Below are 112350 nucleotides of genomic sequence, written 5' to 3'. Positions count from 1 at the left end.
ATAAATTGTTTGATTTGTTGCTGTCATTTTTTTTGGAAGGAAGAGATGGTATTAAAATCGCATGGTATTTTTTCTTGTGATTGTAAGAAAAAGAAATCATGAAAAAAAAAAAAAGATATGGTGGGATGGGAACATTGTATTGATGTAAAAATTTAACTGAGTCAGAACTGATGTTAATTTCTAATCATTAAAAATAATGACACTCGGTTTGGAAAACTCGGGAGTTGATTGTCGTTTGTTTCTTTTCGGTTGTTGAATTAACCCTGGGGTACGAGTGGGTACATTTGTACCTGCGAGGGTAGAGGTGTTGTGTATAAAAAAGCCATGCCATTCTTTAAACCGTCATTCCAGCACACCACTCTTTTAATCCCTTTAAACTCTACTGTAATACTGTAAGTCCACCATAAGAACATGAAAGCCACAAGTGGCCTTGCACTTAAAAATATGAAAGCCTCAAGTCGCCTTGCACTAAAGAACATGAAAGCCTCAAGTCGCCTTGCACTAAAGAACATGAAAGCCACAAGTGGCCTTGCACTTAAGAACATGAAAGCCTCAAGTCGCCTTTCACTAAAGAACATGAAAGCCTCAAGTCGCCTTGCACTAAAGAACATGAAAGCCACAAGTGGCCTTGCACTAGATAGAACATGAAAGCCAAAAGTGGAATTACACCAGAACATAAAAACCACAAGTGGCCTTGCACTAGATAGAACATGAAAGCCACATATTGCAAGTGGCCTTGCACTAAGAACATGAAAGCCACAAGTAGCCTTGCACTAGATAGAACATGAAAGCCACATGTCGCCTTGCACTAAATAGAACATGAAAGCCCCAAGTCACCTTGTACTAAGAACACCAAAAGCCACAAGTCACCTTGCACTAGATGCATGTAGAACATGAAAGCCAAAAGTTTAATTACATTAGATCATGAAAGCCTTAAGATTGCACTAAACAGAACATGAAAGCCACAAGTGTAATTACATTAGATCATGAAAGCCACAAGATTACACTAAAACATAAAGGCATTTAGTGGAATGCAAAAACAGCCTTAAAGGCAGTGGACACTATTGGTAGTTACATGTACTCAAAATAATTATAGCATAAAACCTTGCTTGGGGACAAGTAATAAGGAGAGGTTGATGGTATAAAACATTGTGAGAAACGGCTCCCTCTGAAGTAACGTAGTTTTCGAGAAAGAAGTAATTTTACATGAATTTGATTTTGGGACCTCAGGTTTAGAACTTGAGGTCTCGAAATCAACCGTCTAAATGCACACAACTTCGTGTGACAAGGGTGCTTTTCTTTCATTATTATCTCGCAAATTTAATGACCGGTTGAGCTCAAATGTTCACAGGTTTGTTATTTTATGCATATGTTGAGATACACCAACTGTGAAGGCTAGTCTTTGACAATTACCAATGTAATTACCAGTGTCCACTGCCTTTAACATCCAAACAGGCCACAACTGGCTTGTACGAGACCCATAGCCGCCATTTGCACCAATACATCAAAGACATGAAACGTAAGGACTCATTTTTTGACTTTGTACAATCCAATTTTATTTAATATGTCTTGCAACAAAAAAAAAACACTCTTCGAAAATAAAAAAGTTCTGGACGGCATTGTCCTAATATAGTAATGGACGGATAATTACTTGTTACATGCAAGACATATGATACAGAAAAATGCACCTTGGTTCGTTAATAAGACCTGCTGTTTTAAGTGTGGTACATGAATCCATTGTGTAAGATAATATAGATGTACATGCATCAGGAGAGAATATTAAGATAGTTGGTAATCATGACCACTAACAAAGAAATTCAGTTCAATATAAAATGTAATGCATGTACATGTATTTGTAACAGAAAAATCGAATGACTCAAATCATAAATGTATATTTTATCGTCGAGCAAATTTAAATCCTCCACTCTGATTGATCGATCCGTATAGCAACAACTTGGGATGCCACAATAAAAATCAAAGTAGAACTGACAACTCATCTTAAAGACACTGGACACTATTGGTAATTGTCAAAGACTAGCCTCCACAGTTGGTATATCTCAACATATGCATAAAATAACAAACCTGTCAAAGTTGCAAGATAATAATGAAAGAAGAATACACCCTTGTCACACGAAGTTGTGTGCGTTTAGATGGTTGATTTCGAGACCTCAAGTTCTAAATCTGAGGTCTCAAAATCAAATTCGTTGAAAATTACTTCTTTCTCGAAAACGATGGCACTTCAGAGGGAGCCGTTTCTCACAGTGTTTTATACTATCGACCTCTCCCCATTACTCGTCACCAAGTAAGGTTTTATGCTGATAATTATTTTGAGTAATTACCAATAGTGTCCACTGCCTTTAAGATGTATCTTAGTGCTTTGAAATCTACATTGTAGCCTAGGGCTGGTATTCACAGAGACGATATTTATGAACTCTGTGCCTCGGTCCTTTTTTTAAATGTATATACATTGGCCTTTATTCAAGCAACTCACAGCTTCCCATACAACAAGAACAGCACCACCACTGGCGATTTGTGTTATGTACCAAGCTATGAGTGCCTTGACTGAAGACTAAATATACATGTAACTTGCATCAATAGTAACAATTAAAAAAAAAAATTATCTATATAATTATGGGAACTTCAGAACTATGTACAACATTTATACGTGAAATCGTATATTCACCACCCACAGGGTATCTTAAACATTAAATAGTTCAATAGTTTTTATTGTTGTAATCATTTTATTAGGAAATGTTCCCACTAATATCAACAAACATAAACGAAAATTGTTTGAAACTGTGTTTGTCCTCGATGCGTTATTTTCTCAAGACTTTATACAGAATTTGTTTAGCCTTAAATAATCTGCGCATCTGCAAGTATTAATATATACTCATTTCAACACATAATATGATTTCAGCCAGTCTTAAAGTAATTTGTGATTTGCATTCATTGTATTACAGCATTTTTCACCCTTCCCATTCAAACTTAAGTTGTCCCAACAGGATAGTTTCAGTGACCACTAACTCGGAGCAAGTTCAAGTGCGAACATTTAGTCGACCAGTGATTGACCACCGACTCGAACAACTCGTTTGAAAGTCTAGTCAGCAATTAGGAACACTTCCGCATTTTCGCTGTAGTGTCGCTAGTTCCCTTCTGCTCTTTACACATGTGGAACAGGCTATTGGGACCAGTAAAGAAACTACGGTTACGAGGTTGGTTCCGAATGGTCGACCACCGTAGTCAACCAATGGTCGACTAGCCTGGGTTCGAGTCAAAATAGTCAACCTTTAGTTAACCACGGTGCACACTAAAACTTGCTCCATGTTGAGACGGATATTTCACTGTTTTTTTCCTGCAGTTATAAAGACTTTTCTATTTTATTGTCACACTTTGATATTGTAAAGGGAACATCCCAAGCTTTTGCCAACCAGTGTTTGAACACTTTGGAAAGCCATAAATTCAAAGTAAAAGCAGACTACCACAGTTTGTAACAATTTTGAGGGAAACTTTTCCGAGGTGAATTAGAATAATTTACTCTTCAGAAGCTGTCTACAGCTTGGATAACTCCAAAGTAAATCCATGGACTGGGAAAAATAACTATTTGTTGGTGGGTTTTCATTTACAACAAGTCTTTAAAGTAGGGAAGTGTTTTTTTTGTGCCAAGGTTTAACTTCAGTTGGGTTCAATCACGTAAGGCTTCAAGAAAAGGCTGTTCCCAATCCAGATCCAAAGTACATCAGTGGCTGTTCTAATCCCAGGTGAGGAAGCGCATGAACTCAGCGTGTTTTATTCTGCCTTGAGCGTCCCCGCCACACTCTTCAATTAACTGCAAATTGAAAAACATATAGAATTATTAGAACAAAATAAAAAATGCAATGTTGTAATGATTAAGTTATATATAGTTTTAGGAGCTATCAGACAGAGAAATTTGTTGTGCAAACCAATTTTCTCATTTAATAAAGGGCACCCTATAATAAGGAAATTGTAAATTTAATTCTATTGGATCAATTCAAGGGCACAGAGGCATTGACTAGGGGCATGGAGGCAATCGCCTTAGTTGTCTCCCCAAAGTATCAGGCCTGAGTGCTTCTTTTCAGGGGTGGGCGACAGGAGAGGGCGAGAAAGAAAACAAAAATCTCAAGACTTACGGCTTCCATGAGGTCATCATCGAGAGGCAGATTCTGTTTCTGGCAGATCTTCTTCAATTCTCCGATATCAACGTAGCCTGAACGGTCCCGGTCGTATTGTAAGAATGCTTCAGTCAGGGAGTTGAAGTTGATGTAGTTATCTTTCCGCAGCTGAGCTTTAATTTCGTGAATCAACCTCTTCAGATCACCGGGACTGCAAAAAGAAAAAAAAAACATTTTACATTAGATTATAAAGATGATGCATGTTTTAGGTTTTCAGCACGAGAGAGCCTTTCTTTGCGCTCTGTACTTCTCTCCATTTTGTGGGGAGCACCGGCTTTTACCATGGAGCTAGCTATGATCCCGGCTATATCTCGTTGGGCCCCCCAGCCCCCTTTCAATGTTGGTTCCGTTTGCACGGATTGCACAGTCTTCTGTGTTCCAGTCAACATTGAGCGGGGGGACAGGGGAAAGGATGTTTCATGTCAGGGGGAAGTGGACATGGAATGGTTTTATGTAACGTTGGGAATGGGTGGCCCAACATTTTGGTTGCGATTGTAGCTTGCTGCTCTTGCCATGCTCCACATACTATTAATTTTGGAAGGATGTTTTGCTAGAACAGTCTGTGAGTTATGTTTTGTATTTAAACCCTCATTTTATTCACAAAATACACTCTCCGGGTGTGTAGCCAGCCAAGTGTTGTGCTGACTTTAACATTTGGCCTATCTTGTGAACAACCTCACCTTCTCTTGACTTGCATGGGGGCGCCCTTCACCGATGTCTTCATCGTTGGCTCACCGTAAGATCTCCTCTCTCGGATCGTGTCAATCGTCTTCTGACTCCCAGGAAAGTCGCCGCTGTTTGCCTCCAAGTACGACAGCACGTAGTTGTCAGCGTCTGTGATGACGAAGCGATGACTGAAGACCTGGATGACTGCGCCGATGTACATGTCCTGAGGTCCATAGAACTCGGGTCTCTCCGGGATGGAGTTTGGTTTAGTGACGCGAGTCGGCTCAAGGAACTTCCCGCTGATGATGCCCGAGTTCCGCACGGGCGGCTCGAAGATGGTGACCATGTCATCAGCAAGGCGGTAGGAGATGATGAATCGGCGACCGCGATCCTCTGGTTTAACGGAATCCTGATCAAACAATAGAGAAAGCAAGATTTAAGGTAGGGTCATTATTTAGTAGCGACCCAGGGAAAAGAAATTGTTAAAATCTTTACCCGATATTCTGCTTGTTATAAAGATTTAGTTCTTAAGCATCCTGGTCAATAATTTGAAGTGCCTACATTGATCAAAAATCAATTAAAATTAGTTGGACAATTTGAATTTCCAAAACAGATTTTGAGATTCATATTTCAGTGGTGTCGGTTTGTAATTGCTGCAGCCAGAGATGCGGTTGGTACATGCTGTGACACCGCTAAAAAAGATGGACAAATTCATTACTTTAAGAATGTTGTACAACTGGTTCTCATATAGCGCATTTCACAATAATGTCTCAATGTTCTTTACATTCCCTGCTGTTGATTTCACAAAACTCTTCCTAACTTAAGACTTATCTTAGGACTTAGGACGAGTCCTAACCCTGCAGACCTTAAGATTAATCCTAAGTTAGGACGAGATACTCGTCCTAACTGGAGATTAGACGAGTCCTAACTCTTTGTGAAGTTGTCCTCTGGTCATTGGGCCAATAACATTCCTTTTTAATCTTTCTGAGGCCGTGTCCGAATTGGCGACAGCTACGGCTAGGGCGCATGCGTCCGCTATTCTTCAACACTGACAGACGCGCTGATCTAGCCGTAGCTGTAGCCAAAGTCGTCAATTCGGACACAGCCTCAGCTCCCTGGGGAGTATATAGCCTTGAGCTGTGGTATGGTAGCTTTATTTGAATACAATATAATCCTCTACCCTCCCAGGTACCCATTTATACCCCTTCGGTGACTAGAAGCAATTATAGTAAAGCGTCTTGCTCAAAACTCAAACAGTAAATTATATGGTACTTACAAGGACTGCTTCAAATCTTAGTTGTTTGTGGTCGTTCTCCAACATTTTAATGAAGTCTTTCTTGGGAGGTTGAGGTACGAGGGAGAGACAAGACTGCAAAGAATCCTCCAAGGAACCGAACCCATTATAAGGCGGTAGATTCTGCAAGATGGCAAAGAGAAAAGATCATCGTTATTGTATGATGCCTTCTTGAATCTTGAAGTGTTTTGCAGACTTGTCTTGACGCAACACCCATCATCAAGTACTTCACACACCGCACTGAGCTGAACTAAACTGAATTGTGGGAATTCTAACTGTGTTTTAAGTCCAGAGGTCAGAGTTTGAAAGATGGTTACTGAGCCTGGCAAACAATGTTCAACAACAAGCAAAGGAGTTTGCATTGTCAAGTAAGGAGGACTCATGAGAAATTGTCTTGAATCTTTAATCTCTCCTGAAGTTATACTCTCCTAATAAAAGCATTGCTGCTGTCCTGTGGAGAGGGTGGGTTGCGAAATCCATTTGTGCTCTGTGCGTGTGTGCCAAGGTTGTGCTAATAAGATGATTATATTGTCCTGAGAGTGATTATAAGCTACATCCATCTTATAGCTGGCAGTGAGCTTCTCTCTTGAACCATTGCAGATTTGTTGTAGTGACTGCAGCCTCTGATGGCTTGTTCCAAATCCAATCAGCTCTTGAGAAAAGGGCTGTAGAGGTAGCAGTCAACTCTGGCAATACATTTTCAGCAGTGAATCCAAGGATGCCTCATGGGCAATATCGATTTATTTTATTGATGATGTATCGCCGACAATATTTCGCGATATTCGATATAATTGCGATTAATTAAATTTGACATCATCAGTCGTCAAACTCCCAGTGAATGTTGTAGAAGAGACAGTTACAGCCTAAGAGAGGTGTTCTAATGACCTATTCTTTTGGTTTTAGTTAATGTAGCTCGCAAGCCTGAGGAAACAAGGGTGCTTGCTATGTGTGTTCCACAAACACTGCCTGTACGATTAGTGTTTCTTCTACGTGCACTGCCACCAATCCTGGTGTGGGACCTATGGCTTTACGTCACATATGAAGGGTGATGCAACTCAAGGATAATAGCCTGTAAGCATAAAAACTTACTAAGCACAGATAAGTTTTGCTAACACAGAATCTGGTTAGTGCTGGGCGAATAGTGAAATTTTGATATTCGGATACCGCTGGCCAACTATCCGAAATTAACCGGATATTCGAATAGTTTTTTTCGCCGCTAGAGGGTGCTGTTCGTTTGTGAATGAGATCGTATGGGCGGATTGATATTAGTTTTAGACATCGCACTCGGTTCATTCATAAAAATAACCGGATCTAATTTAAAGATGGCGATTTGCTTTTTTTCGTTTGGTCGTGATTGACTCTCTGTGAAGGAAAACTTTTGTGATCTTTGAACAAATCACGTCGTTGTTTTAACTCTTCACGGAGGTGAGCATAGTTAAATACTTAATTTATGTTGTTTTATGCTGTCTTAATAGAAGTTTCATAAGGATTCAGACAAAACATTCAAAACATCAGTTGTCGCCTGACGTCCGCGGATATTCGGATATTAAAAGAATATCCGGTTACTTGGTTGTCATTACAGAACTATCCGGTTTATAAATAGGTATTCGCGCCCTATGCGGATATCCGGTTAAGAAAAAAAAAGGCATTCGCGGTTACGGATAAGAAAACCTATTCGCCATTAACCGGATATTCGAATAATTCGCCCAGGCCTAAATCTGGTTACTATTAAGTTTTTATTGTTGCACCTGGTGTCCCCCTCATTTACTTAGCAGCATTTTCTGCTGAACCGCTCAATGAAGTTGAGCACTGGTTGGTGTTACACAACTATGAGGTGAGGGCTTAGGTACCAAGTTACTGTTACTCACCATGGAAGGTAGGTTCTTAGCTGGACCTTTCACCTCCACTGGGGTGAAATCTTTGAAGCCGTACTTCTGATGCATCCATGCCTTGGTGAACTCATCGGTATCGTAGATCAGGAATGGTCGGTTGTAGATGAAGACTGTCTTACCGATCCAGAAATCTTGAGGAGTACACCACTGTTTGATTTCATGATCGGACAGTTCCATTACGACGGCGGGGAAGGATGCTGCACGGGAGAACAATGTGGCAAAATTTAAGATAAAACATCCATCTTAAAGGCACTGGACATGTTCGGTAATTGTCAAAGAACAGTATTCTCAGTTGTACATGTAGTATCCCAACATATGCAAAAACCTGTGAAAATTTGGGCTAATGGTCATCCAATTTGCAAGAGAATAATGATAAGAAAAAACCACCCTTGTTGCATTACTTTGTGTGCTTTCAGATAAAAGGCTTCAGCTAAAGTCTTTTATTATTTAAGTGAAATTTAACTCTTTCTCACAAACTACTTTACTTCAAAAGGAAGCCGTTTTGCACAATGTTTTATACTATCAACAGCTCTGCATTGCTTGTTACAAAGTAAGTTTTTAGGCGAAGTAAGTTTTATTTTGACTAAATACCAGTAGTGTGGAGGCAGTACATCAATGCCTTGAAAGCTGTAGATGGGATTTCCTTAATCAAAGACCTTCAATATCCTGAACTTACATTCAACATTGTAGCGATCCTTTGGCAGCTTTTGACGCTTGAGTAAGAGAGGGAACGGGTCGCGACCGTCATTGGGCTCATGAGCTTCCCGAACCTCCACGGTATCATTGACCAGATAGAACTGGATGATGTATGGACGCATCTCACCAAACATACTATCACGGTCATCCCATACGCTGTAGAAACGCAGCACCTAAGTGGTTGAAAATAATATCGAATGATCATGAGTATAACGGTCTGTGGATTAGCTTAGAGCTACGAATCAGGTTGATTGATAGAAAATGGACAAAACAAGAAAGGTAGTGGCAGCACTTAAAAATTATAACTAATCAAATTTGAATGCACGAGCTTTCATAGCAATAACTACTTCATCAGATGCAATTGGACAGATTATGGACACCAGCTTCAAATTCTGAATTAAGTACATGATAAGTTTGACGTCTGAAATATTTAGCGACTGGACGCGTTAGAAGTCGAAGATCGACTGTTACAGTCCTTTGGAACAACTCTGGAGCATCTTGGTTACAGACATCAGTCTTTTCAAAATTACCTGTCGATCAAGCTCTAGGAACTGTTTGAGCTTGTCAAACGTTGTCTTAGTCTGGTAGGTACGGAGGGCGGCCGACTCCTTGCGGGATTCAATGTACGGGTCGTTTGGAACTCCCTGGGGTGTGTCAAGCTCAATTCCTTCACTTGCCATGTACTCCTGCACAGAAAGAACGAACCAACAAAAATAATAAAAGATTGGACCACCTCGGGTTTCAGTCAGCTTGACATGTCTGAAAGATCTGACTGTAAGTGTGGGCGCAATGTACATAGAGAGCTGCTGAAAGGAACATGTTGCCTTGGATAGAATGAGTTGGTCTTTTAAAAGCATTTGAAACTGTTTGTTGTGAAATGCAAATGGTTAGAAAGATGTTTTAAAAGTAGAATATAGTGATCCACACAAGTATAACTCAAAATTTCCTGGTTTTCCTTTTACGTCGCGAACTAACACGGTCGGCCATTTTAGGGAGTCAAAATTTTTACTCCGCAGACCGTGTTTCTCTTCGACGTAAAAGGAAAACCGTACAATTGAGGCATGTATGTGTGGATTGTTATATTCTACTTTTAAAACATCTTTCTAACCATATAACAAACGGTTTCAGTCGCTTTCCAAAGACTAACTCGACCGATCCAAGGCAATGTACTCCTTTAAACACAAAAAAAAAAAACTGGCTACAAACAGACAAACACAACATTACAAAATCAGTTTTTTAGAATGATGAACAGTAAAAAAAATCTTTATTAACATCTTGGTCCATTTTATGGCTCTGCTTACGACGGAATCCTGTGCTTATTGCCCATTGAATTATTTGCTTTTACGAGAAACCGTAAGCAATATAGTCTGAGGTTACAAGCAAAATCATGGAAATAGATAAACGCGCAGTAATGCAACAGTGTTTATGATCTGTAAGATGGCAACCCCAGGCAAAGATATTGACAAAACAGGAAGACCCCAAAATTTAGGTGGAGGGTTTAAGTAACTATTGGTTGCATTGTTTACCTTTGTCCACTTGTCACAGTCTGTGATGTGGAAGATCTTGCCATAGAATGTGACGTTGATGTCTATGTTAAGATCCTTCCAGTGCCAGTAATCTCCCTGGTCATTCTTAGGGAGTCGTTGTCTCTTTATCAGCTTGCCCTGGGGCATTCCTGAAAAACGCAAATGAAAAAATATTCACTGAGTGACGAATATGACAGTTATATAAAAAGCCACTATTATGATTGTTTGTGGGATTGGAGGCCTTGCATGGTGAGGCATCAATTTATTAGGTTTGCCATACTACCATGTGAGTATCTACTGTTTTTTTTAAGAATTTGTCTTGCTTTATAGAAGAATAGAACTTGTAGTAGAAAATAAAGCAGGACAAGCTCTTAAAAGAATATAATCTACCTAGCAAGTATATGTAGATACACACATTGTGATACCGCAAAAATATTATTATTATTGTTTTGTTTTTACACTTACCACTGTTCTCAACATGAGGCTCAACGACTGAAATGCTGTCGTCTTCCAGATAGTAATAAATAATGACTGGACGTACACGGTAATATTCATTGCGGGATTCGTGAACTGTCTGTTGAAAGTAGGCGTCAAACTTCAGCACCTGTAAAATGGTTTCACAAAAACAGAAATAAATTAGTAATAATTTCAGTTAAACGGTCTCTTTTGAAGATCAAGTTTTGCTTTTAAACAGAAATGGGCCCAATTTTATGGCTTTGCTTACCGCATAATTCTGCGCTTAGGCCAAACAAAATAATATATGTGTTTCCGGTTACCCGACCGACCCTAGAAAAACACGCCGACCCTATGGAATTTTATACATTTACAGACAAAATAAAATAAAACAACCCGATCCCACTCCCCACTTGACAAAATACTGCATATTTTTAACGTTTTTATATTTAATGTTTCCTTTTTTCTAACATGTTTTCACATTTAAAATAAAGCATTAGAAAATACACATTTTCTTACAAGAAAAGACGTCGTTGATCCATGGTTGAATGATCAAGTACTAGTATTGCATGCAACGACGGACAGACGACGTGTAGCGTGTGTTGGGAGGTCGCTGGAGGTCGCTGCATGCATTTACACGATGCTAGCAATCTGTTTATTGCGCTGCTCAATCTTGAGATTGCACAACAGATGTTGATTGAGCGATGTACGCCGACGGGCTGCGCTACGCCCTCGCTTTTGCGCCGCCTGGAAACACGCTAAAATTCCCACGTGACACGTCGAGTCTTGTCTCAATGCGTTTATTGTCGGTTCGCGTACATTTTACAAATAGAGGGCGTTTTATCTCACGCTATTGCATTGTTCCAAAACGACCTCTAGCGTTCAATGTTTCTTGTATTTTATTGTCGCACGCAAAGTAACAACGACTACAGGCGTGAAATCTGCTTTTGTGTTACGTGAAATTTACCGACCTCGGAACGGTTGCTTTTTTGGGGCTTATTTTCTGTGTCATTTTAAGAGATTTTCGAGTCGAAACTTGGACATCGTTAAATTTACTGGAAATTTACATGCAAGGGCAAAAATATTTGTAAAATTCGTTCCTACCCTAAGTTTTGAAGCAATAAAATAATTCAACCAAATAAAATGTGTTTTCATCCCTACCGACCCTAATTTTTTGGCCAGTGTAATAGGAAACACACATGTTATTTTGTTTTGCCTTACGATCATGATTCCCCGCTTACGTGCAAGCGCAAAAGAATGCCAAGTAACGTGGAGTACGCACGCGCAGAAGCAAAAATTTGCTGCTGACCCTTGAAATACGCTTGCCGTAAGCACAGAATTCCCAACTTCCGTAAGCACCAATTCTGTGTTTACGGTAAGTAGAGCCACTCAATTTTTGCTAAGCAAAGAAATTTGTCAAGCGTTATTTTGAGCCCTGAAGATTTGATCGTTACCTTTTTATCGAATGCAACATGGGCAGGGATGAAGTCCTCTGGTGGGGCTTGCTTGGCTTGACCGTAGGTCAGAGTTGGTCGTTTGTTGTTCAACTCTTCCAGCTCAGCCAGGGAAAGTTGGTTTACTTCGATGGGCTCCCCACCTATGCCAACCTCCGGTCGATTGGACAGGGCGTAGCCATTTTTGTAGCCAAGAGACTGTGATCTGTGATATTTCCTCTTCTGTATGGATAAGAAAACAGATTGAATAATTTGGCAAGTGATTCAAATTTCGATTGACCCACAGAACGTGCTCCTTTTATTTTTCCCTTTTTTCTTTTGTGAATGACAACAATTATTGTAAATTTAGCAAATGATTTCCAATCAAATTTTTGAATATGCTATCTGAACTGAGTCAATAGTTTTGGCATTGTCATTGAATGATTGATGGACCTTATCGCGAAATCCTGACTGGCTGATTTTTTCTCAACTGTCGAAAGGCATTTGTGGGAAGATCAGGGCAGGGGGCATACAGTTACACTTACAGGGACAGCAAATTCCAGGGACAGTGTCCCACTTTCCAAAAATGCCTTTTCACAATTGAAAAATCAGCCAGGAGGGAATCTCGATATAAAGGTCTATTCCCCTTGGCTTTAATTTTAAACTTGTAAGTTAAGACAAACATTTTTACGACTTCATTTCGACAGTAAACATGGTAAACACAGGGCCAGGCTGACAGGCAAACTTCCTTTTTTGTGTGCGGTAATAAAAGTTGATTTTGTGTAAATACACTAGACCTAATATTTTCAAAATCAAGCCACCCATTTCACGAATTTGGTGTATTTCACAACTAAATGGTTAGGTTATAAATTATAATTACTCATTCGTTCAAACTAAAATAAATAGACGAGAATCTAGCGCTGCACGGGCGGCTTCGCAGTCGCAAGTCGGCAGGTTCCGAAAAACCACTCGCATATTCGAGCTTAATTTAACCGTTGAATTATTTGTCCTACATCCTCAAAAAGAATCACAGAAGTAGGCCCTAACTCGACTATCCTTACTCTATAATCTATTAATTTACTTTAATGTTTTCTTACCGTAGGATCTGTGAATGTGTTCCCCGGTAAAAACGGGAGAGCCATTTTTTCACGTTGTCAATCCAAAACTGATTCTCAACGATTTATTTTTCGCGTGTGTTGTGTACATGGTTTCCAATGATGTGACGTCACGTTGCTAGGTCCCGGGCGACCGTCTCACCATAAACTCGTTTTACAAGTCCTTCCTTCAATTCAATTCAACTTTACATCCATATCTGCAAAATGAATTAGATGCTCTATTGAACAGAGAGAGAAAGAAATGCTTGACAATAACTAAAGGAGACACAGGATGCCCCTACATTGATATTTCCATCTTTAGTAAAGATCCTACGCAAGTAAAGTGCGCATTTTTCACGTTCTAACTTCTAGACCATTCAAAGTTTGATTTACATATTATAGACATTGTTCTTTCCAAGTTGTTGATTAAATGTCTTAGTTAGTTTATTTGTTTGTTGTATGTTTGTTTGTCTGTCTGTCTGTCTGTCTGTCTGTCTGTCTGTCTGTCTGTCTGTCTGTCTGTCTGTCTGTCTGTCTGTCTGTCTGTCTGTCTGTCTGTCTGTCTGTCTGTCTGTCTGTCTGTCTGTCTGTCTGTCTGTCTGTCTGTCTGTCTGTCTGTCTGTCTGTCTGTCTGTCTGTCTGTCTGTCTGTCTGTCTGTCTGTCTGTCTGTCTGTCTGTCTGTCTGTCTGTCTGTCTGTCTGTCTGTCTGTCTGTCTGTCTGTCTGTCTGTCTGTCTGTCTGTCTGTCTGTCTGTCTGTCTGTCTGTCTGTCTGTCTGTCTGTCTGTCTGTCTGTCTGTCTGTCTGTCTGTCTGTCTGTCTGTCTGTCTGTCTGTCTGTCTGTCTGTCTGTCTGTCTGTCTGTCTGTCTGTCTGTCTGTCTGTCTGTCTGTCTGTCTGTCTGTCTGTCTGTCTGTCTGTCTGTCTGTCTGTCTGTCTGTCTGTCTGTCTGTCTGTCTGTCTGTCTGTCTGTCTGTCTGTCTGTCTGTCTGTCTGTCTGTCTGTCTGTCTGTCTGTCTGTCTGTCTGTCTGTCTGTCTGTCTGTCTGTCTGTCTGTCTGTCTGTCTGTCTGTCTGTCTGTCTGTCTGTCTGTCTGTCTGTCTGTCTGTCTGTCTGTCTGTCTGTCTGTCTGTCTGTCTGTCTGTCTGTCTGTCTGTCTGTCTGTCTGTCTGTCTGTCTGTCTGTCTGTCTGTCTGTCTGTCTGTCTGTCTGTCTGTCTGTCTGTCTGTCTGTCTGTCTGTCTGTCTGTCTGTCTGTCTGTCTGTCTGTCTGTCTGTCTGTCTGTCTGTCTGTCTGTCTGTCTGTCTGTCTGTCTGTCTGTCTGTCTGTCTGTCTGTCTGTCTGTCTGTCTGTCTGTCTGTCTGTCTGTCTGTCTGTCTGTCTGTCTGTCTGTCTGTCTGTCTGTCTGTCTGTCTGTCTGTCTGTCTGTCTGTCTGTCTGTCTGTCTGTCTGTCTGTCTGTCTGTCTGTCTGTCTGTCTGTCTGTCTGTCTGTCTGTCTGTCTGTCTGTCTGTCTGTCTGTCTGTCTGTCTGTCTGTCTGTCTGTCTGTCTGTCTGTCTGTCTGTCTGTCTGTCTGTCTGTCTGTCTGTCTGTCTGTCTGTCTGTCTGTCTGTCTGTCTGTCTGTCTGTCTGTCTGTCTGTCTGTCTGTCTGTCTGTCTGTCTGTCTGTCTGTCTGTCTGTCTGTCTGTCTGTCTGTCTGTCTGTCTGTCTGTCTGTCTGTCTGTCTGTCTGTCTGTCTGTCTGTCTGTCTGTCTGTCTGTCTGTCTGTCTGTCTGTCTGTCTGTCTGTCTGTCTGTCTGTCTGTCTGTCTGTCTGTCTGTCTGTCTGTCTGTCTGTCTGTCTGTCTGTCTGTCTGTCTGTCTGTCTGTCTGTCTGTCTGTCTGTCTGTCTGTCTGTCTGTCTGTCTGTCTGTCTGTCTGTCTGTCTGTCTGTCTGTCTGTCTGTCTGTCTGTCTGTCTGTCTGTCTGTCTGTCTGTCTGTCTGTCTGTCTGTCTGTCTGTCTGTCTGTCTGTCTGTCTGTCTGTCTGTCTGTCTGTCTGTCTGTCTGTCTGTCTGTCTGTCTGTCTGTCTGTCTGTCTGTCTGTCTGTCTGTCTGTCTGTCTGTCTGTCTGTCTGTCTGTCTGTCTGTCTGTCTGTCTGTCTGTCTGTCTGTCTGTCTGTCTGTCTGTCTGTCTGTCTGTCTGTCTGTCTGTCTGTCTGTCTGTCTGTCTGTCTGTCTGTCTGTCTGTCTGTCTGTCTGTCTGTCTGTCTGTCTGTCTGTCTGTCTGTCTGTCTGTCTGTCTGTCTGTCTGTCTGTCTGTCTGTCTGTCTGTCTGTCTGTCTGTCTGTCTGTCTGTCTGTCTGTCTGTCTGTCTGTCTGTCTGTCTGTCTGTCTGTCTGTCTGTCTGTCTGTCTGTCTGTCTGTCTGTCTGTCTGTCTGTCTGTCTGTCTGTCTGTCTGTCTGTCTGTCTGTCTGTCTGTCTGTCTGTCTGTCTGTCTGTCTGTCTGTCTGTCTGTCTGTCTGTCTGTCTGTCTGTCTGTCTGTCTGTCTGTCTGTCTGTCTGTCTGTCTGTCTGTCTGTCTGTCTGTCTGTCTGTCTGTCTGTCTGTCTGTCTGTCTGTCTGTCTGTCTGTCTGTCTGTCTGTCTGTCTGTCTGTCTGTCTGTCTGTCTGTCTGTCTGTCTGTCTGTCTGTCTGTCTGTCTGTCTGTCTGTCTGTCTGTCTGTCTGTCTGTCTGTCTGTCTGTCTGTCTGTCTGTCTGTCTGTCTGTCTGTCTGTCTGTCTGTCTGTCTGTCTGTCTGTCTGTCTGTCTGTCTGTCTGTCTGTCTGTCTGTCTGTCTGTCTGTCTGTCTGTCTGTCTGTCTGTCTGTCTGTCTGTCTGTCTGTCTGTCTGTCTGTCTGTCTGTCTGTCTGTCTGTCTGTCTGTCTGTCTGTCTGTCTGTCTGTCTGTCTGTCTGTCTGTCTGTCTGTCTGTCTGTCTGTCTGTCTGTCTGTCTGTCTGTCTGTCTGTCTGTCTGTCTGTCTGTCTGTCTGTCTGTCTGTCTGTCTGTCTGTCTGTCTGTCTGTCTGTCTGTCTGTCTGTCTGTCTGTCTGTCTGTCTGTCTGTCTGTCTGTCTGTCTGTCTGTTTGTTTGTTTGTTTGTTTGTGTGTAGGTGTAGCTACGGGGACGGTACACTCACCCTCGATCTCAGTATGTGTGTGTGAGTCGAGTCCCGCGCGCTACCTACGACCGTTGCATGTGTATAACCGCACTGTGACTGTTGCATGAACGGCAGACAAATAGGCAGCGCCTAACGCCTTCTCATCAAGTCTGGGGGGGGGGGGTGGTTAAAGATTTAATGCGGGTTCGTTTTTGACAGCGGAAAATGAAGGCCCGGATAAATGATTCAAGCCGTAGCAACTTTCTTACTTCCATGGTCAATATGCTTGCCGCCAATGCACACATAGAAAAACTGTTACGCTTTAATTATTCTTGCCTACAAAAAAAAATAACTTGTGACATGCTCATTTCAGAGCCGTATATTGGGATGTGGTAGCGCCCTCTAGTGGTCACTAGTAAATTTCCATTATTATGTACCACAAGAGGGCGCTATAAAACAAGTCATTAACAACGATTTTTTTTTTTTACGTTGTATGGTGACGACGGAGAATCTGAATGGCCTTAGATTTGTAATCATTTGAGAGTTTCTTTATCAAAAAACATCTGCAAAGAGATAGAACTTTAAGATCAAATTTCCACAAGTCCAGAGAATCACGGAGGAAGAAAATTAGACTATTTTCCTTCCTCCATGGTTAATCAAAGAAAATGTTGAGTGACAGTCGTTTGCGGTAGTTGACGAACTACTCTCTAGAATTTAGCTCGTCCCCGGTTTGTTAACCAAAATTCTACAAAAACGCTTTTGGGGTCGAGCGAGTTTACGTAAGAGTACGAGAATGACCACACACACAAAAACAACAATCGACGACACACAAACCATTGCGCCATTATCTTCGTTCAGCGCACGATCATCTTAACAAGAAACTGTTGTTGTATGATGAGGTCCCTAGACTAGTCTACGGGTATTTTATGCGTGTTCGTTGATGCATGGAGGAAGAAATAAAAGTTTTCGTCGGAGAAAGGTATGTAGATTTAGTAGGACGGAAATATTATCGCTCTTTTCGTTGCCCAAGACTGAAGACAGGCAAATTTATTTAGTCCTCGTGTACGTGCTGAGTGTAGTAGTGTTATTACTGTATAATAATCATATGTTTCCTCCTCTTATCTTACCAGTTTTCACGGTATTATGCCTTTTTCTTTGAATTGGGAAAAAAATAATGATGCCATATATCAACCGATGCCCCAATTATCTTCATTTGTTAATATGTAGTATGCAAACATATAATTATAAAAACTTGATGGACATTGAATTTTGAAATGTTCACACACCACACACCGATCTTCGATGACTTCAACTGGCCCCATTTGTTTTGAGTTTTTCCTGTTTTCACTGCAAACGAGAAAGTATGGTTTCCCGGTGAAGCCATACATGGAAGAAACATCTGCAGTGACTACAAGTGTTCCTTGAGACTCTGTGTATGACTCTATACTATAGCCAGCAGTTGTCTTCATTTTATTCAAAATATTTTTTTATTAAATTTTAAAAATTACCATGGTAATTTGCAAAAAATAAAAATAAATTAAATAAAAAGTGTGAATAATTATTGGCTTTTAAATCTGTTTTTATATATTTTTAATAAAAGAAATTCCCCTTAATATTTATTAATAAAGTGTAAAAATAAAAAGTGATAATTGAATCACCAAGCTGATGTTTAAATTTTAATATTAGAAAATAATATAACACGGCACATGGCTTCTTTAAGCCTAGGATTATTTTTTTTCGGTGGGCAATTTTTTTTATATGGCCTCAACATTATGACATATTTTTGTACCTTATAGAAATGCCTAAAATACAACAATTTTTGCATTACAAGTGCAAATAACCAGTGGAGCCTTACGTGTTTACACGTTTTGGTCAAGGGAGAGGAGACTCTTATTTTGGCAAATAAAACGCAATATTGGACAAGATTTGACAAGGGACCCTGGACACTCCAAAAATTATGGTCCTTTCACATTATGAGGTGCTAAAGTCTTACAACCATGCTGCAATTTAGCAAGGGACCCTTGCTAAATTGCTCTTGTGTGAAAGGGGCTTATTTGGCAAGTTGAGAGGTGGAGTTTACTAATACTAGCCTGCAGTCGGTGTTTACTAGACAATGTAAAATGTATGCCAAGCATGTGTTAAGGGCAAACCCTGATAGTATTGGTTTGGATAGCTTGCTGTTTGTTTTAGGGATGCTGGGGTGTCAGGCTTTGTACTGTAAAAGCTTATTGCAAAAAAGTAGTCAGTGGCCTGGCATTTCGACCCTAGCAGAGACTTTCTGAAAGGCTACATGACAACAAAACAATTTAAGCTTTTTGTCAAATAGCCCACCAGGCTCATAAACTGTGTACGTTTGCAGATTTTTAAAGTCCATTGAGTGATGAAGAGCTTTCCAAAAGTAGGCCTATTAATAGAGCAGGAGCCCAGGGGGGTCAGCCTAGCTGGAAAGTTTCCAATTATCATGTATATGGCGATGGTGCGTGTACATGCCTTAGTAAGGAAATGGACGTCTGGCAAGCACACGCTGGTGGGTGTGGTCATGGGGGCCTTGGGAAAGGGCCCAAAAATTGAGCTAGCTTAGCTGGAAAGTTAACCCGATGAAACCTCTTGGAACATGTTTGGCATAGTCGCATTCTTCTTTCTTAGTTTAATACTCATCCACCCATGAAGTCCTTGAAATGAGTCTGAATTTCCCCATTGTAGGCCTACCTAAATAAAAAAGCGCACCTTTATACACAGATAATCTACACGTACTGTAAACAGGTAAAAAATGCATTACACACAGTCTCTGTGTTGCATTGTGACTCATCATTTGCTAACACTTCAGACCGTACATTTTTGCGAAGCCTACATGTAGTAGAAAAAAATACCAAGTACATCATCCGGGTTTTTCAAAAAAGAGGAGGACTAGCCTTTTTTTTAGGGTTTTCGAAGACAAAGGTGGCCTCCAAGCATTTAAGTTCAAACCAGGCCACCAATTCTTCAGTTTAAAGTCACAACTTACTTTAGTTACAAGTTCTAAAAAAGAGTAGTATTAAAGTTTAAAGGGAGTGGACACTTGGTAATAACATGTACTCAAAATAATTATTATCATAAAACCTCTCTTGATTACAAGTAATGGGGAGAGGTTTTGAAAAAAAAAGCAAAATCAAAAGAAAGGATTCATCCTCAAAAATGATGCGGGAGGGGATGATCAAATGTTTTTATTTTGTTTTATTTGGCCTTACCTGTGACATCAGAAAAGACCCGCAAAGCTTTACTTCTTTCTGTAGGCACAATTTGTATACTTTTTGCCCAATGCCATGGAAGAAAACATTATTTTGTACAAATGTTTTAGGGAAATATAGTCCGGCTTATTGTCACTTTTTTTTTAAAACTTGTCCAGCTTTGTTATAGGCCCTAATAAATTTCTCTTGCGTTTGGATACCGATAGTACAATAGTTTGGTCAATAAATATATATATAAAATGTTTTATTTCCCATGTAAAACCAGTGTACTAGCTTGCTAGAAATGCCTTTGAAATACAAGGTCTCTCGTTGTAAACAAAAGTTGGTCTATATCTGTATCTAGAGCATGATCCAATTCCCGTCCCTCACAGTGTCACTTGGGAAATCAATCGAAAATGCCTTTCCCTAGTGAATAACAGATCAAAACTAATTTCAGTCTGTAAATTTATTTGTATGATGTTTAAAAATACAATGTATTTTCGCTATTTTATTAGTGAATACCTGGGGCCCAACTTCGATTTTGATTGGAAGTTGTTTTTTATACATGAGGGACGGACATCGATAGAGTTTGCAATCACTGCCATTCTTTACATTTTCACATTTTTGAAAGTTGAAAAAAAATATCTGATTTTCTCAGTAATATTTTGTAGCGTGTTTCAAAATACACATGTACACTTACTTGGTTTTGAGAAGGGGGCGTTTTTTATGCGTGAGGGACGTACAAACAAAATATTTTTGAAAATGCTACATATATATGTTCAATCTGTATTCTGCACTTTGTTTACTAAAGATCACACGTTTTTTGGTTTTTTTTTAAACAAACAAACAAGTTCTGCTCCCAGCCATAGAATACCACAGAGCTGGCTTTATGTTTTGTGTGTCATTGTCTAGGGTTCTGCACAGGATTTATTTAATTGGTGAAAAAGAGGTTTTCCTTGAAACCGTTGCGAGATGGATTCAATCATTCAAATAGACTCAAATCAAAGAAGTGCTCCAAATGAATGGCTTCAGATGTACCATACCAGCTCGTTGAAAACCTTCTGCAAGAATTATTTTTTGAAAGTGTCTGGTGGTTGAAAACAGAGGAAATTCTTCCCGTGGTGGGATTCCTGAGTGCCTGAGTGATGGCGGGTTTTCCGGCACTGAAACCCTTTTGAATTGAATTGAATTATTTATTCGTCTTGAAGTACAAAAAATAAACATACAATTTGAAATACAATTGTACAGCGCCATATATAAATAATTGAAATGTAAAAATTACACAAGATATAAATACTAACGTACATGTACGTACCACAGAGAACATTTTGCATTATTAAAAAAAAATATATAATAATAATAATAATAATAATAATAATAATTTATAAAAAAAAAACTTAAAAACGAAAACAACATTGTGCATCCACTTGAGATCACTGTCCATAGTCTGCACACTCACAAAACATAATTTTGGCTGTACGGACTATACTATCAGTATCAGGCTGATCACTATACACTGTACATGTAGGCCTAATACGTATTACACGCAGAGCAATTTACATATCAGTTGAAAGTACTGGCTGCACGTCTATAGATTTTTCAAATTACACAGGGTGCATAAAGCTGTCCTTAGGAAATGAAAACACATGAAAACAAAAGAAGCTTTCACAATAGAGTGTCCCGAGGAGATAAACCATAGGTTGGATAAACCATAGAGAAACAGGCTCAGTGTCTTTGGTACAGGATGAATTGATGCTACAATTATGCTGGTTGAGTGAGTGCTTTTGTGCTGTTTGAGCTGAGAAATTAACACCTGCTCAGTTTACACACACATGTGACTATGGTTGAAGCTGTGGCTTGGAAACCCATGTGACTGTGAGCTTTTTGCATTGTATGCTGCTTGGGTGAGTTGTGTAATTTCACTAATTAGGGTCAAAGCTTGAGGCATTGTTTTTACCATGGTTTTACACACAATACATGCAGTGGATTGATGGTCAGTTAGGCCCCTAACAGGCTGCTGTGTATTGCATTTTGTTTTTGTAGTGAGCTGTAGAAAATACTGGCAAGACGATAATGTACAATGTACTTTGGATTGGCTCTGGCTTGATATCACTTCGGCTGAATTAGTGTTAGTCTATTGGCCAGAGTTAGGTTAGTTAGGTTAGTCTATTGGCCAGAGTGTGAAGGCTGGACTGTTTGCATGTAGTGAACTACTGACTGGACTACTGACCTGAGTGGACTGTCTGACCCAAGTGGACTAAATACATTGTTACTGACCCTGGACTGACCCGAGTGGATTAAATACATTAATACTACTGACCTGAGTGGAATGATGGATTTTGCAACCTGAGTGGACTATAGACTACATGGACTACTGACCTGAGTGGACTTCTGACTGAACTACTGACCTGAGTGGGCTAACTGTTTGGCTAACCATACTGACCTGAATGAACTACGCATGGACTATATGACCCTATTGACCTGTTTGAAAATGGGCCAAAGCCAAAAGTATCGTTTGTGTGACAGGACGGAATTTGATGTAGGTGTATTTAATAAATACAGGACGGATCGATGAAACATTCAATTAGCTTTTAGATTTTTATCAAATTTAAAGCAACTAAACACACTTTTTTATTTTATAATCAAGTATACCCTCATATACTCTAACCTACAGAAAAAGAATCATTTTTGCATGTTTCTTTCTTTCAATTACTTGAGGATTAATTATGATATACTGTATGCGACAGGACGGAAATGCGACAGGATGGAATTTCGTTCACATGGTTTTAATAAACTATTACCATTATAAAAATGGGTCTAATTAAATGTTTTTAATCCATTTTAAGCCAGTGTATAAATAACCAGATAAAAACAAAACATACAATGGGAAACTGACTAAATAATTCTGTCCTGTCGCACCTGTTTTCCGTCCTGTCGCACCTATTTCCGTCCTGTCGCACTTGTTTTTGTCCTGTTTTGAACACTACGGATTGCCTCATTAAGTTAATTGGAGGAATTAATTGAAAGCAAATATGCTTAAAGTGTCAAACACACTTGTCATTGATAGTTTGGAAGAATTCATACAAATAAATACAAAGTTAAGCATTTGAATATTAATTAATAGATTAAAAAATGCGACAGGACGGAATTGATACCTTTAGATTTGCATATTCGCATAAATTAAAAAAAATATTTGAAGTATTTGGTTTAGATACATATGTACTCCATGACCAGCTAGTCTATATAGAAAAATAAAAAAACTGATAAACCTGTAAATTAAGTTATTATAGTTTTAATTAGTCATTCCGTCCTGTCGCACTCTAAGCGCTCGTTTCTCGTTAAAATCATTATTGGAGACTATATCTCATTTTCTTTATTTTAATCCTGTAACTTTAGATATTACTCTACATACATTGTAGCGACATACTTATTTCACCCAAAAGAAAGACTTGAAAATTTATACATGTAGCTCAGGATGACCTCTTTTGGCTTTGGCCCAGATCCTGACTGGACTACATGTAGTGGCTGGAACTAAGAATTCATGCTGGCTCATTGCTAGCAATCCTTGTTAGAACTGCATCCAAAACAGCTTTCTACATCTACATACTATGATAATACTTTACAAAGTATTTTCAGCATCTAGACGAGGTGAGAAGACAATGAAGAAATTTAAGTTATTAGAAGTGCGGTACCCTAGAAGTGGGAGGAAAACCCCAGAGCATTGTTCTCGGGAAAATCCACAAAGTCAAGTAGTGACTGAAAAAGAGTATCCAAGTGGGAGGAAAACCCCAGAGCATTGTTCTAGGGAAAATCCACAAAGTCAAGTAGTGACTGAAAAAGAGTATCCAAGTGGGAGGAAAACCCCAGAGCATTGTTCTAGGGAAAATCCACAAAGTCAAGTAGTGACTGAAAAACAGTATCCAATTTCATTTTCATGCATTCAAATTTCAGCTGTTTTGCCTACTCCAGTTCTGACTATGTTTCAATTTCAGAATTCGGTCATTCAATTTCGTTTTTAGTCGAGTCAAATTCCTGTAGCATTCTGTTAGTGTTCAGTTTAGTGTATCGTCATTCTTTTTCGTGACACACAATCATCATTCAGTTTATAGCAAAGCTGGTTCGACTGTAGATTTTGCTCATTTAGTTATTTTCAATTTCGTAAAGAGGCAATCAATTTCACTAAAATGAGAATTCAATACGACTTAAGAAATACGAATTTACAAATAAACTGCACTAGGCAACTGTTTCGTATATTCACTTTAATTCAAGCGAACCTTATTTTTTTCTTTGTTTATGGTTCCAGTACACTTACATTGGGCCCTATGATGGTTTTTTAATTCTTTGAATTCTTAATTTTATCTTAGGTAGGTATTCGTTAGGTATTTGATGGTTATCTGACCCTTTATTCAGGATCTTTTTTTGGTCAACTGACCAAGACCTAACTTTGTATTGTGTTTGAATTGGGGTAATAGTTTGCGTTTTTCCAATTAATTTCTTTTTTATTGTTTAGGCCTAGATGTTTCTCCCTAAACCTTTCCACCAAACTTTTTTTAGACTGCCCAAAAATGAATTTGAATGACTAAACACACGCCTCAAGATGCTCTGTGCGAACTTGAATGCTGCTTTGATGAATTGTTAAATTGAATGATTTTTTTCTTAAATCGCATGATGCACTACATTACATTTGACTAATCAAAAAACGAAATCGAATGACCCTTTTCAGTTGCATTCGAATTTGAGCAATATAATAGCTTGGAGGTTAAATTGGCTGCTCATTTTCCGAAATTGACCGAGAAAACCTAGGCCTACATACTGTATATTAAATACCTCTTTATTTTAAGTAGACAGACAGAGTCATACAACAAGTCTTACATTGGCTGGCTGGTGGTGATTACAAAAAGTGCTGGTAATAGATTTTGTGTTAAACTACATCAGCGCGCATACATGCAGGCATGCAGGCCTGATACTTCACGGAGGCAACGGAGGCGGTTGCCTCCGTTGCCCCTTGTCATTGCCTTGGTGCCCTTGAAATGCTCCAGTAGAAATTTACAATTTCCTCATTTGAAAGGGCAGGGCACCAAGGCTTTTTCTCCTTGGTAGAGGGCACCCTATCATACATGAGGACATTGTATTTCAATGGCACCAGGCAATGAATCGCAGGCAATGACCAGGGGGCATGGAGGCAATGGCCTTTCTTGCCTCTGTCAGGCATGCAACTCTTTCGCGTTTCCACAGAATTCTGCGTTTTTGGGGGGGTTTTTCGTGAAAAAAAAAAAAAACTTTAAAAAAACTTCTTCTTTTTTCAAATTTTTTTTTAAGGCCGTGTACAACTACAATAATTATGTAAAATAAGCCTAGTTCATGCTAACAATGCACCTAAGAGCATAATAAACCTCAAGGGTACCATTGTGGGTATCATGTCCCGTGGCGTTTCGGCTGCCTCGCTCCGCACTTGCGTTGTGCCTATGAAAGATGTCCTCTTTTTTTTCAACGGGCAGTTGCATGCCTGCTCTGTGAAGTATCAGGCTAGTGTGCTTTGAGTAACTCGTTCTTACTTTGGATGGGTACAATCGTCCTAATGTCTAAGGATACGGAACTTAAAGGGTTTGGGTACTTTTTCAAAATGTCCATAGATTTACATTAAAGGTACAGGGTTTGAAGATAATGATAGTGGAAAGCTTCCCTTCAAATACTACTTACTGAGGAGCTGTAGTATTTGAGAAATGAGTAAAACAATGTCATGAAAATACGTTTGTAAGAGATTAAAATAATTTTCATCTCATGAGTTGAAAATTATTATCATGACATTGTTTTACTCATTTTTCAAAAACTACGGCACCTCAGCATGTAATATTTTCAGGGAAGCTTTCTACTATCATTATCTTCAAACTGTGTGTGTAAGTTTAGTGTAAATCTGTGGACATTGTGTTTTTGTCCTACAAAAGTTACATAGACCCTTTAACTTGTCCTAAGTCCTAAGATTAATAAAAAAATTAGGAAGAGTTTGGTGAAATTGATGGCTGCTTTTAAAGTATAATATTATATGGATGTGTTGTAATTTACATTTGTAACATGTGTCAACATTTGCTACTCTAGACAAACTCATTAAATGATTGTCTTTCATGTGATAATTAGTGCTCTTAATTGTCCTGGTGCCTGTACAAGGTGTACTTGGGTCGATTTCACAAAGAGTTAAGACTCGTCTTATCTCGAGTTAGGACGAGTAACGCGTCTTAACTTAGGATTCATGTTAAGGTCTGCATGCTACAGTGCAGGGTTGGGACTCGTCCTAAGTCCTAAGATTAGTCTTAAGTTGGGAAGAGTTTTGTGAAATCGACGGCTTGATCAATACATAGGGTGTTGGAATTGCAATCTTTGTTTGTCAGGCTTTGGACCGTTCATTGATGTTGGAATCTGAATAGGTGTTAACAAAAATGTACACCTTTGAATAAATCCAGTAACTATGGGGCCCTGTACTCCTTTTTTGAAATATTGTCGTAATCGCTAGTACAACCGATATGACAAAATTAAAATTAAAAAAAAAGGAGTACAGTGCCCCAGTTACTGGGTCTAATCTTTGAAGTAATTTCAAGTTTTTTACATTTTTGTACCATTGTATTTTTAAAGACCTGGTTTTGTCAGAATCCTTGGTGAATGAACTATCGTATGCTTTCAATCTGCCAAGTGATGCTTGATCAAATTAAGTCGCTCCATCATTGATCTGCAATGACATAATTTTCAAATTTCACTTGAAAGACTAAAATAAGATGAAATCTTACGCTAAGTTGAACTACGGATCAGTCTCCCACTAAATAGTAGCTAGTGAAGTTTTGCTTTAAACATGTTAAAGACACTGGTCACTATTGGTAATTGTCAAAGACCAGTCTTCTCACTTGGTGAATCTCAACATAGATGCATAAAATAACAAACCTGTGAAAATTTGAGCTCAATTGGTCATCAAAGTTGCGAGATAATAATGAAAGAAAAAACACCCTTGTCACACAAAGTTGTGTGTGTTTAGATGGTTGACTTCGAGACCTCAAATTCTAAATCTGAGGTCTTGAAATCGAATTCGTGGAAAATGACTTCTTTCTCGAAAACTATGTCACTTCAGAGGGATCCGTTTCTCAAAATGTTTTATACCATCAACCTCTCACCAAGTCAGGTTTTATGCTAATAATTATTTTGAGTAATCAATAGTGTCGACTGCCTTTATATTAGCTTGTTTAAATGATTTTCTGTTGTTAACATTTGATCATGTTTTGGAAAAGCGCAGTATAAATGCCTAATATTACAGATCATTACATTATTAAGTCACACTCATGTACAATAGGCTACATGTATAGGTATAGCCAGGCCTGGAATTCCATCCTTAAGAGGGAAGGTCATTCCAGGTACCATGTTGAACCAGGGAATTTACAAGCTCATACCCTGGGCTATTGAAGTTCTTAATAGACAGTGGAAGTTACCAACAATGGGTAAAGAGCAATAGAGGAAGTGTAACACATGTAGGGTACACATTACAGCACCCATACTATGTAGGATCCCTTGAGCCATGCGTCTTACGGTAACCCATTCTTTCAACTCATTCTTTTGTACAAACATTTCATAGAACTGCTTAACAGCAGACAAGCAGAAATGAGCAGGATACCAGTCACAAATTGTACTTTGCAACATGGTAGTTTTGGCTGGTAACCTTATTCTGGTAAGCTATGTTTTGTTGTGCTTTGCTGCTTTTTGAGCTTATAAAACAAAAGCAGCCTCTATGAAATAGGGCTCTGACATGTGCCTATAGATCTAGTGCACTAAAAGCTGTGGGCACATTTTTACATACCCTGTAGTAGATCCATACATCTCGTCTGCAAGGTCATACACTGGGACTGGTTTATTTTTGTATCAATTGTTGATCACGACTCAATGCCTTTGTCTAGTTCTACACATATATATTTCTACAGCTCCAGGGTCCATTCATATGTAAAGCCAACACAAAAGCTCTTTTTGTGTTTCTTTGTAGGCCTGAAATTTGGGGGCGGACTGGGAAAAGTTTCCGTATGGTGCCACCACTTTTTCATTCGAAATAAAATAGTATAGTATCTAATTTACCTGATTGATATATCCCTTTTTGTAAAAATAAGTGAAAAAGTGGTGGCGCCATACGGAAAGTTATCCGCGGACTGAGCCCCTTATGGTCCATTTAACCATCACACCAGTTCCCCCTTGTCCCCCCTGGTGACCCCACCCTCCTCCCTCTGTGAATTCCTTTGGGCCGGGGGGGGGGGGGGCTGATAGACCACAGTAAGGGTTTTCCTTTTTATATGAAATGTAGCTCATCGGTTATTGGTGGGGTGGATTGTTCCTCCAACTTCTATTTTTCAATAATAATTAAAAACAAAATGCTAATACAGAATTTCATCATATTCAGTGGTCATGTTTGAGAGAAAATGTAAATTTTCTTGCTTTTTTAAGGGACTTTTTTGCGCTCCCGTAATTTGATTTAAGTGGCAAATGAAATTTATAAGTCACTGTAGATACAAATGGATGTAGCTCAGTAATTCAGAGGTCCTTGGTTATCTTCTTTGTTTAATCCGAAATCATTTAAAAATTACACAGTCAGTTGTCGGTTTCACCAAACTCTTTCTAAGTAAGATTAATCTTAGGAATTTGGAACGAGTTAAGTTTCATATTTAAATAAAAGATAGGATAATTCCTAGCGTTTCGTGAAATTGGCTGCAGTTTCCCTTGTGGTTTATTATTTGATATGATGTAAACAAAAATAATGATTGTTTTTTCTCTATCATTTTTGTTGGTTCTTTTCTGCAGGAGGTTGCTGCATGTATGAGAGGATAAATACTTTGTTGCTAAAGACCTGGACCATGGGATTGTTCTTACCGATGGATGTACATGTGTGTACTGAGGCTTAACATGATTTAACCTATGACCCCCAACCAATGATGTGTCTCGGAGGTGATTTGTAGTCACTGCCTGCGAATCAGGTGTACAGCCGGCAAGGATTATTACATTTTTAATCTAGGATTTAACCATAACTCGGAGAGCACGATGGAGACTGCATTAGACTATTGCTTGTCGTATTGCTGTCTGTGTTGTAGTTGCTACGTACCTCGTACCCATGACGATGACCTCTACGAGCCTCTCCTATTGGATGAAGAGAGGGCTGCCGTTAATGAACTTCTCAACTACTTAAACAGAGGTGTGTACAAAAACACTTCAAGGAACATGTTGCCTTGGATCGGGCGAGTTGGTCTATGAAAAGCGTTTGAAACCGCTTGTTAAAAAATGCATTTGGTTAGAAAGATGTTATAAAAGTAGAATATAATGTCCCACACAAATAGGGCCTATGCCTCGGAATTGCATGGTTTTCCTTGTACGTCGTGAACTAACATGGTACGCCATTTTTTTTTTAGTCAAGTTTTTGACTCCATAATCGCACAATTTTGAGGCACATGTTTTTGACTGTACAGCGCTTTGAAACAGTGTTAAAGCGCTTTATAAATGCATTTAAGTTAAGTTAAGTTATGTTTGTGTGGATCATACATGTACATGTACATGTATATCATACTTTTAAACCATATTTCTAAGCATCGATTTCATAACAAATGGGTTCAAATCTTTTTCGTGGACCAACTCGACCGATTCAAGACAACGCGTTCCTTTAAGTAGGTTGTGTTGTCGAAATCAAAGCAGGTGTGTGGCTGTACAGTGAATTATGAAATCTCACCCAGTTACTGCAGGCACGCACCCTCCCTTCGAATCAAATCTATAGAGAGACCATGCACGTACGTGCAGAAACTGGGTGAGAGAATAGTTGCATCTCCAGTCACAGGCCTGCTTTAATCATGACGACACATCCCCTTTAAAAGTTTAAATCTTTGAAGGACATTATAAATTAAAGGTACTGGATACCTTTTGTATTTGTCAAATACCAGTCTTCTCACTTGTTTTATCCAAACATAATGCACTAAGTATCAAACCTGTGAAAATTTGAATTAGTCGTCAAAGTCGTGAGATGATCCCTTGTCGCACAGGGTATGTGCTTTCAGATGCCTGATTTTGGGTCCTCAAAGTCTAATTCTGAGGTCTCGAAATCAAATTCAAATACTTTAGTGGAAAATAACTTCTTTCTCAAAAACTATGTTACTTCAGAGGGAGTAGATTCTCACAATGTTTTATACTATCAATAGCTCTCAATTGATTGTTAACAAGTACATGTAAGTTTTATGCTAACATTTATTGTGAGTAATGTAATTAACCAATAGTGTCCAGTGCCTTAAACAAACAGCGCACATGTTTGTATGCATCTAATTACACAACATGATCTTGCTGTTGCCGCTGTGGTTCGTTAACGAATATATAGTGAAATTTCTTTATGTTGTTGAACAAGTCAATGTTTCCCTGGGGTTTCTAATTCCATTTTGGGTGTCTGCAGGGAAACAGCCAATTGCTGTTTACCATGAGATGTAAGACCGGGTGTACATGTAGCAGTAACTGCTTTTCATAAACATCTAGCGCTTTATCTATACTAACATCTCAAAGTGCTTATATAATATTTTTTATTTTTTCATTTTTTGAATTTCTTGTTCTGCACAGTTAGAGTATAAAATATAGGTTATTATTAATTGCATTATGATTAATAATTTAATCCTTCACTGTTTTGTTGTTATTGGCAGAATATGAAGAGAAGCCGACACTATCCGAGGAACGGCTCAGAGCGATTAACATCCTGACCTACTCCCACAATGATGACCTCCAAAGATCTGCTGCCCTCTGCCTGGCCGAGATTAGCGAAAGATGTAAGTCTTCCTCATTAAAGACAGTGGACACTATTTGTAATTCTCCAAGACTAGTCTTTAAAGTCGGTGTGTCTCAACATATGCATAAAATAACAAACCTTTGAAAATTTGAGCTTAATCGGTCGTCAAAGTTGCGAGGTAATAATGAAAGAAAAAAAACATTGTTGTCACACAAAGTTGTGTGCTTTCTGATGCTTGATTTCGAGACCTCAAATTCTAAACTTGAGGTCTCGAAATCAAATGGAAAATTACTTCTTTCTCGAAAACTATTGCACTTCAGAGGGAGACGTTTCTCACAATGTTTTATACCATCAACCTCTCCCCATTAATCGTCACCAAGAAAGGTTTTATTCAAATAATTATTTCGAGTAAATACCAATAGTGTCCACAGCCTTTAACATCTGTTTGTCTTTAACTGTGCAGTACTGCAGCCGATAAGCAACAAACTACTGGACCCTCTTCTAGCTCTCATGGAATCGAGGGATATCGAAACTCAGAAAGCTGCTTCCCTGGCGCTCAGTAACCTGGCGTTACACGGACATAGTAAGTGTAGATTTTTCTGTTCTCTCGGGCATGTACAACGTATTACTAATACTGCCGTCGATTTCACCAAACTCTTCCTAACTTAGGATTAATCTTAGGACTTAGGACGAGTTCAATTCCACATCCTAAGTTAGGACGGGCTTGTCGTAACTTGAGATAGGATTGATCCTAGCGTTTCGTGAAATCGACTGCTGGTACATGCGAGACTCTCCTGAAAATATCGCTCAGAGATTTTTCACGTTGTTTGTTCTCAAAAACTTGACGACTTATGAAGCTGAAACTTCTACAGGTAGATTATAATGTATGCAAGTTCGCCCCAAACGAGGCTAAAAGCTACTGTTGGTATGGCATACATGTATGGGGCTACAAGAATAAAAATATGTGTTCATATACAACTTCATTCATAGTGAGTAGGGTTTCATGTCAAGGCCAAAAACTTGTTAAACAAAAGGTATCAAAACCCTTAAAAACCGCCAGCACACATGTATGCCCCCATCAAAACACAAAGCATGCATATAATACTTGTACAGAATATGTACACATACTGTACGTGTACATGCGTACCATCTGGACGGTACACGTACTGTACAAGAGTACTCTGTTGTTTGAGCCACGCGTACGAGGTTGAAAGTAGAAAGACACGACTGTACTCACGACTTTGCTATACATGTACTGTTCTCGCTGTACAAATTATAATTTTTGCATTTATTTTACTTTTTGACCCTAAAGGTATATTATGAATGGGAATCAAAGTGTGTTGAATAGGTTTTCAACTAGTGGTTTAAACCCGCCGAGGCCTGGTTCTTGACAATTTACCTCGACTTCGGTAAAATTATCAGGAACCAGGCCTCGTTGGGATTAAACCACTAGTTGAAAACCTCTTCACCACACATTGATTCCCTTATTTATAACCTTTTGAGAAACGATTTGCCTTTTATAAAGGAATGTGGTTTTAGAGCAAGAGATTCCACAACAAAACTGCAAAACACTTCATGCATGAAGCGTTTCTCATCACCTCTGCTAGTGAGCCGTGAAGCACCTAAACCCCTTGAAAGACACCCTGGGCTACATGTATATTGGTTAAAACTTTCTTGGTAATGTGCAATTGAGAGCTGTGTATAGTATAAAACATTGTGAGAAACGGCTCCCTCTAAATTAACGTAGTTTTTGAGAAAGATATAATTTCTCACTCAAAAAGACTTCAGGCCTAACCCTTATTTAGCCACTTGTTAAGTGCAACAAGGGTGTTTTTCTATCTTTATTTTCTTGCAATTTCGATGACCAATTGAGTAAAAATAAATTACAGATGCTATTTTATGCATACTGTTGGGATACACCATTTGAGAATACTTGTCTTTGACAGTTATCAAAGGTGTCCTGTGCCTTTAATAATAGGCGAGGTTGTTTACGTAAACTCAACTTTCCACTTGGTGGGACTTTAGGCATCAGTGATTAGCTGAAATGTAATTTGTTAAATTGTTGACGCTTAATGAAAAGAATGAAATAGAGAAAGAAAATGAGACAATCATCAAGGCTGCAATGTCATGCATGAGCGAGGAGACATTCTTTGTCGAACCAGATAAAAAAATCCCCTCCTCCCATTATCTGGACCCAATTTCATAGAGCTGCTAAGCACAAACATTTGCCATGTGTGCTTAGCATGAAATTTCTTCCTTGATAAAAACAGGATTGCCAACCAAATTTCCACATGATTTTCAGGATGCAAACCACAGCTGAACACCAGTAACAAGCAGTACGCAACAAATGGAAATTTGGTTGCTTATCCTGTTTTTATCAAAGAAGAAGTTTCATGCTTAGCAAATTGTTGTGCTTAGCAGCTGTATGAAAAATGAAATATTTCACGTGTGAACTATTTCACTTGAATACATGTAGCATAATACATGTAGTAACCTTGAGCAAGGAGTTTCCCCCCCCCTGATTTCAATGTTTTTTGTGTGCGCTACGCTACATAACACATTTAGGCCTACCTGCCCAAATAAAGTTTATGAACTGAAAAAAAAAAAAAAAGTACAATCCATGTCATGTAAAGAGTACATTAGAGTTGAATTGAATTGAATTGAAAATGGTTTATCGATAGAAACATCATCGCAGCCATTTCGCCTGGAGAAATCATTCCCTGCTTGCCTGCCATACCAAAACAACAAATAAACTATCCTGCCCTTTCAAGAATGAAGTGGGGCTTGTCTATAGTTGTCAGTTTGTTCATAGGGTTAAAGTTAGGGTCTTTCCTACACTGGTTTTTGACAACCTAATGCTGTCTACTTGCTGAGAAAACAGCATGAAACTGTGTTTTCACATGCCAAATCCATCAAGTTTAGTGATGTATAACAGTGGGTACCAACCCATTACTGGCCACGGCATTCGCAAACAGACTTTAGAAACGAATCATGCATGAATCGTATCACTCAGATTTAACTATTTTGCGGGGAACAATAATATTAATAATATTTATTTGTCTGGCGCCCTTCGCTCAAGGTGAGGTTGAATGATTGTGAAGAGTCACCAAAAACCCTCACTGACCTCACAAAGGTTATCTCAGAGATTATCCTAAAGTCCAATAAAGACGGTTAGTGTGATACGCCTACATGTAGAATGAGCAAACAGAGTACGGCAGGCCCAAGGCAAGCAGTTTTAGTGTCAGGGCCTGTAAACTTAAATGACCATGACATGATGACCAGACAGATTGAATATTAATGATATTCTTGATGGGCCCAATTTCATAAAGCCTGTAAGCACACAAAACTTGCTACGCACAGAAAACTAGCAAAAACTATGTGTATACATGTAGGTTACCAGCCAAAATACTGTAAGGTCTAAATTTACCATTGCTGTGACTGGAACACCACTCGTTGCTTGCTTAGCAAAGGAATTTGATTTTAGCAGAATTTTATGCCAAACATTACTGGGAAGCCAGTAATGTTGATAAATTCAAGTCTCACCTTAAAGGCAGTGGACACTATTGGTAATTACTCAAAATAATTATTAGCATAACTTTGTTTGGTAACGAGTAATGGAGAGCTGTTGACAATATAAAACATTGTGAGAAATGGCTTCCTCTGAAGTGACGTAGTTTTCAAGAAAAAAGTACATGTAATTTCCGACAGATTTGTTTTTGAGACCTCAGAATTATTGAAATTGAGGTCTCGAAATCGAGCATCTGAAAGCACCCAACTTCGTGTGACAAGGGTGTATATTTTCATTCATAGTTATTTCGCAAACCTCGACGTCCAATTGAGCTCAAATTTCACAGGTTTGTTACACTGTATTTTATGCATGTTGTGATACACCAAGAGAGAAGATTGGTCTTTGTCAATTACCAAAAGTGTCCAGTGTCTTTAACCACGCCTACATTCTTACGGATGTTCAGTCCCAGGAGTAAGCGACAGTGTGCTTATTATTAGAGTCTTTGAAACAATTCTAAGTCTATAGAGAGCTTTCGTTGTCACTTTGTTAAATTTCCTCTTACATTTAAATCAACCAAACTAAATGTACATATAAACCAAATGAGTGCAATTTATGAGGTGACCTGACTGAGAGGTTTAGAGCATTGAATTCAAGTTCTGGTGGTTAAGTCATCAGAGTATGGGTTCGGATCCTGGTCTCAGTCTGACTGAGAGGTTTAGAGCATTGAATTCAAGTTCTGGTGGTTAAAGCCATTGGACCCTTTCGGTAAACAGTGTTGTCCAAGGCCCACACTTTGTGTACCACAGCTTCTATATCAAATAACAAACCTGTGAAAATTTAGGCTTAATCGGTCATCGGAGTCGGGAGAAAAACAACGGAAAAACCCACCCTTGTTTCCGCGCGTTTCGCCGTGTCATGACATGTGTTTAAAATAAACCCGTAATTCTCGTTAACGTGAATTTATATTGTTTTGCTGTTTTCTCAAAAAGTAAAGCATTTCATGGAATAATATTTCAAGAGAAGTCTTTCACCATTGCCTTCTGTAAACCCTGTAAGTTATTTGTAAATCTGTGAACTTTTATTTTTTTTTCTGAACCGAAAGGGTCCAATGGCTTTAAGTCATAAGAGTGTGGGTTCGGATCCCGGTCATGACGCCTCTGTCCTTAAGAGCAAGATGCTTTACTAAAAACTGCTTCTGTTCACCCAGTATACAGTATGTTGATATTGTGTATGAAAAAGCCTTTTAAAGACCACACCTGCCCCGGGCTGTATACTCCCCAGGGAGCTGAGAAAGAAATGCTATTGGCCCAATGACAAGGGCAATGATGTAAAGCGCATTGATACGGATTGTAAAATACCCTGCTATATTGTTCATGTTCATGTATAAGAATTAGTTATTAATATTGTTTATTGTCTTGTGTTTTTACAGATGTGAACAAAGATGTAATAATGAGGAGTGGAGCTCTTCATTTTTTAATTAGTCTACTTCGTTCCTTTAACGAGGAGGTACAGTGCAATGTGTGTGGTTGTATTACCACACTAGCTACAACAGGTGCGTACACATTTCAATTAATTTAACAACTTAGTTTGTAAGAGAAACTAGGAATATAAATATTAATAGTAGACTTGCGGGTACAACCATGTGTTAAATCTCTTCTTTCTTTTTTCCTTTTCTTTTTTGAGGGAGTGTTGGCTCTTCGAAGAGCTGGTTTAGTCTTGACGTTTCAAACAGTACTCTACTCGTCTTCAGGGGAAGCAGAGAGTACTGTTTGAAACGTCAAGACTTAACCAGCTCTTCGAAGAGCCAACACTCCCTCATAAAAAAAAAAAAAAAAAGAAGAGAGCCACACCTAGTTTTACGAGCAAGTCCACTATTCATATTTACATATATAGTTTCTCTTAATTTCCACACCATGCAAAGCTTCAAACACCATTTAACTTAGTTTGTGGCGAAGCGGTCTAGTTCACCGGACCCAAGCTCTGGTATTTTCAGCAGCAGAGAGTCGGTTCGAACCCCGGTCATGACACTTGTGGCCCTGAGCAACACACTTAAGCCATAATTGGTTTGTAAACCAAATGGAATGGTAGTGGTAGTGCATTCGGCTCTACCAGCTAGGCTCCTAGTAGATGATACCAATGCCTGCAACCCTGTTTTAGTTTTTTGGTTGATTGTAGAATTACTCCTCGGGGCCTTGTCACACGAGGCAATTTTTACAGGCAATTTGGAGGCAACCAACTTCAGTGTCACTCTAGTAGCACATGATTATTATTTGTTAAACAATGGCTTTTGATCAACAAGCATAGAACATACAAACATTTAAATGTGAATGCCATTTCTTTTCTTCTTTGAGATTGCCTGGAACTGTAAACATCCACTCCCGTCAGTTCACTCCTGTCATCCTTGTAACTTTGTGTATTTTTGTGTACATTTTAGAAAACTTAAGTGATTGTACATGGCCTCCATTGTCAGTGTGCTTCTTTCTGTGTAATATTCGTATGTGCTTTGTGCATTTTGATTTCTTAAATATGTACCTCTCTGTTTGATTTATACAGTTTACTTTAAATAACGTTGATTTATTCCTTTTAATTTTGATACACTGTTTTCCAATTCAGCTAGTAGGCTGCAATGAGTTCGTTTTTTAATCAACCATAATAATAGAAGATAATAATAAAAAAAACTGGTTGCCTGTAAACGCACTTAGAGTTCGCTTTGGCGACCCACACCAGAAACATTGGTCATCGGTTGAGCGTTTTTGCGCGTTCGGTCTGTTCAGACCGTCGAGTCGGTTGGGCTTTGGTTGGGGTCGCCAAAACGCACTCCTGATGTGACATGGCATTTTTGTTTGGGTTTCAGATGCCAACAAGAAGGAGATTGTCTCCTGCGGTGGTGTTCCTCCACTCATCATTCTGGCAAGATCATCAGACCCCAGGGTGCAGAGAAATGCAACAGGTGCATTACTCAATCTCACACATATTGGTAAGAAAGTCAATCAATCAATCAATCAATTAAACCATCAATCAATTAATCCCATCAATGGACATTTCTTGTCTTTTAATGTAGTTGTTTAGTTTTCTATGTTTTTGTAAATTATGTGTATTTAGTGAATGAATTCAGAGTGTTTGTTTTGAAAAAATTAATCCATTAGTCGATCAATCAACCAACCAATCAATCAATCAATCAATCAATCAATCAATCCAACGTACGTGTTATAAAGATGGGCATGCGAGAAAACTAACCATCTCTTTGGAACAGCGTCCCACTTCAACTCAGACAAGCAGATACTTGGTCTCAATTCAAACACATCTCAAAACAATATCTATTTTGGAAACCATACATGTAGCTTTTGTTAGGTACGGTAAGGATCAATTATTTGCAACCATAATCGGATTGGATTCGTTAAATGTATAAAAATACATTCATAATTACAAAAAACAACTAATTATTTCAATATTTACAAGTTATAGCTGAGGTTAAAAAAAAGTAAAGGCTAAGTATTCAAAAATGGCCAGACGAGTTCTTGTTTTTGTGCCAGGAGTGTCCTTATTGACAGACATGGCACACTACATGTATTCCTTCGATGGGACAGAAAGCTGTGGGTCCCGTGCGTTGTGTAATGCACATAAAAGATCCTATATCTCTAAGAGAAGGGGGTTTGCCTCGGTATTCCTAGCAGTGGCTGCTGAATGCACCATTGCACCTTGTAAAACCTTAAGGTGCTATATAATTCATTTGGGTCTCAGAATCAATAACATATCTTAATTTGGCCCCTGTAATGTATATCTCCAAGACCTCATAGACCTTCGTTCTTCCTCACTTTCATCAGCTACCCGATGCCTTCACTCGAACTTCAATCACTCATTTCCATTGTTCCCGGGACCATGACACGCTATGGTAGTCATGCCCTTTCAGTCATAGCTCCAACAGTTAGCAACAAGCTACCCACCCACATTCAAGCAGTTCCTTCATTCAACACTTTTAAATCTCTACTTTACAAACCCATCCGTTTTGTCAATCTGGTTAAAGCGCTAAGAAACTTCCGTATTTGGCACTCTATAAATGTTGTAATCATTATTATTTATGTTAAAGGGAATGTACACTATTGGCAATTGTCAAAGACAAATGTTCTCACTTGGTGTATCTCAACATATGCATAAAATAACAAAATTTGAGCTCAGTTGGTCATCGGAGTTGGGAGAATAGAAGAAAGAAAAAACACCCTTGTTGGACTAATCTATGTGCTTTCAGATAGGAAAAAAAGACTTCTAGCTAGAAGACTTTTATTATTTTAGTGAGAAATTACCTATTTCTCAAAAACTACGTTACTTCAGAGGGAGTCATTTCCCACAATGTTTCATACTATCAACAGCTCCCCAACGCTAGTTACCAAGTCAGTTTTTAAGTTAATATTTGTTTTGAGTAATTACCAAACGTGTACCTTTCCTTTAAGTGCCTTGAGATATGTAAGACTTCGGTATTATTATTTGTATTTCTTTCGCAGATACCACAAGGACCATGCTAGTCTCCCACGGAGCCGTTCCTCTCTTCATTAACTCCTTACAGTCAGAGGATCAGGAGATACAGTACTACTGTGCCGCAGCGTTGAGTAACCTCGCTGTAGATGCTACCCATCGAGCTGCCGTCGTACACGCAGGAAACCACCAAGTCTTGAGATTGTTGATTAGGTTGCTTGAATCACCATCGGAGAAGGTAAATGAGATTTACCGTTTTTACCAGAAACCTGTTTTTTTTTTTGGTATTGTCTTTTTGTAGCTAAGATCAAATTCATATGAAAATGAAGATAAAGCCATTTGAAACACCCCAGATTGCATATTTAAAGGATTCGGGTACCTTTTCAAAATGTCCATAGATTTACATTAAACTTACAGGGTTTGAAGATAATGATAGTGGAAAGCTTCCCTTTAAATATTACTAACTAAGGTTGTGTAGTTTTTGAGAAATGAGTAAAACAAGTCACAAAATAATTTTGGTCTCATGAGACCAAAATTATTTTTGCATGTAAAGTCCCCTTAACCAGTTATCAGAGATACCAACATACACGATTTGGGCGTAGCAAATACGATTTTCGAGCCGTGACTACGACGCTACGATAATACTCAATAAAACACGCTAAACAAGCCGCCCAATATAATTTAATTAAATCGTACAATACATGCAAACAACTAATGAACTATTAAGTGGAAATAAAAATTAAGAAAAATATCAAAACAATTGTAACAAAAAAGAAGAAAACACTTTTAATTTTAGAACGCAGTGTTGAATAATAGCGGCGAATTCACTCGGAACAATGTACGCGTCTCGACGTAATGATTGTTGCGTGCCCTCCCCCGGCCCCACTGGCTGGCCGGCTGAGTGTGCATTTTTTACGCTAGTGCATTTCTGCAAGATCGTACCCATTGATCTCTATTACACGATGGGGAATAGTGCACACGTGCGTGGGGAATGAGGTTGTGTGTGAGCTAACGTGTCACAGTAACCTCATTCCTCATGTATCCACTATTATTGTGCCCACGCTGGCTGTACATGTACTTCATCGAAGCTTGGCAAAAAAAGTACGAAATAATGGCGACAAAAAAAGGAGACATTCTGAACAAAAATACCTTCAACTGAGTGGCCTGTGAGGTCTAAGCTAGACAGTTTCCATGTTTTCCTACCAGTAATTGTAGCGCCAATGTCCAGACAATGCCCAAAATACGGACACGTATTTTTTGCCCAAAATCCGGACACTTTTTTTTTTTCTTTTTATCTCTCTCTCCCAATAGCTTGTTGTTGCGTTTCTGATCATTAAAACAAAAACATTTAAGTAAGGCCACCCTTTTTTATGTTACATTTAGGTAAGGCCACCCTTTTTTATGTTACATTTATTTTTGAAACATAGTCAGAAGATGAGGGAAATCAGGGTTTTTTTCAAATTTTTTTTTTCACTGGCCATTATAAACATTTGTAGCTGTTCTGTTGATGCATACAGGTAATTGTTATTTCACAACAATGCCTGAAAATGAGCTAATTAGCATTGTAGAGAGTAATAGAAAGATCGGTTTAGGGAGCCCAAGCTGCGCTCGCCCTTAACATTTGGGAGATGCTACTCTTTTTTAAAATTCAATGTTGGCATCTCTTGAGTTATGATATTATACCAAAACCATAGCATAACTGGTTAATAGGTTTTTACATGCTCAAACTGAGACAAAAATTGTCACTTTTACTCGTTTCTCAAAAACTACAGCACCTCAGTAAGTAAAATTTCAAGGGAGGCTTTCTACTATGATATTCTTCAAACTGTGTAAGTCTAATGAAAATCTGTGCACATTGTGTTTTTTGTTAGGAAAAAGTACATACAGTATATACCCTTTAGTGAGCTTGGAGGGCACATTTAAAAAAAATCATACTAACATGTATCGAGAAAATCCGGCCATGTAAAAATATTAAAACATAGTATGTTAAACATGATGAACGACAGATGCTTTAATGCAATATACAACAGTCGTGGAAGCATTTTTGGTGTTCAGAATTGAGAAATATCAGACAAGAACCATTTGCATTTGTGCATAAAAATACATGTAGCGGTTTCCACAGTTTTTCTTGTGGTTTATTACTCTATATAAGTCTTACTATTGTTGTTTTTTTGTAGGTCAAGTGTCAGGCATGTTTTGCTTTGAGGAATCTCGCATCGGATGGTAAGCGTGGAACATTTCTCACTGTTTCTGTCGCATTTTGTGGATTTCTTACAACAGCGGTGTTCTAAAATGCGCACGAGCCACTTTTTAAAGGCACTGCAGCCGATTTCACGAACGGCTAGGATTAATCCTATCTTGAGTTAGGACGAGTAACTATGGTTGGGGAATTTTACCTGGTCCTAAGTCCTAAGATCAATCCTAAGTTAGGAAGAGTTTGGTGAAATCGGCGGCTGGACACCTTGGTGATTGTCAAAGACCAGTATTCTCACATGGTGTTTCCAACATATTTGTTCACCGACTATTTTTGTTGAAGTCTTGGCAGTTTGATTAACTAAGTAGTTGAAAATCGGTAGTCGCGACTCGACTAAGCAATCAATAGTGGCACTAGTCACCCAGGCTTACTTGGCAGATGATGGTAACTGACAAAAATACAATATAAATTTGTAACTGGTGTACAGTGCTTCATACACCAGGCAAGATATTCATCCTAGTTTAGTCTGGTTTCCGATTTTGATTGCCCTTGGGAAAAATCAGAAAAAAATGCAATTGAATATACCCTGAATAGTGTATTAAAGCCTACACCATGTGTACATGTACAGGTTAGCTTTTGTACTTGATAAGATTGTCCTACTATTTCCCAAGGACCAAATATCATGCCTACAGACACTGGACACCTTTGGCAATTGTCGAAGACCAGTATTCTCACTTGGTGTATCTCAACATTATATGCACAAAATAACAAACCTGTGAAACTTTGAACTCAATTGGTCCTCGAAGTTGCGAGATAATAATGGAAGAAAACACACCCTTGTCACACGAAGTCGTGTGCTTTCAGATGCTTGATTTTGGGTACCTCAAAATCTAATTCTGAGGTCTAGAAATGTAACTCGCGGAAAATAACTTCTTTCTCGACAACTACTATACTTCAGAGGAAGCCATTTCTCACAATGTTTTATACTATATAAACAGCTCTCCATTGCTTGTCACCAAGGAATTTTTTATGCTAAACATTATTTTGAGTAATTACCAATAGTGTCCACTGCCTTTAAGCGTAAAAACAAATTATATTCTTTATCCTTGATGCGGAAACTAATATCTATTGATTCATCTATCTTGATTTGTGAATTCAGAGGACAATCAGGTGGCGATCGTTGAGCTGGGTGTCTTAACCCCTCTACATACCATCATGGAGACATGTTCTAAGGACACCATAGCTGCTGCAGTGGCTGCTCTACGCAACCTCTCTATTCACAGACGGAATGAGGTAAGTACGTATAGTAGCTTACTGGGCCCATTTCATAAAGCCTGTAAGCACAAACACTTGCTTAGCACAAAAAGCAATCTCTCTATTCACAGACGGAATGAAGTTAGTACAAGGTTACTGGGCCCATAAAGCCTGTAAGCACAAAAACTTGCTTAGCACAAAAAGCAATTTCTCTATTCACAGACGGAATGAGGTTTTACATAGTACAAAGCTTACCGAGCCCATTTCATGAAGCTTGTAAGCAAAAAAACTTCCTTAGCATGAATTTGTTATCTAAGCCAAAGTAAGTTACCAGCCATTACACCATACAGTTACCATTCTGCGACTGGTACCTCGGTCATTTCCTGCTTAGCCAAGAACTTTGCAGAGCAGAATTTTCTGCTGACAGGCTTTATGAAAGCAGCCCCTGTGTTCAATTATTATTGTTAAATAGGTAACACCAACAGACCAAAAAAAGAGCTGTTGATCAATACACAGTTGGCATTATTGGTTATTTAAGTTGATTTGAATTGATTTGTTTCTCTTCAGATGCCGATTGTCAGAGAGAGTTTTTTGTTGGAGTTAGGGAAGCTGTTACGGGAACCGATGTCCTGGGATGCTCATTGCCATGCTGCTGGGACGATACGTAATCTGGCAGCAGGGGACCAGTTAAAGGTGAGTGAATCACAGGGATGGATTTCTCTGTTTTTAACCGGAAATTGTTTCCTCCCCACCTCTCCCCCCAAAAAAGTAAATAAATAAATAAAATCAACAAATATTTAATTTTTTTATATTTTTTTTTACTTCTGTCTGCTTGAGTCTCCTGACGATGACTAGAGCAAGCTAGTCGAAACGTTGAGACCAATTCAAGAACTGACTCCGCTGTAGTGCAATTAATTACAATCCTATAGCTAAAATAGTTGTCCAGCCAGTTTCCTATACCTTCCACGTGGGTAGTAGTTAAAAAGCAGGACAGTTTTTTTCAGAACTGAGAAGTCTCTCGAACATCCGATAAATCTACTCCCATTAGAATAAAGGAAGACAGTTCTCTAAGAACATACATTGTACCCTACCTGACAAGTAGATACAACATGGTGTTACCGCAAACCAAATATATATATTGATACATGTACATGCACCTCACCATGCAATGCCTCAAATCCTATATGCTTTTTGCTTTGTCTCGAATTTGACTTGGTCTTTTTTTAAATAATAATAAAAATATGACTTTGTTTCAGACCATCATTGAGAAGGGAGCGTTAGACAGTCTGATTGTAGCATTCATGAGATCCACATCACCACTGGCTGTCCAATCAGAACTCACAGCAGCCTTGGCGGTATTGTCCGCAGACGGTAAGTTCATATCGTGGACAAGTGGTTCAGAGCTCAAATTCTGGACATATTTCATAGATACCAAAGAATACTGCTTAACAATTTTCTGCTAAGCAGAAATGAGCTGGATACCAGTCAGTCACAAATTGTACAAGTGACATGGTAGTTTGGCTGGTAGCCTTAACAACTTTAGCAGTTAAATAGCATGACAGCTCTTTTCAGAACTGATGAGTCTCCCGAATCCCGAAAATCTACTCTGCGATAGTAGAATATATACATGTAGCAAGACAAGTTCTCAAAAGAACATAATTTTACCTGGCAGGTTGATACATACATGGTGTTACCGCAAACCAAATATATATTGATACCTCACCATGTAATGCCTCAAATCTAATGAACTCATGGTATTTTGGTTGGTAACCTGTCTCTGCTGGGCAAGTTTTTTCTGTGCTAAGCAGTTTTAGTGCTTATCAGCTTAATGGAAGTGTCACCCTTGTTATCTTTACAGACCAAGCCAAAGCAATCCTGGTCAGCACACAAGATGGAAAAGTATTCACACGTCTTATCAGCCTGGCTGCCAACTCGCACCATACAGACGTACAGTACAACAGCGCCGGTACCATCGGCCAACTCGTCCTACAAGGTAACATTTTATGCATGGCATTTCTCAGGATTTTGTTCCCGATTTCATGATTTTCTCAAAATCTGTTTTGTCAGGCATGCAACTTTTCAACTGATCAGCTGATTTTCCTCTTTTTTTTTCCAAAACAGTGCCATAGATAACGGTTAAGTGCCTTGCTTAACTGCTGGGGGATTCGAACCCACACTCTGCTGATCAGAAACACCAGAGTTTGAATTCAGTGTTCTTAAAGGCAGTGGACACTATTGGTAATTGTCAAAGACTAGCCTTCACAGTTGGTGTATCTCAACATATGCATAAAATAACTAACCTGAGCATAGGATTACTAACCAAAACATAGGATTCGAACTGCCTCTAGCTGCCGGGCAACCTCGGTAGTCTAGTTGGTAAGACACTGCTCTGGAATTGCAAGGGTCGTGGGTTCGAATCCCACCCGAGTAACATGCCTGTGATATTTTTTCACAGGACTCGGGGAAAGTACTGAGTATACAGTGCTAACACACATCGGTGTATGGGTAAAAACCAAAATTAATATCTATTATATCGTTGCGGTACCCGCTGCCAAAACATAGGATTCGAACTACCTCTAGCTGCCGGGCAACCTCGGTAGTCTAGTTGGTAAGACACTGCTCTAGAATTGCAAGGGTCGTGGGTTCGAATCCCACCCGAGTAACATGCCTGTGATATTTTTTCACAGGACTCGGGAAAGTACTGAGTATACAGTGCTAACACACATCGGTGTATGGGTAAAAACCAAAATTAATATTCTTTATCCCCGATGCAAATTTAACATCTATTATATCGTTGCGGTACCCGCTGCCAAAACATAGGATTCGGACTGCCTCTGGCTGCCGGGCAACCTCGGTGGTCTAGTTGGTAAGACACTGCTCTGGAATTGCAAGGGTCGTGGGTTCGAATCCCACCCGAGTAACATGCCTGTGATATTTTTTCACAGGACTCGGGGAAAGTACTGAGTATACAGTGCTAACACACATCGGTGTATGGGTAAAAACCAAAATTAATATTCTTTATCCCCGATGCAAATTTAACATCTATTATAAACTGAGCTCAATCGGTCATCGAAGTTGCGAGATAATAATGAAAGAAAAAAACGCCCTTGACACACAGTTGTGTGCGTTTAGATGGTTGATTTCGAGACCTCAAGTTCTAAATATAATATGAGGTCTCGAAATCAAATTCTTGGAAAATTACATATTTCTCAAAAACTATGGCACTTCAGAGGGAGCCGTTTCTCACAATGTTTTATACCGTCAACCTCTCTCCATTACTCGTCACCAGGAAATGTTTTATGATAATAATTATTTTGAGTAATAGTGTCCACTGCCTTTAACCATTTGGCTACGACACTTCCACGGGCCCTGATATGAGGAAATGGAATCACATTTCCGTTCAGTTCTGTTCTCTCTCAAACCTTACCACCTCCTTCTTTCTTTCCATCATCAGATCTGAGACCTGAGCTGATCACAGCAAATATTTTGGGACTTCTACGGTATATTGAACAATTTGCCAAACACAACGACCCCAGCTTCATCCACATCGCGCTCTGGACAAGCCTACAACTTCTCAAAGGTGAGGATCGGTACCTTGTTTTTATCATTAAAGGCACTGGACCAAGGTCAAATGAGGTCACACATGTTTGTAGCATTCATTTTTTTAAAACAATTACGGTGATTATAAATCCAATGTTTGCCCCTGTTTGACAATTTCGTGAGGAAAACGTTGGATTCATAAATCATTGTAATTATCTTTAAAATCTTTACTAATGCTACACAGTGTGTGACTCCATTTGACCCTGACCTCCAGTTCAAACTGGAGTTTGTCAAACTGGAGGTTGCAGTTTATAATTTAAAGAAACCTAACCCCTGAACCAGTTAAATGACGTCAACAAATTCTTTCAATCACAATTTGATAGAACTCTCTACCACTTAAGTAATCTTAGATGCAGTCTTTGTACCACAAAATTAAAATCTCTCCTCAAAACGTATCTTATGTCTTAGGTTTTCAAAGACTAATTTTGTTGTGTCTGTTTGTGTTTCGTTTTGTTTTTGGTTTTTACTGCGCCTTTCACCCAGCAGGTTGGATATGTGCACTTAACAAGTCTTTATTATTATTATTATTATTATTATTATTACGATTATCACTCACAAGCGCCTGTAGTTGACAAAAAATGAATTTCTATTTATGATTGTTTTGACTTGTTATTAGATGCTACATTCCGCTCAGCATTTGGCGAGAGTGCAATTCCACGTCACCTGGAGGGAATGCAGCAACGTCCTTCCCTCCCACTCCAGATTCAACAACTTGCGCAGACCGTACTGGATAATATGGGCTGAGAGAGGGCGCCAGACATTCGGTGTATGTGGATCACGTTTGCAGACTAGCTAAGTGGAAGTACTGTACCTTGTTTAGCTATTACTCCCAAGAACAATTGTAGACTAACACAGAATAAATCAGGGCTGGATTTTATTAATCTGTTTTTAACAGAAAATGCTGCCTGGCCAGTTTGTTTTCTAAGGGCAAAATAACCAGTCACAAAGATTAAACATTACTCCGCCGTAATAATGTTTGAAGATGACAAAAGAACTTTGAGAAGAGGAATAATAATCTCAACAATTTTAATATCTCTTATACAGTTATAGGAATAATAATGTTACCAAGGTATAACAAAATGATTGTCGCACGTTGTGACAGGGGTTCATGGGTTTTGTACACCCCTTTGTTTTTTCCCCCCTCTCTATGCCCTCGAGTGTACAAAACACCATGCATCCCGTCACAGCGTGCAACTATTGTATACTAGTTGCCTGCAAATGTTTTGCTCAGCAGAAATTATTATGCAATATTTTGTGCTGTTTAAGGAGCTATATGAAATAAAACTCTTCTATTTCAATTCAATTCAACATGACGTTTATTCCAAACTCGGTTTGGAAAATAATTAAATGTGAGATTTCAGTACATGAAAATGAAAAATTAAAAAATTAATTTTGCCACCTACATGTATGATATCAGTACTCATAGCACACCTTAGCACAAATAGCTTAATTTTCATTCTTATTTTACTTAACTGCCTCCTTGAAACACAAAATTTCTTTATATATATATATATATATCGCAACCTTAGCACTTGTAAAATGTTTTCCTGAAAGATACCTTTTCGTATCTTGTATTATGCTGATGCTGGGGCCCAATTTTTATAGAGCTGCTTTACTTCCAAGGTGTAGCTAAGCGGGACAGAATTTTACTCACCAGAAAAGGGCAGCAAAATTAGGAACAGGTTAGCAGCCAAAATTATCATGTATAAGATGTGTTCAATCTGTGACTGGTTTCCTTTTTTATTTGTTTCCATAACAGAAGTGTGTTAAGCACTAATGTCAAAAAAATGCTTACAAGAAACGGTGGACACTTGACTTGGTATTTTTGGAAAAGGTTACCAGCCAAAATACCATGCCAAGTGTGCGCAATCTGTGACTGGTTTCGTGCATAACTTTGTCCATAGATAAACTGTGTTAAGCACAATTGTCTGCTTAAAGGGTGTAGGGTAGGGTGTATGTACTTTTTGTAGGACAAAAAATACAATGTCCACAGATGTACACTAAACTTACACAGTTTGAAGATGATGATAGTAGAAAGCTTCCCTGAAAATATTACGTGCTGAGGTGCTGTAGTTTTGGGGTAATGAGTAAAACAATGTCATGATAATAACTTTGGTCTCAAGAGAACAAAACTATTTTAAGCATTTACAAACATATTTTCATTACATTGTTTTACTCATTTCTCAAAAACTACAGCACCTCAGTAAGTAATATTTGAAGGGAAGCTTTCCACTACCATTATCTTCAAACCCTGTAAGTTTAATGTAAATCTATGGACATTTTGAAAAAGTACCCAAATCCTTTAAACATCTCTATGAGATTGGGCCCTTGTTTATTTACAGTGTAACTTTTTAATCGTGTGTGAATGGTTTGTGTATAAATATTACACTCCTCGTCTAGGGGAGATTTGTGGTAGCACCAATGTACCCTCTTCCGAGTTTTGGTGGCTCTGCGGTGGTGTTACGCCGAGAGCTGGCCCTCTAGAGTTTGATGTCACTACCTACCGTAGCATTTTATGCTTAAGCTTATCGTTCTTCACTATTTAATTTTACATGTACTTAAAAATGGCAAGATACTGCACCCTCCTTAAAACAAATATTGAATAAAATATTTCTGCATGAACTTCTATCGTGTAGAGTCCGATTTCAAATAGAAGCTTAAATGAAGCAAACATACTACGCACAATACTTCTACTGCAAGTCCGTAACCAAATCAGTGGTTTTAACTGTGAGCTATGTCCTAGACCCAATTTGTAGTCTCTAGTTTTTTTTTTTTTTTTTTTTTTTTTTTTGCTGTGCTTAAATATTCCACACTGTTTTTGCCCAAAGTCAATGGGCTAATGCCCACCGGGTCGTGCACATATTCCCTCTGATTTGTTTTACTACAATAGACACCCAGCATGTTTCAATAAATAAAATAAAATTCCTAAATATTTAGACGTGCACGTATTCTTTCTTTTTGCTTTCTCTGTATGCGTTTTCTAATTTGTTTTCCTTTTTGCTGTGCCTGAATGTTCGCCCCACTGTTTTTGCCCAAAGTCGAGAGGGCAATTTCCCCTTTGCCCCCCAAAGCCGTGCACGTATTACCTCTGATTTCTTTTACTACTATAGACACCCAGCCGATGCGAATAAAATTCCTAAATGTTTTAGTTTATACATGTATAACAATGATTATAGAACTGTGTGCTAAAGTCATTTTGTTTTGTAATCGATAAAATTATTCCTTTATCTAACAAATAATATACTCACAGCAGGGTTAACGCACAAATCCTGAATTAGCAAAGTATTTTTTTATGATCCACATACATACATTGTAAGTACCATTTTTAGACATGGTATGAAACAAGTGTTGAATGTTGAGGTTTTACAAGTGATTTTAATTTAAGCTGTTGACTTTATTGTGTTTTTATAAGTCGCTGGGAGGGGGAGGTTTAAACTGTTTTTACTTAAAATATTTGTCGCTAGTTTAATCTGAATTATTAATTTATTTAAAAAATGTTTGCGTAAGTTTTACCTTAACATTGGCACAAAGCAAAATGTATAAGAAATTTATAAATTTTAAGCTCTTTTAAGGTTTACTCAAAATGCCTGTGGATCACAAAACTGAGTTTGACTTTAGAAACCCCCCTCTATATTTCTGTGAACAATTAGTGCGAAAAATGAACCATTCTCAAGTAATATGCATTACTTATGCTTTAGGTGGGAACCCGAACTGTTATGAAGCAAACGTTCAACTTTTTCAAATGTTACATCAACAAAAATATATTTGAATATGCAATGATGAGTTACATAATTGATATTTAAATATGCATTGAATATAAGAAATGGACATTCTAATTTTCATTAATTAAATAACAAAAGCATCTTTGAGTTTGCACAGATTAAGTTCAGAAAATTGATTTTTGATTATGCATTGATTCATTTTATAAAGTGGATATTTGAATATGCATCGATTAAGCTGTCAATGCTAAAAAAATAAATAATTGAAAGCATAAACCATTACACTGTTTTAATGCCCTCTGAAATGCAAAGCTGTAAAAATGCAAAACGAAAAAAATATTTTAAAAATGTAAATTGTGATGCACTGTGTTTTCATTTTAACCAAGTTTCCCAAACTTAGAAGTGTACTCCTTGGCAGTAGAATAAAAAGTCAGAAACTTCTTAAGAAGAAATCTACACAGCAAGTTTATATATTATATACATGGCGTTACTGCAAACTGAATACACCAAGTCTCATCACCAGGTTTGAATAGCACAGTCATAAAGGCACTGGACACTATGGGTAATTATTCAAAATAATTTTTAGCATAAAAACTTACTTGGTATAGCGCAATGGGACCTGTTGAGAATAACATTGTGAGAAACGGCTATCGCTGAAGTAACATACTTTTTGAGAAACTGTAATTTCTCACTCAAATACTCGAAGACTTCAGGCCTGAAGGCATCTGAAATGGAACAAATTTGTGCAACAAGGGCAATTTTTTCTTACAATATTCTCTTGCAACTTCGATGACCAATCGAGTCCGAATTATCACAGATTTGTTATTTTATGCATTTTAAGTGAGATACAGTACACCAAGTGAGAATACTGGTCTTTGACAATTACCAAAGGTGTCCAGTGTCTGTAATCCACATTCCATCTCTATGGTCCCTTGTTCCAATCCCACCTTGGACAAGAGTTAAGCATGTCTCTACCTTAATCTCTCATCTAAGGCTTTTGTCCAAAAATTTTACCTGTTTGGAAAATTCTCTGAGACTTTAGGTTACACATACATGTATGATAAATTTCAGACTTTCATCCGAGTACAAACTTTCTTAAGTTTGCTTGTAAGCCAAAGCTATTTCCCTTGAAACCCTGTGTGAGTTAGAATTTGCAAAACATGTCAAAATTTATTTATTAAGTTCCATTTATAGAATTTTGCATTGTCTTTCTATTACTTTAGTACCAAACAGTATTTTGTTTTCTTTGTATTTTGTAGAGAATTTGATTTTTTTTTGTATTCCATTTTAGATTTGGACTGTAAAAATGTTGAACTGTACAAACCAAATGGGCAAATAACACTTGATGAGCATGAGGTTTGTAAAAGGAGTAGTTCTCATATTTCAAACCTAGTCCCACATACCTTGCAGGAAAATACTAAATGTTAAAGGAACACGTTGCCTTGGATTGGTCGAGTTGGTCTTTGAAAAGCGTGTTTAACCGTTTGTTATAAAATGCACATGGGTAAAAAGATGTTGTAAAAGTAGAATACAATGATCCACACAAACATGCCTTGAAATTGCACGGTTTTCCTTTTACCTCGTCGACTAACACGGTCGGCCATTTATGGGAGTCAAAATTTTGACTCCCATAAATGGCCGACCGTGTTAGTTCGCACAGTAAAAGGAAAACCTCGCAATTTCGAGGCAAACTTGTGTGGATCATGGTATTCTACTTTTAAAACATCTTTCCAACCATATGCATTTTATAAAAAACGGTTACAAAAGCTTTTAATAGACCAACTCGTCCGATCCAAGGCAACATGTTCCTTTTAAGCGCCTTGAACGTCACTGAATGTTGGATATGCGCTCTAAATAAGAAGCAACTATTATTATTGTTATAACATCATGTTAAACTATTTGAGAATTTTTAAAGAATTGTACAGTTTTGAGGTAAAGTAGCTGCAAGAATTTGTGTTCCTTTTTTGGAAATGCAATCCTTAGGTTGTTGGAATGTGGTTCTAATTGGTGCAATTTAGAGATAAGAAAGTATAGCGGGGGATGTATGAGAACTCACATTGTTTTGTATTTGATTTTTATTTCGTACTTCTCACGTAGGCAACTAGAATTAAAATCTTTAATCTTGAAATAAATTTTGACAAAAGGTTGTTCATTAATTGAGAAAACAATGTTGTAATAGGGGTTCTGTCAGCCCGGTTCATACTTCCTGCAAATGCAAAGTGAAGCAAATTTTTACGTCACATAGCTGTTTTCACAGCAAATGTTTCGCAGGAGTTGGACTACAACTCAACTGTTGAGAATTCTTCATTGCTAATTTGTGACGTCAAAATTCGTATCGCATTTGCACTCGCAGAAAGTATGAACCGGGCTTTATGCTCTACGTAATGCCATAAAGTGTACAAACATGTAAGTGAGCACAACCACTTATCTTGATAGTGCCATGTATTTATTTTTAATTAACTGGCACATAGATCCTTGTCATTTGATTGGTGGAATAGGAGTCACATGTCATCCGTTATTCTGCCATGAACTTACTTTACTGCAGGGCCCTGCTGGGATGAGAGTTTTCAGACTTTTTTTCTTTTTATTTTTTTTTATTTTTTTATAAGATTATTCACGTTTCATCTGTGTTGATTCAAAATGAAGAAACTATGTTGGGTACAACTGAACATTTTATTTTTTTTTTTTTTTTTTTTTTTCCTTAGGCATTCCAATTTTACTTTTACTTAACTTCTGATTTTTCACTTTTAGTGTTTTTTTATTTATTTATTTCCTAAAGAATTCCAATTGTTCATTTACTTAACTTCTGATATTTTCACTTGGCTGTTTACATAAAAAAAAAACATGTAGTATGTTGGCTTAAACAAACCCTAATCATTGTGTCGGTTTTCCTCACTTCTTAAAAGTCGTCTTAATGAAATTGTCTTAAAGGGAAGGTACACAGTTGGTAATTTCTCAAAACAAATATTAACTTAAAAACTGACTTGGTAACAAGCATTTGGGAGGTGTTGGTAGTATAAAACATTGTGGGAAACGACTCCCTCTGAAGTATTGTGGTTTTTGAGAAAGAGGTAAACAATAAAAGACTTCTAGCTAGAAGTCTTTTATTCTTATCTGAAAGCATACAAATTCTTCCAACAAGGGTGTTTTTTCTCGCAACTTCAATGACCGATTGAGCTCAAATTTTCACAGGCTTGTTATTTTATGCTTATGTTGGGATACAGCAAGTGAGAAGACTGATCTTTGATAATTACCAAACATGTACCTTCCCGTTAAAGGCAGTGGACACTATTGGTAATTACTCAAAATAATTATTAGCATAAGACCTTTCTTGGTGACGAGTAATGGAGAGAGGTTGATGGTATAAAACATTGTGAGAAACGGCTCCCTCTGAAGTGCCATAGTTTGCGAGAAAGAAGTAATTTTCCACGAATTTGATTTCCAGACCTCAGATTTAGAACTTGAGGTCTCAAAATCAACCATCTAAACGCACACAACTTCGTGTGACAAGGGTGTTTTCTTCTTTCATTATTATCTCGCAACTTTGATGACCGATTGAGCTCAAATTTTCACAGGTTAGTTATTTTATGCATATGTTGAGACACACCAACTGTGAAGGCTAGTCTTTGACAATTACCAGTAGTATCCACTGCCTTTAAGCCTATGTGTTTTTTATCGTAATGTTACAAGTGTTTCCTGATATAAGTGGTATTGCCCCTGTAAGAATGTTAACAATTTGTAAACAAAATAGTTATACTGTTATAACCAGTGTAAATGTTTGGTTACACCCCTACATGTATCTTCAGACAGCCCTTGTGTATTTTCAAAACCCTAGCCCTAAACTTAATCCTGCCCATAACCTTAACCCTAGTGTGGATCTGCTCAGTGCTCTGCCAACTTTCCCTGATTTTGCAGAAAGTTCCCTGAAAATCAACCAATATTTTTATGTTCAGGGCTCAATGTCATGGCTCTGCTTACCACCGAATTCTACGCTTATGATCACCATTCTTTGCTTACAAGGCAAGCGCCAAATTTCTGTGCTACGTGTAGCTGTGTAATGTCTAGTAACGCAGAGTACACGATTGCCAAAATGAAATACGCTTGACATCAGCGTTGAGTTCCCCGCTTCTGTTAGCGATTTTTTGCTTATGGTAAGCAGAGCCATGCAAGTGGGCCCAGTTATTTTGAAAATCTCCCTGATTATAAATAAATTTGTTTATATTGAAATGTTTAAACTTGAACACTTGTTGCATTTTTTTTATATATTTTTTTTTGCATAGTAAATTTTAATGGGTTTTTGGGGCTTCTGTGTATTTATTATGATCTCTCAGAAAAGTGTTTCAGCTCTCTCTCTCTCTCCCTGTTTTTCAAAAATTATTTTCACGAATTTGCTCCTCACGCTTTACATGGTAGACGATGTGACCTCTGACGTCACTCGAAAACCATAACATAATTCGTGCGCATACCGCCGGGCGAAACCTTTGTGTTTTGGCAGCCAGCTAGAAAGTATATGCAATCTTACCATGACTATGCGTATTTTTGCCCGGCGAAACATGACGTACTGTATACAGTGTTTTGTCAACAGAGGGCGGTTTGAATGTAAACATGGGTCACATGGTCTATAAAGATGGTCATGGTTGGAAAATCCCCTTGTAATATGTTTGCTTGATGCTAAAAGATTTTGTTGTTTTACAGGTGTATTTCAGTGAGGGGTTAGGCTTAGGGTTAAAGAAAAATTGACTTGGAAAGCACTTCATTGTCTTAGACCCAGTTCATATAAGAGACATATAGTGTAGATAAAACCTTGGCCTAACCCTGGGTTATCAAACAAAGGACTGTGAACTATTTTGTCTTAAATTTTTCTTCACTTTGCTAAGCGCCTTGGAATAGACAACTAGAGTGATGATGATTTAAACATGTTTGAAGATTGATTGATTGAAAATGCTGATAAATGCTGACAAATACAAATAATTGAACTAGCTGGAAATCCTTCATGAACATCAACTAAAATATTTATTCCTCAATTTTATTCCAAATAGAACTTTACACAAAGATTGACAAAAACATTCATTTTATGTAGAAAAGATAGATATATAATATATTTATTATAACAAGAATCAACAGTTATTGAAGTGAACGTTTTGTTGTAAAGATATACAGAATAATAACTAAGTCTACTTCAATTTACAGCATGGATAAAGAACAATAGGTACACGAGCCCAGTGCCAAATGACACTTATCTGGATCTCACTGTTTAAAGACACTGGACACTATTGGTAATTGTCGAAGACCAGTCTTCTCACTTGGTGTATCTCAACATATGCACAAAATAACAAACCTGTCAAAATTTGAGCTCAATTGGTGCGAGATAATAATGAAAGAAAAAACACCCTTGTTACCTGAAGTTGTGCGCTTTCAGATGCTCGATCTCGGGACCTCAATATCTAATTCTGAGGTCTCCAAATTGAAGTCAAATACTTCAGCGAAAAATTACTTCTCAAAACTACGTTACTTCAGAGGGAGCCGTTTCTCACAATGTTTTATACTATCAACCTCTCCCCATTACTCGTTACCAAGTAAACTTTTAAGCTAACAATTATTTTGAGTAATTACCGATAGTGTCCAGTGCCTTTAAGGGCCTTATCAAAAGAGGTAACTCTTCTGTGTAACTTTGAGGCAACCAACTACTTTGCATGCTGCAGGACCATATGGCAGCACATGAGTATTTTTTCAAACAATATCAACGCGATCCCCCCCAAAAAACCTGGAACATTCAACTGGATTTTTTCTTGGAGATTGCCTAGAACCTGCCATGGGTGCGCCTGTACCTCATGTGACAAGGCCCTAAAGCTGCTACAATTAATAAGTATCAAGTAATAAGCCACAAGGGAAACTGACTGGGTAAATTTGAAAACATTTTGGATTGAACCTAGACAATTGACTAGAGCAGGATTTGAACCTGCGTACTCTGAATTGGCGTGCCGGTGCTCTACCAACTGAGCTCTCTAAGCTCGAATGGTGGCGTTCTCCATATTATTGTCAATGTTTGCTCGGGGTGCCAGTCAGACCATACTACTTGTAGCTGCTGTTCAGCCAGGGATCATAACCCGCACTAAAAACATTGTCACTTTCAGCAAAGTTTGCAATGCAAAAGTAACGTAGTTCAAAAAGTAAGGCTCTTAATACTTTTTTAAACTTCATGAAGTTGTAGGCCATGAAGAATATTGTGGGTCCCTTTAATAAACCAGTCTGGCTGAGCATAACCACACAGGAACGAGAGTCCATCAAACTCGGTCATGGCAACCAAAATCTACCAAACAGGCATGATAATTTAGCCCCGCGGAAAAAATAGGAGCATTTTATCAAGGGATGACCTAGTACACATGGTGGGGGCTTTTTATAGACATTTCAGGCCTTTAAATCACAATTTTTCAGATTTTTCCCAAGGGAAAACTTGGAAAAACCGACTAAAGTAGGAAGATATATTGCCTGACCAAAACTAAGCAATACTTAACAAAAAGTTGAAGTCAATTACTGTAAAACACCTTCTATATCACAAACTATACATTTTATTAATACATAACACATCCTCGAATAAAACACAACATTTTGTTCAAGACTCTGGGTCTACAAAAGCCAACAAACTTGATCAAAATATACCAGAGATGAGACCCTACAACGTCCTGACTGAACTGAGTGGAGTAAAACTGGACCCAATTTCATGGCTCTACATACCGTAAGCAAAGAATTGGGGCTTGCGGAAGGAGGGAGTTCTAAGCTTATACGTCAAGCAATTACATGGTTTGGCGGGGAATTTTGGCTTGTGCGCATACGTACTTCACAGTTACTAGGCATACTACGGTTACACAGCTAGCGCAGAAATTCTGCGCTTGCCGTGAAAGCAGAGAATGGTGATCAGAAGCACAGAATTCGACGGTAAGCAGAGAGCCATGACATTGTCACCTGAAAAGGTGTCATACAGGTTGAATTTAATCAATTTGATCATAAAGCTACTTTAGCAGACATATTGCTTTGAGATTTCCTGCTAAGCACAAAAAGGCAGCATACCAGTCATGTATTGTACACACAACATGGTATTTTGGCTGTTATATAACCTTATTCTGGTATTGTCTAGCCATTTTATTGTTGCTTAAAAGCAGCTCAATAAGCCATTTTGAGATATGGCGGACACAATACTACAACACTATCTTATAAGGTTTGGGTAAATTTGTGTGTATTACACCTCAACCAAACAGTGCATTCCTATCACAACCGCCATACCTCAAAAAGGCTAATGATACTGGGCCCGGCTTCGACCCGATTGAAAAAAGAAGGAAAAAAATGCAATTTTCTCTCAAAGCAGGCAAACTTTTCCTACAGGTTTCATCTCTATGATGCCCCTTTCAAAACAACATCATGGAAAATAGATAAGAGTTGCCTGTTGCTGCGGCAATAAACTCCACCAAAATTTAGTGAATGAGATTGTATTGTTTGAAAAACATAGATGTCCTCTACTGTGAAAGGGACATGTTGCCTTGATTGCCGCTTTGGGCTACATAAAAGCATCTGTTATGAAATTAATATGGTTGGAAGATCATGATGTTTTAAACTTGAATATATATTGGGTGTGTTCGATTAGCTTCCCTGTGTCGACCCCACTGATGCTACTTCGGGTGAGCCCCTGACAAGAGCTAGTCGAATGATCACTCACCCTCTCGTGGTGACGTCATGCACCTGGGGCCAGCCCCCAAGTGACCCACTCCACAAGCAGGGCACTGTATGGGGGCTGATCGTGAGCCCCTGGAATGACGTTAAAGCTATTCGAACATACCGGGGGCAGACCAGGGTCGACCCAGGGAAGCTAATCGAACGCACCCAAACAAATATCCTTTAAAAATTGTGCGTTTTTGCCTCTCTCAAAAAAAAACATCCTGAAAATTTGATAAATTTTCTCTTGTTTTGGAGAAAAGTCCATCGCATTTACTGAATGAGAAAATAAAATTAGCTATTGCAAACTGCTTGTAACCACTCACAATGTCCTGGCATAAAATTAAAAAAATTGCTAGTGGCCTGATGTTTTTATAGGCTTGTTTCATTGATAATCATCTGTTACTTTGCCATGCAGACTACCATATCCCACAAACTCAGATAACTTCCTGATTAGGATTTTGCAGGATTTCAGACTTTTAGGGCTTTTCAGATTCGTGAGACTTCTGAAAATCTACTTCATGGTAGTAGAATATAAAGCAAGACAAGTTCTCAACGGAACATTTTTATACTTGACAAATCAACAATTCAATTCAATTCAATTCAATTCAATGATCTACCTAGCAAGTAGATACACACATGGTGTTACCGCAAACCATACATTGATACCTTACCATGCAATTCCTCAAATTCAGATTAACATGTGCAAAATGACAATTTGCCCATTGGGATGCGCAAACTGGCTGAAAATACACAGCAGTACTAAGAGTATATTATTGTCAAAATTGTAACTTCCATTTTTAAAGGAACTGGGCACTTTTGGTAATTGTCAAAGAACAATAATATTACTTGGTGTAGCCCAACACAAAAATGCACAAAATAACAAACCTGTGAAAATTTGAAACCTAAAGAAACTAATCACTGAAAAACACCCTTGTTGTACACAATATTGTTTTTATGGTTAAAATTTTGAAAGTTTTTACTGCGCCTGGGAGCGTTTTTAATGGATTTGGCGCTATATAACTGTTTTTTTATTACTATCATTATTAATGTGTGCTTTCAGATGACTGAGAAAAGCTTTGGCCTCAGGCCTTTAGTCTTTCTCATATTCAAATATTTCACTGAGAAATTACTTCTTTCTCAAAAACTATGCTACTCACAATGTTTTACAACTAGATCAACATCTCTCCATTGCTCGTTACCGAGTAAGTTTTTATGCTAACAATTATTCTGAGCAATTACCAATACTGTCCAGTACCTTCAATACAGCCACATCACTCAATAAACGGGAAGCATTGAAATTCAATTGTTAAAAACAGTAACTCTATAACAAATATGTTACATTATTTGTTAACTTTTTAACAGATTTTGTTGTATGGATAGAATGTTTAATGATTCCAACAGACTCACATATAGGTCAGGGGTCGATTTCACATAGCTCTACAACTCATATTAAGACAATTTGTCAGTATTACCATAGTGATTTTTATTGCAACATCACAATTTACTTAGCAACTCGGTTGATTTGCAGTTAAGATCAATCTTAGCTCTTTGTGAAATCGGCCCCTGATCTGATCAGTTCATTTAATTTTTTGCATAAATTGATTCCAAACTCCAGATTTACAAGTATTAAAACACCAACAGTAGAACTGAAAACATCTCTTCCCCAGGTCAAAATTCTCGTTGAAACCTAGTTAAACTGGATTGACTCTGGTTAAACTGGGTAGAACCTCTAATCCTACCTCCATGGAACCCAGTTAAACTGTGTTTAACTGGAACCAGTTGAAAACCAGTTGGTAAAACTAGCTTCAGTTAAAACCAGGTGGTTTAAAATGAAATTTTGACAAAACCATGGTTTTAACTTTGTTGAACACCGTTTAAACCAGATGGTTTTAAACGGAAATCGGACACTATCCAGGTAAAACAGTCCCTAAAGTTAACCGAGTTTAACTGGAATTTTGACCCGATGCAATAATCTTCAAGCTACATTTGAAACAGCAAATTGCACAAAACACTATTTTTTGGGGGTCAAATGAAATTTCTTATAATGTGTACAATGATTATGTACATTATTTTTTTTAAAGCAAAATAAGTAACGATTTAAATGCATACGATTTTTTATTATTTTTTATATATATATACAAATGTGAATCAGCCTTAAAAAAATCACGACATCCGATGTCTTTTTAAAATAACAACCCAAGGCCATGTAAAACAAAAAGTTGTTCAGCAACCTACCCTTTTAATTTCTTAAAGACAGTGGACACTATTGGTAATTATCAAAGACCAATCTTCTCACTTGGTGGATCTCAACATAAGCATAAAATAACAAACCTGTGAAAATTTGAGCTCAATTGGTCTGCGACGTTGCAAGATAATAATGAAAGAAAAAACACCCTTGTTACACAAAGTCGTGTGCTTTCAGATGCTTGATCTGAGGTCTCGTAATCAAAATCGTGGAAAATTACTTCTTTCTCAAAAACTTTGTTACTTCAGCGGGAGCCCTTACTCACAATGTTTTATACTATCAAAATCTCTCTTTTTGTAACCAAGTAAGAGTTTATGCCAAAAATATTTTTGAGTAATAATAGTGTCCATTGCCTTTAAGGATAGGGAGGTTTTTTTTCCCAAAACAAATTGTGAAAATACAGGATAATTCAAAGAAAACTTTACAGTTATCTCCGTGTTCCATTCAATCTCAGGAAATCCTACTGTCAACTCTCAACAAATTATATGAAGACAAAAATTCAAATAAACATCACACAATGTGCAGTCGACTCTCTTTACGAAAGAACTGGGATAGGCCAACTTCCTCTTTTCTAAAAAAGGAACATTTGTTATGAGAGGACAGCAAAATAAAGAAACACAAAAGCAAAACTGAGATTAAAAACTTCAGAATGTACTCTTTATAAGCAGAACTTCTTTGTAACAGTGCTCTTTAAAACGAGGGTTGGCTGTACGTTCCTGTTTTGAAATTCACGCAGAAAATGTATCAACAGAAAATTTGTACTAAAACAGGAACCGGATGGGTTATCTGTCATTGATCATGTTTTTAGTTTATCCACAAATTTGCAACTCTTCCTTAAATGGGATTTAATTGATATGCCAGGATTTTTCCAGGAGTTGCATCACAATTACTACTGCAATTCTGATTAGTCGATCCATAGGAATAAGACTGTGATATAAACCTGATCTAATTGTGGCCCAAATCAAACTCCGCTCTATCAATTCTGCGTATTGCGCTATTTTAAAGCTATGCATCAAGTTTGCTTTATAGAGATTAATTCATTATCACAAGTGCATTCGTGGAATATAGAAACCTATAATGCGTCTGCGTTAGATATCAGACACAGAAGTGCTATTGCTGTCTATGTTTGAATAATAATATTGTGCTAGGAATTTTATTAGAATTCTTCCCTGTATACATTTCTTTCTGGGAATTCCTTGATAAATTGTATAAGACACTTCATAAAATAAAACAAATTCCATATATTGGTGGTTAACAATAATATGTGGAGAAACAGCCATTTCTCTGCATTTTTCTATTAAAACATTCATTATACATGTTATACTATATATACATTTTTATACAACTACTGCACTTCAGCAAATAATAATAATAATAGTGGCTTCTTATAAAGTTTTCAAATCTGTCACTAGGTGACACTCATGGTGCCTCAACATTATTACCCCTGGTCACCGTGGGAGATGTACTTAATTCCTTAAGCCGTATTGAAGCTAAAATAATCACAAAAACAATCTCTACCAAGAGTGGATTTCACATCGAAATGAGACTAGTCTTATCTTGAGTTAGGACGAGTTACTCGTCGTAACTTATGGACTAGCCTTAAGTTTATGAGACGAGACTAGTCTTATCTCCAGTTAGGACGAGTTACTCGTCCTAACTTATGGACTAGCCTTAAGTTTTTCTCCTAAGACTAGTTCTAACTCTTTGGTAAATCGACCCCAGGTACATCAAGAAGCAATAATAATAAAGGGTCTTGCTCAAGGACACAAGTGTCATGACCGGGATTCAAACCCAAACCATGATGACTCATCCCCAGACACCTGGGGAGGATTTCACAAAGAGTCCTAGGAGATATACAAATTGCATGGATATTCCTAAGTTAGGACAAGTAACTGGTCCTCACTCGAGATAAGACTAGTCCTAACTCTTTGTGAAATCCACCCCAGAACATAAGTCGGATGTACTACATCGCACGGCCACATCATGCCATGAAAAGATTGTGAAATCTCAAACATAATTGATTTAATAGATTTGATTTTCCTGCCCATAAGGTTAACAATTTTACATCTTGCTAACAATTTATTATTAACAGTTCTTCAGTTGTTGAACTGCTGTTGGTCTTTTAGGAGTTTTAGATTTGATTTTATGTATAGTCCCCCTTGTCCATTTCAAGATGATTTTTTGTACTTCAAGAAGTTGTTGTACTTCATCAAGGGCAAGATTGGCATCCAAAAAACTCACACATTGCCAAAAAGTGTTAAGACCTAGCTCACAACATTGGCATGTCTTTTCAAAGCTTAACAAAACTATAATGACATCTAATGTTTACACTTACCCCGTGGTCCCATTGGATTTTTTCTTTGCAGCCACGCAGAAAGTTACTGTGACTGGCTTAGGTGTATAGATTCTACTGTGTGAGCAGATCCCGTTTTTTGGCCCTGTCAAATTACCGTGGCTGCGGTAAGGTCGAGGCCAGTTTACCATGCGTTCCCATTGGATTTAATTTTGTCATTCTACAAAAAGTCACGGTACTTTAACTACATGTAACAAAAAAGTTCAACGGGAACACAGCTTTAGCAGTCCAACCTGCAAACTTGAGGACCCTGCCCATGGTGTGTCTGCAGTTGGTATGCAGAGCTGCCAACGTTTGCGTCTTGCAATCAGGGAGATTTTGAACAACAATAAGGGAGTATTGAAAACGTTTCCTCCTTAATCAGGGAGATTTTAAAATTTGTTTATCAGACCACGGAAAGATTTTCTTTTTTTCATGGAACTTTCTGCAGGATCAAGGAGAGTTGGCAGCTCTGCACACTGTCCCTTGTAAACAAAATAATTTTTGTTCCTCATCAGCCGTCGATTTCACAAAGAGTTAGGACTCGTGTAATTAGGACGAGTAACTCGTCCTAACTTAGGATTAATCTTAAGGTCTGCATGCAACAGTGCAGGGTTGGGACTCGACCTAAGTCATAAGATTCATCCTAAGTTAGGAAAAGTTTTGTGAAATCGACGGCTGGACTCGTTACGTTCATCTAAAAAAGCACAGCATGCAAATTCTACTTTAACTATGTACCTCAAGTCTTGTTTAAACAAAGGATATTAGTAGACCTTTACTTTGTCTTCATGCTGCCTATGAGCTGTCCTAGCTCGACAGTACCAACTTGAGTAGGGTGCTTCATCAAAAGGTGGTTCTTAAACCAGGAGTAGTTGTGCGACAGATACCCACAATACCGACATTTGAAGGTGCTGTATCCAAGATGGCGTCCAACGTGCTGTTTGAGTGTGCTCATGCTTGTAAAACGCTTCCGACATTTCAGACATCGCAGTTGACTTGGGTTGATCATGGCTTTGATGGCTTGAGCCTTCTTGGAGGCGGATTCCTGGTTTTTCTTATTGCTGCCCTGCTCCAGCGACGAGGATTCCTCCAGGAGGTGGATGCGGGTGTGTCGCAGCAATGAGCTGTGGTACTGAAACCGCTTCTTGCACTTGAGACACTTCATGTTCTTCTTGTCCATCATCGTTTGCAGCAAGGCTTTGTCTTCTTCCTCCTCCTTCTCTCGTGGACCTTTAGGCGAGACGCTTCGGTGATTCAGTCTTGCCTGACGCATCGGAGTCTCTCTCTCCTTCCCCAAGACAACTGAATCGACTAAAGATCTCCTTGAGGTCCCTGGAGAGCTTGTTGACGAGGATGCTGTATCCTTAGATGGGCTCTCAGTGACTTTACTTGTTGTCAACTCGGTCTTATGTCTAACTGGAGATGGAGATACATTGCCTTTGACGTCATCTGTTCCTTTGGTACTAGTCTTCTCAGCTGCAGACGCTTTGGCAGATGTGCTAGACTGCTTCGTAGATGCTGTAGTCTGTTTAGAATGAGTGCTTCCACCCTTTGAGCTTGCTCCTTGCTTTGGATTCTTCTCTTCAGATTTGACTGATTTGCTCGTTGACCCAATGCCTTTTTTAGAATCGGAATCATCAGTGTTTTGACTCTGAGTCAAGTTGATCCAGACCCCGACCTTCATGGATTTGATAGCCTCTGAAATTTGCTGAATGGTACGGAACTGCCGGCCATGTTTGCCCATCATATGACGGCGCATCTGTGTGTAGTCATTGTTTTCATAGGGACACATACGGCATCTGTACCGATTGTAACCAAAGTGGTTACAGCAGTGTTGCTGCAGTCGCCGCACTGTCGACAGCTGCTTGTGGCAGCGACGACAACGCATATTTTTCTCATCCATGGTCTGCATGACTTTGCCCCTGGCAATTTCCTCCTGGGTAGCGTTGGATGCAGGAGTATACTTCCCTTCAGCCTGTAACTTCTCTCTCTCATGGATGACTTTGTGCCGTGCCACATTACGACGATTGGCGAATGTCTTAAAACAGATGTCACAAGTTGGCGAGGAGCTGCTGTCATTGTTATTTTGAGCACTCTTGCTTTCGGAGCTTTCCTCACCCTTTTCCTCGATCTTGCGACTCAGGAGTTCATCTACTCTGTCAGTGGACAGGTTATGCATAGCCTGGATGTGGCGACGCACATTGTACACAGATGGGCTGCGATACTGACACAACGGACACTTGAAGAGTGGCTTCTTGTGGATTCTCATGTGCCATGCGAGGGCAGTCCAATTCTTACACTTCTTCTTACACACTTTGCAGGTGTTCCTTGCAGATATCTGCTGCGCAGTTAAACGGGGAGTAGCAGTCGTCTTCTTCTGTCGAGGAGATACACTGCTAGACTTCTTGTCAGCATGAGGAACACGTGGTGAAACACTCGACCGAGACATAGTTGGGCTCACTGCAGATTTGGGGGTCTCTACTTCAACTCGTAGCGAGTCTTTCTTCCCCATGTCAGAGGGAGGAGAGGTACATTTTTCCAGGTAAACTTGAGTATTCACTGTCTTAAGCAGGGTGTGCAGTGTGTCTCTCTTCTCCCCAAATGTAGCAGTAGGGATTCTTCCTGCTTTGGCAGCCTGACGGATGGTTATCTCACCGACAATCTTAGAGGTGTCTTCGCCATGATCTCTCAGAGAGTTGAATGCACTTAGTTTGTTGATCTGTTCCTCGTGGAGAATCTGATCAGGCCTGACAACTTGCTGCTCCACCGCTCTTGATGTGGTTGGGATCTGGCGAAGGACAACAAACTTAGAGTCCTCAGGGTCATCTTTGACAAGTTGAAAGTTCACTCCTCTACTGGACTGCTTTGAGGTGCCACCTTTCTTTGTTGAAGTGCCTTCTGATTTTGTTCTGATGTCTTTGTCAGGGATGGAGGCTCCCCAAGACAGAATGTGGGCGGCTTCTTCAGGTGACATTCCATACTCTCTGGCATCAGTGTTCTGTCGCTTACCGACCACATGGCCGTCAACGCCGGCACGCTCAACACAAAAGCACTTCTTGTGCTCGACAAAGTTCAGCAGTCCACGAAACAGGCTGCGGCAAACGCGGCACTCATAAATCACGTCGGCTTCCTGTAGGATAAGCTGCTTCAGGAAGGGCGTGCCGAAGCGGAAACAATTAACGATCTGTTGGATGCCTTGGTGGGCGGGATTCATGGCTGGATGAAGGATGGTAACGTCGGGCTGTTTAGCCGTGGCGTCTGGCCCTTCTTGACCCTTGGCGACGTCAGCTTGGGTATACTGTACACCCATGTTTGACATGGTGGCAACGTGAGCAGGATGTAAGGTGTCTGGAGTAGAGGAAACAAAAAATAAACACAAAACAATTATTTTTACTTTCATGGGTTATGGTAATCTCTTTCATGGTATAATTGTACAACAAAATATTTCCACACAGAAAACAATCTGTTTGAAATATGTTTGGTAGGCCTGGGTGAATTATTCAAGTATCCGGTTAATGGCGAATAGGTTTTCCTATCCGTAACTGCGAATGCCTTTTTTTTCTTAACCAGATATCCGCATAGGGCGCAAATAGCTATTTATAAACCGGATAGTTCTGTAATTACAACCAAGTAACCGGATATTCTTTAGTATCCGAATATCCGCGGACGTCGGGCGACAACTGATAGGAATGTTTTGTCTGAATCCTCATGAAACTTCTATTAAGACAACATAAAACAGCATAAATTAAGTATTTAACTATGCTCACCTCCGTGAAGAGTTAAAACAATGACATTTCTGACGTAATTTGTTCAAAGATTACAAAAGTTTTCCTTCACGTAGAGTCAATCACGATCAAAAGAAAAAGCAAATCGCCATCTTTAAATTAGATCCGGTTATTTTTATGAATGAACCGAGTGACACTGTCTAAAACTACCATCAATCTGCCGATAAGATCTCATTCACAAACGAACAGCGCCCTCTAGCAGCAAAAAAAAATATTTTTAATATTTTCTTTTTTTTCTTTTTTTAATAGCGCCCTCTAGCGGCGAAAAAAACTATTCGAATATCCGGTTAATTTCGGATAGTTGGGCAGCGGTATCCGAATATCAAAATTTGACTACTCGCCCAGCACTAATGTTTGGTATGTGTCCTACACATGTACATTTATAACTAAGGAAATTTGACTGTACCAGTACTATAAAGCAACTTCATATTGGAATAGCTTTGTAGAGTTGTGCGCCAGTCTATTTTCCTAAATGTTCCAACTTGTTTAAAAAAAACAAGAGAAAAAATAAATAAAACCACTTTAACCGTTTCTACAGATCCAAATCAGAGCTATGAGCTCTAAAAGGAGCAGGTCAACATGGTAAACCCAATTCCAATGATTGAAAAAAAAATCCAGTCTTTAACAGTCACAAAACCCCAAGCAACAGTGGGGCAGCTACAAAGCAAAATGTACAGTCACAAATTGTACATGTAGAAGATTTAAAATAATGTATTATATTTGTAGGGGATTAAGAAACATTCCACAGGAAAAAGGGATGGCTTCATTTTCCAAATCGTTTTAAAGGCAGTGGACACTATTGGTAAATGTCAAAGACTAGTCCTAACAGTTGGTGTATCTTAACATATGCATAAAATAACAAACCTGTGAAAATTTGAGCTCAATCGGTCGTCGAAGTTGCGAGATAATAATGAAAGAAAAAACACCCTTGTCACACGAAATTGTGTGCTTTCTGATGCTTGATTTTGAGACCTCAAATTCAAAACTTGAGGTCTCGAAATCAAATTCGTGGAAAATTACTTCTTTCTCAAAAACTACGTCACTTCAGAGGGAGCTGTTTCTCACAACGTTTTATACTATCAACCTCTCCCCATTACTTGTAAACAAGAAAGGTTTTATGATGATAATTAGTTCGAGTAATTACCAAAAGTGTCTACTGCCTTTAAAGAAAATGAAGGTCTCATTTCTGTTTTACTGTCAGCTTTGTTTTTAACCCTAAAAGACAATGGACACCTTTGGTAGGCCTAATTGTCAAAGACCGGTGATCTGTTCTCACTTGGTGTATCTCATGCATTAAAATAACATATCTGTCAAAATATGGACTAAAATGGTCATCAAAGTTACAAGAGAAAACTGTTAGAAAAAAAACACCCTTGTTACACAAATTTGTCTTAATTTGCCTTTCGGATGCCTGAATTATTTTATTACATTCAAATATTTGAATGAGAAATTACCCCTTTCTCAAAAACTACAGTATGTTACTTCGGAGGGATCCGTTTTGCACAATGATTTATCCTGTCGGCAGTTCTCCATTGCTCGTTACCATAAGTTTTTTTATTAGGAAAATTTAATATCATTAGTCAAATTATAAGGAAAGCTAAACCAATTTTAATTGGGTAAAACTGTTTAAAACTTTTTAAAAACATCCCAATGTTAACAAGCAAACCTATTAAAGCCATTATACACTTTCGGTAAACAGTATTGTCCAAGTCCCACACTTCGTGTATCACAACTTATATATAAAATAACAAACCTGTGAAAATTTAGGCTCAATCGGTCATCGGAGTCGGAAGAAAATAACGGGAAAACCCACCCTTGTTTCCGCGCGTTTCGCCGTGTCATGACATGTGTTTACTATAAATCCGCAATTCTCGCTATCGAGAATTGATATTGTTTTAATGTTTTCTCAAAAAGTACAGCATTTCATGGAACAATATTTCAAGAGAAGTCTTTCACCATTACCTTCTGTAAACCCTGTAAATTATTTGTAAATCTGTGAACTTTTATTTTTGTTTCTGTACCGAAAGGGTCCAATGGCTTTAATACATACATGTATGACAAAATTGATGATCCAACCTGTAGCTTTTTGAAATAATGTCAGTGAATGATTTCCCTTGCATTGCATAGCAGAGTGCATAGTGTATAGCAGAGCAAAATGCTATACAACAAAATTCAAAATGCTTTAAAAAAAACCTGGACTTGCTATATCAGCATTCAGTGTGCACAAAATAAGTTCAGTCTAAATTTCTTTCTAGAGCTGTACGCTTAAATTGCTGGACGGAATCATTCCCTGAACATGCTGAATGTGATGTCAGTCATGAACATAAGACTAAACAGATTAGAAAGATAGAGGGCAGCATTGTTTCCACTCATATCATGGATGAAAATAATGTTGCCCTTTATAGCTTCTTGCACTTATCTGAACCAAGTAACACTGTGTCTGTAAAGTATTGAGCTCAGCTGTCCTACTCGGGATCAGGAAATGTAACCAGGAACAAATAAACTTTAAAGACTTTAACTTTAAAGGCAGTGGACAATATTGGTAATTACTCAAAATAAATAATAGCATAAAACCTGACTTGGAAACGAGTAATGGGGAGAGGTTGATAGTATAAAACATTGTGAGAAACGGCTCCCTCTGAAGTGGAGTAGTTTTTGAGAAAGAAGTATTTTTCAACGAATTTGATTTTGAGACCTCGAGTTTAGAATTTGAGGTCTCACAATCACGCATCTGAAAGTACACAAAAAAACACAACTTCGTGTGACAAGGGTGTTTTTTTTTCCTTTCATAGTTATCTCGCAAATCCGAGGACCAATCAATCTCAAATTTTCACAGGTTTGTTATTTTATGCATCTATGTTGAGATACAGCAAGTGAGAAGTCTGGTCTTTGACATTTACCAATAGTGTCCACTGGCTTTAATGTATGCTACGTCTTGTTGCGGTACAACAGGGTACACGTGCAGAAGACTATTGGCTCTTCTTGACATTGGGGAGGGGGGTTGCTGTGTGGAAATTGTGCAAGTTAAGTTGGGCGCTCAAAAATGTATGTTTGTGTCTCATATGCCCGCCGCCCGATGCTGCTGTTCCATATATTTTTCCATTTAACCGAGTTTGTCTTTTGAGTATTTATATTGACGTTTTAGAGATGTCGAGGCCCTCATAGTATTGTTGTACTAATCTCAATCATTTTGAATTTATTTTTTATTACACATTTCTCATAATGCTGGGGCTTCTTTATCAGGTCAATAATATTTGTCTTCAGGAGCAGAGTATACTGTTTGAAACGTCGAGACCAAACCGGCTCTTTTCAGAGCCAACACTCACCCTGAGAGATTTATACATGGTTGTACCCGCAAGTTTACTATTTATTTATAGTTTCTTCTTATGTCTCAACACCATGCAAAGCTACAAACAATACTTAATATTTGTAAAGTTGCATAAAGGGGCTCGCCCTAAAACATTAACAAATCAACTGGGACAAGGGAGGTCGATGCCACAAATCGTTAGATGCAGCTATTACCTCCTGATTTTGTATTAAATCTTTTATTGCACATTTTCTCATTGTATCATCACTTGTACCTAACCCATACTCCCTCAGGGAGTACATATAGCAAGGCATTTCCGGCTTGGTAAAGAGCACGCTATGAGGAAATAGTACATTTCTACTGGAGTGTTTAAAGGGCACCAAGTCAATGACCAGGGGGGGCATGGAGGCAAACGCCTTCGTTGCCTCTGTGAGCAAGCCTGCTCCACCTAGGCCCACTTGCCCACAGGTGATCATGTGGAACTCTCTACAACTTTGTACCAAAAAATTTAAATATCTTTTCAAAACTTATCTTATGTCACAAGTTTTCAAGGACTAATTTTGTTGTCTGTTTATCTTTGTTTTTGTTGTTTTTTTTTACTGCGCCTTGAACACCCAGCAGGGTGAATATGTGTGCATTATAAGTCTCATTATTATCATTAGAATTATTATTAATAATGTTCTGGATTCTGGCTGGGAGCCAACCACTGTCCATGTAACCTGCCCCCCCCCCCCCCCCCCAAACTCACCTTCATGTAAATCCAATGAATGGCAATTGGTTATGTACGGTTGTGCCATGGATTCAAGTGAAGACAAAAAAAACGAAGTATTTTATGCTTAGCTGATAAATATTCTTTAATCCCTCAGATTTATTTTATGATGCAAGATATTTTGTTTGTTTAAAACATTTGTAGTAAAGTTTACATTCCAGTCGTACCAACAGTCTCATTATAATACAGTATACCAGCATCATGTGACATCAGAATAGTGAAGATGCTACAAGGGACCAGTGAATGATTTCCCAATACAAATTACACGTGTACATTTCCATTGCTCCTAAAAAACTCCATCATTTGCAGCCCAGGAATTTCATCTTTAGGTCAAGGTCATTTTCACTTTGCAAACTTCTGAAGGGGCACCAAGGCCAAGACAATGGGCAACCAAGCTGTAATTCCAGGCCTGATTTGCAACTCAATACATTGAGTGTGAACAAATTTGGTCTATGGGGTCATTCAGACACAGTACTAACGTCGGTTTTAAGGCAGTTTTAACTCATTTGGGTTTAACTTTGTGTGTCGGAACGCTCTTAAAACTTTTAACCGAATCGAGTTGAATGCGAACGAGTTAAAATTGTTAAACGCTATGCACATCCAGTTTAACTCTCAACAGATGGCCCAGTGACCTTTGTAATCATTACTTAAACACAAGGTGACCAATGAACAGGACAATAAACCGGATGAGAGTAATGAGGTTGGTTTGCTTTGACTTCTTTAAACCATCGATAAACCGTATAGGGGTGCTTTCTGAACGCAAGGGGAACAACTTTTTACGACCACCTCGAAAATTAAACCGGTTCGGGTCTAACTTAGTATGCTGTCTGAACATACCCTTTTATGTATTTTATTGTTTATTGGCCTAAATGCTGGTGAAATCTAGACCTACTGTGTATCTAACCAAGTCTCATGCATCTGCCATGAGACTCAAGCTTTAGGGGGTCTGTCTCACGCTCCCACGCCCCACAACCATTTTCTGTGAAAAACCAAAATGGGTAATAATTGCCAATTGGCAAGTCCCTACCTTCATTTAGGAGAGGAAATAATGTTTCCAATAGAAACCTATGTTTCAATGCCGAGATATTTCCCCCAGTTGTCACCAACAGTAGCGCATTTATGTAAAGCACTAAACTTGGAAATGTGCGCGCTCGTTCTGATGAAATTTTATGGAACATTTTGTTCAAAAAACATAGCCTTGATGTTTGTGGATGTGGCGCGACAAGTAGTCTTTGGGTCAATGCGGTACTCTTTACTCACAGCGCCACTAAGGCAACAAGCAGTGCGGAGTAAATCAGGGCGCTGTAGCGACCCCAAAAAATACTTTTAGGTAATGCAGCAGCTAAGGATTCGTGGCACTTTGATGGTGGTAAGTATTGTTGTGGATCGATTTTGTTTTGGTTTTTAACACAAAATTGAATTATTTTATATTTTATTTTTTATTTTTTCTCAAAACACTATTTTTTGGGGGCACATCCCGTAATCCAAGTAATACCCCAAAAATCCCTAATCAAATGAATATTTTTTTAAGGGTGGGGAGGGGGGTGGTTCTGAAAAAACTTGCACCTAGCTGGTGTCTGAACTTGACATCTCTTGAAATTTACAGTGGTTTCTGTTCCTCCTCTTTAACTCTGTGGACCCTGGTACGAAGACACCTAGCCTTATATAGACCGGAGCCTTGTATTGTATGTGGATTGGGTTTCCAGTCCCAATCTGATTACATGGGTTTTCCCCAAAAAGGTTTTTTTCCCCACATGTTTCATATTAATTTTGTTTGTTATTGGTGCTTATAAAAATTATAGGAAGTCCAATAATTTACTTTGTTCGTTCCATGTCATCTTCAGGATAGGCCTTTTTACCTTAGTAAAAAAAACAGTAAATTTTGTCGATTAAGAATTTATTGACAAACTCTTTTATTCTCATGTTAGTGTCTGGATGGTACATGACTCATGTAAATAATACAGCGCACAATGCAATGTACGGAAAATCAAAAATGTAAACTTTAATGAACTTTTTATCTGAATGAACTTTTTATCTAAAAACTAATAAATCAACAATCATGTAAAAACGACACACACATTTATTTTGAAAGAAACTTCTGGAAATTATTTACTGAAAGTGGAAATATATCATGTGACACAATGCTAGCTAGGGTTAAACATAGGCAAAGCAAAGGACAAACAAAGAAGAATGACAACACTTTAATGGTAACATAATTCACTTCATTTTTGAGTTGTGCCATTTTGGCAAACCAGTCATGGCCACTGACTCATGTTCAGAAACCGACGACAAAAATACACACACGGCCGGTAGCCGACACATTACGTTCATGACGTTAACATTCCAATTTTTGACTTTTGAAAAGCATTCTCAACTCCAATCCACATGTATTGTCACATGTACCACAGCATAGAGACTGTACAGTAGGTTCGTCTGGCATTTGGAGACGAAGCAAAGGGGACAATTTTGAGGGTAAATGTTTCACGGAAATATTGGCACTTTTTCGGTACAAGAGCCAAAATGCACGAGTCCTGACGCACCGCGTCTGCACTCAGCCGGTTCGGGCCCTAACCGACCCCAAAACAACCCCCAAATTCACCCTTTCGACCTACCTCGAAACCAACAAAAACACAACGAGATGCTGTCAAGAGGTGCTTGAGCTATCACTGGCTACTGGATGGGTTTCCAACTGGACGACAGGGGGGAAATTAGCGAAGAATTTGCGAGGAATCGACACATGCCGGTTTCCGCACACCGTACGAGGGCAGAGGAGCAATGGCGCACACTCACTCTTTCTTCTGCATTACCCACAATGCAACGCGAAACAACCCTTGCGAGTTGGCGGTCGTTTAGTAAAATCACACGTCCGCTATGGCTGGCTCGGAGGCTACGCACGGTCCGCGTTCACACGGCTCGATTTCTCAGTGCTCCTGGCTGGGCTTAGTTTAATAAAGTTGCTAAGCAGCAAATTCTGCGTAACAAATTTTCTGTCTATGCAAGAATTGACCGAGGTATTAGTCGCAGCAATTGTACTGTATGGTGTTCTGACTGGTAAAATAATGTTTGATTATAATAAGTTTATTTGACAGTGCTAAGCAAGTTGTTGTGTTTATTGAAATTGGGCCCTGATGGTGAAAAGAAGAAAAAAAAACTTCTAACAAAATTAAAAATAAGCTATAAATAATGGAAATTTTGTTGTGTAATTAATTTCCTTTAAATGTACATTTGTGTACCATTAATGAGATTGGTAAGCATGACATTAATCTGGTTGATCATTGTACAATATTTTGGAAGGAAATCATGAATCCGGAAGACCTTCTAAAATCGGTGTTATCCTTGAAGGTTTTCATGGACTAAATCCGACTCTCTTCGGTCTGTCATGATAGGCTTACGGGGGGGGGGGGGGGGGGGGGCGCTTATAGTAGTTCCTTGCGGGCACTGTGTGGGGAAGTTATATTAAATTGGCTAGTGCAAATTGTCCATTACAGCAACATCATTTGCAGTGTACAGTAGTGCCTGGTGTGTCGGGTCAATTAGTGTCTTCGGACGGCATGGCGGTGAAACTGTTCCTCCACTCAACATCAAGCAATTGCCGGGGAGCGGGCTACAGTGTCGAGGAGGAACGGGGGATCATTATACACACCCGCTCCCCTCTGTTTACCCATGAAAGCATTGACAACACAGGCAACCAACTGCTGCTCGGCCCGCAGTGTTCCCTCCCTGAGAAGACCCGCCGGTGTGGCAGGAGATTCTGTCCGAGATATGCCCCCCCCCCTTCATATGCCGGTGTCGCATGCAATTATGTCCTCTATGCAATACTATCCGGAGGACATTGTTGCATATGCAATAATGTCCGCCGGACGGTTTTGCATATGCAATCGTGTCCGCCCGGACGCTGCTGCATAATGCAATTGTGTCCGCCCGGACACATTTGCATATGCAGTTGTGTCCGCCCCCGTGCAACTTAACCGTCCTTGCAGTAAATTAAACGCCCTTGGTATTCGCTGCAACCCAAAAATACGTGAATATTCATGCTGCATACGTAGGTTCAGTACATGCACGATCGCTACGCGCGCACGTACAGTCATGTACATGTCCGCCGGACGGTTTTTGCATAGCCCCGGACACGATTGCATATGCAAAAGTGTCCGGAACGGACAGTATTGCATGGCGGACACAATTGCATCTGACACCGGCAAACTGTGTACAAACTTCTTCTGATAGCGCCCTCTTTTAAATCATCCTTTTTCAGCCCATGTTACTTTTCCATATGAGGGACAGAATGTCCGGTGGCCATAATTCCCTAGGACACCCGGCGGCAGGCCCAGAGTAAAGAAACATCCTATAATTCTGGGCTACGTGGCACCAGGGGATCAGGTTGACTGAGTGGTTTATTCCCCCTGCCTGTGGACCCTGGTTCTAATCCCACCTCAGACCAGAGCCTTAGGCCTACATGACTGGTTTGGGTTTCGAGTCCTGATGACGGCATGGGTGTTTCCATATCTGGGCTTTCCTCCCACATCTAAACCTGAACTGAACATTCTTCTCGTTTCCATCCATCCCGTTCTTGGCGCAATGCTGTTTGCTGTGTAATTACTGTCTCCTGGACACTTGTTGTTGTTTTCCCCTCAAAATTAAATATTCCATCTTTAGACGAACCAGGCGGAGCGGAACCATTTGGGTCAAATTTCATAAAGCCTGTATAATAGGCACAACAACTTGCTAAGCTCAGAAAAATACTGCTCAACAGAAACAGAATATCAGCCAAAAAGACATTTACGTTTACATTTTTGTTACGTGCCCTACTCAATTTATTTTTTGCTTAGCAAACAGATTTGCCAAACAGTAATTTCTGCTACACAGCTTTCAGCAGTTTCCTCATAGTTATAGTGTCCCGCTAAAGCTTCGTCATTTTTTAATATTTTTTTTAACGGGCACTCTCCGACTCTATACGTTGCCGTGCTCCGGGAAGACCGTCCTTGCGCCAAGTCCATGACGTGTCCGAGGCCCCCTACCCAGCCGTGCAAGGGCCCGAACCGGCCTCTCGGTCGTGCTTTAATAACGGACTGAACCATTGCTCGGATCCCTCAAGGATAATCGAAACGAGACGTGCCGTCTACAGCAAAAAAATAAAAAAAAATAAATTGAAAGCATTGATCGCTTGCTGCGACTTTACAACGAAAGGTTCACCCAAGGACATGCCCAGGGTAAACAGGATGTCGAGGGTTCAAGTCCCTACTCACCGGCCGATGGAGTACCCCACAGCCTCAGTCGGAAAATTGTTTAGTCACAAAGAGAGGTTTGTGGTAACCGCTGGTTAACGACTCAACGGCGGTTCGATCAGTTTGATCTGATCGTCTTCAGGAGAATGCTGGACTCTCTGTTTATGTACAGTTACTGCCTTGGGGGATTAACGGAAGTGACTGCAAAATGTCACACCTCAAATCAGCATGTTAGTGTTTCCACTTTCCAGTGATGCGGCACATCCAAAGGGTTCATGCTCTTCTTCGCAGTTGCGGCCTATTGCTTAGCAAAAAAACGCAAATGAGTGGGGCACCAGTTCCAGCTATGTACACTTTATGGAATGTTGGCTAGTAGTAAGATTTGTCTGTGCTTAGCAAGTTGTTATGCTTATCATGCTTTATGAAATATTGGGCTCATCGGGACCCGAGGGACCATGTACAGGATGTGTGCCAAAAGTTGTCGGGATATATACCTCCATCATGGTGCGGCCATGTTGATTTTACCAATGTAACCAAACCGAGGACGGAAAGGCAAATAGTCTGGTTCGTTTTTGTACAGTGACTATTGGCATCCATTACTGTTACCAGATACAATGAACATGACCAAGATGGCTGCTGCAGGGTCACAGTCAAAATGACGCCTGTAGTGACGGGTCAATATCAATCAAAACCCGGATGAATAACATAATGTTTTAATAGATGTAAAATTCGCATCGGGGATAAAGCATATCATTTTGTTTTTTTACTTCGTACAATTTTATTGTGGATTTCCTCTTTCAGCGCATAATGTTACATAGACCTATACGGTGATATAATAGTATGCGCTTTATAAGAGTGGTTTCATTAACTTAGAGCGATGATCCCCACCTTTATATATATTTATTTAGTGTCAGTGTAGGGCCTAGAACTGACAGACTATAAATCCTACTGGGATCGGTTTAGAGTTTCAACTCTGACGTGACAGTGCACAAAACAGAGAGAAGCCTACAGCTGCGATATAGTGATGTTCTTGATTATAAAGGTGGCCAGTGATATATGATCGCACCTAAATAAGACACGAAGTTCATAGGCCTACGTGCTGTACTACTATGATCCATTTTCTAGAAGAAAAACTGCAAGGAACGAACAATTTTATCAGATTCGTTTCCATTGTTCAGTAAATGCTTTTAAAATATTGGATATATTTTTGATATTGCTAGGCGACTAAAATTTCACTGATGTAGTGAAGTTTATAATAAATATTTGTCAAAGAAATCTACAATATTATTTTCGGCAGGGATAAGCCCGGTACATAAGTTGTATGTGATGTTGCAGTAATGGTATTTCCAGCTTTTTATTATGAATACTGTCTTCAGAGAAGTAGATCAAAGAGCACATTTTCATTTCATGTGAACAAAATAACGGTTTATTCTTTCTTTTCACCAGGCTGACTTTAGTCTGCATGAATTCAGATGAAAGTATGACAAATTGCATCATTAAAAAAGGGGTTCCAGTTTTCAGTTTCTGGGAATGAGTTTTATGCAAAGATTCCAGATGGTACTTTTCTCATCTATCAAAAGTCTCAAAAGTAAAAGATTTTTAGATGGTAGTCAAAGGTTTAGATAGAACCTTTACCATCCATCAAAAGTTTTCAAAAGGTACTCATCTCATCCACCAAAAGTCTCAAAAGTTTAATATTTTCAGTTGGTACTTTTCTCACCTATCGAAAGGCTCAAAGGTAAAAAACGAATTCAGACTTTTCTCATCTATCAAAAGTCCAAGGTTTTCAGTTGTTACAATAATCACCTCTCAAAATTGCCAAAAGTCTAAGGTTTTAAGATGGTACTTTTCTCAATAATTAATTATCAAACGTCTAAGATTTTCAAATGGTACTTTTATCATCTATCAAAAGTCTCACAAGTCCAAATTTTGTTTGAGTTGGTATTTTTCACATTATTATTAATGGTCAAAGGTTTTTTGATATTGTACTTTTCTCATCTCCCAAAAGCCTCAAAAGTCACAGAGTTTCAGATGGTACTTCCAATCCATCAAAGGTTTCCTCAAAAGTAAAATATTTCTAGGCTATCAAAAGTCATGATAGTTCATTAGTTTCAGATGGTTATTTTCTCATTAAGCCCAATGTTTTTTTTGAGATGGTACTTTTTTCACCTATCAAAGATTTTCAGATGGTATTTTTATCATCTCTAAGAAGTATCAAAAGTCCAAAATTTTCAGAGCGGTACTTTTATGTATCAAACGTATCAACAGTTCAAAGATTTCAGATGGTACTTCATCAATCAAAGGTCTCAAAATCCAAGTTTTTTTTTAGATGATACTTTTCTCGTCTGTCAAAAGCCTCAAAAGCCAAAGAGTTTCAGATGGTACTTTTCTAATCAATCGAAAGTACCAAAAGCACAGGTTTTCAGATGGTACTTTTCTCATTTATCAAACGTCAAAGGTTTTTAGATGGTACTTTTCTCATCTATCATAAGTCTCAAAGGTCTAAGGTTTTAGATGGTACTTTTCTCACTTATCAAACGTCAAAGGTTTTCATATTGTACTTTTTCGCATCCATCGAAAGCCTCAAGTGTCTAAGATATTTAGGTCGGTACTTTACTCTATTAAAAGTCTCAAAGTCTAAGGCTTTTAGATGGTACTTTTTTATCAATCAAAAGTCCTAATTTTCAGATGGAACTTTTCTTATAAATCAAAAGTCTCAAAAGTCCAATTTTGTTTTCATCTTGTACCCTTTCTTATCAATCAAAAGTCTCAAAGTTGCCACAATTTTCTAATAATTCTCCAGCATGTTATGTAACAACCGAGTTCAAAGATATTCAAAAAGCACAGGTCAATAATATTCTGTAGACTGTAGACTTTTTATTCTGCAGACAATTTCTGTTTATATTTATTTGCATGATTTATTTGCATGATTTGAAAATAACCTGTTACAATTACGCTTAAACATTAGAAGTAGTTGTTATACTAAATAACATAATAGTTTTAAAGTTGTTATGTTGTAACGAAAATATTGCACTTTTAGGGATTTTGTTTAATCTTTAAGAGATGTGAGAAAGAAAGAAAAACATTTGATTGATGTAATGAACAGGGAAAAAACATAAGTTTGGATTTACGATAGGCCTACAAGGCAAATTGATTGAAACTAGAGACAATCTGCAGATGATTTATCCCAAGTTTCAACCAATTAGAGTGAATTTCAGTCTAAAACTTTAAAGACCTGGACACTATTGGTAAGTATTATTGTCAAAGACCAGTCCTCTCACTTGGTGTACATGTATCTCAACATATGCACAAAATAACAAACCTGTGAAAATTTGAGCTCATTTGGTCGTCGAAGTTGCGAGATAATAATGAAAGGAAAAAACACACCTTGTCACACGAAATTGTGTGCTTTCAGAAGCTTGATTTCGAGACCTCAAATTCTAAATCTGAGGTCTCAAATTCAAAATTTGTGGAAAATTACTTCTTTCTCGAAAACTACGTTACTTCAGAGGGAGCCGTTTCTCACAATATTTTTTAACAGCTCCCCATTACTCTTTACCAAGTAAGGTTTTATGCTAATAATTATTTTGAGTAATTACCAATAGTGTCCACTGCCTTTAAGAGAGGATGTGACGAACATTGTCTATTTGTTTTCAAAGTCCTGAGGGTAAAAGTACACTCTACAGGCAACTCAAGGTAAAATTAAAACCTTCAGTGCTATGTAATTAGAGCAGTTGGTTTGTCTTGGCTGCTTCTGTGTGTGCCAGTGTCAAATTGTTGGTATCATATTGAGCAAGACTTGGAATGGGTTGATAACAAATATTGCCCATGAATCGTTGCAAACATAATCAGTAACGAAAAAAAGCCTTATAATTGGTTAAGATACATGCACAATTGTTAATAGCTATCTCTTATTTTAGCTTAAAACTAAATTTCTAAGTAGTTGACATGTGGTTTAAAGGCACTGGACACCTTTGGTAATACTGTCATTTCAACATATGCATAAAATAACAAACCTGTGATAATTCTGACTCGATTGGTCATCGAAGTTGCAAGAGTATAATGAAAGAAAAAAACAAAAAATGTGTTTGCTTACAGATGCCTAAATATAAGGTTTCAGGCCTGAAGTCTTTCAATATTTGAGTGAGAAATTACTTGTTTCTTAAAAACTACATTACTTCAGAGGGAGCCGTTTCTCACAATGTTTTATACCACATGTATCAACAGCTCTCAGTGGTTTGTTACCAAATAAGTTGTTATGCTAATTATTTTGAATTAATTACCAAAAGTGTCCAGTGCCAAAATATTTGAATATTAGCTGAAGTTTAGGTGGTTCATAAAATTGTGTTAAAATACAATTCTTTTTTTTTGTACAATGACTACAATACACAATGTTGTTTTGTTTTGTTTACCTTCTCACCGGACAAGTCATGATATGCTCAATAAACCCTTAATGTTAGCGACCATCGCCGAGGCCAAACAATGGTAACATGCATGCCTGTACACGTCACGCATAACTCTAAGCCAACGATAGGTCTTCACAGACCCCATGCTTCGGCCGCGATTGCCGAGTTCAAATAAAGAAAACGCGCACGCATATACGCTGCGCACAATTCTCAGCCAATGATAGAACTATGTTGGTAGCAGAAGGGTTTATGCAAGCTTAAGGTCCCAGCACCTCCTGATTTGGATGGCTGCTCATCATCATCTGAGCATCGGAATAGCCTTCGACTCCTTAAGCCCGCTTCATACTTCCTGCGAATGCGATTGCGATACGAATGTTGACGTCAAAGGGCTGTTTTCGTAGTGCATGTTTCGCAGGAGTTGAGCACAAGTTAATTGTTCTGAATTATTCATTGCTAATTTGTGACGTTGAAATTCATAACATTTGCTGCAAACACAGCAATGTGAAGTCAAAAATTTTATTGCTGACTTGTGCTCAACTCCTGCGAAACATTCCCTGAAAAAACAGCCATGTGACGTAAAAATTCGTTACGCATTCACATTCGCTGGAAGCATGAACCAGGCTAAATATACACACACGACCAAATTGTAGTTGTTCACGCTTTTACGTTTTTCTAAATTGCATTTGCAGGAAGTATGAAGTATGGCCTTTATTCAATCTTGTAGATGATTTATTTAACTAATGAGAAGATTGTCTTGGGAGTCTTCTTACGTGTGGTTTCATCACCAAGTGTGTCCTCTACAACCTACAAATAGAAACAGAAGAAAACTTGTTTACAGGGCTCATTAGTAATAATTTTTCTGATTTACCAAGGGCAAAAAAATTGTAAAAACCAGACCAGACTTGGAGAAAAAGTAAATCAAAAGCAAGCATGACACAGCCTCGCTACCATGGGCAGCGCGCCGTATCGATACCTCTCGTCACTAACCCCTGGTAAGGATGGACTGAGAAACAAGACTGATTGGCTCCCAAGAGAGAATATCAAGCCCAACCTCGTTCCCAGGGGTGATCCATCTCGCAGTGCCATTTCTCCACCATGCCTTGCTCACTAAAACCCTGGAATGGGTCCATTAAGTGGTGCTAGAATCTGACACATTTGAATGGGAGACTTTTTAGACACTGGCGGTAGCAGACAAAATGGGCTTTTTTTGTGGCTCTGAGCATGCGCACACATGCTCAGTAGTGCGGCGCGTAGGTCTGAACACCCACACTACTGGCGAGAACTCTTACGAAAGCACCGGTGTTTCTGACAGTGCGACCATCTTCAATCATAAAAGCTGCACTAGAATAGGAAGAAGAAGAAGAAGAAGAAATCACCTGCTTAGCGTTACCGACAGTAATGTCTCCTCTCATAACCAGTAGGTTGACCAGATGGTCAAAGCGGACGTCCGCATATTTATGGACCAAGCCAGAGATCTCTAAGGACAATAGAGAGGTATCCATCATCTTGATGAGCTCAGCCATCATTGGGATCGCAACGCATGGAGACTGTTCCTAAACACGAGAAAAGAAAGAAAAACAAATTTATTAGCAGTCAGCTCGGAGCTACATGTAGATCCATAAAGGCACTGGACACGTGTGGTAAATTATTGTCAATTCTCACTTGGTGTATCCCAACTAATGCAAAGAATAACAAATCTGAGAAAATGTTTGCTAATTTGGTCATCGAAGTTGCACTCTTTCTTTCAAAGCACTGTGGTACCCTTTGTAAGAGCGCTCTATAAATGGCTGTGGGAACCAACTGTAACTCTGGCATCAGTATGTGCAAAACTTTGAGAAGGGCTTCATGCAGAACACATAGTCCGCCCATTTTGTAGAGTAAGAAAATGTGGTTCCATAAAATAGCGGACTTTGTTCCGTCATGAAATTACAAAAAAAAACACAGACACAATTTCAAGGGATTTGTATGTGAATAATTGTATTCTACTTTTTAAATACCTTTGCAACCATATTAATTTCAAACTTATATAGCCCAAATCCAAAAGAGTCCACTTACCTGGTGTCTTAAAATGCGATCAAAGAGCGCTTCGATTTGCTCCGATTCTTTAACCATCCTGTCCGCAGCCATCTTACGTTCCTCATAACTTTTAAAAGTCATACGCCTGAAAAGCAATTCCACAAACATTTAAACTAACTTGCACTAAAAGCAATTTCCCACGTAAAAAACACAAAGAATGTTTCACACTTCTTATTATTTTTTTAAATTTTTAATTTAAATTTTTTTTTCTTCTAACATCACAATGCTGAGGGCAACTTCAAGGCCCGCGGTACATTTAACTGATCGACCCAAGTCAACTGCCGCCCGGGGCACGTTGCCTCTTACTCTTGGGGCTGAAACAGGGTTACTCTCGTCACTGTCCAAGGATGTAGCCATAAGCCTTTTTGAGGTATGGCGGACGTGATGCGAGCGCGTCACATGCAGCGACTGATGCCACGCTCACCATGTTTGTGGTCATTAGGATTACGTGTAAACGCCGCGTCGCCTAAAATGCGCACTTCACAGAATAACACGCGTTCTGTTTCTAGTGGTCAATACGCACAAATTAACCCAAACCTTATAGTGTTGTAGCATTGTGTCCGCCATACCTCAAAATCGCTTATGGGTATCATCCACTTAGCCTGGCTGGTCGTGGGTAGAGCAGAATGTACAAACTTCCCGCCTTTTTACATAGCACAAACTTTTTCAGAGCAATTTTCGTTAAGTGCCTTGCTCGAGTGCACAAGTGTCATGACCGGGATTTGAACCCACACTCTGCTGCTGTCAACACAAGAGCTTGGGTTCAGAGAACTAGACTGCTCAGCCACGACACTTTTCAGAACTTTAGACCGTGTAAGTTTTATGTAAATCTTTGATCTTAGATGATTTTCTTTCCTCAATTCTGTAATTTTCCTTTAAGTACATGTAGCTCTATGAAATTGGGCCCTCGAGTAGAGTTGAGTCGTGAACCTAATCAATCTTACCGTTCCACCAAGGCTTTGAGGTACTCCACCACCAGCTGCCTCTCAAGCTGCCGCACCAGAGGTTCAAAGAAGTTTTTCTTAAGATGTAAGAAGTCTCTGTAATAGTCCTCAATGGTCACGCACACAGTGTCGATAGCTGATGACGACTGCAACTGAAGCCTTTGTTAAATAAAAATACAGCAAGTTGAAAAAGGTTTCCCTACGCTTGCCAGCTACAGTGATAAAAAGTACTGGACACTATTGGTAATTACTAGCAATATAACTGTTAGCATAAAAACTTACTTGGTCACAAGCAATGGAGAGCTATTGATAGTATAAAACATTGTGAGAAATGGGATCTCAGGCTACAGGACGTAGCTCGACTTGAGGAACTACCGGCACAAAGGAAAATGTTTTGTGATACAAGTCACGGAGGTTTTGACAAAAAATATAACCCAGTGGTCAGTCGAGGGAAAGAGAAGGAGAGGTCGTTCAGCAACATCATGGATGAGTGACATAAAGAATTGGACTGGTCAGGGTATGGCAGCTGCATCAACATCAGCCACAGATCAAGATCTTTGGTGTGAACTTGTAATGATCACCGAGCGCAATTTGCGCCACTGGACTGATTAGAGAGAGAGAGATAAAAGTTATAAAGTAGATTGTTTTTGACACATACCACGTTCTTGTTAGAAGTTGTTGTAGATGAGGCTGAAGGTCCATGAAAATCTCCCCACACAAGTCTCCCATACTAAGGATAAAAAACACACACAAACATGACAAACAATAGTAACGTCTATTAGTTTTGGTTTTACCCTTACAACGATGCGTGTTTATACTAATAATAATAATAATAATAATAATAATAATAATAATAATAATAATAATAATAATAATAATAATAATAATAATAATAATAATAATAATAATAATAATAATAATAATAATAATAATAATAATAATAATAATAATAATAATAATAATAATAATAATAATAATAATAATAATAATAATAATAATAATAATAATAATAATAATAATAATAACAATAATTTAGGAGACTTATAATGCGCCATGTCTGTCACAAGGTGACATTCCTGGCGCAGAAAACCCTAACTAAGCTGATATTTCGGAACCGTGTACAAATAAACAGTAGGTGAAACAGGTTATTAAAAGAGATGGGTTTTGAGTACATAATTCAAAGTGTGGTAGGAAGTCTCCGTTCTCAGTTTGATGTGGAGTAACTTTTTTATTTATTTAATTTTTTTAATGCAAGTCGCCAGACACACAAGGCCTGATAGCCACTTTAAGGTGTGGGCTACAATTATTATTTTTCCAGAGGCCGTTGCCACCTACTCCTAGGGCTGAAACAGGGTTACCCCCTTTACAGTCCATACGGATGTAGGCTTGGGTATTGTTCCATAGGGAAGGATCAGACCCAGAGAAAGAATTGTTTCCCCAGGAGTAATGTGAGAGGGGCACTCAAAGAAGATTTGTGTCGGAGGAACGAAGGTGTCAGTGTTAGCACTGTATACTCGGTACTTTCATCAGTTCTGTGAAAAAAAAATCACAGCGAATTACTCGGGTGGGATACGAACCCACAACCCTTGCAATTCTAGAGCAGTGTCTTAGCAACTAGACTACCCAGATTTCCCGGTAGCTAGAGGCAGTTTGAATCCTATAATAGTCATTTCTAATAAAAATGACAGTCGCAATCTGCATTCTTCTTCTACTTCCCATTAGTACTTGACTCCTGCACCCCGCATCATCTACATGTGGTACGGCCGACGAGCATTCAAAGTCAGCGCACCTACATTATGGAACAATCTCCCTCTTCACATCCGCCAGGCATCATCTCTTGAATCCTTCAAAGCCATGTTAAAAACTCATTTGCTTTTATGCTAATCTACTATAATTCTTCTTTTTCAGAGATGGTTGTTGCAAATAAATCATACTGATCGAAACGTCGAGTCGTTCTCAGAACCAACACTACTCAAGAGAGATTTTAACATGGTGTTCCCGCAAACCTCTCTTAGTTATACTTCCACCATGCAAAGTTTCATCTCCTATCAACAAGTATAAACCCAACTTACGTTTCCATACTTAGTCTAGTGAAGGCGTCAGCTAGATTCTGGACAAAGGTTGTGGAGCCTGCTTCGCTTGACGCCAGGTTCAGATGCCTCCTCTGAAAATACAAATTTAGTTTTTACAATAGCCTTTGGTATTTCTTACTGTGTCAACTAAATTTTTCGCCATGTACTTACAGGTTTTTATATTTGCTTACTATAACTCCTCTTTTTTTTTTTTAACTTCAAGGCACTGGACACTATTAGTAATTACTCAAAGTAATTATTAGCATAAAATCTTACTTGGTAACGAGCAATGGAGAGCTGTGTATAAAACATTGTGAGAAACGGCTCCCTCTAACATAGTTTTTGAGGGGGAATTTCACACTCAAATATCAAATGACTTCAGACCTGAAGCCTTTTTACGAAATCTGACAGCACAAATTTGTGCAACAAGGGCGTTTTTTCTTTCACTATTCTCTTGCAACTTCGATGACCGAGTGAGTAAATAATTTCAAAGATTTGTGATGCGACGTTGAGAAACACCAAGTGGGAAAACCGGTCTTTGACAATCACCAAACGTGTCCAATGCCTTTAAAGGGAAGGTATACGTTTGGTAATCACTCTTAAATAATGGCAATGAAACTTTTGGTTAGATTTAGAATCTCTCTGACGCTCAATTTCAAACGAGGCAAATTAACGGCAGCTAAAAAACCTTGTCCTGGACAGTACTTATCTGCTTGTTGTCATTGACCAATTTTGTCTCTAAGTACATTATGTTTGGAGTATCATTTATTTGATGCACATTTTAACATACTCATTTAGAATATAGATTAAAGGGAAGGTACACATTTGGTAATTACTCAAAACAAATATTAACTTAAAAACTGAGTTGGTAACAAGCATTGGAGAGCTGTTGATAGTAAAATACATTGTGGGAAGCGACTCCCTCTGAAGTAAAGTAGTTTTTGAGAAAGAGGTAATTTCTCACTAAAATAATAAAAGACTTCTAGCTTTTTTCTTTCATCCTTTTCTCCCAACTCCGATGACCAATTGAGGTCAAATTTTCACAGGTTTGTTATTCTATGCATATGTTGAGATACACCAAGTGAGAACACTGGACTTTGACAATTACCAATAGTATACCTTCCCTTTAATAAATATATTAACAAAAATCAATAATTGTAGCTCACCTCAAGTTGTTTGGTAAATTCAATAAACAACATGAAGTTGTTTACTATGGCAACCTGTATGATGAGAGAGAGAGAGAGATACAAAAACAACATTTAGCCTTCGAGAAAGACTCTGCTAGGGTCGAAACGTCAGGCCATTAACTATTTTTTTGAATTTATACCCTCGGTCCATTTGGTTGGTAAGTTGTTTGCAACAGCTAATTGTATGTTCACAAAAACAACACTTATCGAAATATGGCAAGTGCAATGATGATTCACAGCATTTGTATGGTGGCATACATCTATTTCAAAAACACTCAAAGGTGGGAGCTCCTCCAACAAACTTATCTTTTAAATAGGAAGATGTGAGTTTTGTTGAAGTGGTCCAGGTTGTCAGTTTTGCTAAGAAATGATCAGAGGGAGTTCCACAAATGAATTCAATACTGCTTTTGACAGGAAGCCAATGTAGCTCAGCCAGAACAGTAGAGATGTGATAATCCTTTCTCAACCCAGTAATAAGCAAACGTCCTGCTGCTCATTTACAGCAATTCAATGGTTAGGCCCCCAATTTTATTCAAGCTTCTTTTAAAAATGTACAATGCTACACAAACTACCGGTGAAACCAACTACCTTTAGAACGATACATAAAGAGAAATTGCAAATGGCAAAAACAGGAAATTTTATTAAGTGCACAGCATTTACTTAGTACATAGCAACACAAGGGGCATCTAACTTATCCAAGTTGTTATTCTTAACAAAAATCATTTTGTCCATAAGAAAATAATGGTCAGGCCCCAAATTTGGTTCATACCAGCAATCGACGCAGTCAAAACTACTGGGAATTCCAGGCTTGTTCTTTGTCACTACTCACCATGTATTGGAAATAGAACCTTGGCTGACTTCGATCAGCTTGATGCTTTATCTTGTAGGAATGTATGTTAACTAAAAAGATCGGCAAAATAAAACAATAAGGAAGGCTAGTTAATGATACATACAACTGGTAAAAAAAAAAATAATAATAATAATAAATATGATTGTGGCTTCTCATAGCACTCCCATCCGTCACTCAGTGAGGCTTCAACATTCAGTATTTCTAGAAACATTTAAAAAAAAATGAGACCAATTCCTGTACATTGCACCATGTAATGGTTTAGAAGGTGCTGTGTGACGCAGTATGCAGCCGATCTGACCAGGAACACGGGTGCGAATCCCTTCTCTTTGCTAAAAGTACACGGGACCTGCAGCTTTACATCCCATCCGAAGGATGCAGCAATAATGGTTAAGTGCCTTGCTTAAAGAAACACGTTGCCTTGGATCGGTCCAGTTGGTCTTGTTGAAAGCGTTTGTAACCGTAAAATGCATATGGTTAGAAAGAGGTTGTAAAAGTAGAATACAATGATCCACACAAACATGCCTCGAAATTGCACGGTTTTTCTTTTACCTCACCGATTAACACGGTCGGCCATTTATGGGAGTCAAACATAAATGGCCGACCATGTTAGTTCGCAAAGTAAAAGGAAAACCGTGCAATTTTGAAGCAAATTTGTGTGGATCATTGTGTTTTACTTTTAAAACATCTTTCCAATCATATGCATTTGATAACAAACGGTTATAGACCAACTCGTCCAATCCAAGGCAACGTGTTCCTTTAAGGATACAAGTGTCACAACCAAGACTCGGACCCACATTCTGCTGAAGAAAAAGGCCAGCCTTTGAGTCCAGTGCTCTTTCATTTCATTTCATTTATTAATTTCACAGGCAAAAATTCAAGCACAGACAATAAGAACAGAAGAAAACAAAAACAAGAACATACAATACAATAACAAAAAAAGCAGCACCCCTGAAGGATTTAAAAAAAAGTAAACTAAATTACTATCGAGTTAATCTCCTGATGCCACAATTTACGAAGAGACAAAAAGGGACATTACAGATGGACATTATTAAAACATGGCATACAGTATAAAAATATAGAACTATACAAGCAGTTAAAACAATAAAAGCACTAATGGGCATTAAAAATACAAAATCGTTAAAAGAGAGATTCTAGTTAATTATGCAAAAGGCACTATAAATTTGAGAAATAAAAAACAGCAGCAAGGTATTTGAATGGGCTAGGCAACTAGAAAGTTAAACTGTTTTGGCCAAGGGGACCTCCTCGCCAGGGACTAATAAATGATTCCTGAGGGAATTTGTGAAGGAGGATAAACTATGGATAATTGTATCTTTAATGCAGGCCGGTAGTTCGTCCCATAATCTAGGGAATCTGTGAAAAAGAGAATGATGGGCAGCATTGGAACGAGCCCGATGATGGACAAATTTAACAGATTCGATATGTCTACAATTAATGGAATTAGAGTGTCCGTTTCAATGTCAAATTTGTTATATAAACATTTAATAACAAACGTAATTGAAAGGAAATCTGCTATGTAACGACACGCTAAAATGTATCTTCTTCCTTTCTTCTTTCTACAGTTCAAGCCTAAAAGGAAGTAATATTTTACCCTTTTTTTTGATTTCCTGTAATGCAGTGAAAACAAGTCACACTTACAATGACTTACAAAGTCAAGTAACTCCATTGTTGGAAAAGGAATTACATGAAGATAACAGGTGTGAGTTGCTTGATCAAAAGGGATGTGTTAATTTAGCTTTTTTATTTAATGACTCACATTTGTAAGTTTCAATGAACATTTGGAGTTCTTCCAGTGTTTGGAAAAGGAATTTCATGAAGATAACAGGTGTGAGCTGCTTGATGAAAAGGGATGTGTTACTTAGCCTTTTTATTTAATGACTCACGTTTGTAAGTGTCAATGAACATCTGGAGTTCTTCCACACACAGCAGTACAACCTTGGTGGTCAGATCAGTGCTGATCTGGTTGGAGACTTGAAGCTGAAATAAAACCCAAGTGGTTAAGTGTGGGACTGCTGAGTGGAGTGAATTAGCTGAAACGAACGAATGAACTGTTGAGACCAATTGTGACCCACTCTGTGAAAATGAGTCAGATGTCGCCCAATGCAGAGATGCCAACATTGAATTTTAAAAAAGAGTAGCATCTCCCAAAAATTAAGGGCGAGCGCAGCTTGGGCTCCCTAAACCGATCTTTCTATTACTCTCTACAATGCTAATTAGCTCATTATCAGGCAGGCATTGTCGTGAAATAACAATTACCTCTGTATGCACCAACAGAACAGCTACAAATGTTTATAATGGCCAGTGAAAAAAAAAACTGAAAAAAACTCAAAAATAAATGTAACATAACAAAGGGTGGCCTTACTTAAATGTTTTTGTTCTAATGATCAGAAATGCAACAACAAGCTATTGGGAGAGAGAAAAAAAAAAAAAACGTGTCCGGATTTTGGGCAAAAAATACGTGTCCGTATTTTGGGCATTGTCTGGACATCGGCGCTACAATTACTAGTAAGAAAACATGGAAACTGTCTAGCTTAGATCTCACAGCACAGTGGTTTAAGACCCAGACATCAGGTCCGATTTTTTTTCTGAGATAACTACATATCTTTGGTGACTTGAACAAGAAGAACTAATTTGTTGAAGAATTTTTATTTTTTTGAAATTTATGACCCTGGTTTTTTAAGGATTTGTAGTTCGTATATTGTGACATACGTTTATATTCAGCAAAAATCACAAACCCTTATGTTAAAAAAAATACCAGGTTAGGCATATACAAATTGTTTGAGAAAACAAATATTGTTTTTAAATTACCTGTATAAGTGACCTTTCGCACTGTAGAAAATTAAATACGGACCGAAGTTTTGATGATACGGCAAAAATGCTTTGAAATCTTCGACTAAAATGTCAAAAAATGCTACTTATAAAAAAAAATACCGCCACACATCTTTAAAATAAGCCATTAAGGGCCTGGACGAAATGCTAAAAATATGTAATAGATTAGTAAAGTAACCATTCGTTGTGGCTAGAAATTCACGGTAAATTAGCGAAAATGAGTTTTTATTCCTGAAAATGAGAATTTTCAAAAAAGCAATTGTTTACATCGCAAAATTAAGGAAAATAAACAAAAATCAAATCGTTGGATATTTTCCCAATCGGGCACCAACGGCCAACATATTTTTTGTATTTGTTTCCATAAAATGATAGAGTGACTACTTAGCTTTGAAAATAAAATAGCACCGAAATCCCGCAAGATCGCCTTCACTCCCAAAAACTAAGTTTTCAGAACGCTGTTTTTAACCAAAAACATCGTGTACATTAACATTACACACGGAAGATATAGCGCCCTCTGTTGACTTCAAAACCACATCATAAAAATTGTCACAATAATTCGTGAATCACGACACGGATCGATAAATTGTGGATTATTTTAATGGACAACCACGTTTTATCTACCTAAAGATGACATTGAGACATGCTTGAGATATTATAAAGGTATTTTTGACCGATTATGAAGGTATTTTGACCGATTATTGTACAGAAACTTGTCGATGTCGGGGTCACATAGGGTTTTAAACCACTGTGCACAGGTCCCTCAGTTGAATGTATTTTTGTTCAGAAGGTCTCCTTTTTTGTCGCCATTATTTCGTACTTTTTGTGCCAAGCTTCGATGAAGTACATGTACAGCCAGCGTGGGCACAATAATAGTGGATACATGAGGAATGAGGTTACTGTGACACGTTAGCTCACACACAACCTCATTCCCCACGCACGTGTGCACTATTCCCCATCGTGTAATAGAGATCAATGGGTACGATCTTGCAGCAATGCACTAGCGTAAAAATACTCATCCTGCCAGCCAGCGGGGGATCAGAGGACACGCAACAATCATTACGTCGAGACACGTACATTGTTCGCGTGAATTCGCCGCTATTATTCAACACTGCGTTCTAAAATTAAAAGTGTTTTTTTCTTTTTTGTTACAATTATTTGGATATTTTTCTTAATCTTTGTTTTCCCATTTAATAGTTCATTCGTTCTTTGCATGTATTGTACGATTTAATAAAATTATGTTGGGCGGCTTGTTTAGCGTGTTTTATTGAGTATTATCGTAAAAAAAAAAGGGCTTACGTTTTGTTCAATCATTTGGAAGATGATGACTGGAAGCTGTGTACGATAGTAACCCTCTCCATCACTGACTGGTTCAGACTCAGTGTGCCAGTCCTGCAAAGTTACAAAAAATTTAACAAAATTCATTCTTCATTCATTGACTTTGTCTTAAAGCCATTATACACTTTCTGAACAGAATTTTTTTTTAAGGCTCACAGATTTACAAATAACTTACTGGGTTTACAGAAGGTAATGATGAAAGACTTCTCTTGAAATATTATTCCATGAAATGCTTCACTTTTTGAGAAAACATCAAAACAATATCAATTCTCGATATCGAGAATTATGGATTTATTTTAAACACATGTCATGACACGGCGAAACGTGCAGAAACAAGGGTGGGTTTTCCCACTGTTTTCTCCCGACTCCGATGACCAATTGAGCCTAAATTTTCACAGGTTTGTTATTTTATATATAAGTTGTGATCCACGAAGTGTGGGCCTTTGGATAATACCGTTTACAGAAAGTGTCCAATGGCTTTAAAGGCAGTGGACACTATTGGTAATTACTCAAAATAATTATTATCATAAAACCTTACTTGATTACGAGTATTATGGGGACATGTTGATAGTATAAAACATTGTGAGAAACGACTCCCTCTAAAGTAATTGGGTTTTCCAGATAGAAGTATTTTTCCACGAATTTGATTTCGAGACCTCAAATTTAGAATTTTAGACTTAAATTATGTTCATTCTTCATTTTGTACTGTATAATGTTTTAAATTTGAGTAGGCGCTTTGATCGGTTTTCTGGAGAAGTGCGCATTATAAACCCATATTATTATTATTATTTTTATTATTATTTCAGTGGAGATGACAGAGAATACGGGTGATATGTTCACGACGCCGTGAAATAGAAACCAAAATAGCAGGAGAGAAAGAGGCATTAGAATTACCTTAACATCAGTCTGCAGAGCGTTCCCCATCCACTTCTGAATATTGGTATGAAGGGTTTTCAGATACCTGCAAAAAGAAAATCACAATGCATTGGACTTGGTCAAGTTTAATTCAAAGGGTGTTTTTGAGAAATAGGTAATTTCTCACTTCAGGCCTGAAGCCTTTTACTCAGGCAAGCACACACAATTGTGAAACACAGGTGTTTTTTCTTTCATTATTTCCGTGCAACATCGATGGCCAATGGAGCGCAAATTTTCACAGGTTTGTTATTTTATGTGTATGTACACCACGTGAGAATACTGGTCTTTCACAATCACTCAAGTGCCCAGTGCATTTAACACTGATAAAGATCGAGTCTGTGGTTGTACTTACTGCTGTTGTAAATCTTCCACTGTTCTTGCAGGAAGCAATGGGGGCAACTTGGAGACGTCAAGCCCCAACTCACTGTTACTCATCATCATTGGTCCTCTGAGATCACATGGGCAAAAAGAACAGCCAATAAGAAACTGACAAAAGTTACAATAATATCATAGAGTTATATATAAGAACTAGAGGGCGCACGAGTGATGCTTCGTGCACAAACGCCATGGGACCGCAAGATGACAAGCGCGTCATTCTGCATGCGCGTTGAATATGAAATACTCGTTTGAGGTTTTTTTTATTGAACGCTCACGCGATGCTGTTTGTTCAACTTACAAAATGGCCGCACAAACACACACTGTGAGATGCCAGTTTTGTCAACTTAGAAAATGGCTGCCTGAGCGCATGCCGGAGCGCGTATATAGGCCAGTGCGCCCTCTAGTTCTTATATATAACTCTATGGATAATATACTTATCTTTTTAATGCTCTTAGGAATTTTCTTTTTGTAATAGTAATATTTGTTTGTAGCTGTTGGGCACATCTGAAAAATAGTTTTCTGCTGAGAGGTCTTTCCAGGGTAAATAAGAAAAAAAAATATATATATATATACTAGAGATAGAAATACAGCCATGTACACTGTCAACTTAAAGGCAGTGGACACTATTGGTAATTATTCAAAATAATTATTAGCATAAAACCTTACTTGGTAACGAGTATTGTGGAGAGGTTGATAGTATAAAACAATGTGAGAAACAGCTCCCTCTGAAGTGACATAGTTTTCGAGAAAGAAATAATTTTCCACAAATTTGATTTCGAGACCTCAGAATTAGATTTTGAGGTCTCGAAATCAAGCATCTGAATGCACACAGCTTCGTGTGACAAGGGTGTTTTTTCTTTCATTATTATCTTGCAACTTCGATGACCGATGAGCTCAAATTTTCACAGGTTTGTTATTTTATGTACATGTTGAGATACACCAAGTGAGAAGACTAGTCTTTGACAATTACCAATAGTGTCCAGTGTCTTTAAAAGATTTCCCATAAGGGAGGAACGTAAAACTAAAAAGGCGATGACTCAAGGAACAAGGAACAAGGTACAAGCATTCTTAATAAACAGACATAAAAGACTCAAGTGTACTCACCGATACTCATTCAGCCATGTGAGTAATGAGATGATTTCATTTGGTTCCAACTCCTCCGATATCATATCTTGTAACTAAATCAAGAAAAGTTACATGAGTAAACAAAACTCAAGGTGAAAACGCTTAAAGACACTAGACACTATTGGTAATTGTCAAAGACCACTTGGTGTATTTCAACATATGCATAAAAAAACAAACCTGTGAAAATTTGAGCTCAATCGGTTGTAGAAGTTGTGAGATAATAATGAATAAAAAAAAAAACACCCTTGTCACTGAAGTTGTGTGCTTTCTGATGCTTGATTTTGAGACCTCAAGTTCTAAACTTGAGGTCTTGAAATCAAATTCGTGGAAATTACTTCTTTCTCGAAAACTACGTCACTTCAGAGGGAGCTGTTTCTCACAATGTTTTATACTATCAATCTCTCCCCATTACTCGTAATCAAGAAAGGTTTTGTGATGATAATTATTTTGAGTAATTACCAATAGTGTCCACCGCCTTTAACGGAAGACTACTCTATGCTACAACAAGGAGTGAAAAAAGTTTCCAGCATTTGTCAAATTGTTGGCTCCAGCTGGGGCCTTGAGTTTGATCCTTAGCTTGACAAAATTCCTCCTGGAACATACATGTCTTGAGTCTTGAGTAATTTAATCCCTAAACAGCTCACGTAGGAAGCTAAACTGGGTTAGTGCGTTGGTGGCGTCAATGGTTGACGGGGTAAGGTGCGAAGAGAACAAATAAATAAAAAGTAAACAAAAAGGTTGTGCACTATATACATTGTGCAAGACATGTAATGCCCAATTAGTCGTTAAAATTCAATGACCTCATGTTTCAAAGTTCGCTCAGAAAAGTATTCACCTATACTGATATGTACATGTACATACCGATACATGTAGACCAGTCATATATGAGATAAGTAGCGTCCGTATACTTACATGTGAAGCGAGGCATTCTTGATACATCTTGACAAAATATTCAAAGATGTTGTAATGTGGAGGGAAACAGGGCCCGAGCAGGAACTGTCAAAGAAGAAAACAAAAATGTTTACATCGGAGATTATCGACAGACGAAGCCCCAAAAGGAAAAGTTTTGTTCCCAAAAAGCATTACTTTTTGACTGATAAGGATAGTTTGAATACTCTTATCTAATCGAACTACCCCTCAATCAATCAATTATTCAATCAATTATTATATATCAATCAATCAATCGTAACATTCATATATGGCGCTTTTTGGCGTGTCGTGGCTCTGCGGATAAGAACATTGGTCTCAAGCTCTGGCGTTTCTGTTCATCAGAGTGAGAGTTTGAGTCCCGGTCGTGACACTCGTGTCCTTAGCAAGACACTTAAAAATTATTGATATGTTTCTTTCCTTCAGATGGGACGTTAAGCTGTTGGTCATGCACGCAAAAGAAATCAGATCAAAAACAGAAGTATGATGTTTACTTAATGAACAAGTTTGATAAGAAACATAATTTTAAGTTTTATTATGAAATCCCAGCTCAGTCTTTCCCTTCACCATTCCTTGACGTACCTTAACTACTCTGAGATCTCCCACCAAGTTCTGACGAATCAGTTCAAGATGCCGCACTAACCACATCTTATCTATTGTCCGATCCTCAAGCTGACTCCCTTCAATTCTAGAAGATCGAGAGAACATGTTATACTTGCCATGTTGTTTAGTGTGAGTACGAGTTTGAGAACAAGAGTTTGAGTATAAGTACAAGGAAAGTCTATGTACAACTTAGTCAGTTCAAATACGAATTTGACTACGAGTCTGAGAACAATTTAGAACAAATTTGAGTATAAGTACAAGTAAGAGTTTAAGTATGACTATAAATTTAAGTATGAATGTAATAACTATAATAATTACAGCAATTTGGGGGGCTAATCATTCTTACTCGCAGCTAAGAGCTGAATTGCAAAGGACGCAGCTACAACGTGTTCGAGAAGCAGGCATGCAAGGGCGTCTTTGGCTGCTAGCCACATCAACTCATTATGACCACAGAGCACAGCCAAGACTGAAAGTGTTTGATTTTTCCCGAGGGAGGAAAACCGGATGTTCTGGAAAACCCTCGTGGCACAGCAGAGAACCAACGCACAACTCAACTCACATGTGGCCCCGGCCGGGAATCGAAACTTGGGTCACCTTGGTGAGAGGCGAGTGCTTTACGCACACGCCAACCATGCCACCCAAATGTGAGTTTGAGTATGAGAAAATTCTAAGTACAAGGATGAGTATGACTTTGAGTTTGAACAAGACTCTGAGTTGGATTTTGAGTGTAAGTCTGAATTTGAGAAAAGATTCAGAAACAGTATGAGTATGAGTACAAGTAAAAGAGTAAAAGAGTTCCAGCTTGAGTTTGAGTTTTGAGTTTGAGAGCAAGTACTTTTCTGCAGTTAAAGATTGGTGAATGATTACCGAAAAAAAAGTTCTACAAATCTGCTATACTACCAAAACTACACATTAATTGACACAAACCATATAAGGGAGTTTTTAGAAAATGACTTTAAAGTATTCATCTTGACTATGGAACTTCCTTGAAGAACACATTAAGAAACAAACACTACTTTGTTCACTTAATGCAAGGTGTTTGAGTAGTGGGTATAGTTTTTTCATTAGCAACCATCACACAAACACCAAAAGGAAACTGCAACCACGAATCTTGGAGAAATACTCTTTCCCGTTTAAAAAGCACATTTACTCACCTGACGAGAGCAAGATGTTTGAGTTCTTCCATGCATTTATTCTTCCAGTTCTTAGGTCTTCCTGGAGCCTTGAATCCTGCCATCTTCTCACGATCTAACATCTTCTTGTCTATTCTGTAAGAGGAAGGTGCAATAGTGGTGAAATGTTCCACTGCATTACGTAAGGCTCCTTTAAAGAAAGAAGCTAAAACAACACATCCTTTTCATTTGGCAACTTCTCGCATTCTGGCAACCTATGACTGCACAACACATTGATGTTTAGACCCTTTAGCTATACATTTAACTTTATTTGAAATATTCTTCAAAACTCTGTAGAAAAATGGAAAATCTTATGAAACTAATTTGCTCCAGAACCAAACTTCATATGATTGCACAGAGTGGTGTGACAGTTTTTTGTGCTATTTTTCAAAACCTGTTATTAAACGCTCGTGTAGTGGACGCATCTGGCCCGACGTGTCCTATTCAGTCAATGTAATACACTGTAGAGATCAATGATCGTACCTTTCTTCTCTCTCTATGATACGAACAGCTGTGGTTACCAGTGAAGGACTCTCTCTGGCAGCATTAAGCACTCTATGTAGTATCAACTTGAGTTGTCTGTACAACATATCCTGCAATAGAAAATAGACAGGTTGGAACGAAGTTGGAAGGAAGTTTCCTTCAGACATTATTCAGGTTCTTATTTCATAGAGCTGTTTAGCACAAACAATTTCTAGCAGACACAAATCTTGTTCAGACTTGGGTTACCCGCCAAAAGTCAGTGTAGTGTCAATTGTTTGTGACTGGTACCATGCAGAATTTTTGCTTAGTCGAACAATATGCTTAGCACCAGTGCTGAGCAAAAATGACCAGAGTAACAACAAGATCCGTCACAAACATTGTAACATAACATGATACTTTGGCTGGTGACCTGTTCCAGCTCAGCACAAAACATTTCTTAAGTCCATGTTCGAATTGACAATGGCTTTGACTGGATTGCCTTGTATTTAAGTACAAGACGTCCTAAGTCGTAGCCAAAGCTGACAATAAGCCATTTGTGTGTTAGATTTGAATGTTGTCTGGTAAATTGATGTGCTTTACCACTTAAGTTTTCTTCAGACTAAAGAGACAGTTGCTATGTGACATGATTAGGGGCAAGCTTTGCGTAGAGACGGTGAACACCCACACACAATTCTGAATGGATATGTATGACACAATGGTACCAGGGTTTGCTCATCTGGAGGCTGCTATGCAAAAGCTTATCCCGAACCATTTGATATAGCAACTGTCTCTATAGTCTGAGGAATTCAAATGTAAGTGGTACTAACTCGCAAATGGCTTTATTGGGTTACAGCCCAACATCAACAAGTTTTGCGTGACAGTTTACAGGTTAATCACCAGCAGTTAAAGTCACCAGGAAGTGGTATTTTTTCAAAATAAAGCTTTTGCCACTAATATATGTGTTTTGATGAGTGGAATGTGAATAAACAGTTAACTAAGGTTTTAAAAAATCAGTTCTTATGTTATTTACAAATTTAAGAGTAAACCCCGACCCGAGAGGGCGCTGTTCGTGACGTCAATCGAGGCAGACTTTGCCTGTAATGCGTAGAGTAAACACAATTGCAAAGTACATGTACGGACCAAGTCGTGAGTTTGTATGTTTCAAAAAAAGATTTTTTTTGTTTTTTTTCCGGCAATGCCGACCAGGTGTATTGCTGCTGAATGCAGAAAAACACTTTTTGAAACGTACCAGCTCACGACTTGGACGTACATGTACTTTGCACGTGTGTTTACTATACGCATTGCAGGCAAAGTCTGCCTCGATTGACGTCACAAAAGGGGTAGGCGGAGTCAGCCCCCCAAACAACTTTATATATTTTTTAAACATATAAATCGTGACAAACAATTACTAAAAAAATTGTTTTATTGTTCGTAAGCAATACTCTTATGTTTGAAAGAAAAATGTTTTTATTTCCAGGTGACTTTAAAACTCGAACAATTTGTTTCACTCACCGAGAGCTTTTCAACTTCAGAGAAGTATTGCTTCAGCAACTGTGGGTTAAAATAAAATGTCAAAGGGAATGATTTACGCCTAAAAATAGTGTTGTTCATCGAGGCATTTCATACTGGAATAGCTTTCTCCTGAAGACGAGCAGAGTATACTGTTTGAAACGTCGAGACCCAACCGGCTCTTCTCAAAGCCAACACTCACCCTAAGAAATGTACACATGGTTGTACCCGCAAGTTCACTAGTTATTGATAGTTTCTTCCAATGGAATAACTTAAATGAATCTCTTAAATCATCACCCTCTCTATCTGTCTATTTTAACTCGCATTCATAAACTGAAGTTTAATTTGTAAGGTATTGGCCGTGGCCCAATTTCATTAAGCCTGTAAGCAAAAAAATTTGCTCAGCATGAAATTTCTTCCTTGATCAAAACAAGATTACCAACCTAACTTTAATTTGTTGCATATTGCTTGTTACTGGCATTCAGACGTTGTCTGCCTATCCTGAAAATCACGTGGAAGTTTGGTTGGTAATCCTGTTTTTATTAAGGAAGTAATTTCATGCTAAGCAATTAATGTTTGTGCTTTACAGGCTTTCACACTTGCATTGTCTGCATCATTTGTCCTACATCCATGTTAGCGTACCTTAAGTGTACCACGTGGTTGTACTAAATGTTTGTCTGTCCATATAGGGAACAAAAGCATCTCGCTAACCTTATACCTAAATGTAGTCATGAACTTGCTGCTTATTACTGAATCATTGTGAACCTAATATATCATACCTTTATTACTTTTATAATTTTGACATAAATGTGCATTATTGTATTGAATGACAACATTGAAATGAATGTTACTGGATGAATAGATATTTTGAGCCCAACTTACATGATCATCCGTAGGATTCTCAGACGGATGTTTGTGAAGCTCGTACAAAAGATCGTCTCTTGAACTTTCCAACTCCATCAACCTTTTCAGTCAAGACAAAACAACAACAATTACAAATAAGTAAATAACTGGAGAAGCTACAAGATGAACAGGGATAGCAATGTTGTTATCTAGCTTAATCTAGCTGCTAGAATATGTGTGCTTTGCAAGAACCAAGTATTATTAGTAGTGTTTTTGTTTACATCAAAGTCATGGTTTTACCCGCAAGTTTACTATTTATTTATAGATTCTTCTTAAAGGCAGTGGACACTATTGGTAATTACTCAAAATAATTATTAGCATAAAACCTTTCTTGGTGACGAGTAATGGGGAGAGGTTGATGGTATAAAACATTGTGAGAAATGGCTCCCTCTGAAGTGCCTAAGTTTTTGAGAAAGAAGTAATTTTCCATGAATTTGATTTCGAGACCTCAGATTTAGAACTTGAGGTCTCGAAATCAAACATCTAAACGCACACAACTTTGTGTGACAAGGGTGTTTTTTCATTCATTATTATCTCGCAAGTTCAATGACCGATTGAGCTCAAATTTTCACAGGTTAGTTATTTTATGCATATGTTGAGATACACCAAGTGAGAAAACTGGTCTTTGACAATTACCAATAGTGTTCACTGCCTTTAAGTATTATTATTGGTTGAAAGTTGGGCACTTTTCCATTGTTTGATGTCACATGATATACAAAGGTTTGCGGTAAGACCATGTAATGAGTTGGGGTGGTTCTGAAAAGAACTGTTGGTTTCCACCATGCAAAATGGTTCTCCCCAGGATTTAAAAAAACTGGCGGCCAAAGCACGCTAAATTGAAATGGGTCTTCGGAATGTTTTCTATTTGGTATTTATCTTGGTTTTAAATGTTCAATACAATCTGGAGCATTATTTAAAATGGTTTTATCTTGATGTTTTTGTGTGATTTTTTGAGGTTGCTTATTGGCTAAAAATGTGCATGTACCTGTACCAATACTCGTGTCCGATCACTAGCTTGTGCATTGGGAGATCCCTGCGTTAATGCTGGCATGTATGAAAATGGTTTAATATAAATTTACACCCATTGACATGTTTGATGCAATCGGTTTTAGAGGGTACAGTGAAATACAAATCAGAAGAGAAAGGTGGATTTGACTGCAGCCCTGATGCTTCACGGAGGCATCAAAGGCGATTGCCTCCATGCCCACTGGTCATTGCCTTGGCCCCCTTGAAATGCTCCAGTGTAGTTTGACAATTTCCTCAAAGAGTGCCCTTTACAAAGGAGAAAATGCCTTGGTGCCCTTTCCTCTCAAAAACAAAGCATACAGGCCTGAAATTTAAAATACATGTATAACAAAGTTGGGATGTGCCCCCTGACCTATAATCTTACCCCTTATGAGCAGCCAATAACTTCTCATCACTGATGTATTTCTCTGTCTTGCAAATGTTCTCCGGTACAGTGAAGATGTGCTTAAGGTTCTCCACTGCGGCTGCAAGCTGATGCAACAGAAAGAAGCAGAAAGAAAGATGATACGTAGGAATTGAAACTTTTCATCGTGGAAGTATGACTATTAGAGGTTTGAATATATCTTTTTGAGTTTGAGTATGCATCTGAAAAGAACCAGCGGTTAATAACTCAATGTTTCGATCAGTATGCTCTGATTGTCTTCAGGACAATGGTGGACTCTGTTGCTGGGGTGACAAGTCTTTTTCTACAGCTGCACCATGCATCTGGACATCTCTTACCACTTAATCTCAGATCTTGTCTTTGCACCACAAAATTCAAATATCTTTCCACATCAATTAGCTTATTTTTTCATGGACTAACTTTGTTGTGTCTGTTTCTCTTTTGTTTTGTTTTTACTGCGGCTTGAACACCCAGCAAGGTGGATATGTGGGCATTACAAGTCTTCATTATTAGTATTGGGCGCGTTCGTTTAGCTTCCCTGGGTCTACCCTGCGGTGCTCACTCGGGTGAGCCCCTGAGAAGAGCTAAACGAACGATCACTCACCGCTAGCTCTCGTAGTGACGTCGTTTACCTGGGGCCAGCCCCCAAAAGACCCACTCCACAGACAGGGCACCGGGGGGCCGACCTGGGTGAGCCCCTGGAATGATGTCAAAAGCTATTCGAACGCACCAAGGCAGACCGGGGATGACCCAGGGAAGCTAAACCAACGCACCCATCATTTATTAGTATCCCTTGACCCACTGACCTGACTGTGTTGCTGGGCGACATCTTTGACTTCACCAAGCTTAGATGATAACTCAGCACACTCTCGATATTTGCCATCAACCTCCTGGATCCTGTAATATAATGTTAAAACTATAAGTTATCATACAAGCGGATAAGATTTGGGGCAACTCCCTCATGTATGGTGTAAACAAATCACAGCTCTTTTGACTACAACGTCTGCAAAATATGGCTGCTAACTGGTTACTCCGTCACCCAAGAGTTCACACATCACCCCTTTCCTAAAGCAACTCCACTGGCTACCAGTTGAGCAAAGGATAGTTTTCAAACTCGGTCTCCTGGTCTTCAAATCATCGCACAACATGGCGCCATCCTACATCTCAGATTTCATGACTCAATATGCTCCTTTCCGCAGTAACCTAAGATCAGCCGATCAACGCCTCATTGCAGAACACATAGCAAAGAACACATGGGGAGCACGTTCTTTCTTGGTTACTGCAAGGAAAGTGACTCCATTATTAAGAGCTGGGAGAATAGTGAAATTTTGATATTCGGATACCGCTGGCCAACTATCCAAAATTAACCGGATATTCGAATAGTTTTTTTTCGCCGCTAGAGGGCCCTATTAAAAAAAATATATATATATATATACTAAAAAAAAGATTTTGCCGCTAGAGGGCGCTGTTCGTTTGTGAATGAGATCGTATGGGCAGATTGATATGAGTTTTAGACAGTGTCACTCGGTTTCATTCATAAAAATAACCGGATCTAATTTAAAGATGGCAATTTTCTTTTTCTTTTGATCATGATTGACTCTACGTGAAGAAAAACTTTCGTAATCTTTGAACAAATTACGTCAGAAATGTCATTGTTTTAACTCTTCACGGAGGTGAGCATAGTTAAATACTTATGCTGTTTTATGCTGTCTTAATAGAAGTTTCATAAGGATTCAGACAAAACATTCCCAGGCCTCAAATTTCCCGGCGGCCACGACGGCCATGGCCGCCGGTGCCCTGCTTACTGGCCGTGGTGCCCCGAGAAAATCGGACATTTTCGCGGCCAAAAAGGCCGTGCCCTTTTTCTCCGATGGCCGCCGTGCCCTTTTTGAGATCAAAATTTATGTTTTGATACACCACCATCCGTCTGTGTGCACATAAAATCAAACACTAGTTACATGTACATTCTATATTAATACACGCACACAGAGCGCGGTCGGTTGAATGCTCATCACACGGAATTTAAACGGACGGCAGCATATATCCATGCAGTGCATATGTGTGCACGATGCAGAACGAACGACAGACGTGCATCCATAGACATTGTGTACTCGAAGTTTATACACGAGCCGGATGTACTTGCAACGACCATTTGAGAACAATCGCACTGGTACTCATCTTGCAACACGCGTACCCACGCAAGGTTGTCCATGATGGGTACCAGCTAATCACAATTTCGGTTCCATTCGAGGTTGGGCGTCCGCCTATTCCACTGGTATTGTGCTTGTTCACTGGTACTCGTACATGTTTGTGCACGTGGGCCATGTTACGTAAATCACGCATCATGTACATGTACATGAAGGTACATGTACATGTATGGTACATGTACATGTATGTCCGTTGAATAAATCTCCGCTCTGCACACAGTCAAGTGACAGCTCATTGTTTACGTCCGGCCGTCGCAACAAAATCTCCGCTGCACACAGTTAAGTGACAGTTCATTGTTTACGTCTGGCCATCGCAACAAAAAATGGATGCATACTTTTACTTCCCATTAATCAATAAAATTAAATACATTTAAAAATACTTGATGTTTTTTTGTTAAAGGAAAGCAAAAGTAATGAAATGGTTCATTAAAATAGCCTTCATGGACCTGAACAGAAATTGTTTCATGATCTTTATTTGTTATGGCCTTGATGCCCTTTTTGAAATTTTAAGTTGGCCTTGGTGCCCTACCCCATGGCCTTGGTGCCCTTTCAAAATTTGACAAATTCAAGGCCAAAGTGGCCTTGCCCTAAAAATCGGGAAATTTGAGGCCTGCATTCCTATCAGTTGTCGCCCGACGTCCGCGAATATTCGGATATTAAAAGAATATCCGGTTACTTGGTTGTAATTTCAGAACTATCTGGTTTATAAATAGGTATTCACGCCCTATGCGGATATCCGGTTAAGAAAAAAAAAGGCATTCGCGGTTACGGATAGGAAAACCTATTCGCCATTAACCGGATATTCAAATAAGTCGCCCAGGCCTAATTAAGACTCCATTATTATATTATTATTATTAGAACAATTGCTTGTGATTACTTGCTTGTTTTTCTTACCATTTCCTAACATCCCTGATACCCGAGAGGGCGCTCTGTAGTTGAGTTAATCCAGTTCGAACTCCATCTAGCTGAGACTGCATAGCTGTCTTTAACCTTGCTTCAACGGAGGCCTACAAGTATTAAAACAATTCATTGAAGTGAATATCTGAATACTGGACCACTACACAGAGTCAACTGGAACAATGAACCATGCGGTATTTTTTGACAATTGTTTCGAGGTGCTGGGGTCAGACTGGGTGCTGAGGTGGATTTCACAGTTAAGACTTGTCGTATCTCGAGTTAGGACGAGATAAAATTTCGAATATCTCCAAGGTAACTCTTTGTGCAATCGACCCCAGGTCGGTCACCGGTTCCTTCTTGCCCCTCACTTGGTATATTATTATTAAATGTTTAACATTGTATAAATTATATCAACTTTAAGTTTCTCAGTCTGGTTTTTTCTTTAGTTCTTTTAATTCCTGTTCCTTAGTGTTTTGTTAGTGTGAAGTGTGTAATAAAACAAAATAAAATATAATGGATCGCTCGAGTATTTCCAGCAGAAGGTTCTCTCTAAGAACAAGGTGGATTCCCTAATAAATGTAATGGCTCACCTTCTTCCTTGCCTCTCTACGTCGTATCTGTTCCACTCGCTCCAGCTGATCCGGCCTCTACCATCAGAGAAAAGTTGAAAACAAAGACAACAAATTAATGTTGATAAAATGTACAGACCAGTAAGACCTACTCCTGGAACTTTGAGGTTTGTTCCGACTTATTGTCTCAACGATAGCGGAGTGAACCTTACAGTTTTACGAGTAGGTATAAGACCTATCCTTTAATAGGGATGAGATTTAATGAATGAGACAATTGAAAAATAGACCCATCACTGCTGTGACTCAGTTTTGTTTAAGTGTTTACATCTATACCAAGTAGTGCCATGGGTAGGCAGATGGGGCAGATTTGCTACAGCGCCAGCAGTCACGACGGTGTACGTTGTCATGCACAATTGCGCTCGCATCGCCTATATCTTTGGGTCCATTCGATTACATAAATGTAAACAGAGACGTAGCTTCCCAGTGACGACCCTGCGGTGTGAGCCCCTGACAATTGAGCTAATCAAAAATCAAACGATCACTCACCCTCTTGAGTCTTGTGGTGACGTCATATGCACCTGGGGCGAGCCTGTAACTAAAGACTTGTTCCACAAGCAGTGGGCCTGACCCGGGTTGACCAGGGTGTACTACGTACTACTAGAACTATGCGGTTTCGTTCCACTATCGTCTCCCCTTACATTTATGGGAGACAATAGCTGAACGAATCTGTATTATTATAATCTGTATTATTATAAGGTTTATCGCGAATAGCAACATAGCAAGAGAGGCGCTGCGTACGCGAGTCGAAGAAACTGCATAGAAACCGCCCCATTTTCCTTCCCACAACGCATTGCGGTTCTGAATCGCGATAAACCTTAGTCATGATGAATTGATAGGATAACTAGTTCTACCTACCTAGGACTAAGGAGCCCCTGGATTCTGGAATGACGCCAAAGCTATTCGAACCAGGGGGGGGGGGGGCGAGGGTAGACAGGGTCAACCCAGGGAAGCTAATAGAACGCACCATTTGTGTGGGTTCAACAGCGCCCTCTCTTGATATTTTGCTAAAATTCGTGATAAACCTTTATATTCCAGGAAATGGTTTTTACCAACAAAAAGTTAAGTCAAACCATGGTCAAACCACAAACCTTCATCATATTTTCAATTCGTTTACAAGCTGCTTCAATGGCGTCAATCTCCGCCTTGCTGAAATCTTCCTCGTTCATTGCAAATTCTTGTATCAAACAGCTACAGAGTACACAGGAAAAGATGAGCACTAATTAACTTAAATGTTGTTGTTTTCTCCCAGCAGTTGATTACAAACCGTACACGCCTGTTTTTGTCAGGTGACATACAATATTTTTAGTACCAATTTCAAGCTGTAGTCAAATTTCGTCTACGACCGTCACTGAGGCTCTCAGCAACATTGAGCATCAGCTTTAATATAGCTATTATCTGCACTCATTTTGATACATTTTGTTTGGGGGTTGTAGTGGTTAAAACAAGAAGAAAGCAGAGTGTATCATATAGATTTTGTGTTTCCACAGTCTCTCTGTCACCTTGAATCACAATGTTCTCACGATGTTTTCATAACAAAACATGAAAACATTTTCAAGCTCATTGTTGTACGGTTGTACATGGTTGTACTGTGTTGATCCACAAGTGACGGTTGTGAACGGTTATTTTTATCCAAACTCTCGAGCAACGCCGCGTACGCGCGCCCGCGAGAGTGACGGTCGTTGTAAACATTATTTAAAATTTCGTGTTAGCACCAAAGTTAGTGGGGCCCAAACTTAAATGAGAGCGGCAATCACTTGACATGCATGTGTGTGTGGGTTGATGATTGGGAGATGATTGTTGACAGCTCTTCTTGCTGAAATTTCACCGGAAGCAACAATCCATACAAAGTACAAGACATTTGACTTCATTGATAATTTTGTAACTTGATTTGTGGCTATGCATTTGATGTTTGACTAAAATCTACAGAGACAAATCATTAATGATGATATGATTTTTTTCCCTTTTTTTTCTCCATAATTTGAATTTGATTTTCTTAATATTATATTTCTATTTTATATTGTGTGATTTATCAAAATTGTCAATTGATTTGCTATGATGATTTGCTTGAATGTTTTCTGCTGACAGACACTCCCTGACCTGGGTTCAATTTCATTTTCATGGCTGTGCTTACTACCGAATTTCACTGCTTGTTGTTGTATTCAAATGTAAGATTAAGAAGCAAAATTATTGTAGGACTGTAGGAGCTTAGATGTCAGTACAGTATAGCTGTGTGAATTTTTTTGGTGTTTACAACTTGTTGAGCAGAGCTGTTCAATCAATAATGGCTCTCTTTTAACATCGGTGTCATCACAGTGTAATGGCGACTGTGATTATCGATGTTAAATGAGAGCCATTAATAAGATGGGCTATGTTTTGTTACTAGTTGCGATAACGAAATAACCCTCCTCCCTTTGGTAGGAGGGTTTACGTTAACTACTATCCAACAGTGAGTGAGTGTGTTACTGTTACTTTTATGGTGTAGTCATGGTAGTTGTTGCAAAGAGGATGTTGTATTTGTAAGCGAATGTAAGTTAACATTGTAGTACATTGTTAACTTATGTAGGTAGAGTACACATGCCCTCAAGCAAGCCCTCAAGCAAAAATTACATGCTTATATTTTGAAATATGCTTGGTAAGCGACGATTTTTTGTGTTATGACGGTAAGTAGTTACCATAATTGTAACGCTCCCGAAGAGTTTGCAATTATCGTTACTGTACTTTTTGAAATGGCCCAATAAGTTATCATAAATAATAAAAAATAACAACTTGATTGGCATTGCTACTTTTCCCCAACAGTTCTGAAGATGTCTGGCATAGCGTCATTGCAGATGGTTGATGGCGCCCTCCGGAGTGTGGATAAGGTCCAATCCTACATCACCATCGGAATGGAAGACATTATTGAGGTGTCCCTTGACTTAGCAGAAATGGCCACCGAGGGTAATGGAATACTCTCCCTCTACTTCATGCAGGGTTGCCCTTCAATTTTTCAGCGACTAGCCATTAGCCTTGGACCAGTTAGCTTGACATTTCGCTTGTCCAAAAGCTATTTCACTGGTCCGTACTTTGGGATTTTCTGTCAAAGTATGGGACTATGTGATTTGAAGCAAAAAGGTTTATCGCGATTCAGAACCCCAATGCGTTACGTTATGGTTAGGCAGATGGGGCAGATTTGCTACTGCGGTGTATGTTGTCACAGGCCTGTATGCTTCGTTTTTGAAAGGGGAAGGGCCCCAATTTCTACTGGAGCATTTCAAGGGCACCAAGGCAATGGCAAGAGACAACGGAGGCAATCGCCTCCGTTGCCTCCATGCAAAATGTCATGCATGAATTCATGGGTCTGCTTTTTTGCCAATTCGGACATGGGGAGCACCCTTAAGTATTTAATAAAGCAGGAACGGCCATTTAGATTTTTCTTGCTTGGCACCTTTTGCTTATTAGGAGACAACACAGAGGGTCAGTTACTAGACCTGAAGGAGATGATGCAAGATTACGCAATGATGGAACAAGATCTACAGCAATATGTCAGAACAGTCAAGCAGGTCAAGGGTCAGGTCAGTTCTTAGTCCCAGTTTGAAAAATTTCTCCTGAATATCATTTGTTTTTTACCCTTACACCAACGTGAATCCAAGGCATTGGATTTGTTTGGTAATTGTCAAAGACCAGTATTTTTACTTGTTGTATCCCAACATAATAATGCGTAAAATAACAAATCTGTGAACATTTGAACTCATTTCTTCATTTAAGTTGCAAGAGAATAATGAAAGAAAAACACTCTTGTTGCACAAATATGTGTGCTTTGAGATGCCTGAAAAAAAAGCTTCATGAGGTCTGCAAATATTTTAGTGAGAACTCAAAAACTAGGTTACTTCAGAGGGAGCCGTTTCTCACAATGTTTTATACTCTCCGTTGCTTAGTACCAAGTTTTTTAATGCTAATAATGTTGTTTGAGTAAGATCCAAACGTGTCCAGTGCCATGAAGTACAGTATACTAATAGTACTTTGCCGAGTTCTGTGAGATAAACCCAGAGACAAATCACCCGGGCGAAATTTGAACCCACCACCTTTGCATTGCTAAAGCAGCTGTTGCAATGCAAAGCCGGTGGTTCGAACATGGAGAAAGTACCACAGAAGGAGTTTGAACTACCCGCGCAGTAACAATAGAGATCAACGAGCCTTTGGTTTTAATGACAGCTATATATATGTAAATATTTTGTTTTTGGAAAACAACTAAAGTTCATGAAATTTACACCAAAATTGTAAAATTTTTATCAATGATTAAAATATGATATTTTAGGGAATTGCAGGACCTCACATGCTGAAAGAAATAGTGCATCTTCTTCGTCATGAAATTAGCTCATCTGTGATATATGCCATGACGTTCCCCAGCGTTACCCAACTTCAAAACAAAGACTTTGCTCCTTTCTCTATGGTATAAGTATAGATAAATATTCTTTTCTTGCCACTCTTTCATTCAGCATGGGGGTTCTGCGTACACCGTTTACCCATAATATAGTGCGCAGCTTACGCTGCTCCACTGTGGGCAGTTGGCAGACCCCAAAGTGGAGGTTTTTGCCAGCAGTCATAATAAGATTAGCATAAGACTGCAATGGATTAGTGGCGACGAACATGTTTCCTCTGAAGTAAGGAAGTTGGAACTCCTTCCATGGTGCTTTCTCTATGGTTCGAACCACACCTGAGTGATTTACCTCTTGGAGTGGGCCCAAGGTTAATCAACAATTTATTTATATTGTATTATTATTAAATGTCTACATCCAGGTTCAAAAGCTGAGCATTGATGAGCAGATGAGCATTGAAGTACCAGAACTTATTGAAAGAGCACTCAATGAAGCTCAGGGTAGCAGTGACAAGGCAGTATCACACACCAAGATCGATGAACTTAAAGAAAAGTTATGGCAGTACAAAAATGCTGGTAAGTCAACTGTGATCAAGGTATGAAATCTTTGATCTGGGCCAAATTTCTTAGAGCTGTTTAAAGGGAAGGTATACATTTGCTAATCTTAAAATTTATGGCAATACAAACTTTTGGTTATAAGCCTACATACAGCAGCTTTCGATAGCATTTTGAGAAACATTCACTTTGGTAACCATTTTTTAAGCCCCGAAAATTTGAACCTGAGAAACGTTACTGTCTGTCAGTTACAATTCTCAGATTCAAATTGACAATTGCCAATGTGACATTTGTATTTGGGAACTTGTAGGAGAAGCTGTGAAGAAGCACAACCACATCACCTTCATTCTACAAGAAGTCCACTGGCTTCCTGTCAATGCCCGCATATAGTACAAAGTCCTGCTCCTCACGTTCAATGCTGTCCATGGTCTCTCCCCTCATTACATTTCTGAACTGATAACACCAAACACCCCGACAAGGTCACTTAGATCCTCTTCACAGCTTCTCCTACAAGTTCCCCTATACAGAACAAAAACGTATGGTAAAAGAGCCTTTGCATTCAGCACACCCACCCTTTGGAACTCTCTTCCTGCTATCCTCCATTCTCAGATAATGGCGGACCTCTTCAAATCACATCTCAAACCCACCTGTTCACTCAATTTTTGTAATCTTATATTATTTAGTTTATTTGTTGCTTTCTCTTGTTTAAATTTGTTATTTGTTTTGTAAAGCGCATTGAGAGTACTTGCAGTACTAAATTGCGCTGTATAAGTACTTATATGAAACAGAGGGAGAGCACACGCACACAGTTTGAGCGCCTTTGAACAACTTTGGTTGATTTTGGCGATACATAAATTCCCTCGAAAATTTATAATTCCATGTACAGCCAGAGGTTGTTTTGATCATGAAGGTACGTTGCTTACACTTATATCTCTGGCTTAACTGGTGAACCCCTGCCCTGTGCTTCGCCAGGAGTATTTCAATCACATTCATGAGAAATCTTACTTGCATTTATGCTAATCATTTTTCTGATAGGGGAAACTATGGTCCCATCAGCCAGTGAGGTCACAGAGGATGAGGATGTCGTCATGACACAATGCGAGGTGTCCACCAAGTGTCCAATCACAAAGTGCGAAATGGTTGACCCGGTAACAAACAAACATTGTCAGCACACATATGAGAAGACGGCTATAATGCAGATGCTGAGAAATCGCAAAAATGCGTTGTAAGTCATACATCAGTGTGAAGCCTGGTTCATACTGCCTGCAAACGCTTCGCGTGAATTTGATGTCGCAGCTCTGTTTTCACTATGTTTTCAGGGCAACTCTTCCGATTTGTTCGTTCTGAATTTGTGACGTCAAAATTTGCACCATATTTTAATTCGCAGCAAGTATGAACCGGGCTTGACTTTGTGGGTTTTCTTACTTAAAGGCAGGGTGTACTTTTTTAAATTACTCCACAAGTTATTAACCATAAAAACTTACCTGGTTATGTGCACTGGAGAGCTATTGACGTTATTAAACATTGTTAGAAACAACCCCCTTTGAGCTGTCTAATTAACTGAACCCAAACTCTGGTTGTCAGTAGCAGAGTGAGAGTCAGGACACTGGTGCCCTTGAGCAAGGCACTTAACCCTTGGAAAAGGCCAACAATCAATCAATCAATCAACATTTATTTCCATACAAACACAATATACAAATACAAACAATAGGATTTAACAAGACTTAAAACTGTATGGAGGCATGGCCCATTAAAGCAAAGCTTGTAAGCTGGGATGCCTTTATAAAACAAAGGAAGGTAATAAGATCATTTAATTATAAAACAATGCGTATAGTAACAACAATATCATCAAAACGAGACAGATAAACAAAACGCAAAAACAAACACCCAACAAGACAAACAAACACCTCAAACTAACACCTCAAACAAAACCAAACAACACCCCAACACCCCAACAAACAAACAAACAAACAAACAATACAAACACCAAAGGCTAGTGCCAACGAGGCTCTGGTGACAGCTGATTTAGGTTGACAGCCCAAATCAGTTATAAAGTGTAGCCCTCATCTCTAGGTGGCCATCTGGCCTTGTGAAGTTAGGTGATTTCTTATAAAAGAACAAAAATCCGAACCCGTACAGTCCATAAACTTTAGTATAATTTTATCAGATCACAGCAATGCTGAAAGTTATTCCTTTTTCTATTTTATTTACAGATGCCCCGTCTCTGGCTGCGGAAACAAGACTCCTCTCGATAAGACAGACCTTGTAGACAACCGGCAACTGAAGAGATTTATCAATCAGAGAAATAAATAGAGAAGCAGAACCAGATACAGTCGACTCTCGTTATAAAGAGAACTGGGCACTATTGGTAATCGTCAACGACCAGTCTTTGCACTTGGTGTATCCCAACATATGCATAAGATAACAAACCTGTGAAAATTTTAGCTCAATATTGGTCGTTGAAGTTGCGAGATAATATTGAAAGAAAAAACACCCTTGTCACACGAAATTGTGTGCTTTCAGATGCTTTGATTTCGAGACCTCAAAATTCTAGCTCCGAGGTCTCAAAATCAAATTCATGGAAAAATTCCTTCTTTCTCGAAAACTACGTTACTTCACAGGGAGCCGTTTCTCACAATGTTCAACAGCTCCCCATTACTTGTTACAAAGTAAGGTTTTATGCTAATAATTATTTTGAGTAATTACCATAGTGTCCACTGCCTTTAAGAAGAGGTTCTGCTTATAAAGAGTACATTCTGGAAGTCCCAAATCTCATTTCTGCTCTGTGCATCTTTGTTTAGCTGTCGTCTTTGAACAATGTTTATTTTATAAAGAGGTTATTTGACCAGTTCCAGTTACCTTGTTATAGCGAGAGTTTTCTACATTATTCACAGCTGTGCCTTTTTTTTTCTTGTTTTTTTTTTTTTTTTTTTTCAAACTTTTTCTCCCATTCCTGAAAAAAAGTAAAGATTTAACGGTGTTCATTCCAACCCTATAATAGGGGAACATTGCCTTAAAATTTTTCAAAACTTTGCGGTTAAGAAATGCTCCTTGTCATTATGTTTTGTGTTGCTCATACACTGTATATTTGTTTAAGTTGTAGTAAAAGTTGTTCGCATTCAGAAACATTGGTTTATGGCATGTAAGTTTGTTTTTGCCATCTACATCTACATCTATTCAGCTACTTGTCAAAGCCTATTTAGCATCTAGACAAGGGTGCGGCTGGGTGTGCTCAGTGGGTGCCAAAATATGTACAAAAATAGAGATGTGTGCAAGTAAATAACATGACTCTTGATGCCTACTCGCATCTGATGGCCTCCTTGAACTGCTCCAAGGTGGGCAGCTCGATGTTGTCTTGAGGAAGCTCATCCCAGTCTTTTATGGTGCGAGGAAAGAAGCTTCCTTGTTTTTAAGAAGACAAGGGCTGAATGCTGATCATTGTTTGTAAATTAAAATTTCTTGTCATGGTAAACAGTTTGAAACCTGAGAAACTATTTTAATCATATCCATTCCATCTCGTTAAGTTTCAGAAGTTACGTTTCCAGTTTGTTACTTGTTTTAAATTTTGTTATGTTTTTTTTATACCTGTATATTGTTGTTAAATAAAAATAAATAAATACCAAATATGTTGATATTAATGAAACACTAAATGATGACATGTTACTGTGTTCTAGACTTATTTGTTTATTAGGGGGGGGGGGGGGCCTATAACTTTTGTTATTTTCAGCAGGAATGTCCGACAGAAAAAAAGTTTCAAAATCGGGCTTTGCAGTTGAGTGCAAACTCTGAATACTAAGAATTGGGTATTTTCAAACTGCTTGGAAAATAATACCAGCCAGCCCGTGCTGACTGCATGATATGTGATCTGATCTTTGAGTTTGTATGAGTTTAAAATTGGGAACTATTTGGGACGCTAGGTGGCGGCAAACTACAAAGGGAAATCCACTGTTCTCGGTAATATGCACAAGCTTGGAACTTTGGTAAACAATGGAAAATTGACTTGGTTTTGAAGTCTGCGCCACTCATTGTGTTCCAAAGTCTCCATAAAATAAAATGTGTTCTCTACTCATTATCATGACTCCTCATTAATTTTTTTATTTTATTTACTCAAATACTATTTTAATTGGAGGAAATAAACA

General features: G+C 38.6%; 5 protein-coding genes and 2 non-coding genes across 7 annotated transcripts; 4 read left to right on the top strand and 3 right to left on the bottom strand.

Moving 5' to 3' along the window:
* Positions 1 to 2457: 2457 nt before the first annotated feature.
* Positions 2458 to 13340, bottom strand: LOC117300974 (EF-hand domain-containing protein 1-like). Its single transcript, XM_033784846.1, has 11 exons — positions 13248 to 13340; positions 12172 to 12393; positions 10730 to 10868; positions 10265 to 10413; positions 9269 to 9424; positions 8719 to 8911; positions 8019 to 8239; positions 6133 to 6273; positions 4871 to 5265; positions 4149 to 4341; positions 2458 to 3826 (listed from the first exon to the last, which is right to left on the bottom strand). Exons 1-11 carry the CDS (start codon positions 13290 to 13292, stop codon positions 3749 to 3751), a joined length of 1932 nt encoding a protein of 643 aa, XP_033640737.1. The 5' UTR covers positions 13293 to 13340; the 3' UTR covers positions 2458 to 3748.
* Positions 13341 to 17215: 3875 nt separating this feature from the next.
* LOC117300862 (vacuolar protein 8-like) lies at positions 17216 to 47362 on the top strand. Its single transcript, XM_033784715.1, has 14 exons — positions 17216 to 17340; positions 28388 to 28775; positions 30253 to 30375; positions 30799 to 30918; positions 35273 to 35395; positions 36698 to 36820; positions 38343 to 38551; positions 40491 to 40536; positions 41667 to 41800; positions 42329 to 42454; positions 43018 to 43132; positions 43620 to 43754; positions 45216 to 45341; positions 45978 to 47362. Exons 2-14 carry the CDS (start codon positions 28625 to 28627, stop codon positions 46103 to 46105), a joined length of 1659 nt encoding a protein of 552 aa, XP_033640606.1. The 5' UTR covers positions 17216 to 17340; positions 28388 to 28624; the 3' UTR covers positions 46106 to 47362.
* Trnas-gga lies at positions 44120 to 44192 on the top strand. Its single transcript has one exon. It is a non-coding gene; the product is annotated as a tRNA-Ser (tRNA).
* Trnas-gga lies at positions 44610 to 44682 on the top strand. The gene has a single exon. It is a non-coding gene; the product is annotated as a tRNA-Ser (tRNA).
* A 14628-nt stretch (positions 47363 to 61990) lies between the features above and the next one.
* On the bottom strand, positions 61991 to 72001 carry LOC117300582 (zinc finger protein 800-like). Its single transcript, XM_033784243.1, has 2 exons — positions 71841 to 72001; positions 61991 to 64715 (listed from the first exon to the last, which is right to left on the bottom strand). The coding sequence occupies exon 2, from the start codon at positions 64684 to 64686 to the stop codon at positions 62143 to 62145; it is 2544 nt and encodes an 847-aa protein (XP_033640134.1). The 5' UTR covers positions 64687 to 64715; positions 71841 to 72001; the 3' UTR covers positions 61991 to 62142.
* Positions 72002 to 78692: 6691 nt separating this feature from the next.
* LOC117300941 (exocyst complex component 3-like) lies at positions 78693 to 104647 on the bottom strand. Its single transcript, XM_033784810.1, has 24 exons — positions 104391 to 104647; positions 103264 to 103320; positions 102671 to 102783; positions 100376 to 100466; positions 99552 to 99658; positions 98141 to 98222; positions 97262 to 97300; positions 95771 to 95880; positions 95270 to 95383; positions 94095 to 94200; positions 93498 to 93581; positions 92565 to 92638; positions 91435 to 91530; positions 91062 to 91128; positions 90129 to 90221; positions 87887 to 87980; positions 85965 to 86035; positions 85115 to 85168; positions 83949 to 84040; positions 82535 to 82606; positions 81877 to 82035; positions 80912 to 81017; positions 80233 to 80409; positions 78693 to 79660 (listed from the first exon to the last, which is right to left on the bottom strand). Exons 1-24 carry the CDS (start codon positions 104466 to 104468, stop codon positions 79586 to 79588), a joined length of 2211 nt encoding a protein of 736 aa, XP_033640701.1. The 5' UTR covers positions 104469 to 104647; the 3' UTR covers positions 78693 to 79585.
* A 387-nt stretch (positions 104648 to 105034) lies between these two features.
* Positions 105035 to 110629, top strand: LOC117300980 (E3 SUMO-protein ligase NSE2-like). The gene is made up of 6 exons (XM_033784853.1): positions 105035 to 105149; positions 106099 to 106239; positions 106741 to 106853; positions 108079 to 108232; positions 109247 to 109436; positions 110425 to 110629. The coding sequence occupies exons 2-6, from the start codon at positions 106107 to 106109 to the stop codon at positions 110522 to 110524; spliced, it is 690 nt and encodes a 229-aa protein (XP_033640744.1). The 5' UTR covers positions 105035 to 105149; positions 106099 to 106106; the 3' UTR covers positions 110525 to 110629.
* Positions 110630 to 112350: the final 1721 nt, after the last annotated feature.

This window comes from Asterias rubens, chromosome 16, assembly GCF_902459465.1.
Source record: "Asterias rubens chromosome 16, eAstRub1.3, whole genome shotgun sequence".
Classification (NCBI taxonomy): Eukaryota; Metazoa; Echinodermata; class Asteroidea; order Forcipulatida; family Asteriidae; genus Asterias; species Asterias rubens.
Note: the sequence above shows the minus strand (reverse complement) of the source record. Positions and strands in the feature narration are given on the sequence as shown.

Excerpts from the sequence above, each read along its gene's own strand:
- LOC117300941 (XM_033784810.1), bottom strand. The coding sequence starts at position 104,468 with ATGAACGAGGAAGATTTCAGCAAGGCGGAGATTGACGCCATTGAAGCA. Across the intron at positions 97,301-98,140 it reads AGAATCCTACGGATGATCAT|TTGCTGAAGCAATACTTCTC; the intron begins GTAAGTTGGGCT and ends TTTAACCCACAG. Across the intron at positions 79,661-80,232 it reads CTGTCGGTAACGCTAAGCAG|GTTGTAGAGGACACACTTGG; the intron begins GTGATTTCTTCT and ends TTCTATTTGTAG.
- LOC117300980 (XM_033784853.1), top strand. The coding sequence starts at position 106,107 with ATGTCTGGCATAGCGTCATTGCAGATGGTTGATGGCGCCCTCCGGAGT. Across the intron at positions 106,854-108,078 it reads TCAAGCAGGTCAAGGGTCAG|GTTCAAAAGCTGAGCATTGA; the intron begins GTCAGTTCTTAG and ends GTCTACATCCAG. Across the intron at positions 108,233-109,246 it reads ATGGCAGTACAAAAATGCTG|GGGAAACTATGGTCCCATCA; the intron begins GTAAGTCAACTG and ends TTTTTCTGATAG.
- LOC117300582 (XM_033784243.1), bottom strand. The coding sequence starts at position 64,686 with ATGTCAAACATGGGTGTACAGTATACCCAAGCTGACGTCGCCAAGGGT.
- LOC117300974 (XM_033784846.1), bottom strand. The coding sequence starts at position 13,292 with ATGGCTCTCCCGTTTTTACCGGGGAACACATTCACAGATCCTACG. Across the intron at positions 10,869-12,171 it reads ATGTTGCATTCGATAAAAAG|GTGCTGAAGTTTGACGCCTA; the intron begins GTAACGATCAAA and ends ACCATTTTACAG. Across the intron at positions 5,266-6,132 it reads TAAGATTTGAAGCAGTCCTT|GATTCCGTTAAACCAGAGGA; the intron begins GTAAGTACCATA and ends TTGTTTGATCAG.
- LOC117300862 (XM_033784715.1), top strand. The coding sequence starts at position 28,625 with ATGGAGACTGCATTAGACTATTGCTTGTCGTATTGCTGTCTGTGTTGT. Across the intron at positions 43,133-43,619 it reads GGCGGTATTGTCCGCAGACG|ACCAAGCCAAAGCAATCCTG; the intron begins GTAAGTTCATAT and ends TTATCTTTACAG. Across the intron at positions 45,342-45,977 it reads AAGCCTACAACTTCTCAAAG|ATGCTACATTCCGCTCAGCA; the intron begins GTGAGGATCGGT and ends ACTTGTTATTAG.